General features: G+C 42.3%; 2 protein-coding genes across 2 annotated transcripts; both read right to left on the bottom strand.

The window, feature by feature from the left end:
• Window positions 1-13,991: 13,991 nt before the first annotated feature.
• Window positions 13,992-14,693, bottom strand: LOC121847035 (keratin-associated protein 16-1-like). Its single transcript, XM_042326333.1, has one exon. The coding sequence runs from the start codon at window positions 14,691-14,693 to the stop codon at window positions 13,992-13,994; it is 702 nt and encodes a 233-aa protein (XP_042182267.1).
• A 74,492-nt stretch (window positions 14,694-89,185) lies between these two features.
• On the bottom strand, window positions 89,186-125,986 carry LOC112256996 (protocadherin-11 X-linked-like). Its single transcript, XM_042326124.1, has 4 exons — window positions 125,263-125,986; window positions 112,028-112,607; window positions 95,030-97,516; window positions 89,186-90,136 (listed from the first exon to the last, which is right to left on the bottom strand). The coding sequence occupies exons 2-4, from the start codon at window positions 112,571-112,573 to the stop codon at window positions 90,053-90,055; spliced, it is 3,117 nt and encodes a 1,038-aa protein (XP_042182058.1). The 5' UTR covers window positions 112,574-112,607; window positions 125,263-125,986; the 3' UTR covers window positions 89,186-90,052.
• Between the last annotated feature and the right edge of the window lie 18,193 nt (window positions 125,987-144,179).

Here is a 144,179-nt window from a genome sequence, read left to right as displayed (position 1 = left end):
TGTAGCAAATAGTGAAAATAAAGAGCAGGTTTTCATCAAGGATCTCTCTGTACCAGTTTTGAGTCTCATAGCAAAAGGTCTGAATTCTTATCTAAATAATATTTAAAAAATATGCAAAAAGTCTAAACACCTGTTTTCACTTTGTCATTATGGGTTATTGCATGTAGATTGATGAAAAAAAAATATATATATTAAATCCATTTTAGAATAAGGCTTTAATGTACATTTTTTGGGGGGTGAAAAGTCAAGGGATCTGAATACTATCCTAATACAATGTATCTCTGAACATGGAGTGGTAGGCCATTACTTGGATCCTACAATGCTGCACACCTCATTATGTTTCTCAATTAAGTTAAATTGAGCAGGCCTGTCAAGTTGAAGCGGTCATTGTGTGGGTCAATGTCAGGTTCCACCGTGCAGAGGTATTTCAGGCATGGTTTCGGGCCCAGTCCCTGATTCGTGACCCTATACCTACCCCCATACTCTTCTTTCATCAGCCCTATTGAGGATTTGTTTTCAGGATGAAGATGGAAGGTGTACAATCGCCATCCCCGTGAGTGTGCCACTCTCTTTCTGGCCATGGATGAGGTATGCGACGACATCAATGCAGACCAATGTCAAGCTTGGATTCGCCAAAAGGTTTTCCCCATGGTGCATGTACAATGAGGACATTCACTGTGATGTGGATGAGAATTTATGGCCAAATGCTTGATTACAAACAGTATATCTGAAATATTATTATTATAATTTTTTTTTTTGCATGAGATTGTAGAGGAGGTCTTCATTGATCACACCTTTGATTAAATATTGGATAGATATTATGGAAATGATACATTTTCTGTACATTTTGTTGGGTTATGTAAGAGTATTGCCTAAAGTGAAAGCTGTACTCTACAGTTGTAACGGTTCTCCTCCTATTTGGACGAGGAGTATGAAATATAGGACCAATGCGCAGCGTGGTAAGTGTCCATAATATATTTATTAAACTGAAAACAGAAAACAAAAGAACAAGAGAAATAAATGAAAACCGAAACAGTTCTGTCTGGTAAAACACAGACACAGAAAACAACTACCCACAAATCATAGTGGGAAAACAGGCTGCCTAAGTATGGTTCTCAATCAGAGACAACGATAAACAGCTGCCTCTGATTGGGAACCATACCAGGTCAAACACAGAATTACAAACATAGAATACACAACATAGAATGCCCACCCCAACTCACGCCCTGACCAAACTAACACAGAGACATAAAAAAGGAACCAAAGGTCAGGACGTGACAACAGTATTGTAGCATATTACTTTCAGCACCTCTAAGGGCGTTTTTGAAATACGTATCTTGCATTGTTTTCAATTAGATTAACTGGTAGTTAAAATGACTAAATTGAAAAAAATATATCATTATGTTGTGTTATGGGTGATTAAACCAATGTTCCCCTTACATTTCACAATAAACTTCTATTTTGAATCAATGGTTGTGTGTGATGTTTACAGTCCAAATGAATGCACAATGACAGGGTTTTAATGAAACGACTGACTGTGTTACTAGTGTGACCAGTTCGGAGTTTTCTACTAAGAGTTGTGAAAATGTACCACAAGAGAAAGTGTTTATTGCAACCAAGTTAGTAAAATGTATTTTATCTCCTTTTAATGCATTATAAAGCACCTCATATGATGTACTAACTCATCAGAAACATCTGCAATGTCTACATAAACAACTCAAACCGGTGTGAACCAATCACTTCCTCCTACCCAAGGCTGTTTGTCTGACGTCCTGCCTGTACTTTGACATGCCACGCTTACAGCAGACCTGTAGCATTGCCATAATTGTTTTGGCTCAGAGGAGGGCTAATTTCCATGACAAACAGTCTTAAGGCTCTCAGAAGCCTTTGACTAAGGTGCCAGTATGCTCAGGAAAACAATGTAATTACAACGTAAAACAGAGCTGCTTGTTAGTAATAGACCAACCACTCACTGTGACGGCCACTTTTGTTCTAGCTATTATAGTTGAAGCTCAGCTAAATTAAATCTCCCTACCATCATATGTAAGCCGATATGACACCATTGTCAAAGAAATGTGCAAATCAACTTGATTGGAGGTACACAACACCCTCCCCACCTCTTGTCACTCTCCGTCCAACTGTCGCCGAGAACCATTATATGGGATTTTTGACAGGGTCGTTAGCATCAGAGTCGTCAGACAATTTTTTTGCTCAAACTTAGCTCAAATTCTAGATGCCGGATTTAAACAAGACTACAGAGTTCATAAGGCGGCCATTAGACTTAAGATCCATTTGGACTGAATACGTTTGTAGGTGCAACAGTTTTGATTAAATTCACAATTTACCGCTCTCACGTGCACGTTTCTGCCCAGTAAACACCAACGACGTGCTACCTTTTTGTAGCATTTCTGACAATGCTCAGATCTTTTCAGCAGAATATCAGAGTTCTTAAACCGGGTGCTACTTGGCTGCTATTTTAGCCAGTTAAGTATACCAACTTTTGGGAAAAAATAACACGCCGCTAATTTATAATTTATGCACACCCCAGAAACCACACATTGCTGTTAGAAGATCCAGAGCAAATTATATCCCTTACTGTTATGCATTAATTCAGTCTGCTAATCCAAATGTGAGCCAACTGATCAACACAGTTTCGAGTTACTTTTCAACGTTTTCCCGAAAACGTGAAGTCGCCATCCACAAGTAAAAAGTGTCAGGGTTGCACACAAAGCATCCAGGTAAACAACAACAACATCATAATGATCACTGCTCGCTTGCGAGACCTGTTTGCAGTCAAAAGAAAATTCCATGCTTGCTCATTTTCATAGCTACGTGATAAAATGAAACTATTTTCAACAAATCAACTGTTTAAGACAATTACATAAAACATTTTTTTTAAAATCCTGATCAAGAGAAATAAACATTCAATGTGTCCTGAGTGAATGAACAAAAACATTTTGGAATTGAATGTTTGTTGACATCTCCAGACAGTCCCAATGAAATAGAGTGTTAGGTTGACATATCTTTATAACATGGCTGGTAGAGTAATGGTTAGCGGCACCACCCTGGGATTTGAAGGTCCTGGGTTTGTTTACTGGAGGGGATATTTTGACCTTTTGACCTTTTTTACCATTCTCTTTTTGTGTATAGTTTTTGACAGCCCCTCCCTTTCTCGACACACACGCGCACACACACACACACACACACACACGCACACACACACGCACACACACACACACACACACACACACACACACACACACACACACACACACACACACACACACACACACACACACACACACACACACACACACAGTGTATGCTTATTTTCATTTATTAGTTGTCTCTTAAAAGAGATCGGGGGGGGGCAGTTTACACCATTTTGCCTTAAATGGGCTTCTGGTTTTTCCCTTCCCGTTAGAAAATCAGCTGTTAATAATAAATAAATACTATTTACTATTGGACTTGTCTATTTTGTGAGTAAAATAGCTACTAACGGTGCAGCTTTATGAAGGCTAATTTATTGCTAGCATGACGTTGCTTCACATTACAGGGAGAATCTTTCCTCACGAACCATTCCCACAGGCTATCATTAGCATACGGCCAATCAGGATACAATATGCAAATAACATCACATCTCCCCCTTTCAGAGAACTAAGGGTACAAGGGCCTCCCTCTCAACAGACCTCAAGAGATTATTCTGCCTTTATGGTGGTAGGTGTGTAGCAGATACAGCCGCGATGACCTTGTGTGTTGGTGTTGACCCGGTGTGTCGGAACGGTGAAGACACTTGAATCTTCTCCTGCTTTAGCGTTGTTATGCTCAGGTTCATCCATATGGATGAGGTCATGTCTGTTCCTGCGGACGGACCCATGGGGGAACGTCAACCATAGAGGATCGTGGTGCTGCTGTTTCCCTCCTCGGCATTGTTTCCTGTGACTTTTGAGTCAATTCACCCACACCTGTTTTCCAAGTCGGAGTCTGCTGAGGTCGCTGACTCTGTGGCGCTCGTTGCTGATCCTCACTCTTTCTATCCTTTTCCCATGAGCTGATCGCTGCTTTGTTTGTGATTGATGGGTCTAGCAGTGACAAGGGAAAATCCATACTTGGCAGCAAAGTCAGAAAGGGGTCTTCTGGGGGAACTGAGATCCGTTATCCATAACCATTGCCTCAGGGTACCACATGGAGGGCACAAAAAAAGGACTTTCAGATGGATTACAACATCTGCAGACATTTGTTAGTGACAGGTTTGTAATTTATACATACATTGAGAAGTAGTCCACTACTAGCAGAGTGAACAAGTCCGCTTCCAGTCTTTGCTAGGGTTTTCTTTCTCTGGAAGTTGTGATGGTATGAGTGGTCCTGTGTGGTTGGTGCAGCCTTTGATGCATAGCCTGCAGTTTTAAGCACAAATTGGTCCTGTTGTTGGCTGCGACCAGGCCACCACGCAACCAGTTGTGGGTGTTGGTTGCAACATCGTTTCAGTGACTGGCTCAGTATCAAGCTAATGTTGGACAGCGCTAGCTTATTCTTCAAAACGTATTGCGAAAGTAACTTGTCACCTAGCTAGCTTTATTGAGGAAGCGTTTGGTATTCAGAATTGAATGTGTAAAATTGCATCAGTCATAATTGCAGATCTTATTTTTGGAGACATCCAATCATTGGCCTACACCAGTGTTCACCAACCGGTTTATTGTGATCAACTTGTCCATCTCCCAGGCATTACTAGGCAATCGCCAAACATTTCTGTAAAAAAAACTAATGATAAAGCCTTGTGTTCCTATTTTTTTTTGTTGGTGGTAGGTGCAGCCAATGCAGCCAACAGTTTGCGCCAGTTAGGCCATTTCATGTGTCTGAAGGTACAAGCTCTGCCTTCCCGGTTGGCCTGGAGAGGAAATCAAGTGCGCTACGCCACCGCTGGCCAATCAGATTGTTCAGATGACCGAGTGTGCAGTAACGTAGCAGGCATAAAAGAAAACTACGATAAAATTGATACTGTGAGATTTCAAAACGTTTAAAACCATGACTAGAGATAGACTATAAATAAATACAGCAAAGAGCTGCTGTTTGTATGAAGTGTGTATGGTTCGGTTATAGTCACAGCCACAGGACAGAGGAGCCTCTTAAAGAAGAAGTTACAGGTCTGTGAGAGCCAGAAATCTTGCTTGTTTGTAGGTGACCAAATACTTATTTTACACCATAATTTGCAAATAAATTCATTAAAAATCCTACAATGTGATTTTCTTGAAGTGTACCTATGATGAAAATGTACATGCCTCTCTCATCTTTTTAAGTGGGAGAATTGCACAATTGGTGGCTGACTAAATACTTTTTTGGCCCACTGTATGTGCGTAGTGAATTCATGTTTAAGTTCTTACTCAGCACTGTCAACACTTTGTATTCAACACTTTTATAACCCATAAAATGCTCATTGTTCCTATTTCCACTCAGCGCTACAACAAGCACTGCAGCAGTAATGAACGAGTAGGAAAGTGTATCTGTAGGCTTGCGTTGTTATTATTATTAGCGACTTGGGTGGTTTTTAATATTGAGGTAATATTTCACTTTCTCTGTTCATAGGAGTAACAACCTGAATTTGTGCATGAGGCAGAAATAATGCGATCCGACTCGAGTTTCGCCATCAGCTTGAAGACGGTGTCCCTTTTGGGTCAGTGTCAGTGGAGGAAAGCGAGAGCGGAGGGATGTTGAGTGATGGACCCTGAGTCTGCTGCTCTGTCCCTCTGCTGAGACTGACCTGCAGTCTGCTGCTCTCTCCTTCCGCTGAGACTGACCCTCAGTCTGCTGCTCTCTCCCTCTGCTGAGACTGACCCTCAGTCTGCTGCTCTCTCCCTCTCCTTCCGCTGAGACTGACCCTCAGTCTGCTGCTCTCTCCCTCTGCTGAGACTGACCCTCAGTCTGCTGCTCTCTCCCTCTGCTGAGACTGACCCTCAGTCTGCTGCTCTCTCCTTCCGCTGAGACTGACCATCAGATGCAGCCACCACCAGCCCAGTAAAATAAAAAGCTGTGTGCTCACTCAGCTGTCCCTCACAAGTAATACAACAATGGATCTATTACTGGGGTGATCATATAGCCTACCTCAAATTTTGAAATATAATTGAAAGAAAATGTCCCGAACAACAATGCATTGGCTGGTAAATTCAAACAAAGCCAGTATACGGTGATAATGTATTGGGCCTATAGCTTACTGCTCAAACCTCATTGCTACAGTACTGTTTTTAATTGGTTGTTGTTGCATAGGCTTACATTTTTGTTATGCAAAAAATGAAAATCAGAGCTGTAGATCCCAGGCATGCATTTTTGCCTCAGGAAGTGATCTTGACTCAGAAAAAAGCTTGGTGACCTATGACCTACACATTTCCAAAATGCCAACTCACACAGCTATCCATACATAGATTTGAATATTTTATTATTATTATTATTATTATTATTATTATATATCAAACTAACTAATTATTTTCAGTTCTATTTTCTTCAGATTCAGGTCAGGCAGCAAGAGACGAGACAGAGAAGCTCTAATTCTTCTGTTTATTCAATACTTTTGATCTGAACGCCTCAGTCTGTTTAGTCTTGACAAGAATGACTTGTACCACCTTTTCTTTGGGACTGGATCACTCCACATTGCAGGGCCTTCAGACATATATACACTTGGCCATATCGTTTGCATGCTTGTCACAAACCAGTCCGACCGTTTCCTCTTCAAAGTATCTTTCTTGGCCTGCTATCATCAGCTCCCCCAACCAATTTGTCATTCTAAGCCTGGCCTTACTGCTGCCAGCTCTGGGATGATGGCAGCGCAGCTTCTCTGATCCAGGCAGTGACTAGGGACAAAGCCAAGTGTTACAGAGCTACACTGGGACAGAAGCTCTTCAGTCACTTCCTGATCCACGGTTCCAAGGGCAGAGCAGAACTGGTTATGGAACACTTCTCATTTGTTGCAGAGTGGAAGCTCATCTCATCCACTCACTGTATGTGCTGTATGTGTGTGTGTGTGTGTGTGTGTGTGTGTGTGTGTGTGTGTGTGTGTGTGTTAGACACAGATACAATTATCAGAGAATGAGGCTAAGCCACTTTTCTTCTGCAATTATTGTGTTGACTTTGGAGGTCTGTACATAAAATGTCATTTTCAAGTTGCCATCTCTTCTTACAAATGTTTCTCGTAGGGACAATACGGAAACACAGAACGGCTTTTTATCACGTCATTATGTATTGCATTTCACCAATCCGTTAATTCCATGGCTTGAATATTATGATGCTGCTGTGCTTTTAAAGCTTATCTGAAACGGTGGCACAGTTCACTTTCAGCAGTTTGCTTTACTTTAAAGAGCCTTTAAAGTCTTAAAGAGAATATTGAAGAAATTTACAGCTACTTCTGAGGCCAAGAAGACTAAACACTACAGTCCATGAAAGACTAGAGCATCATAAAACAAAATAAGATAATTACTGTGTTTAACGTTGTTGTTATCGTGAAACACAAACATACTAAGGTGATAAAGTATTTGCTTTGTCAAAAGAAGTGCACTAGACAGTTGTTGTGTGGACTGAGGTAGGGGCCGCCTGAAAGGCATACCTAGCCTTTTAACAGTGAGGAACACACGGATGTCACAAACAAGACATCAAGAGAAACAGCCAGCTGGTCCCTAACCTTCAGTCGGTCTGTGTCCCATATGTAGTACAAGTACTACACAGCACAAAAACATCCTGTGGCGTTCTGAACATTAGCATCGAATCGCCCCATGCGATATGAAACTTTTCAGGGAAGTCAGGACCCAATATAGACAGTCAGTTAGGAAAGGTAAGGATGGCTTTTTCAAACAGAAATTTTCATCCTGTAGCACTAACTCCAAAGGGTTCTGGGACAATGCACAGTCCATGGAGAATAAGAGCATCTCCTCCCAGCTGCCCACTGCTCTGAGGCTAGGAAACACTGTCACCACTGATAAATCTACGATAATCGATAATTACAGTAAGCATTTTTCTATGGCTGGCCATGCTTTCCACCTGGATACCCCAACCCCGGCCAACCGCTCTGCACCCCCCGCAGCAACTTGCTTCTCATCCAGACAGCTGATGTTCTGAAAGAGCTGCAAAATCTGGATCCCTACAAATCAGCCGGGCTAGACAATCTGGACCCTCTCTTTCTAAAATGATCTGCTGAAATTGTTGTGACCCCTATTGCTAGCCTGTTCAACCTCTCTTTCGTATCGTCTGAGATCCCCAAAGATTGGAAAGCTGCACTATACAGTTGCACTATACAGTTAAATAGCACACCCAACTACCTCATCCCCATATTGTATTTATCTGAGATCCCCAAAGATTGGAAAGCTGCCACGGTCTTCAAAGGGGGAGACACTCTATACCCAATATGTTACAGACCTATATCCATCCTGCCCTGCCTTTCTAAAGTCTTTGAAAGCCAAGTTAACAAACAGATCACCGACCATTTCAAATCCCACCGTACCTTCTCCACTATGCAATCTGGTTTCCGAACTGGTCATGGGTGCACCTCAGCCACGCTCAAGGTCCTAAACGATATCATAACCGCCATCGGTAAAAGACAGTACTGTGCAGCCGTCTTCATCACCCTGGCCAAGGCTTTTGGCTCTGTCAATCATCGCATTCTTATCGACAGATTCAATGTCCTTGGTTTCTCTAATGATTGCTTCACCTGGTTCACCAACTACTTATCAGACAGAGTTCAGTATCTCAAATCAGAGGGCCCGTTGGCCGGACCTCTGGAAGTCTCTATGGGGGTGCCACAGGGTTTAAATCTCGGGCCTACTCTTTTCTCTGTATGTATCAATGATGTCAGTCTTGCTGCTGGTGATTTTCTGATCCCCGTATATTCAGACGACACCATTCTGTATACATCTGGCACCTCTTTGGACACTGTGTTAACAAACCTCCAAACGAGCTTCAAAGCCATACAACACTCCTTCTGTGGCCTCCAACTGCTTTTAAATGCTAGTAAAACTAAATGCATGCTCTTCAACCGATTGTTGCCTGCACACGCCCGCCCGACTAGCATCACTACTCTGGACGGTTCTGAGTTAGAATATGTGGACAACTACAAATACCTAGGTGTCTGGTTAGACTGTAAACTCTCCTTCCAGACTCATAATAACCATCTCCAATCCAAAATTAAATCTAGAATTGGCATCCAATTTCGCAACAAAGCCTCCTTCACTCATGCCTCCTTCACTCACACTCACCCACGTAAAACTGGCTATCCTACCGATACTTGACTTCGGCAATGTCATTTACAAAATAGCCCCCAACACTCTACTCAGCAAACTGCATGTAGTCTATCACAGCGCCATCCGCTTTGTCACCAAAGCCCCATATACTACCCACCACTGCAACCTGTATGCTCTCGTTGGCTGGCCCTCGCTTCATACTCGTCGCCAAACCCACTGGCTCCAGGTCATCTATAAGTTTACTAGATAAAGTCCCCCCTTATCTCAGCTCGCTGGTCACCATAGCAACACCCACCCGTAGCACGCACTCCAGCAGGTATATTTCACTGGTCATCCCCAAAGCCAACACTTCCTTTGGCCACCTTTCCTTCCAGTTCTCTGCTGCCAATGACTGGAACGAATTGCAAAAATCACTGAAGCTGGAGACTTAAATCTCCCTCACTAGCTTTAAGCACCAGCTGTCGGAGCATCTTACCGATCAATGTACCTGTACTCAGCCATCTGTAAATAGCCCACCCAACTACCTCATCCCCATATTGTATTTATCCTCTGTCTCTTTTGCACCCCGGTATCTCTACTTGCACATCATCATCTGCACATCTATCACTCCAGTGTTAATGCTAAATTGTAGTTGTTTTGCCTCTATGGCCTATTTATTGCCTTTACCTCCCTAATCTTCTACATTTGCACATACTGTACATAGATTTTTATATTGTGTTATGGACTGTATGTTTGTTTATGTATAACTCTTTGTTGTTGTTTTTGCCACACTGCTTTGCTTTATCTTGGCCAGGTCGCAACTGGCTTACCTGGTTAAATAAAGATGAAGTAAAAACATATGTATATTTTTTTTAAACTCGTGTTTTCTATGGATGTCGACAGTGTCTGTACAAGTGAAACTGATTGAATCCTTCCAGACTCATTCACAATCACACACTACAGTAGGGCCTTCTAAATCACGGTTAGCAAGATAAAAGACTGGCGCCATTTAACAGCAATATAACAAGGGGGGAACCTTTCGCTTCAACAGACGGTCACTTCAAGGCTCAGTACTGAAACAAATGAGTAGGTATATTTTCAGAAATGTGGTGACGGGGGGTCTAGTCTGGCCTGTAAGGATACATAGATTGGCTCTCTTTGAAATTGGGAATGCATTAGTCATGCTTTAATTAATCCCAAACAGAATTCAAGAGGCTGCACATCAAAATGCAAAGGTCTAAAAGGTCTCTTTCCAGGGTCTCCAGTCTCTTTCCAGTCTCTTTCCATTCTCTCCAGTCTTTCCAGTCTCTTTCCAGTCTTTCCAGTCTCTTTTCAGTCTTTCCAGTCTCTGTCCAGTCTCTCCAGTCTTTCCAGTCTCTTTCCAGTCTCTCCAGTCTCTCCAGTCTCTTTCCAGTCTCTCCAGTCTTTCCAGTCTCTTTCCAGTCTTTCCAATCTCTGTCCAGTCTCTTTCCAGTCTCTCCAGTCTTTCCAGTCTTTCCAGTCTCTGTCCAGTCTCTTTCCAGTCTCTGTCCAGTCTCTTTCCAGTCTCTCCAGTCTTTCCAGTCTCTTTCCAGTCTCTTTCCAGTCTCTTTCCAGTCTCTTTCCAGTCTCTGTCCAGTCTCTGTCCAGTCTCTCCAGTCTCTTTCCAGTCTCTCCAGTCTCTCTAGTCTCTTTCCAGTCTCTCCAGTCTCTCTAGTCTCTTTCCAGTCTCTCCAGTCTCTCTAGTCTCTCCAGTCTCTCTAGTCTCTCCAGTCTCTCTAGTCTCTCCAGTCTCTCTAGTCTCTCCAGTCTCTCTAGTCTTTCCAGTCTCAAAGGGAAGGAGGCAGCATTGCATCAGTAGAACCGACCCGCTGGCCTGTAATTTGGTGAACAGATGATCATTACCATACACACATATTTGCCCATTTCACTTCCAAGTTAGACTCCTCCTCTTGTTCCTTGAATTGAAACTCACACATTTTCTACCTGTCCAAATCCTACCAGATGTGTTGAGTCACAACTCTGATTTCATAAGAAGTCTCAGGCTAATAATATTAAGAATAGTACTGGGAAACATTTGAAGGTTGTCCCTTTTTTTGTGTGTGTGTGTGTCAAAGCAACCTCTGAAAGGAAAACGTGCAAATGTTTTTGTTTTTTTTGCAAACAGCCAAAATGTTCAAATACAATGTCATCTCAACATACAAATACACAAATCCAGTGAGCAAATCTTAATCAATAGGGACTGGAGTTGTTCCACAAAACCTGTACCTTTCAGGTGTGTTATAAGGATAACGCTGTAATGACCTTGATTTGAACTGCATCCCTGGTGACAATCAGTCCCATTCCAGCAGCATGCTTCAGTAATCAACTCCGCTGAGCGTGATGATGGACGTCAAATATACCCAACTCCCACACCGTATACCCTATATAGTGTAATACTTTTGACCGGAGCCCAAAGTAGTGCACTATATATGGAATAGGCTGCCATTTTGGATGTAGACATAGAAACATCACTCACACCGGAAGAGATGGAGGGGACCTTATGCACCACTTGGCTAGATGAAGAGATGGAGGGGACCTTATACACCGCTTGGCTAGATGAAGAGATGGAGGGGACCTTATGCACCACTTGGCTAGATGAAGAGATGGAGGAGACCTTATGCACCACTTGGCTAGATGAAGAGATGGAGGGGACCTTATGCACCACTTGGCTAGATGAAGAGATGGAGGGGACCTTATGCACCACTTGGCTAGATGAAGAGATGGAGGGGACCTTATGCACCACTTGGCTAGATGACACGTAGAGGAAGGGAATACTTTGAGTTACAGAGATAGCCATGGGTTAGGGCCAGCAATGGACTAGAACAAGTGACTCAACTCTATTCTTTGTCCCAAATGGCAGCCTGTTCAAAAGTCAAAAGTAGTGCACTATATAGGGAATATGGTGCCATTTGGTCACTAGCATCTATTGCAACCTAACGGATTGGGACAAGGCTAAAGGAAGGCTTTATCTGTTAGGACACATACAGATACATTTATTTTGTAATTGTTATTAATGTAACCTTTTTTTAAACTAGGCAAGTCAGTTACGAACAAATTCTCATTTACAATGATGGCCTATTGACCTTTGAATGCTACAAAGGTCAATAGTGGCCTTGGGGCGAGAACATTTGATTTGGACCCGTAGTTGCAGACCGGTAACATATCTAAAAACTGTCAATCATATCAGTTCCTCAGTAGAATATCATTTGAAAAGGCACAGCAGTTTGACAGGTTATCATGAATCGCAAGTCTTGAGGAAAGTAAAAAATAAAAAGTGTTAGACTTTAGACCACACAACAATATGTTTTATATTGACACGTTCATCATCGCCAGCAGTAGAGCACTGTGGCAGCAGTAGAGCACTGTGGCAGCAGTAGAGCACTGTGGCAGCATAGCACTGTGGCAGCAGTAGAGCACAGTGGCAGCAGTAGAGCATTGTGGCAGCAGTAGAGCACAGTGGCAGCAGTAGAGCACTGTGGCAGCAGTAGCACGCACTGTGGTGGCAGCAGTAGAGCACAGTGGCAGCACTGTAGAGCACTGTGGCAGCAGTAGAGCACTGTGGCAGCAGTAGAGCAGAGCACAGTGGCAGCAGTAGAGCACCGTGGCAGCAGTAGAGCACTGTGGCAGCAGTAGAGCACAGTGGCAGCAGTAGAGCACTGTGGCAGCAGTAGAGCACTGTGGCAGCAATAGAGCACTGTGGCAGCAGTAGAGCACAGTGGCAGCAGTAGAGCACTGTGGCAGCAGTAGAGCACTGTGGCAGCAGTAGAGCACTGTGGCAGCATAGCACTGTGGCAGCAGTAGAGCACTGTGTGGCAGCAGTAGAGCACTGTGGCAGCATAGCACTGTGGCAGCACTGTGGCAGCGCACTGTGGCAGCAGTAGAGCACAGTGGCAGCAGTAGAGCACTGTGGCAGCAGTAGAGCACTGTGGCAGCAGTAGAGCACTGTGGCAGCATAGAGCACTGTGGCACTGTGGCAGCAGTAGAGCACTGTGGCAGCAGTAGAGCACTGTGGCAGCAGTAGAGCACTGTGGCAGCATAGCACAGTGGCAGCAGTAGAGCACAGTGGCAGCAGTAGAGCACTGTGGCAGCAGTAGAGCACTGTGGCAGCAGTAGAGCACTGTGGGCAGCACTGTAGAGCACTGTGGCAGCAGTAGAGCACTGGGGCAGCAGTAGAGCACAGTGGCAGCAGTAGAGCACTGTGGCACTGTGGCAGCAGTAGAGCACTGTGGCAGTAGCAGCACAGTGAGCAGCAGTAGAGCACTGTGGCAGCAGTAGAGCACTGTGGCAGCAGTAGAGCACTGTGGCAGCAGTAGAGCACTGTGGCAGCAGTAGAGCACTGTGGCAGCATAGAGCACTGTGGCAGCAGTAGAGCACTGTGGCAGCAGCATAGCACTGTGGCAGCAGTAGAGCACTGTGGCAGCAGTAGAGCACTGTGGCAGCAGTAGAGCACTGTGGCAGCATAGCACTGTGGCAGCAGTAGAGCACTGTGGCAGCAGTAGAGCACTGTGGCAGCATAGCACAGTGGCAGCAGTAGAGCACAGTGGCAGCAGTAGAGCACTGTGGCAGCAGTAGAGCACTGTTGCAGCAGTAGAGCACTGTGGCAGCAGTAGCACTGTGGCACTGTGGCAGCAGTAGAGCACAGTGGCAGCAGTAGAGCACTGTGGCAGCAGTAGAGCACTGTGGCAGCAGTAGAGCACTGTGGCAGCAGTAGAGCACTGGGTTAGCAGTAGCAGAGCAGCACAGTGGCATCTGTGGCAGCAGGGCACTGTGGCATCAGTAGAGCACTGTGGCAGCAGTAGAGCACTCTGGCAGCAGTAGAGCACTGTGGCAGCAGTAGAGCACTGGGGCAGCAGTAGAGCACTGTGGCAGCAGTAGAGCACTGTGGCAGCAGTAGAGCACAGTAGAGCACTGTGGCAGCAGTAGAGCACTGTGGCAGCAGTAGTGCACCGTGGCAGCAGTAGAGCACTGTGGCAGCAGTAGAGTACTGTGGCAGCAGTAGAGCACTGTGGCAGCAGTAGAGCACTGTGGCAGCAGTAGAGCACTGTGGCAGCAGTAGAGCACAGTGGCAGCAGTAGCACTGTGGCACAGTGGCAGCAGTAGAGCACTGTGGCAGCAGTAGAGCACTGTGGCAGCAGTAGAGCACTGTGGCAGCAGTAGAGCACTCTGGCACTGTGGCAGTAGAGCACTGTGGCACTCTGGCAGCAGTAGAGCACTGGCAGCAGTAGAGGGGCAGCAGTAGAGCACTGTGGCAGCAGTAGAGCACTGTGGCAGCAGTAGAGCACTGTGGCAGCAGTAGAGCACTGTGGCAGCAGTAGTGCACCGTGGCAGCAGTAGAGCACTGTGGCACTGTGGCAGTAGAGCACTGTGGCAGCAGTAGAGCACTGTGGCAGCAGTAGAGCACTGTGGCAGCAGTAGAGCACTGTGGCAGCAGTAGAGCACTGTGGCAGCAGTAGAGCACAGTGGCCGCACCAACATGTATTTAATATTAACAGGTTTGCCAGCAGCAGAGCACAGAGCACAGTGGCAGCAGTACCATGTCCTTGTAAGCACAGTTATACATTTGGTGTTTAATATCCCACACAACTTAGTTTGTATTTGGTGTAATTGTATCTTCAACGTAATACCAAATTGCCGTTGACCTTTGACATCTGAGGTCATAAATATTTGCTGTTCTATTTTTTTAATCCTCCACCCAAAAACAAAAATACTCCCTTTGTTCAGAAGCACTTCCCCCTGTCTTTGTAAGAGTTTTTATTATTATTACTATTACTATTGGGATATGAACAATAGACTTTGTAACATCCTGTTGTGATTTCCTTGTGTTAGGCAGCACCACTCTGTTTTTGAGACAAATCCTTAATCCTCACAAGATAATGACTATGTAATCCCGATTCCCAGATGAGGGCGTTGGTGAAAAGACGGTTCGTGGCCAACATAAATTCTATTGAAGACAAAAGACATGACGTCAAACTCATTAAAATACAGGACAATTAGAATAAAGAGAACATAAAGAAGACAGGTCCACTGACTGCCCAATCCTTAACACAATGAATAAATCACGTTATTTTATATCAAAAAATGTTTTATTTTTATTTTTATGTCTTCTGAATCTCATTTATGCAAGCCAAGCTTCACCTACGGTATTGTGCTTACACTCACCCCAGAACCTACACATACACCCACAGAAACATTCAGCACTTCTCTGTGCCAGGCTGAACTGGGTGGAAATGATTCATTTTCCTGAAATATTTCACAGCATAATTAATAGTGTTTTAATATTGAATTATAATAATAACGAATGCGTCGTCACGACGTGTGCAATGATCTTTCTCTTTATTTCACCACCAAATAAAATCGAGGAATATAGCTAATTGTTATTCAAATTATATTGAAATAGTGAGTTTAATCAGAGGGATGCATTAAAGCATCCCCAATGCATCATCTTCATGAATATGCGTTTTCTTGAGAAACAGTCTCAGAATCTTCTTCTCAGGATGACTTAAAAGTCAAAAGGACTGGTTCATGGTCATCACAGTCCTGTGATCCTCATCTCCCTTCCTGGAAACGTAAGAGAGTCAGAGCACAGCAGTGCTACTCCTTAAAACACACAAATACACACAAACACCAACAAAAGGACTGTGGTCTGACTAAAGAGTGCCTCTCTCCATCTTTCTCCCTTTCTCGATGACTCTATCTCTCACTCCACCTCTGTCTTTCTCTCTCTCTCCTGCTCTCCATGACTCCTCTGCCTCTCTCATATTCCCTCCCTTCCTCTCTCCCTATCTCCCTTGCTCTATCTCTGTGTGTGTGAGGTGACTGGATGCCCACCTCAGGCTACAGGCCATCCCTCCTACCACTTCAACCTTCAATCATGCAACCCCTGGGGGGGGGGCCCGAAAGGAATAAAGAGAACAAGCCATGCCCACCCTGGTGCCATTGTCTGAGATGAGGCAGGATCAGTGCCCTTGGCATGCAGTGGAGAGCTGGTGTATGTCTGAAGGGAAGGCAGGCTCGGGGTCCTTGGCAGGGAGTGGAGAGCTGGTGTATGTCTGAAGGGAAGGCAGGCTCAGGGCCCTTGGCAGGCAGTGGAGAGCTGGTGTACGGTACACTGGAGTACTCATTATGCCTCTGTAGGGACTGTACTCCAGGGCATCCAATGTGTTGCTGAGCAGCTCATTACGGAGCTCTGCTGCCACGCTGTGCAGCCCAGAAGCACGAGGAGCACCGGAGAGATAAGGAAGGGGAGGGCTGCCACATTACACTTAATCAGGAGACACCTGTAGACACCTGCACCTCTTTGCCTCTCGTCATCCGCCCTCCTCATCTTTATCCTCTTCCTCATCCTCAACCAATTGGTTGGTTTGGATGTGGTTTTCTACACCTTCTGGGACTGCATGCAAGGCTTGTGTTTTAATGAAGAAATAAGGAGCTACATTTAAACATATTGGATAATAGCAATTATGCAAATTATACTTATAGTGTGACATGTCCTCTAAACCTCCTGGTTAAGGAGGGAGATAACCAGAATGTGTCAATGTCCTATATATGTCCTATATATATATATATATATGTCCTATATATATATATATGTCCTATATATATATATATATATATATATTTTAACTAACCTGTGGGTTTATATGACTTGTTCCTCTTCTGGACCAAAAATCAGAGTTGTCTATGGATCGAAGAATGAAGACTTAACTAAGGCATCAGCACTGTGACGTGCATATACAGAGTGGATCAGGATAAACAGGTTGACACATCGTTGACACTGAATTATAGCAAATTAGGGTTAACTTCCATTATCGAGGGAAGAAGACATTGCTACCCTATTGCATCCTTAAAAAGCACGAGGACCGCCAAATTCCACAAACATAGGGAAGAGATTAAAACTCTATCACATTCTCAAACTGTATGTATAATGCCTAATTCTGCTGAATAATTACATTTAAAAAAAACATAACCTTATTAAGTTGACTTTGATTATAAAGTCATAACCCTGTCTTACTCTTAGATAGCTATTGTCACGCCCTGATCTTAGTATTTTGTGTTTTCTATATTTATTTGGTCAGGCCAGGGGGTGACATGGGTTTATTTTGTGGTGTGTTTATGTATGGGGTTTTTTCGTAGGTTTTGGGATTGTGGCTTAGTGGGGTGTTCTAGCAAAGTCTATGGCTGCCTGAGGAGGTTCTCAATCAGAGGCAGGTGATTCTCGTTGTCTCTGATTGGGAACCATATTTAGGCAGCCATATTCTTTGAGTGTTCGGTGGGTGATTGTTCCTGTCTCTGTGTTAGTTGTCACCAGATAGGCTGTAGAGGTTTTCACGGTCCGTTTGTTGTTTTTGTATTGTTCGTTTCATCATTCATTAAAGATGTATCGAATTAACCACGCTGCATTTGGGTCCGACTCTCTTTCAACGGAGGAAAACTGTAACAGCTATGGTAATAAACACAGTATACTGTGTATAACAGATTAATATTGTCATACAAATATGTCTCATCTATGCGCTTTTATTCCACAGATTAGATCCAACAAAGTTGGGCTATTTTAAACCATGCTCTGATAAGCCTGACTGTCAGAGTTCTGCAATGTAAACCACAACTAGATCCTTTGGAATAAGTTACAGTTTACCAGAACAGTCCTCATGTGTTTGACACTGGCAAAATCCTTTTCTCTTTTTTCCCCCGTTGAGTATATTGTACTGTCATGAAAAATAATAACCACGATATGTGCAAGGTTCGTCAAAACAAATCAAATGTCAAATTCAACAAAAGTAGAGATTACCTTGAAATGCTTACTTAAAAAACATTTCCCAATGACGCAGAGTAAAGAAATACGATAATAATAAGGCTATACACACTACAAGGAGGACCGGTATTGAGTCAATGTGCAGGAGTACGAGGTAGTTGAGGTACTGAGTCATTGTGCAGGGGTTCATGGTAGTTGAGGTACTGAGTCAATGTGCAGGGGTACGAGGTAGTTGAGGTACTGAGTCAATGTGCAGGGGTACAAGATAGTTGAGGAACTGAGTCAATGTGCAGGGGTTCATGGTAGTTGAGGTACTGAGTCAATGTGCAGGGGTTCAGGTAGTTGAGGTACTGAGTCAATGTGCAGGGGTACGAGGTAGTTGAGGTACTGAGTCAATGTGCAGGGTACGAGGTAGTTGAGGTACTGAGTCAATGTGCAGGGGTACAAGATAGTTGAGGAACTGAGTCAATGTGCAGGGGTACGAGGTAGTTGAGGTACTGAGTCAATGTGCAGGAGTACGAGGTAGTTGAGGTACTGAGTCATTGTGCAGGGGTTCATGTTAGTTGAGGTACTGAGTCAATGTGCAGGGGTACGGGGTAGTTGAGGTACTGAGTCAATGTGCAGGGGTACGAGATAGTTGAGGAACTGAGTCAATGTGCAGGGGTTCATGGTAGTTGAGGTACTGAGTCAATGTGCAGGGGTACGAGGTAGTTGAGGTACTGAGTCAATGTGCAGGGGTACGAGGTAGTTGAGGAACTGAGTCAATGTGCAGGGGTTCATGGTAGCTGAGGTACTGAGTCAATGTGCAGGGGTACGAGGTAGTTGAGGTACTGAGTCAATGTGCAGGGGTACGAGGTAGTTGAGGTACTGAGTCAATGTGCAGGGGTACGAGGTAGTTGAGGTATTGAGTCAATGTGCAGGGGTACAAGCTAGTTGAAGTACTGAGTCAATGTGCAGGGGTACGAGGTAGTTGAGGTACTGAGTCAATGTGCAGGGGTACGAGGTAGTTGAGGTACTGAGTCAATGTGCAGGGGTATGAGGTAGTTGAGGTACTGAGTCAATGTGCAGGGGTACAAGGTAGTTGAGGTACTGAGTCAATGTGCAGGGTATGAGGTAGTTGAGGTACTGAGTCAATGTGCAGGGGTACAAGATAGTTGAGGAACTGAGTCAATGTGCAGGGGTTCATGGTAGTTGAGGTACTGAGTCAATGTGCAGGGGTACGAGGTAGTTGAGGTACTGAGTCAATGTGCAGGAGTACGAGGTAGTTGAGGTACTGAGTCATTGTGCAGGGGTTCATGTTAGTTGAGGTACTGAGTCAATGTGCAGGGGTACGGGGTAGTTGAGGTACTGAGTCAATGTGCAGGGGTACGAGATAGTTGAGGAACTGAGTCAATGTGCAGGGGTTCATGGTAGTTGAGGTACTGAGTCAATGTGCAGGGGTATGAGGTAGTTGAGGTACTGAGTCAATGTGCAGGGGTACAGATAGTTGAGGAACTGAGTCAATGTGCAGGGGTTCATGGTAGCTGAGGTACTGAGTCAATGTGCAGGGGTACGAGGTAGTTTAGGTACTGAGTCAATGTGCAGGGGTATGAGGTAGTTGAGGTACTGAGTCAATGTTCAGGGGTTCATGGTAGTTGAGGTACTGAGTCAATGTGCAGGGGTACAAGGTAGTTGAGGTACTGAGTCAATGTGCAGGGGTACGAGGTAGTTGAGGTACTGAGTCAATGTGCAGGGGTATGAGGTAGTTGAGGTACTGAGTCAATGTGCAGGGGTTCATGGTAGTTGAGGTACTGAGTCAATGTGCAGGGTATGAGGTAGTTGAGGTACTGAGTCAATGTGCAGGGGTACGAGGTAGTTGAGGTATTGAGTCAATGTGCAGGGGTACAAGCTAGTTGAAGTACTGAGTCAATGTGCAACGGAATGAGGTAGTGGAGGTAAAGATTCAATGTACAGGGGTACATGGTAGCTGAGAAACTGAGTCAATGTGTAGGGGTACGAATTAGTTGAGGTACTGAGTCAATGTGCAGGGGTTCATGGTAGTTGATGAATGTCCACAGTCCTGTCAGTGTGCAGGGTATGTCCACTGTCCTGTAGTTGATGGTACTGAGTCAATGTGCAGGGGTACTATGTAGTTGAGGTACAGCGTCAGTGTGCAGGGGTTAAAGGTAGTTGAGGTCTGAGTCAATGTGTCCACTGTCCGAAGTAGTTGAGGTACTGAGTCAATGTGCAGGAGTAAGAGGTAGTTGAGGTACTGAGTCAATGTGCAGGGGTACGAGGTAGTTGAGGTACTGAGTCAATGTGCAGGGGTTCAAGGTAGTTGAGGTACTGAGTCAATGTGTAGGTGTACGAAGTAGTTGAGGTACTGAGCCAGATGAATGTCCACTGTCCTGTATTTCAGATGAATGTCCACTGTCCTGCATTTCAGATGAATGTCCACTGTCCTGTATTTCAGATGCATGTCCACTGTCCTGTATTTCAGATGCATGTCCACTGTCCTGTATTTCAGATGAATGTCCACTGTCCTGTATTTCAGATGAATGTCCACTACCCTGCATTTCAGATGAATGTCCACTGTCCTGTATTTCAGATGAATGTCCACTGTCCTGTTTTTCAGATGAATGTCCACTGTCCTGTATTTCAGATGAATGTCTACTGCCCTGTATTTCAGATGAATGTCCACTGTCCTGCATTTCTACGTGGGCATTTGGAATAACTGTGATAGATAAATGTTACAGTGGGTGTTAGAAGTGTGTTCTTTGCACAGTCTTGATGTACAGTACAGTGGGGATTAATGAAACCAGTATAATGTAATTTGCATGAGTGAACTGCCTCCGTGATTTATCCTTCCATGCACAGCACACCTCCCCTAAGGTAATGAAACATTCTTTGAAACTAACTGTCAAGCTGTTGTCTTCTACCAGGCATACAAAGAGCTTAGCAAGAGCCTGTGCTTTACAATCTGACACATTCTTTAAACAAGTGATAGCAATGGCTTCTCCCTGTCTCTGTCTCTGACTGTCCCTCCCTGTCTCTGACTGGCTCTCCCTGTCCCTCCCTGTCTCTGACTGGCTCTCCCTGTCTCTCCCTGTCTTTGACTGGCTCTCCCTGTCTCTGACTGGCTCTCCCTGTCTCTCCCTGTCTCTGACTGTCCCTCCCTGTCTCTGACTGGCTCTCCCTGTCTCTCCCTGTCTCTCCTTGTCTCTGACTGTCTCTGACTGGCTCTGACTGGCTCTCCCTGTCTCTCCCTGTCTCTCCCTGTCTCTGACTGGCTCTCCCTGTCTCTCCCTGTCTCTGACTGTCTCTCCCTGTCTCTGACTGTCTCTCCCTGTCTCTGACTGGCTTCTCCCTGTCTCTGACTGTCTCTCCCTGTCTCTCCCTGTCTCTGACTGTCTCTCTCTGTCTCTCCCTGTCTCTGACTGGCTCTCCCTGTCTCTGACTGGCTCTCCCTGTCTCTCCCTGTCTCTGACTGGCTCTCCCTGTCTCTGACTGGCTCTCCCTGTCTCTCCCTGTCTCTGACTGGCTCTCCCTGTCTCTCCCTGTCTCTGACTGGCTCTCCCTGTCTCTCCCTGTCTCTCCTTGTCTCTGACTGTCTCTGACTGGCTCTCCCTGTCCCTGACTGGCTCTCCCTGTCTCTCCCTGTCTCTCCCTGTCTCTGACTGGCTCTGTCCCTGACTGTCTCTCCCTGTCTCTGACTGTCTCTCCCTGTCTCTCCCTGTCTCTCCCTGTCTCTCCCTGTCTCTCCCTGTCTCTCCCTGTCTCTGACTGGCTCTGACTGGCTCTGACTGGCTCTCCCTGTCTCTCCCTGTCTATCCTTGTCTCTGACTGGCTCTCCCTGTCCCTGACTGGTCTCTCCCTGTCTCTCCCTGTCTCTGACTGGCTCTGACTGGCTCTCCCTGTCCCTGACTGGCTCTCCCTGTCTCTCCCTGTCTCTCCCTGTCTCTACCTGTCTCTGACTGGCTCTGACTGTCTCTCCCTGTCTCTGACTGTCTCTCCCTGTCTCTGACTGGCTCTGACTGGCTCTCCCTGTCTCTCCCTGTCTCTCCCTGTCTCTGCCTGGCTCTGACTGGCTCTGACTGGCTCTCCCTGTCTCTCCCTGTACTTCCGGCGCCGACAGAGATGGCCGCCTCGCTTCGCGTTCCTAGGAAACTATGCAGTTTTTTGTTTTTTTACGTGTTATTTCTTACACTAGTACCCCAGGTCATCTTAGGTTTCATTACATACAGCCGAGAAGAACTACTGAATATAAGATCAGCGTCAACTCACCATCAGTACGACCAAGAATATGTTTTTCGCGATGCGGATCCTGTGTTCTGCCTTACAACCAGTGTAACGGAGTGGATTACATGCAGCGACCCAAAAAACGACTCAGAAAAAGAGGGAAACGAAGCGGTCTTCTGGTCAGACTCCGGAGACGGGCACATCGTGCACCACTCCCTAGCATTCTTCTCGCCAATGTCCAGTCTCTTGACAACAAGGTTGATGAAATCCGAGCAAGGGTAGCATTCCAGAGGGACATCAGAGACTGCAACGTTCTCTGCTTCACGGAAACATGGCTAACCGGAGAGACGCTATCCGAAGCGGTGCAGCCAGCGGGTTTCTCCACGCATAGCGCCGACAGAAACAAACATCTTTCTGGTAAGAAGAGGGGCGGGGGCGTATGCCTTATGACTAACGTGACATGGTGTGATGAAAGAAACATACAGGAACTCAAATCCTTCTGTTCACCTGATTTAGAATTCCTCACAATCAAATGTAGACCGCATTATCTACCAAGAGAATTCTCTTCGATTATAATCACAGCCGTATATATCCCCCCCCAAGCAGACACATCGATGGCTCTGAACGCACTTTATTTAACTCTCTGCAAACTGGAAACGATTTATCCGGAGGCTGCATTCATTGTAGCTGGGGATTTTAACAAGGCTAATCTGAAAACTAGACTCCCTAAATTTGATCAGCATATCGATTGCGCAACCAGGGGTGGAAAGACCCTGGATCATTGTTACTCTAACTTCCGCGACGCATATAAGGCCCTGCCCCGCCCCCCTTTCGGAAAAGCTGACCACGACTCCATTTTGTTGATCCCTGCCTACAGACAGAAACTAAAACAAGAAGCTCCCACGCTGAGGTCTGTCCAACGCTGGTCCGACCAAGCTGACTCCACACTCCAAGACTGCTTCCATCACGTGGACTGGGAGATGTTTCGTATTGCGTCAGACAACAACATTGACGAATACGCTGATTCGGTGTGCGAGTTCATTAGAACGTGCGTTGAAGATGTCGTTCCCATAGCAACGATTAAAACATTCCCTAACCAGAAACCTTGGATTGATGGCAGCATTCGTGTGAAACTGAAGGCGCGAACCACTGCTTTTAATCAGGGCAAGGTGTCTGGTAACATGACTGAATACAAACAGTGCAGCTATTCCCTCCGCAAGGCTATCAAACAAGCTAAGCGCCAGTACAGAGACAAAGTAGAATCTCAATTCAACGGCTCAGACACAAGAGGCATGTGGCAGGGTCTACAGTCAATCACGGACTACAGGAAGAAACCCAGCCCAGTCACAGACCAGGATGTCTTGCTCCCAGGCAGACTAAATAACTTTTTTGCCCGCTTTGAGGACAATACAGTGCCACTGACACGGCCTGCAACGAAAACATGCGGTCTCTCCTTCACTGCAGCCGAAGTGAGTAAGACATTTAAACGTGTTAACCCTCGCAAGGCTGCAGGCCCAGATGGCATCCCCAGCCGCGCCCTCAGAGCATGCGCAGACCAGCTGGCCGGTGTGTTTACGGACATATTCAATCAATCCCTATACCAGTCTGCTGTTCCCACATGCTTCAAGAGGGCCACCATTGTTCCTGTTCCCAAGAAAGCTAAGGTAACTGAGCTAAACGACTACCGCCCCGTAGCACTCACATCCGTCATCATGAAGTGCTTTGAGAGACTAGTCAAGGACCATATCACCTCCACCCTACCTGACACCCTAGACCCACTCCAATTTGCTTACCGCCCAAATAGGTCCACAGACGATGCAATCTCAACCACACTGCCCTAACCCATCTGGACAAGAGGAATACCTATGTGAGAATGCTGTTCATCGACTACAGCTCGGCATTAAACACCATAGTACCCTCCAAGCTCGTCATCAAGCTCGAGACCCTGGGTCTCGACCCCGCCCCTGTGCAACTGAGTTCTGGACTTCCTGACGGGCCGCCCCCAGGTGGTGAGGGTAGGCAACAACATCTCCTCCCCGCTGATCCTCAACACTGGGGCCCCACAAGGGTGCGTTCTGAGCCCTCTCCTGTACTCCCTGTTCACCCACGACTGCGTGGCCATGCACGCCTCCAACTCAATCATCAAGTTTGCGGACGACACAACAGTGGTAGGCTTGATTACCAACAACGACGAGACGGCCTACAGGGAGGAGGTGAGGGCCCTCGGAGTGTGGTGTCAGGAAAATAACCTCACACTCAACGTCAACAAAACTAAGGAGATGATTGTGGACTTCAGGAAACGGCAGAGGGAACACCCCAACATCCACATCGATGGAACAGTAGTGGAGAGGGTAGCAAGTTTTAAGTTCCTCGGCATACACATCACAGACAAACTGAATTGGTCCACTCACACAGACAGCATCGTGAGGAAGGCGCAGCAGCGCCTCTTCAACCTCAGGAGGCTGAAGAAATTCGGCTTGTCACCAAAAGCACTCACAAACTTCTACAGATGCACAATCGAGAGCATCCTGGCGGGCTGTATCACCGCCTGGTATGGCAACTGCACCGCCCTCAACCGTAAGGCTCTCCAGAGGGTAGTGAGGTCTGCACAACGCATCACCGGGGCAAACTACCTGCCCTCCAGGACACCTACACCACCCGATGCTACAGGAAGGCCATAAAGATCATCAAGGACATCAACCACCCGAGCCACTGCCTGTTCACCCCGCTGTCATCCAGAAGGCGAGGTCAGTACAGGTGCATCAAAGCTGGGACCGAGAGACTGAAAAACAGCTTCTATCTCAAGGCCATCAGACTGTTAAACAGCCACCACTAACATTGAGTGGCTACTGCCAACACACTGTCAATGACACTGACTCTACTCCAGCCACTTTAATAATGGGAATTGATGGGAAATGATGTAAATATATCACTAGCCACTTTAAACAATGCTACCTTATATAATGTTACTTACCCTACATTATTCATCTCATATGCATACGTAGATACTGTACTCTATATCATCGACTGCATCCTTATGTAATACATGTATCACTAGCCACTTTAACTATGCCACTTGGTTTACATACTCATCTCATATGTATATACTGTACTCGATATCATCTACTGTATCTTGCCTATGCTGCTCTGTACCATCACTCATTCATATATCCTTATGTACATATTCTTTATCCCCTTACACTGTGTATAAGACAGTAGTTTTTTTGGAATTGTTAGTTAGATTACTTGTTCGTTATTACTGCATTGTCGGAACTAGAAGCACAAGCATTTCGCTACACTCGCATTAACATCTGCTAACCATGTGTATGTGACAAATAAAATTTGATTTGATTTGATTTGACTGGCTCTGACTGGCTCTCCCTGTCCCTGACTGGCTCTCCCTGTCTCTCCCTGTCTCTACCTGTCTCTGACTGGCTCTGACTGGCTCTCCCTGTCTCTGACTGTCTCTCCCTGTCTCTGACTGGCTCTGACTGGCTCTCCCTGTCTCTCCCTGTCTCTCCCTGTCTCTGCCTGGCTCTGACTGGCTCTCCCTGTCCCTGCCTGGCTCTGACTGGCTCTCCCTGTCCCTGACTGGCTCTCGCTGTCTCTGACTGGCTCTGACTGTCTGTCCCTGTCTCTCCCTGTCTCTCCATGTCTCTGACTGGCTCTCCCTGTCTCTGACTGTCTCTCCCTGTCTCTGACTGGCTCTCCCTGGCTCTGACTGTCTCTGACTGGCTCTCCCTGTCTCTGTCTCTCCCTGTCTCTCCCTGTCTCTGTCTCTCTCTGTCTCTCCCTGTCTCTGACTGGCTCTGACTGGCTCTCCCTGTCCCTGACTGGCTCTCCCTGTCTCTCCCTGTCTCTACCTGTCTCTGACTGGCTCTGACTGGCTCTCCCTGTCTCTGACTGTCTCTCCCTGTCTCTGACTGGCTCTGACTGGCTCTCCCTGTCTCTCCCTGTCTCTCCCTGTCTCTGCCTGGCTCTGACTGGCTCTCCCTGTCCCTGCCTGGCTCTGACTGGCTCTCCCTGTCCCTGACTGGCTCTCGCTGTCTCTGACTGGCTCTGACTGTCTGTCCCTGTCTCTCCCTGTCTCTCCATGTCTCTGACTGGCTCTCCCTGTCTCTGACTGTCTCTCCCTGTCTCTGACTGTCTCTGTCTCTGACTGGCTCTCCCTGTCTCTGTCTCTCCCTGTCTCTCCCTGTCTCTGTCTCTCTCTGTCTCTCCCTGTCTCTGACTGGCTCTGACTGTCTCTCCCTGTCTCTGACTGTCTCTGACTGGCTCCGACTGGCTCTCCCTGTCTCTCCCTGTCTCTCCCTGTCTCTGACTGACTCTCCCTGTCTCTCCCTGTCTCTGACTGTCTCTGACTGTCTCTCCCTGTCTCTGACTGTCTCTGACTGTCTCCGACTGGCTCCGACTGTATCTCCCTGTCTCTCCCTGTCTTTGACTGACTCTCCCTGTATCTCCCTGTCTCTGACTGTCTCTCCCTGTCTCTCCCTGTCTCTGACTGTCTCTCCCTGTCTCTGTCTCTCCCTGTCTGTCTCTCCCTGTCTGTCTCTCCCTGTCTGTCTCTCCCTGTCTGTCTCTCCATGTCTCTCCCTGTCTGTCTCTCCCTGTCTCTGACTGTCTCTGACTGTCTCTCCCTGGATCTCCCTGTCTCTCCCTGTCTCTCACTGTCTCTCCCTGTCTCTGACTGGCTCTCACTGGCTCTCCCTGGTTCTCCCTGTCTCTGACTGGTTCTCCCTGTTTCTCCCTGTCTCTGACTGTCTCTCCCTGGCTCTCCCTGTCTCTCCCTGGCTCTCTCTGTCTCCGCCTGTCTCTGACTGTCTCTCTCTGTCTCTGACTGTCTCTCCCTGTCTCTCCCCGTCTCTCCCTGGCTCTCCCTGGCTCTCCCTGTCTCTCCCTGTCTCTCCCTGTCTCTCCTTGTCTCTGACTGGCTCTGATTGGTTCTCCCTGTCTCTGACTGGCTCTGACTGGTTCCCCCTGTCTCTCCCTGTCCCTGACTGGCTCTGACTGGCTCTCCCTTCTCCCTGTCTCTCCCCGTCTCTGACTGGCTCTCCCTGTCTCTCCCTGTCTCTGACTGGCTCTGACTGGCTCTGGCTCTGCCTCTCCTTCCAGTGAAAGTTTGAAACAAATTCAGCCATAATAAATCCAGCACCTACCAATGTAACTCTATTACAGTAAGCCCAGCTGCTGCTACTGTAATTATATTACAATAAGCCCAGCCACTGCAACTGTAATTATATTACAATACGCCCAGCCACTCCCACTCTAATTATATCACAATACGCCCAGCCACTGCTACTGTAATTCTATTACAATAAGCCCAGCCACTGCCACTCTAATTCTATTACAATAAGACCAGCCACTGCCACTGTAATTCTATTACAATAAGCGCAGCCACTCCCACTCTAATTATATTACAATAAGCCCAGCCACTGCTACTGTAATTCTATTACAATAAGCCCAGCCACTGCTCCTGTAATTCTATTACAATAAGCCCAGCCACTGCTACTGTAATTGTATTACAATATGACCAGCCACTGCTACTGTAATTCTATTACAATAAGCCCAGCCACTGCTACTGTAATTGTATTACAATAAGACCAGCCACTGCTACTCTAATTCTATTACAATAAGCCCAGCCACTGCTACTGTAATTCTATTACAATAAGCCCAGCCACTCCCACTGTAACTGTATTACAATAAGCCCAGCCACTGCCATCTGTCTGTGCATATTGGTTTAGAAACCACAGTGATACTACACAGTCACATCATCATAATTATCCTACTATCATGTCCTATACATGTCAAGTACCATTTACAGAAAAGTACCCTCCCATCATTGTGGTGGCTAAGATGGCTAAGAGGATGTGCAACCACGTCCATCAGTATGCGTTGATCAGCTGCTTAGCCAACTTGTTGTAGCTAGCTTACTAACTTAGCTGGCTAGCTTTACCGTTACTGTCAAATAAACAGCTTGCTAAGCTTGCCCTGAAGTTGTAGACATGCTGCCCAACAATGAAGAGGAACTGTTATCAGAAATCAGTCCGTAGATCAGCATGTTTCTCCACATGCTGATAGTTACTAATGTTGGGGTCAGCTGAGCACAGCAGCAGCTGACTGGAGGCTACTGACATGTTGCTGAACAGGCAATGCTATCTGCTCCTTTAGAACTCATTCATTGTGATGAAATAATGTTGCTAAAGTAGCTCGCTTACTAGCTAGCAGATGGAATAAACATTTGGTCTTCAGCATTGAGTGTGTGTGCTAGGTTAGCTTCCTATTCATTTCATACGAAATGACTGGCTAAGAGCTACATTAGCAAGCTAACAGACAAATGTGTGCACATTGTCAAACTTCAGAAATTCTGCTCCGTCAAGCACAAAACGTCTTAGGTAGATGTGAAATGGTGCGACTAAGACTTCCCCAAGCAAAACACGTCAACATTATTTTCAGATGTATTGTTTTAGCTTTGAATAGGTCATTAGGTCACCTACAGATGTAGAATCTTAATTTGAGCCAGATTGCTACAGTTGTAAAATTATACTACAGCAACAGGAAATGTGAATTATTGGGTGGATTATATATATATATTTTTTTTTAATTGTAGGGTTGATAAGTTTTTGGTTATGTCAAATCAAGTTTGACATTTTAATAAAGTGGAAATTAAAAACTTAAAAGAAAACTTGAATACAGCACAAGTTGAAATGTCCTACTGTAATAGTAGAAATTCTCAGCAACAGAATAGTGATCAAATTAAGATCCCTACACCTGTAGGTCATATTTATAAAACATTATACAGCACATTGCAGCCATAATACTTTTGATCAATCCCATTACCTTTTGAGAGATACAAGAAAGATCAGTACAGAAGGAAGACAATGCCCAACCCCACCATTATCACAGAGATCCTGTATTTAATTCCTAATTCTATGACCATAACAGCCTAGACTCGGCCTGTTCTCTAAACCTGACATAACATATAAATAGTTAGTTCCACGCTTTTCCTACTTAACAAAGCGGCAGTATCTTGTAAAAGGCAAGGTAATTGCATAATAAATGTGCATATAAACATCAATGTCATGCCGTTGGGCCGGTCTGCCCATGTGGTATTATGTACATGGGACAAACTCTCAGCAGTCATTCAGAGGTCACATGATCAGCCTGCTGTCTATCCAATCCAACTAGTTCTGCCACAGCTCTATTCTTTGATAATCTATTGAATAATGTTGTGTCAGTGATTTTAGTTCAAATTTAATTCTGCATCTACTGTTCTTTATCTTTACAAGAAATTATCATTTGCTGTTAACCTTATTGGTCTTTAATGCAGTGATTCAATTTACGTTTATTTCCTGATTTGTTCGGGAAACAATTTTACGTCAGGCAAATGTTGAGTTTAATTAGCATTCACTACTAACCAAAACTTGATTGAATGAGTTGTGTACACAAAAATATGGGTTGACTAATTGCAACTATAACTATTTGTTTGGAAGTATCACAGCTTACCCTATCAGCAGTATGTAGAAACATAAGACAAGTCATTCAGGGCCAGTGCTGTTTGCACATTTGCCAGAGCTACTCACCGAGGTTACTTTACCCTGATTACAGACAATAAATGTCCAATTGTAGCTAACAGTACATTTCATTAAATCAATTTGATGAGCTCCTGTACCTGACAGTTATACAAATTAAATAGAAGCATCCCCAAAAACAGATTCATGTAGGACAGAGGCGGCAGATAGCCTAGTGGTTAGAGCATGTAAAAATCTGTCGTTCTGCCCCTGAGCAAGGCAGTTAACCCACTGTTCCCCAGGCGTCGTGGATGTCGATTTAGGCAGCCCTCCAGCACCTCTATGATTCAGAGGGGTTGGATTAAATGCGAAAGACACATTTCAGTTGAAGGCATTCAGTTGTACAACTGACTATGTAATCCCCTTTCCCTAGTTGATAAACAGCTCTCTACCCAGGGAGAAGCACAGGAACACTCTTTTACTCACTCAATATACGGGCCACTGAATCACTGCTGCACTGTGTGAAAAAAATAAGTTAAAAGAACCCCTCCCTTAAAACTGAATAAAGCAACGAAGATACACAAACTCCTTGTTTTATCTCTATGTTTATTCTTTACTACATTTTTCTTTTGCCTGCGGTAGTAAATGCAAAAAAAGGTGGAGAAAAAAGCAAGATCAAAATGTTTTTAACTCTGACAAGATGAATGTATTTTCATAACGCCTTCATCATCGCAAATCAAACTAGGAATCCCTTGAGTTTTAAAGACACAAAGCTGTTTAGGAGTCACACTTAATATTTCTCCATTCTCTTTGTTGCTCTGCAATCCCTCTATACTCTACTGGGTTTGTGGGAAAGACCTCCCGGTGATGCCAGTAACGTTACCAATAACGTCCTAGCAGAAGTTTATGAAGTTTTACTTTGAGCACTCTGATGAAGTATTAGGATTGGCCTCAAAGCATGAATTAACTCCAGGACATTTATACAGATTGTGTTCATATATTATATAGTATTCTGCAAAAAAAAACAATAAGAACACAGCTTCACTGAGTATTAAAGAGTATTATTATTCGCTACAGACTGGTTCGAATACAGACTGTATGACGGCGCACACCTGGCCCAGCGTTGTCTTGGTTTGGCCCGGTGTAGGCTGTCATTGTGAATATGAACGTGTGTGAATTTTCACTGACTTGCCTCGTTAAATAAAAGTTCAATTTTAAAAAATATATGTTTTAAATGAATGTTTTTGAGATTATGTTTAAGATTATGTTTTTGATATTATGTTATCCTTCCAGTGTTCAATGATGGACTCCTCTGAAAAACTGTCAATAGCACTTTAAAACTTCTTGATGCACCCATCCCATTAGCGGGGTCATTTTCGTCAACCACCGCTGAATTGCAGAGCACCAAATTCAAATTAAATTACTACAAATATTACATTTTCATGAAATCACAAGTGCAATATAGCAAAACACAGTTTAGCTTGTTGTTAATCCACCTGGCGTGTCAGATTTCAATAAAGCTTTTCGGCGAAAGCATACCAAGCGTTTATGTAAGGACATCTCTCTCAGTAGGAAAAATATTACAAACAGCTAGCAGCCAAGTAGATTGGTCACGAAAGTCAGAAAAGCAATAAATTAAATCGCTTACCTTTGATGATCTTCGGATGTTTGCACTCACAAGACTCCCATTTACACAATAAATGTTCATTTTGTTCCATAAAGATTATTTTTATATCCAAAATACCTCCATTTGGTTAGCGCATTATGTTCAGAAATCAACAGCTTCGAGCGGTCACGACATCGCAGAAGACAATTCCAAATACTATCCGTAATGTTCGTAGAAACATGTGAAATGTTTTTTATAATCAATCATCAGGTTGTTTTTACAAAATATAATCGATAATATATCAACCGGGAATGTAGCTTCTTCAGAGAGAGAGAGAAAATGGATGCTCCAAGCTTTTGCGCATACAAAACGTTGCTGTCACCCAGCCATACAATGACGCGATGTGATCTTTCTCGCTCATTTTTCAAAATAAAAGTCTGAAACTATGTCTAAAGACTGTTCACATCTTGAGGAAGCCATAGGAAAAGGAATCTGGTTGATATCCATTTAGATGGAGGCAAGGCATCCAATGGAACAGAGAGCTTTCAGGAAAAACAGCACTTCCTTGTTGGATTTTCCTCAGGTTTTCGCCTGCAATATCAGTTCTGTTATACTCACAGACAATATTTTGACAGTTTTGGAAACTTTGGAGGGTGTTATATCCTAATCTGACAATTATATGCATATTCTGGTTTCTGGGCCTGAGAAATAGGCAGTGTCAATTGGGTATGTTTTTCAGCCAACACACAAAAATACTGCCCCCTACACTCAAGAGGTTTTTAAGCTACCCAAACACATCATGATGCTCTTCTGACATCTGTCTGCATAGCAGCCATATGCCCTGGTAGGCCTAAAGAAGTGGTACTAAAAACCTTAACTGTAGTTAAGTAACATATACTACAGTATCTATCAATACACATCATGCTGCCCTAGTGTGGACGCCTTTCCTGCAGTCGAATGACCAAAGCGCCCTCTAGCGGCCTCATGGGTGGAACGTTATTGATATATTTCACAATTTCATAAACATTATTTATATGTTTAAACTCAGAAAATCAGGTATTTCTATGTCAAACTGTTTTGTTAAATGTCAGTCTTCTGTAATGTACACTGTACATCACTGTAATACATTTCAACTCTATATCTGACATGGTACAGGTGTATTCATTGTTTGTGCCCATAACCATGTGAGTGAGGTGTATACTTTTATTTCAAAGTAGATTTGTTTTAAGACTACCAAGAAACACTCTGTGTGACCCTTATTGAGCCCACTGCAGTAACCCCAGCACTTCTAGCTGTCTGCATACAGCATATTCGGAAAGTATTCAAACCCCTTGACTTTTTCAACATTTTGTTACGTTACAGCCTTATTTTTAAATGAATTAAATAGTTTCTTTGCCCCATCAATTTACACACAACACCACATAATGACAAAGCACAATCGTTGTTTTTGGAAATGTTAGCAAATGTATTTATTTTTAAATCTGAAATGTGACATTAACATAAGTATTCAGATCCTTTACTCAGTCCTTTTTTTGAAGCTCCTTTGGCAGTGAATACAGCCTTGAGTCTTCTTGGGTTGGATTGCAGATTCTCTCAAGCTCTGTCACGTTAGATGGGGAGCATCGCTGCACAGCTATTATCAGGTCTCTCCAGAGAAGTTGGATCGGTTTCAAGTCCGGGCACTGGCTGGGCCACTCAAGGACATTCAGAGACTTGTCCTGAAGCCACTCCTGTGTTGCCTTGGCTGTGTGCTTAGGGTCGTTGTCCTGTTGGAAGGTGAACCTTCGCCCTAGTCTGAGGTCCTGGGTGCTCAGGTTTTCATCAAGGATCTCTCTGAACTTTTCTCTGTTCATCTTTCCCTCAATCCTGACTAGTCTCTCAATCCCTTTCACTGAAAAACATTCCTACAGAATGATGCTGCAACCACCATGCTTCACCGTAGGGATGGTGCCAGGTTTCCTCCAGACGTGATACTTGGCATTCAGGCCAAAGAGTTCAATCTTGGTTTCATCATACCAGATAATCTTGTTTCTCATGATCTGAGAGTCCAAGCAGGCTGTCATGTGCCTTTTACTGAGGAGTGGCTTCCGTCTGGCCACTCTAGCATAAAGCCCTGATTGGTGGAGTGCTTCAGAGATGGTTGTCCTTCTGGAAGGTTCTCCCATCTCCACAGAGGAAATCTGGAGCTGTGTCAGAGTGTCCATCGGGTTCTTGGTCACCTCCCTGACCAAGGTCATTCTCCCCCGATTGCTCAGTTTGGCCGGGCGGCCAGCTCTAGGAAGGGTCTTGGTGGTTCCAAACTTCTTCAAATTAAGAACGATGGAGGCCACTGCAATCTTGGGGACCTTCAATACTGCATACCCTTCCCTAGATCTGTGCCTCAACATAATCTGGTCTCGTATCTCTACGGACAGTTACTTTGACCTTATGGCTTGGTTTTTGCTCTGACATGCACTGTCAACTGTGGGACCTTATACAGACAGGTGTGTTTTTTTTTCCAAATCATGTCCAATCAATTGAATTTACCACAGATGGACTCCAATCAAGTTGTAGAAACATCTCAATGATGACCAATGGAAACACATGAGCTCAATTTCGAGTCTCATAGCACAGGGTCTGAATACTTATGTAAATAAGGTATTTCAGTTTATATTTTTTTATAAATCTGCAAACATTTCTAAATAAAAAGATTTTTGCTTCGGAATTGTGTGTAGATTGATGAGGAAAATTATTTATTTAATCCATTTTAGAATAAGGCTGTAAGAACAAAATGTGGAAAAAGTGAAGTTGTCAGAATACTTTCTGAATGCACTGTATAGTCCCATAAGCCCTGGTAGGCCCAAATAAATGGTAGTGAACAACTGTAGTATACTGTAGAGTGTCTTTGCCTTGGCAGTGCATTTGTTTTCATTAGGGTGTATTTCGTCAACAGTATAGGCTGTTGTCCTGTAAGGGTGGCTTTGTTTTCCTTGGGGTGTATTCGTCAACAGTATAGGCTGTTGTCCTGTAAGGGTGGCTTTGTTTTCCTTGGGGTGTATTCGTCAACAGTATAGGCTGTTGTCCTGTAAGGGTGGCTTTGTTTTCCTTGGGGAGTATTCATCAACAGTATATGCTGTTGTCCTGTAAGGGTGGCTTTGTTTTCCTTGGGGTGTATTCGTCAACAGTATAGGCTGTTGTCCTGTAAGGGTGGCTTTGTTTTCCTTGGGGTGTATTCGTCAACAGTATAGGCTGTTGTCCTGTAAGGGTGGCTTTGTTTTCCTTGGGGTGTATTCGTCAACAGCATAGGCTGTTGTCTTGTAATTGTGGCTTTGAGTGGAACCTATTACAGACTGGGCCCTCTGAAATAAACAAAGTATTGATTCGATATATTCCAACGCATCATATCACCTAAGTGATGTTTGTGCCTCCAGAGAGTCTCATTTATCCAATCAAAATCTTAGACAGGGTCTTAGCTATACACTTAAAGTCAGAGTGATTATGCTGTTCTGTGTACTTCTACAATGCTACTGCTCAGATACTGCATGTCTACTTAGTACTATTCAAGTGATGGAAACACAAAAAAAAAGATAGAATGTAAACAAATAATTAAAGTGCAATATAGCACCAAACAATGACCCTTCACCCCAGAATATAGCACCAAACAATGACCCTTCACCCCAGAATATAGCACCAAACAATGACCCTTCACCCCAGAATATAGCACCAAACAATGACCCTTCACCCCAGAATATAGCACCAAACAATGACCCTTCACCCCAGAATATAGCACCAAACAATGACCCTTCACCCCAGAATATAGCACCAAACAATGACTCTTCACCCCAGAATATAGCACCAAACAATGACCCTTCACCCCAGAATATAGCACCAAACAATGACCCTTCACCCCAGAATATAGCACCAAACAATGACCCTTCACCTCAGAATATAACACCAAACAATGACTCTTCACCCCAGAATATAGCACCAAACAATGACTCTTCACCCCAGAATATAGCACCAAACAATGACTCTTCACCCCAGAATAGCACCAAACAATGACTCTTCACCCCAGAATATAGCACCAAACAATGACTCTTCACCCCAGAATATAGCACCAAACAATGACTCTTCACCCCAGAATATAGCACCAAACAATGACTCTTCACCCCAGAATATAGCACCAAACAATGTCCCTTCACCCCAGAATATAGCACCAAACAATGACTCTTCACCCCAGAATATAGCACCAAACAATGACTCTTCACCCCAGAATATAGCACCAAACAATGACTCTTCACCCCAGAATATAGCACCAAACAATGACTCTTCACCCCAGAATATAGCACCAAACAATGACCCTTCACCCCAGAATATAGCACCAAACAATGACTCTTCACCCCAGAATATAGCACCAAACAATGACTCTTCACCCCAGAATATAACACCAAACAATGACTCTTCACCCCAGAATATAGCACCAAACAATGACTCTTCACCCCAGAATATAACACCAAACAATGACTCTTCACCCCAGAATATAACACCAAACAATGACCCTTCACCCCAGAATATAGCACCAAACAATGACTCTTCACCCCAGAATATAGCACCAAACAATGACTCTTCACCCCAGAATATAGCACCAAACAATGACTCTTCACCCCAGAATATAGCACCAAACAATGACTCTTCACCCCAGAATATAGCACCAAACAATGACTCTTCACCCCAGAATATAGCACCAAACAATGACCCTTCACCCCAGAATATAGCACCAAACAATGACTCTTCACCCCAGAATATAGCACCAAACAATGACTCTTCACCCCAGAATATAGCACCAAACATTGACTCTTCACCCCAGAATATAGCACCAAACAATGACTCTTCACCCCAGAATATAGCACCAAACAATGACTCTTCACCCCAGAATATAGCACCAAACAATGACTCTTCACCCCAGAATATAGCACCAAACAATGACTCTTCACCCCAGAATATAGCACCAAACAATGACTCTTCACCCCAGAATATAGTCAGTGATCCTTCAGAACATGACGATCACAGAAAAAAACTCTGTTCTCTCTGCATGTGGTTGTACTGGTTTAACAGAATAGTAACCAGTAGGACTGATGCACCACTCACAATTGCAATCACTATTTTGTTCAGGGGATATGTTCTGCCATTGGCAGCGTTTCTTGGCATTGTTCAGGGGGGGGGGTGCTTGGCAGAGCCCGGAAGAGAGAGATCTGTGCCCTAATTTGGGTCACCGCTCGTTCCACACAGGAGGGCAACTACAGACCTTACACAGATCTAATCAGGGGAAAACACATATGTTGAATCGGTATTCACTTGATTTAATTGGCCTAATTATTCCCCGCCTAATGGAGAGAAAAGGCAAAAGTTTGACATCTCAGTCCCACATAAACGTATTGCAGACAGGTGCTGTATTGGAGGCCCACCTGTCAAGATGATTGGTTTGAACGGGGGGGAATCTAAATGCACTATTCTCCAGAGTAGAGGGAGTAGAGTGCTGTCTGCAGGGCAAGGAGTGGGGCCGTCGGTCTGACAGTGAGACAGTCCCATAGACTACATAGGAACAGACAGACACACAACATAACATAGGAACAGACAGACACACAACATAACATAGGAACAGACAGACACACAACATAACATAGGAACAGACAGACACACAACATAACATAGGAACAGACAGACACACAACATAACATAGCCAATATGGAGAAACAGACAGAAACACAACATAACATAGACTACATGGAAAAACAGACAGACACACAAGATAACATAGACTACATGGAGAAACAGACAGAGACAGGCTTCATGTAACGGACAGGCAGCCAACAATAGCCTAGACCCCAGTTTCCCAAACTCTGTCCTCAGGAAACCAAGAGGTGCACCTTCTCGTTTTTTCCCCAAACCCTCTACAACCACTGTGATCATTATTATCTGACCCTACTGGTCATCTGTGAACGTTTGAACATCTTGGCCATGTTCTGTTATGATCTCCTCCTGGCACGGCCAGAAAAGGACTGGCCACCCCTCAGTGCCTGGTTCCTCTCTAGGTTTCTTTCTAGGTTCCGGACTTCCTAGCCACTGTGCTTCTACACCTGCATTGCTTGCTGTTTGGGATTTTGGACTGGGTTTCTGTACAGCACTTTGTGACATTGGTCTGATGTGAAAAGGTCTTCATAAATACATTTGATTGATCGATACTGTACACAGCTGATTCAAATGATCAAAACTAGATGGTCAGTTGATTATTAGTATCAGCTGTGTTGTAATAGGGATAAAATCAAAAAATGTGAGCAGAGTTTGGGAATCCCAGCCCTAGTAGACTATTGTACATGTCACTATTGTACATGTCACTATTGTACATGTCACTGTTCCCTCTCCTTGTTCGGGCGGCGTTTGGCGGTCGACGTCACCGCCTTTCTAGCCGCCACCGATCCATGTTTCATTTTTCCTTTTGTTTTGTCTGTTTTACACACCTGGTTCCCCATCTCATAATTATGTTCCTTATTTAACCCTCTGGTTTCCCTTTCTGTTTTGTACGTGATTGTCTTTTGCGTGTTTGGAGTTCGTATCCTGTTTTGTATTTGTTTTATAACGGGATTTTTATTCCATTCTCAGATGGAGTAAATAGAGTGGTTTTACTCTTACCTGTGTCCTGCGCCTGACTCCTTCGCTCTCCTCTAGATAGACTCTGACAGTTTGACAAGTGTTCTGCTCAGTAAACACAGTGCAACAACAAAAACAAACAACAACAAAAACAAACAACAACAAAAACAACAACAACAAAAACAAACAACAACAAAAACAAACAACAACAAAAACAAACAACAACAAAAACAAACTAAAAACAACAACAAAAACAAACAACAACAAAAAAAAAAAACAACAAAAACAAACTAAAAACAACAACAAAAACAAACTAAAAACAACAACAAAAACAAATTAAAACGTTACGAGAAATAATGATTGGCTGGATATGACCAGAACATTTGCATTTGTTCTGTTTCAATAAAATACTATGAATAGGTCAATTAAACGTACTTATTTTTAAATATATTTTTCATCATTATACAGAAAAACAAAAACCGGGTCAGGAGTGGGAGGATGAAGAGGCTGAGAGGGTTGAAAGTCAAACTGAATGTCAAACTAGGTTTCACACCAAGTACCACAGACACAGCAACAACACACGTATCATTCCAAAACTAAACAGTCTGTTGAAATACTGACGAACAGGAGGCTAATTATATTTCACATATTTATTATTACGGTTTAGCTATCAATATCATGATCTAGTCCCCTTGGTGCATAGGGTGGCGTTTTGTTGGTCAGGCCATTCCGACTGCTCCAAAACCATAACTGAGGGAGCAGTAATTTGTCAATTTTAATTGTTATGTGGCATCAATGTTTAATATTCATCTGACTTTATGTGTAACTGGTTATGTTAATAGGATTTCAACTCAATTTATTCCACTGTCCTTCATGCATGATGTGTTCTAATGGAACTAACTTGCTTTACAGCTGAATGGCAAGAGATTTTAACAGTCCCAATAGGTAGGACACCCAAAATACCAATTTGAACTTCAAACAGTGCTTTCTCTCACTTCACATTGAGCAAGTGCACAACAACTGGAAAGTGGGAGCACTTTTAGTCGAGGAAAAAGATTTATTACCCCCACGTCCTTAACCCAAATTATTATGAGCTATCATACTATAAATGACCATGGACAATTTCACTCTCCCCGGGGAGAGCCACTGAGGGAGGGAGAGCCAGAGAGAGCGAGAGAGCGAGAGAGCGAGAGAGCGCGAGAGAGAGAGAGAGAGAGAGAGAGAGCGAGCGAGAGAGAGAGAGAGAGAGAGAGAGAGAGTGTGAAGAGAGAGAGAGAGAGCGAGAGAGAGCCAGAGAGAGCCAGAGAGAGAGAGAGAGCGCGCGCGAGAGAGAGAGAGAGAAAGAGAGAGAGAGAGAGATACACTCTTGAGTTACTCCCTTTCATTTGTCAAACAAGTGATACAAAAAAAGAAGCCATTCCAAAGAAAAGCTTGAACTTGAGTTGCTCTACCCAGCTCATCTACTCTATTTGCATGTGGAAAGATTCCAGACATCTCTGAGGACCTCCTAGTTTCCCTCCACTAGCGGCCCACCTCCTCCTTAATAAAACTAACATGATATTCCCCTGACAGGGATCCCTCTGGACTGTTCAATGTGGAGCTGGAGTCTCCCAGCTAAAAGCCCTTTCCAGCTTCACTAAATCTAAAGTGGAGAAGGTGCCATCATGACATCCTGGTTGCATTCCAAACAGCACCCTATTCCCTATAATATAGTGCACTACCTTTGACCAGGGCCTGTAGGGCTCTGGCCTAAAGTAGTGCCCTATAAAAGGGTGCTATTTGGTACTCAGCTCTTGAGTAGGCTAGCCGACTATGCCAGCCACTTCACAATGCTTTCCTTTTGTCTCCTGTGTAGGCTAGCCGACTATGTCAACCACTTCACAATGCTTTTCCTATTGTCTCCTGAGCAGGCTAGCCGACTATGCCAACCACTTCACAATGCTTTTCCTATTGTCTCCTGAGCAGGCTAGCCGACTATACCAACCACTTCACAGTGCTTTTCCTATTGTCTCCTGAGCAGGCTAGCCGACTATACCAACCACTTCACAGTGCTTTCCCTATTCTCTCCACCGTCATTAAGATGCCCTACGGCTCCTTTGACAAGTTGATAGACAGCTTGCATGGGCAGACTACTTTCATCTCTATGCGAACTCGTCTTTTCTGTGGTATTTTTATATCTGCAGAGTTGAGATGTAGCTAGTCGTGCAAATGTGGCAATTAGTTTCCCCAAGCTCTACCAAGAGAACATGATTTGCTTAATGATTAAAGTAATGTGGATGTGTGGAAATGTGATAATTCAGGAGGTTAGCATGATTTTTAAACAAGAACGTTAGAGCTTCTAATATGCTTACAAGGCTCAGGCAGGACATTTACCAAGCGTTGGTGGGATTAGGAGGTGAGGACAAAGCTTTTTCAACATTTACGAACAACAACTTACAGATAATGACTAAATGTTTTGCTTTTGAAACCGTCTTAGAAATCAACAAAACCTTTTACAGTGCAGCTTAATTAAATTTATTTTTAACAATATATACCCAAGGCTATTTTACTGACTACCAACACCTTGTAACGCCAAATAAGATCCACATTCTATGTAAGCTAGTAATAAAAGCTAGGACTATGCTGGAAATAAAAAATCTAAATGTATCAACCTAGAAATCTTATCTCCACTGTGCTTCTACACCTGCATTGTTTGCTGTTTGGGGGTTTTAGACTGGGTTCCTGTACAGCACTTTGAGATATCAGCTGATGTACGAAGGGCTTTATAAATACATTTGATTTGATTTTAAAGGTATTGACATTGTAAAAAATGTCCCACGCTACTTATTATATTCACCTGGCTGTTATGACACTGAACTATTAGACTAGATATGAAATCATTGTTTTACTTCATAGTACAGAAATATACTTTGTTTTGGTTTGAATGTGTACATGCGCGTTTCACATACACATTATGAAGCTTTACACTGTCAACAGGTTTCATTACACATTTAGCAACATATACCCAGAGGGATTATTGGGGTGGGTTAACGAACATAAAATATACAAACACAATGTGTACACTAGAGATTTAATTACCTTAAGATTAGTTAATTACAAAGGATTTGACTGACACATGCATAATTAAGCAGAATTAGCCAGCATGATGATTTTTTTTTGTTGCATTATCTTAATGGAATGTACATCAAAGAAGGTGCTATCTTTGAGAGGGGAAGGTCATGATCAGATGGATGCTCGTGAATGGGGCAGTCTGCGGGGCAGTCTGCGGGGCAGTCTGCGGGTGCGTTGGATAATAACCCCCTGTCAGAAAATCACTTAGTCAACAAAAGATGCTAACTAAAAAAACAAACCATGATGCGATAGCTGTAAAGAAGCACTTCTTTTAGACACAGCAGATTGAAAAGAAGCCCTCCATTTTAACTGGCGCCTTCAGTCTCCTCCAGGTAATGCTATTAGATGCCACTAATATCTTGGGATGCTCTTCAAAAGCCAAATGCACTTTTGCTAAACAGCAAGGCAGTAATAACCAGTGACAGCACTCAAGGAGCCCAGATTTAAAAAAGCTTTTGCTTCTGATTGGTTCAAGTAATTGGGCCATATAAAAAAAAACTTAATTGATAGAATTCATAAACTAAATCAGATATTTTCCTAACTCGACTGGCTGGTTGGTGTTACTAGGCAACATGGTTGATCCAAGCACACACACACACATGCAATCTACGTAAAGCCCAACAACTGTTTGTAGCTTACTCACCGGCTTTACAAACATGACCACAAAAGCAAAGCACTATGGGTTTCGGAGTCCATTTGGCTTGAAACATACTGAACAGGAAATAAGATCCTGAAAAGAAAAAGGAAGGGGATATAAATCCCATTGTAAGAAAACACAACATGGTATTTAGATTCACATAATTGTCAGTGTGCATACAGAAACACACTCTCTTGCTGTTCAAAAAATAGACTTATCCTGTAACCCACTAATCAATTGTATTGAATATAGGGCCTGATCTTCCTACATACAGATTAGATTCTTGCCCCCCCCAAAAAAACGAATCAATTTGTGGCTGATGTACTCAATGTTTTTGGCTCAGATATGAGAATAAAAACTATCACATACAACACCCATGTCTGTATTTCCTCATTTGTGCATAACCTCCTGCACGTTCCGAAAAAAAACAGTACCGCAGAATAGCTTGAGGGTTGTTAAGGGGTTGTTAGGGTATTGATGGTTACACTAGCATTATCTTGTAATAGCTGAGAAATAGAAACTAAAAGGTCATTTCTGATTGAGCCGACATATGCAGTGTCTCTCCGTGAGTGCGGTCTCCGCCGACGTGGGAACATTGCTCTCTACATTTCAATTGGGCTTTAGCTCTGAATTTTCTGTGGATTGAATAGAGTGCATCGTAACGTGCATCTTGAATTAGAATTGAATCAACACAATCTGGAGTTAAATCTTTGCACTTGAAGGATTAACATGGAATATCAAAGAAACACAATACCAGAAATTACCAAACAAGAGGATGGAGAAACTCTGATAACAATACCGCCCAATAACAATACCGCCCTACCAAGCAAAACGGCAGTAACTTCTCATTTGGTCGAACATTTGTTTATGTCATTTTTGCTACATTAAATACATGCTTAATCATGTGGACAAGTATCCTGCCGCTATTGTATTGTGATTTTGAAAAAAAATCTATAATTGCACTAGGTAATTGCACTAGGTAATTGCACTAAGTAAATGCACTAGGTAATTGCACTAAGTAATTGCACTAGGTAATTGCACTAGGTAATTGCACTAAGTAATTGCACTAAGTAATTGCACTAGGTAATTGCACTAGGTAATTGCACTAGGTAATTGCACCAGATAATTGCACTAAGTAATTGCACTAGGTAATTGCACTAGGTAATTGCACTAAGTAATTGCACTAGGTAATTGCACTAGGTAATTGCACTAGGTAATTGCACCAGGTAATTGCACTAAGTAATTGCACTAGGTAATTGCACTAGGTAATTGCACTAAGTAATTGCACTAGGTAATTGCACTAGGTAATTGCACTAGGTAATTGCACTAAGTAATTGCACTAGGTAATTGCACTAAGTAATTGCACTAGGTAATTGCACTAGGTAATTGCACTAGGTAATTGCACTAGGTAATTGCACTAGGTAATTGCACTAAGTAATTGCACTAGGTAATTGCACTAAGTAATTGCACTAGGTAATTGCACTAGGTAATTGCACTAGGTAATTGCACTAGGTAATTGCACTAGGTAATTGCACTAGGTAATTGCACTAGGTAATTGCACTAGGTTACTGTGAAACCAAGGTAAATAAAAGCACATTTTCCTCATTTCCTACCTTTATTTGCTTGGTAGGGCGGAATAGTGAATGCTGTGGATGAGAAAGAGGAGAAAGTTCTGTGCCGTTCCTCCCTCAAGGCAACACCAGGAGAGGTATTCTGATTATCCAAGTCACATAATGTTCTCCTCTCTGGGCCTTGTTATGCCCCTTTAAACAGAATTTAGAAATGAGTTATTCGTGGGTAGTCTGAAAAGTCTGACACCAGATTTTTGTTAGATTTCCTCCAGTCTAATAAACATGTATGTAGTGAATAATATACGTAGGTACTTAACATGTCTGGAAGTCCTGAAGAGATGTTATTGCTGTTTGGCAGAAATATTTTAATTATGTACTGTAACCAATATAGTTTATTGATACCTAAGTAAGACAAAAAAAAACATCCGTGGCGGAAAGTGAGATTGGTTGCTTGTCTAATGTTATCTAGTGGGTATTATTTGGCAAGCTTCGTTAAAGCTAGCTATATCTGTTAAAGGCATCAAGCCAGCGATGTGGAGTTAGATAACGCAGAGACTATCCAGCCCATTGGTTGTTCTGGTTTGTCTGCTAACCTGATGGAGGGTACCACGTCAGACTGCATCAGTCAGTTAACTAAGTTACACAAGCTGAGGATCAGATACTGATCCACTGGAGCTTCGCTCACTGCTGTAAAGACACCGGAGAGGGTGGCTGCTGTTTTATTGGCTCTTAACCAACCGTGCTATTTTGTTTTTTAGGTTCGCATTGCTTGTAACTTATTTTGTACATACTGTTGCTGCTACCATCTCTCATGACCGAAAAGAGCTTCTGGAATTCAGAACAGCGATTACTCACCTTGAATTGGATGAATAATTCTTCCTTAATGAGTCGGACGAGAGGGATTTACTCCAGACACACGAATATGCCATCATCCCCTTCATTCTCAGGAGAAAGAGACAGAGGTTTCGCGGAAGGAGATCCGGATGTCCTGTGAGGATCAGGCGAAGTGCGGCTAATCTGCCTTTGCCATCTGTAACATTGACCTAGTGGCTGGGGACTTTAATGCAGGGAAACTTCAATCTGGTTTACCTCATTTCAATCAGCATGTTAAGTGCAACCAGAGGGGAAAAAAACTCTAGACCACCTTTACTCCACACACAAAAATGCGTACAAAGCTCTCCTTCACCCTCCATTTGGAAAATCTGACCATAATTCCATCTGCCTGATTCCTGCTTACAATCAAATATTAAAGCAGGAAGCACCGGTGACTCAATCAATAAACAAGTGGTCAGATGAAGCAGATGCTAAGCTACAGGACTGTTATGCTAGCACAGACTGGAATATGTTCTGGGATTCCTCCGATGGCATTGAAGAGTACACCACATCAGTCACCGGCTTCATCAATAAGTGCATTGAGGACGTCGTCCCCACAGTGACTGTACATACATACCCCAATCAAAAACCATGGATTACAGGCAACATCCACATTGAGCTAAAGGGTAGAGCTGCAGATTTCAAGGAGCTGGACTCCAACTCGGAAGCATATAAGAAATCCTGCTATGCCCTCCGACGAACCATCAAACAGGCAAAGCGTAAATACATGACTAAGATCGAATCGTATTACATCGGCGCCGACGCTAGTCGGACGAGGCAGGGCTTGCAAACTATTACAGATGACAAAGGGAAGCACAGCTGAGAGCTGCCCAGTGAAGCGAGCTAAATTACTTCTATGCTCGCTTCAAGGCAAGTAACACTGAAACATGCATGAGAGCATCAGCTGTTCCAGACGACTGTGTGATCACGCTCTCCACAGCCGATGTGAGTAAGACCTTTAAACAGGTCAACATTCACAAAGCCGCAGGTCTAGACGGATTACCAGGACGTGTCCTCTGAGCATGTACTGTACTGTAATACCAACATATTTCAAGCAGACCACCATAGTTCCTGTGCCCAAGAACACTAAAGTAACCTGCCTAAATGACTACTGACCCGTAGCACTCACGTCTGTAGCCATGAAGTGATTTGAAAGGCTGGTCATGGCTCACATCAACACCATTTTTCCAGAAACCCTAGACCCACTCCAATTTGCATACCGCCCAAAAAGATCCACAGATGATGCAATCTCTATTGCACTCCACAGTGCCCTTTCACACCTGGATAAAAGGAACTCCTATGTGAGAATGCTATTCATTGACTACAGCTCAGCGTTCAACACCATGGTGCCCTCAAAGCTCATCACTAAGCTAAGGATCCTGGGACTAAACACCTCCCTCTGTAACTGGATCCTGGACTTCCTGATGGGCTGCCCCTCAGGGGTGCAGGCTCAGTCCCCTCCTGTACTCCCTGTTCACTCATGACTGCATAGCCAGGCACGACTCCAACACCATCATTAAGATTGCAAATGACACAACAGAGGTATGGCCTGAGCACCGACAACGATGAGACAGCCTTTTAGAGAGGAGGTCAGAGACCTGACTATTTGGTACATGGAGACCAACCTCTCCCTCAACGTGATCAAGACAAAGGAGATGATTGTGGAATACAGGAAAAGGAGGACCAAGCATGCCCACCTGTATTGGAGCAGGTTGAGAGCTTCAAGTTCCTTGGCATCCACATCACCAACAAATGAACATGGTCCAAACACACCAAGACAGTAATGAAGAGGGCAAGACAAAAGATGTATCATGGGTCCCCAGCATCCCGATGAGTTGCATCACTGCCTGGTATGTCAACTGCTCGGCCTCTGACCGTAAGGCACTACAGAGATTAATGCGAATGACCCAGTACATCACTGGGGCCGAGCTTCCTGCCATCCAGGACCTCTTTACCAGGCAGTGTTAGAGGAAGGCCCTAAAACTTGTCAAAGACTCCAGCCACCCTAGTCACAGACTGTTCTCTCTGCTACCGCACGGCAAGCGGTAGCAGAGAGGCTTCTAAACAGCTTCTACCCCCAAGCCATAAGACTCCTGAACATCTAATCAAATGGCCACCCAGACTATTTGCATTGTCCCCAGCTCTTTTACACTGCTGCTACTCTCTGTTATTATCTATGCATAGTCACTTGAATACCTTTACCTACATGTTCATATTACCTCAATTACCTCAACTGACTGGTGCCCCCGCACATTGACTCTGTACCGGTACCCCTTGTATATAGCCATGCTATTGTTATTTTACTGCTGTTCTTTAATTATTTGTTATTTTTATTTCTTACTTTTTTAGGTATTTTTCTTAAAACTGTAGTGTTGGTTAAAGACTTGAAAGTAAGCATTTCACTGTAAGGTCTACACCTGTTGTATTCGGCGCAAGTGACAAACACAAGTTGATTTAATTTGCTCTTTATTTAAAGGTAGAGTTAGAGTTTTAAGCTACTGATAATTAAACATAACTCTGCTTGCCTCCTTCAACTGGCCACATTGTTTTAATAGTTCATGAATGCTAGTGCATTTTGTAGGAGACCAGACTGAGCCAATCCCCCAGTTGTATGATGTGACAAAGAGTCGAAGTCAAATTGAATTATCCTCTCTCTGTTTCATGGCCCTCCCAACCCTTCATCTTCCCTCTGTTTCATGGTCCTCCCAACCCCTTCTCCTCCCTCTGTCTCCCAACCCCTCCTTCTCTCTCGCTTTCATGGCCCTCCCAACCCCTTCTCTTCCCTCTGTTTCATGGTCCTCCCAACCCCTTCTCCTCCCTCTGTTTCATGGCCCTCCCAACCCCTTCTCCTCCCTCTGTTTCATGGTCCTCCCAACCCCTTCTCCTCCCTCTGTTTCATGGTCCTCCCAACCCCTCCTTCTCCCTCGCTTTCATAGCCCTCCCAACCCCTTCTCCTCCCTCTGTTTCATGGTCCTCCCAACCCCTCCTTCTCCAAATGTTTCATGGACCTCCCTACCCCTCCTCCTCCCTCTGTTTCATGGCCCTCCCAACCCCTCCTCCTCCCTCTGTTTCATGGCCCTTCCTACCCCTCTTCCTACCACTGTTTCATGGCCCACCCAGCACTCCTCCCTCTACCCCCCGAGCCTTCCCCTCTCAATGTACTTATTTCCCTCACCAGCAGTCTCTGAACAGTGTTACATTGCACAGCCTTAGTTTTAACTCTCACTGCCTCCATGCATGAAAATGACTCTGGTACTGGACGTTTTAAGGGAGAGATGAAGAAACATTCCCCAAGTGCAGCATTCCTCCAGATGAGAGGCAGCATTCCCCCAGATAAGAGACACCATTCCTCCAGATAAGAGGCAGGATTCCTCCACAGAGAAGAGTCACCATTCCTTCAGAGAAGATTCACCATTCCTCCAGATAAGAGGCAGGATTCCTCCAGATAAGAGACAGCATTTCTCCAGATAAGAGGCAGTATTCCTCCAGATAAGAAGCAACATTCCTCCAGATAAGAGGCAGCATTCCTCCAGATAAGAGTCACTATTTCTCCAGATAAGAGGCAGCATTCCTCCAGATAAGAGGTAGGATTCCTCCAGATAAGAGGCAGGATTCCTCCAGAGAAGAGGCAGGATTCCTCCACAGAAGAGGCAGGATTCCTCCAGATAAGAGGCAGGATTCCTCCAGATAAGAGGCAGGATTCCTCCAGATAAGAGGCAGCATTCCTCCAGATAAGAGGCAGCATTCCTCCAGATAAGAGGCAGCATTCCTCCAGATAAGAGGCAGCATTCCTCCAGATAAGAGGCAGCATTCCTCCAGATAAGAGGCAGCATTCCTTCAGATAAGAGGCAGGATTCCTTCAGGGAATGTGTCTTGACATGTTCTGCCTTTTAAGTCTTCTCTTCAAAGTTAAGGAGTCGGAACAGATAGTTTTGAAGGCTCCTAATCTGGAATCTTAGAAAAATAATATTGATTGTCCTTATCTTGTCACACACTCTCCTTTTCTACTAATATGATAGGCTACATCATGAATGTGATAGGCTACATCATATTTACATTGGGGGGAGGGGGGACAATTAAAATAGTGTCTATGTTAATCTGATGGTACAGGTGGCAGGTATAATCTAATGAGAAGAATGACCATACTGTACATGTCTATATCCAGAAGAACTATCATACTGTACTCTATGTGTGTATATCCGGAGCTCATTGCAGTTGCTGCCTATGATTAAGCATTGAGTTACAGTATTGTATATAATTGGGACCCTATTGCAAGTAAAGAGAGAATATTTCACCTCATGACCAAGAAGATAAGATGCCCCATTGTGTTTGCACCTGGCGAAACACATGACCCATACCTCACAAGGCATTGGAATGACCTCTATAAGCAGGAGGTCACTGCTGTCGGCATCCAAAGATTATCCAATTTGAATAAACGCTTGGAGTTAAGGATGACAGCAGTGGTGTAGTCTACGGCGATACGAATGTCACTTCTTATTGATATCTACATAGAGCATTGATGTGAATCACACTGCTGCTCTCTCATTTAGCCATTTCCTCCTTACCAGATTGTGGTTATTGTGGATGGCTGTTCACAAATCTAAATGTGTATTTGAACCCAGAAATGGTTGAATTCAAGAAGTTTAAGCTGCCTATCAACCATTGTTTTTGAAACCAGTGGACAGCCAGTGAAAAACGTGCTCTTGCAACAGCTGCATAGTGCAGATTTCACCCTATGGAATAATAGTGCAGGGTTTTATTGCTCAATCTAATTCATGATGATAAAAAAAATATCCTCCACAGGCCTAATGGATACCTGATCAAATTTATACACTTTAAACAGGGTTGTAGCTGTATGGTATTTGAACAGGGTTGTAGCTGTATGGTACTTTGAACAGGATTAAACTGTATGGTAATTGAACAGGGTTGTAGCTGTACGGTAATTGAACAGGGTTAAACTGTATGGTACTTTGAACAGGGTTGTAGCTGTATGGTACTTTAAACGGTTGTAGCTGTATGGTAATTTGAACAGGGTTGTAGCTGTGTGGTAATTTGAACAGGGTTGTAGCTGTGTGGTAATTGAACAGGCTTGTAGCTGTGTGGTAATTGAACAGGATTGTAGCTGTATGGTACTTTAAACGGTTGTAGCTGTATGGTAATTGAACAGGATTGTAGCTGTATGGTAATTTGAACAGGATTGTAGCTGTATGGTACTTTGAACAGGATTGTAGCTGTACGGTAATTGAACAGGATTGTAGCTGTATTGTAATTGAGCATGATTGCAGCTGTACGGTAATTGAACAGGATTGTAGCTGTGTGGTAATTGAACAGGATTGTAGCTGTATGGTAATTGAACAGGATTGTAGCTGTATGGTAATTGAACAGGATTGTAGCTGTATGGTAATTGAACAGGATTGTAGCTGTATGGTAATTGAACAGGATTGTAGCTGTGTGGTAATTGAACAGGATTGTAGCTGTATGGTAATTGAACAGGATTGTAGCTGTATGGTAATTGAACAGGATTGTAGCTGTATGGTAATTGAACAGGATTGTAGCTGTATGGTAATTGAACAGGATTGTAGCTGTATGGTAATTGAACAGGATTGTAGCTGTATGGTACTTGAACAGGATTGTAGCTGTACGGTAATTGAACAGGATTGTAGCTGTATGGTAATTGAAAAGATTGTAGCTGTATGGTAATTGAACAGGATTGTAGCTGTATGAACAGGATTGTTGAACAGGATTGTAGCTGTATGGTAATTGAACAGGATTGTAGCTGTATGGTAATTGAACAGGATTGTTGTATGGTAATTGTAGCTGTATGGTAATTGAACAGGATTGTAGCTGTATGGTAATTGAACAGGATTGTAGCTGTATGGTAATTGAACAGGATTGTAGCTGTACGGTAATTGAGCAGGATTGTAGCTGTATTGTAATTGAACAGGATTGTAGCTTTATGGTAATTGAACAGGATTGTAGCTGTATGGTACTTGAACAGGATTGTAGCTGTATGGTACTTGAACAGGATTGTAGTTGTATGGTAATTGAACAGGATTGTAGCTGTACGGTAATTGAGCAGGATTGTAGCTGTATGGTAATTGAACAGGATTGTAGCTGTATGGTAATTGAACAGGATTGTAGCTGTATGGTAATTGAACAGGATTGTAGCTGTATGGTAATTGAACAGGATTGTAGCTGTATGGTAATTGAACAGGATTGTAGCTGTATGGTAATTGAACAGGATTGTAGCTGTATGGTAATTGAACAGGATTGTAGCTGTATGGTAATTGAACAGGCTTGTAGCTGTATGGTAATTGAACAGGATTGTAGCTGTACGGTAATTGAACAGGATTGTAGCTGTATGGTAATTGAACAGGATTGTAGCTGTATGGTGAACAGGCTTGTAGCTTGTAATTGAACAGGATTGTAGCTGTATGGTAATTGAACAGGATTGTAGCTGTATGGTAATTGAACAGGATTGTAGCTGTATGGTAATTGAACAGGATTGTAGCTGTATGGTAATTGAACAGGATTGTAGCTGTATGGTAATTGAACAGGATTGTAGCTGTATGGTAATTGAACAGGATTGTAGCTGTATGGTAATTGAACAGGATTGTAGCTGTATGGTAATTGAACAGGATTGTAGCTGTATGGTGAACAATTGAGCAGGATTGAACAGGATTGTAGCTGTATGGTAATTGAACAGGATTGTAGCTGTATGGTAATTGAACAGGATTGTAGCTGTATGGTAATTGAACAGGATTGTAGCTGTATGGTAATTGAACAGGCTTGTAGCTGTATGGTAATTGAACAGGATTGTAGCTGTATGGTAATTGAACAGGATTGTAGCTGTATGAACAGGGTAATTGAACAGGATTGTAGCTGTATGGTAATTGAACAGGATTGTAGCTGTATGGTAATTGAACAGGCTTGTAGCTGTATGGTAATTGAACAGGATTGTAGCTGTACGGTAATTGAACAGGATTGTAGCTGTATGGTAATTGAACAGGATTGTATCTGTATGGTAATTGAACAGGCTTGTAGCTGTATGGTAATTGAACAGGATTGTAGCTGTACGGTAATTGAACAGGATTGTAGCTGTATGGTAATTGAACAGGATTGTAGCTGTAATTGAACAGGATTGTAGCTGTATGGTAATTGAACAGGATTGTAGCTGTATGGTAATTGAACAGGCTTGTAGCTGTATGGTAATTGAACAGGATTGTAGCTGTATGGTAATTGAACAGGATTGTAGCTGTAGGGTAATTGAACAGGATTGTAGCTGTAGGGTAATTGAACAGGATTGTAGCTGTAGGGTAATTGAACAGGATTGTAGCTGTATGGTAATTGAACAGGATTGTAGCTGTATGGTAATTGAACAGGATTGTAGCTGTATGGTAATTGAACAGGATTGTAGCTGTATGGTAATTGAAAAGATTGTAGCTCTATGGTACTTTGATGGTGTGAAGCAACATTTTGTTTCCAGCCAACCTGCTTTGGTTTCCTTGTGTAGCCAGAGGGACTAAATCCTGCCGAATGTAACCTAATCCGAAGAAACATTTTATTACAAATTACTTGTTATTATTTCTGAGAATTCATCTGCAATTAAGAATTATAAATCTGTTTCCTCCATGGACGAGTCAAATTACCTTACATCCACCATGGTCAGACCACCAGGAAACCATAATGTAGATGATTGGAGGGACTTCAGAAAACCATGCATCTTTTATGCTCTGCCAGTCAAAATACATGGATCCCATAGAGATGTAATGCAACTAACACTTAATTGATCCTCCAATTTCTACCAGCTAAGCACAGATATCGATAACTAACATAACAGTGATCAGTCCGGAACGCCCCAGAAGTTAACTACAGCTACTATTTCTGCTGGACACCTCTGGCAATTCCTTTATTGCATCTAAAAATACAAGGTCCCTATGGTCCCTCTCGGAAAAACTGATGCTAATTTGAAGTTGTTTTTTTCTTCTTCTCCCATCTATGATTTACATGCAAGCTGAAGAACAGTCTATGCACTGTATCTATCTCCGTGTAGCGGTGGTAGTGAGAGATGCTAATGGATCCCTGCTACTCTATGCCAGCAGCATACCACCCTGCATACCACTGCTGGCTGGCTTCTGATGCTAAGCAGGGTTGGTCTTGGTCAGTTCCTGGATGGGAGACCAGATGCTGCTAGAAGTGGTGTTGGAGGGCCATTAGGAGGCACTCTTTCCTCTTCTCTAAAAAAATACCCCAATGCCCCAGGGCAGTGATTGGGGACACTGCCCTGTGTAGGGTGCTGTCTTTCAGATGGGATGTTAAACAGGTGTCCTGACTCTCTGAGGTCATTGAAGATCCCATGACACTTATCGTAAGAGTAGGGGTGTTAACCCCGATGTCCTGGCTAAATTCACAATCTGGCCCTTAAACCATCACGGTCACCTAATAATACCCAGTTTACATTGGCTCATTCATCCCCCTCCTCTCTCCTGTAACTATTCCCCAGGTCATTGCTGCAAATGAGAATGTGTCCTCAGTCAACTTACCTGGTAAAATAACAGATAAATAAATTAAATAAAAATGTCCATGCAGAGGTTGTAGTGAGAGATGCTAATGGATCCCAGCTAAATGCTACTCTTTATCCTTGTAGAGGTTGTAGTGAGAGATGCTAATGGATCTCTGCTAAATGCTACTCAGTTGAAACTGCTGCTGCTGCTCCAGTCTCAACTGTTCTGCCTTATTATTATTCGACCATGCTGGTCATTTATGAACATTTGAACATCTTGGCCATAGTCTGTTATAATCTCCACCCGGCACAGCCAGAAGAGGACTGGCCACCCCACATATGCTTTCTCTAATTCTCTCTTTCTTTCTCTCTCTCGGAGGACCTGAGCCCTAGGACCATGCCCCAGGACTACCTGACATGATGACTCCTTGCTGTCCCCAGTCCACCTGACCGTGCTGCTGCTCCAGTTTCAACTGTTCTGCCTTATTATTATTCGACCATGCTGGTCATTTATGAACATTTGAACATCTTGGCCATGTTCTGTTATAATCTCCACCCGGCACAGCCAGAAGAGGACTGGCCACCCCACATAGCCTGGTTCCTCTCTAGGTTTCTTCCTAGGTTTTGGCCTTTCTAGGGAGTTTTTCCTAGCCACCGTGCTTCTACACCTGCATTGCTTGCTGTTTGGGGTTTTAGGCTGGGTTTCTGTACAGCACTTTGAGATATCAGCTGATGTACGAAGGGCTATATAAATAAATTTGATTTGATTTGATTTGATTTTGATCTCCATGTAGAGGTTGTAGTGAGAGATGCTAACGGATCTCTGCTAAATGCTACTCTATGTCCATGTAGACAATGCAGTGAGAGATGCTAAGGGATCCATAATAACACTGAGACAGGAGAAGAAGCCAACCACTCAGTGCTTCTTCCTAGGCCTCTAGAGGCGACATGATCTCATGTTATCCAGGTTTCCCTGAAGCATTAAGGCTTTCAGTGCCATGTCTATGAGAGCTGGATTGAAAAACTCATATTTTTCAGTCACACCGCTAAATGATGTATCACAGAAGCAGAGTGAGTCTAATTTAAAAAGAAGTTGCCAGTAGCCGTGACTGGAACTGGCTTTCATATACACTGTTGTTCTACTGATTTTGACGTTTTTACCTCCACCAGAATACACAGATACCTGGTTTTTGTCTTGTAGATCTGTTCAGTGGGAGGGTACTAATTTACCAAATTATTTATTTGATTGATCATTGACACTGTTGGGCTTGGCATTACCGTGCACTTCTTCCAGCCTCTGACTCAAATGGTACCCTAATCCCTAAATAGTGCACTACTTTTAACCAGGACTGGCACCCTATTCCCTATAGAGTGCACTACTTTAACCAGAAATGGCACCCTATTCCCTATAGAGTGCACTACTTTAATCAGAAATGGCACCCTATTCCCTATAGAGTGCACTACTTTAACCAGAAATGGCACCCTATTCCCTATAGAGTGCACTACTTTAAACAGGAATAGCCCCCTATTCCCTATAGAGTGCACTACTTTAACCAGAAATGGTACCCTATTCCCTATAGAGTGCACTACTTTTGACCAGGACCCCACTATGTAAAAGATAGGGTGTCATTTGGGACGTACCCCCTGTGTCCTGGCCCACATCCAGTGATTTGTGACCTCCGTATGCTGCCCTGTGTGTAGTCAGCATTCAAAGGGAGGGTACGTAGTGATATTAGACACATGAGACACATGAGGAGGAGCACTGTGTGCTCTAGTCATTGATTATAATGTATAGCTGAGGTGGTCAACAACAGCACATAACCACTTTCCCTAATTCAAAGTCAGTGTTGAGAGAAAAAGAGAGAGAGAGAGAGAGAGAGAGAGAGAGAGAGAGAGAGAGAAAGAGAGTGAGAGAGAGAAAAAGAGAGCGAGAGAGAGATTGAGAGAAAAAACAAAAGAGAGAGAGAGAGAGAGATGTCCTACAGTGATTATTGTATTGTGAACATCACATACACACAATGAGATATACAGTGTGTTGTTTGGTTTCTCCCTTGAGAACTGTGTGTATTTTCACAAAGAAATCTGAAATTGTTCTTGCTAGAATGTATTTCATCATCTGTCACATCGCATACACGTTATTAATGAATGACCAGTGTTGGCATTCCTAGAAAAACCTAGAAATACAAAAGATTCCCCAACTGATTCCCAGACAGTGGTCGATGTGAAACACAGGGCAAACAAATGTAGTGACTCTCGGTGACCTTAATCACATTCAGGTTCATCCAGGCTCCCGTTTTCACTTGAGGGCCCTTAGTTCAGGTCACTGCCTCGAAGACAAAGTAGAGCAAAGTCATTACCTCAGTCACCCAGACAATACAATAAGGTCTCTGCTCGCAATTCTGCTCGCAATTCACTGAAGTGTTGTCCATTTCCTCAGGCTGACCCACCACATGTGCACACAAAGATCCTGGATGTGTGAAGTGGTAATCTATGCTGAGAAGTTCTATGTGACCTACACCCCACCCCCACATCACACACATGCAGGCTCACTACCATCACCAATCCCCCCCCTCTTGTTTCCATAGAGTTACATCACAACATTTCCTCTAAACAGAAGAACAAAACAGAATGAGATAAACTAACCCTGATTCCATCTAATTTCTGTTTTGTTGATGTCTAATTTCACCTGGAATATAGAATATCTTGCTTTGCTCTACAGTGATGAGTAGAAAGGCAGAATTCAGTTTCCATTTGCAGTGTCTTCACGTTGTAATTATACCAAATTGGCCTCTAATTTAGTTATTGGAAAGGGAGCTCTTAAAAATAAACTGGTTTTGAAAGGAAATCGTTGCTCGTCTTGAAGGTGTTCAACTGTATCATAAATCATGGAACAAAAGGTGTGTAAAAAAATAAACATTAGGCCGGTAAAATGTTAATTAAAAGACAAATTGTCTTTAACTGACACTGAACGACCATTTGGCAAGTTACTACTACCGGTAGACACAAGTCATAAGGATATAAAGTGATGTTGAAGCCCTGAGATCAAGAACAAGCCTGCTCACTCTTTTTTTGAAGACAGAACAAACATACATTCTTTTTGATAGCCAATGAATAGCACATGTATTATTTAAAACTACTCTTGACAATATCCCTGACTATGTCTGTCTCACTGCTGTCTTACGTCTTCCTCTCTGCTGGTCTTACTGCAGTAGAGGGTGGAATCTAGAGAAGAACTGTAACATCCTGGTCTTACTGCAGTAGAGGGTGGTATCTAGAGAAGAACTGTAGCATTCTGGTCTTACTGCAGTAGAGGGTGGAATCTAGAGAAGAACTGTAGCATTCTGGTCTTACTGCAGTAGAGGGTGGTATCTAGAGAAGAACTGTAACATTATGGTCTTACTGCAGTAGAGGGTGGTATCTAGAGAAGAACTGTAGCATTCTGGTCTTACTGCAGTAGAGGGTGGAATCTAGAGAAGAACTGTAGCATTCTGGTCTTACTGCAGTAGAGGGTGGTATCTAGAGAAGAACTGTAACATTCTGGTCTTACTGCAGTAGAGGGTGGTATCTAGAGAAGAACTGTAACATTCTGGTCTTACTGCAGTAGAGGGTGGTATCTAGAGAAGAACTGTAACATTCTGGTCTTACTGCAGTAGAGGGTGGTATCTAGAGAGAAGAACTGTAACATTCTGGTCTTACTGCAGTAGAGGGTGGTATCTAGAGAAGAACTGTAACATTCTGGTCTTACTGCAGTAGAGGGTTGTATCTAGAGAGAAGAACTGTAACATTCTGGTCTTACTGCAGTAGAGGGTGGTATCTAGAGAGAAGAACTGTAACATTCTGGTCTTACTGCAGTAGAGGGTGGTATCTAGAGAAGAACTGTAACATTCTGGTCTTACTGCAGTAGAGGGTTGTATCTAGAGAGAAGAACTGTAACATTCTGGTCTTACTGCAGTAGAGGGTGGTATCTAGAGAAGAACTGTAACATTCTGGTCTTACTGCAGTAGAGGGCGGTATCTAGAGAAGAACTGTAACATTATGGTCTTACTGCAGTAGAGGGTGGTATCTAGAGAAGAACTGTAACATTCTGGTCTTACTGCAGTAGAAGGTGGTATCTAGAGAGAACTGTAACATTCTGGTCTTACTGCAGTAGAGGGTGGTATCTAGAGAAGAACTGTAACATGCTGGTCTTACTGCAGTAGAGGGTGGTATCTAGAGAAGAACTGTAACATTCTGGTCTTACTGCAGTAGAGGCTGGTATCTAGAGAAGAACTGTAGCATTATGGTCTTACTGCAGTAGAGGGTGGTATCTAGAGAAGAACTGTAACATTCTGGTCTTACTGCAGTAGAGGGTGGTATCTAGAGAGAACTGTAACATGCTGGTCTTACTGCAGTAGAGGGTGGTATCTAGAGAGAACTGTAGCATTATGGTCTTACTGCAGTAGAGGGTGGTTTCTAGAGAAGAACTTTCCGTGCTCCAGAGCCTTTCCGTGCCTATTCTCCAGAGAGAACTGTAATAGAGGGTGGTATCTAGAGAGAAGAACTGTAACATTCTGGTCTTACTGCAGTGTAGGGTGGTATCTAGAGAAGAACTGTAGCATTATGGTCTTACTGCAGTAGAAGGTGGTATCTAGAGAGAACTGTAACATTCTGGTCTTACTGCAGTAGAGAGTGGTATCTAGAGAAGAACTGTAATATTCTGGTCTTACTGCAGTAGAGGGTGGTATCTAGAGAAGAACTGTAGCATTATGGTCTTACTGCAGTAGAGGGTGGTATCTAGAGAGAACTGTAACATTCTGGTCTTACTGCAGTAGAGGGTGGTATCTAGAGAGAAGAACTGTAACATTCTGGTCTTACTGCAGTAGAGGGTGGTATCTAGAGAAGAACTGTAGCATTTTGGTCTTACTGCAGTAGAGGGTGGTATCTAGAGAAGAACTGTAACATTCTGGTCTTACTGAAGTAGAGGGTGGTATCTAGAGAAGAACTGTAACATTCTGGTCTTACTGCAGTAGAGGGTGGTATCTGGAGAGAACTGTAACCTTCTGGTCTTACTGCAGTAGAGGGTGGTATCTAGAGAGAACTGTAACATCCTGGTCTTACTGCAGTAGATGAGGGTATCTAGAGAGAAGAACTGTAAAATTCTGGTCTTACTGCAGTAGAGGGTGGTATCTAGAGAGAAGAACTGTAACATTCTGGTCTTACTGCAGTAGAGGGTGGTATCTAGAGAAGAACTGTAGCATTATGGTCTTACTGCAGTAGAGGGTGGTATCTAGAGAAGAACTGTAACATTCTGGTCTTACTGCAGTAGAGGGTGGTATCTAGAGAAGAACTGTAACATTCTGGTCTTACTGCAGTAGAGGGTGGTATCTAGAGAAGAACTGTAACATTCTGGTCTTACTGCAGTAGAGGGTGGTATCTAGAGAAGAACTGTAACATTCTGGTCTTACTGCAGTAGAGGGTGGTATCTAGAGAAGAACTGTAACATTCTGGTCTTACTGCAGTAGAAGGTGGTATCTAGAGAGAACTGTAACATTCTGGTCTTACTGCAGTAGAGGGTGGTATCTAGAGAGAACTGTAGCATTATGGTCTTACTGCAGTAGAGGGTGGTATCTAGAGAAGAACTGTAGCATTCTGGTCTTACTGCAGTAGAGGGTGGTATCTAGAGAGAAGAACTGTAACATTCTGGTCTTACTGCAGTAGAGGGTGGTATCTAGAGAAGAACTGTAACATTCTGGTCTTACTGCAGTAGAGGGTTGTATCTAGAGAGAAGAACTGTAACATTCTGGTCTTACTGCAGTAGAGGGTGGTATCTAGAGAGAAGAACTGTAACATTCTGGTCTTACTGCAGTAGAGGGTGGTATCTAGAGAAGAACTGTAACATTCTGGTCTTACTGCAGTAGAGGGTTGTATCTAGAGAGAGGAACTGTAACATTCTGGTCTTACTGCAGTAGGGTGGTATCTAGAGAAGAACTGGTGGTATCTAGAGAAGAACTGTAACATTCTGGTCTTACTGCAGTAGAGGGTGGTATCTAGAGAGAAGAACTGTAACATTCTGGTCTTACTGCAGTAGAGGGTGGTATCTAGAGAAGAACTGTAGCATTATGGTCTTACTGCAGTAGAGGGTGGTATCTAGAAGAAGAACTGTAACATTCTGGTCTTACTGCAGTAGAGGGTGGTATCTAGAGAAGAACTGTAACAGTCTGGTCTTACTGCAGTAGAGGGTGGAATCTAGAGAAGAACTGTAACATTCTGGTCTTACTGCAGTAGAGGGTGGTATCTAGAGAAGAACTGTAACATTCTGGTCTTACTGCAGTAGAGGGTGGCTAGAGAAGAACTGTAACATTCTGGTCTTACTGCAGTGGTATCTAGAGAAGAACTGTAACATTCTGGTCTTACTGCAGTAGAGGGTGGTTTTCTAGAGAAGAACTGTAACATGCTGGTCTTACTGCAGTAGAGGGTGGTATCTAGAGAAGAACTGTAACATTCTGGTCTTACTGCAGTAGAGGCTGGTATCTAGAGAAGAACTGTAGCATTATGGTCTTACTGCAGTAGAGGGTGGTATCTAGAGAAGAACTGTAACATTCTGGTCTTACTGCAGTAGAGGGTGGTATCTAGAGAGAACTGTAACATGCTGGTCTTACTGCAGTAGAGGGTGGTATCTAGAGAGAACTGTAGCATTATCGTCTTACTGCAGTAGAGGGTGGAATCTAGAGAAGAACTGTAACATTCTGGTCTTACTGCAGTAGAGGGTGGTATCTAGAGAAGAACTGTAACATTCTGGTCTTACTGCAGTAGAGGATGGTATCTAGAGAAGAACTGTAACATTATGGTCTTACTGCAGTAGAGGGTGGTATCTAGAGAAGAACTGTAACATGCTGGTCTTACTGCAGTAGAGGGCGGTATCTAGAGAAGAACTGTAACATTCTGGTCTTACTGCAGTAGAGGGTGGTATCTAGAGAAGAACTGTAACATTCTGGTCTTACTGCAGTAGAGGGTGGAATCTAGAGAATAACTGTAGCATTCTGGTCTTACTGCAGTAGAGGGTGGTATCTAGAGAAGAACTGTAACATTCTGGTCTTACTGCAGTAGAAGGTGGTATCTAGAGAGAACTGTAACATTCTGGTCTTACTGCAGTAGAGGGTGGTATCTAGAGAGAACTGTAGCATTATGGTCTTACTGCAGTAGAGGGTGGTATCTAGAGAAGAACTGTAGCATTCTGGTCTTACTGCAGTAGAGGGTGGTATCTAGAGAGAAGAACTGTAACATTCTGGTCTTACTGCAGTAGAGGGTGGTATCTAGAGAAGAACTGTAACATTCTGGTCTTACTGCAGTAGAGGGTTGTATCTAGAGAGAAGAACTGTAACATTCTGGTCTTACTGCAGTAGAGGGTGGTATCTAGAGAGAAGAACTGTAACATTCTGGTCTTACTGCAGTAGAGGGTGGTATCTAGAGAAGAACTGTAACATTCTGGTCTTACTGCAGTAGAGGGTTGTATCTAGAGAGAGGAACTGTAACATTCTGGTCTTACTGCAGTAGAGGGTGGTATCTAGAGAAGAACTGTAACATTCTGGTCTTACTGCAATAGAGGGTGGTATCTAGAGAAGAACTGTAACATTCTGGTATTACTGCAGTAGAGGGTGGTATCTAGAGAAGAACTGTAGCATTATGGTCTTACTGCAGTAGAGGGTGGTATCTAGAGAAGAACTGTAACATTCTGGTCTTACTGCAGTAGAGGGTGGTATCTAGAGAAGAACTGTAACATTCTGGTCTTACTGCAGTAGAGGGTGGTATCTAGAGAAGAACTGTAACAGTATGGTCTTACTGCAGTAGAGGGTGGAATCTAGAGAATAACTGTAACATTCTGGTCTTACTGCAGTAGAGGGTGGTATCTAGAGAAGAACTGTAACATTCTGGTCTTACTGCAGCAGAAGGTGGTATCTAGAGAGAACTGTAACATTCTGGTCTTACTGCAGTAGAGGGTGGTTTTCTAGAGAAGAACTGTAACATGCTGGTCTTACTGCAGTAGAGGGTGGTATCTAGAGAAGAACTGTAACATTCTGGTCTTACTGCAGTAGAGGCTGGTATCTAGAGAAGAACTGTAGCATTATGGTCTTACTGCAGTAGAGGGTGGTATCTAGAGAAGAACTGTAACATTCTGGTCTTACTGCAGTAGAGGGTGGTATCTAGAGAGAACTGTAACATGCTGGTCTTACTGCAGTAGAGGGTGGTATCTAGAGAGAACTGTAGCATTATCGTCTTACTGCAGTAGAGGGTGGTATCTAGAGAAGAACTGTAACATTCTGGTCTTACTGCAGTAGAGGGTGGTATCTAGAGAAGAACTGTAACATTCTGGTCTTACTGCAGTAGAGGGTGGTATCTAGAGAAGAACTGTAACAGTATGGTCTTACTGCAGTAGAGGGTGGAATCTAGAGAATAACTGTAACATTCTGGTCTTACTGCAGTAGAGGGTGGTATCTAGAGAAGAACTGTAACATTCTGGTCTTACTGCAGCAGAAGGTGGTATCTAGAGAGAACTGTAACATTCTGGTCTTACTGCAGTAGAGGGTGGTTTTCTAGAGAAGAACTGTAACATGCTGGTCTTACTGCAGTAGAGGGTGGTATCTAGAGAAGAACTGTAACATTCTGGTCTTACTGCAGTAGAGGCTGGTATCTAGAGAAGAACTGTAGCATTATGGTCTTACTGCAGTAGAGGGTGGTATCTAGAGAAGAACTGTAACATTCTGGTCTTACTGCAGTAGAGGGTGGTATCTAGAGAGAACTGTAACATGCTGGTCTTACTGCAGTAGAGGGTGGTATCTAGAGAGAACTGTAGCATTATCGTCTTACTGCAGTAGAGGGTGGAATCTAGAGAAGAACTGTAACATTCTGGTCTTACTGCAGTAGAGGGTGGTATCTAGAGAAGAACTGTAACATTCTGGTCTTACTGCAGTAGAGGATGGTATCTAGAGAAGAACTGTAACATTATGGTCTTACTGCAGTAGAGGGTGGTATCTAGAGAAGAACTGTAACATGCTGGTCTTACTGCAGTAGAGGGCGGTATCTAGAGAAGAACTGTAACATTCTGGTCTTACTGCAGTAGAGGGTGGTATCTAGAGAAGAACTGTAACATTCTGGTCTTACTGCAGTAGAGGGTGGAATCTAGAGAATAACTGTAGCATTCTGGTCTTACTGCAGTAGAGGGTGGTATCTAGAGAAGAACTGTAACATTCTGGTCTTACTGCAGTAGAAGGTGGTATCTAGAGAGAACTGTAACATTCTGGTCTTACTGCAGTAGAGGGTGGTATCTAGAGAGAACTGTAGCATTATGGTCTTACTGCAGTAGAGGGTGGTATCTAGAGAAGAACTGTAGCATTCTGGTCTTACTGCAGTAGAGGGTGGTATCTAGAGAGAAGAACTGTAACATTCTGGTCTTACTGCAGTAGAGGGTGGTATCTAGAGAAGAACTGTAACATTCTGGTCTTACTGCAGTAGAGGGTTGTATCTAGAGAGAAGAACTGTAACATTCTGGTCTTACTGCAGTAGAGGGTGGTATCTAGAGAGAAGAACTGTAACATTCTGGTCTTACTGCAGTAGAGGGTGGTATCTAGAGAGAAGAACTGTAACATTCTGGTCTTACTGCAGTAGAGGGTGGTATCTAGAGAGAAGAACTGTAACATTCTGGTCTTACTGCAGTAGAGGGTGGTATCTAGAGAGAACTGTAACATTCTGGTCTTACTGCAGTAGAGGGTGGTATCTAGAGAAGAACTGTAACATTCTGGTCTTACTGCAGTAGAGGGTGGTATCTAGAGAAGAACTGTAGCATTATGGTCTTACTGCAGTAGAGGGTGGTATCTAGAGAAGAACTGTAACATTCTGGTCTTACTGCAGTAGAGGGTGGTATCTAGAGAAGAACTGTAACATTCTGGTCTTACTGCAGTAGAGGGTGGTATCTAGAGAAGAACTGTAACAGAATCTAGAGAAGAACTGTAACATTATGGTCTTACTGCAGTAGAGGGTGGAATCTAGAGAATAACTGTAACATTCTGGTCTTACTGCAGTAGAGGGTGGTATCTAGAGAAGAACTGTAACATTCTGGTCTTACTGCAGCAGAAGGTGGTATCTAGAGAGAACTGTAACATTCTGGTCTTACTGCAGTAGAGGGTGGTTTTCTAGAGAAGAACTGTAACATGCTGGTCTTACTGCAGTAGAGGGTGGTATCTAGAGAAGAACTGTAACATTCTGGTCTTACTGCAGTAGAGGCTGGTATCTAGAGAAGAACTGTAGCATTATGGTCTTACTGCAGTAGAGGGTGGTATCTAGAGAAGAACTGTAACATTCTGGTCTTACTGCAGTAGAGGGTGGTATCTAGAGAGAACTGTAACATGCTGGTCTTACTGCAGTAGAGGGTGGTATCTAGAGAGAACTGTAGCATTATCGTCTTACTGCAGTAGAGGGTGGAATCTAGAGAAGAACTGTAACATTCTGGTCTTACTGCAGTAGAGGGTGGTATCTAGAGAAGAACTGTAACATTCTGGTCTTACTGCAGTAGAGGATGGTATCTAGAGAAGAACTGTAACATTATGGTCTTACTGCAGTAGAGGGTGGTATCTAGAGAAGAACTGTAACATGCTGGTCTTACTGCAGTAGAGGGCGGTATCTAGAGAAGAACTGTAACATTCTGGTCTTACTGCAGTAGAGGGTGGTATCTAGAGAAGAACTGTAACATTCTGGTCTTACTGCAGTAGAGGGTGGAATCTAGAGAATAACTGTAGCATTCTGGTCTTACTGCAGTAGAGGGTGGTATCTAGAGAAGAACTGTAGCATTATGGTCTTACTGCAGTAGAGGGTGGTATCTAGAGAAGAACTGTAACATTCTGGTCTTACTGCAGTAGAGGGTGGTATCTAGAGAAGAACTGTAACATTCTGGTCTTACTGCAGTAGAGGGTGGTATCTAGAGAAGAACTGTAACATTATGGTCTTACTGCAGTAGAGGGTGGTATCTAGAGAAGAACTGTAACATGCTGGTCTTACTGCAGTAGAGGGTGGTATCTAGAGAAGAACTGTAACATTCTGGTCTTACTGCAGTAGAGGGTGGTATCTAGAGAAGAACTGTAGCATTATGGTCTTACTGCAGTAGAGGGTGGTATCTAGAGAAGAACTGTAACATTCTGGTCTTACTGCAGTAGAGGGTGGTATCTAGAGAAGAACTGTAACATTCTGGTCTTACTGCAGTAGATGAGGGTATCTAGAGAGAAGAACTGTAAACATTCTGGTCTTACTGCAGTAGAGGGTGGTATCTAGAGAGAAGAACTGTAACATTCTGGTCTTACTGCAGTAGAGGGTGGTATCTAGAGAGAACTGTAACATCCTGGTCTTACTGCAGTAGAGGGTGGTATCTAGAGAACTGGCATTATGGTCTTACTCAGTAGAGGGTGGTATCTAGAGAAGAACTGTAGCATTATGGTCTTACTGCAGTAGAGGGTGGTATCTAGAGAAGAACTGTAACATTTTGGTCTTACTGCAGTAGAGGGTGGTATCTAGAGAAGAACTGTAACATTCTGGTCTTACTGCAGTAGAGGGTGGTATCTAGAGAAGAACTGTAACATTCTGGTCTTACTGCAGTAGAGGGTGGTATCTAGAGAGAACTGTAACATTCTGGTCTTACTGCAGTAGAGGGTGGTATCTAGAGAGAACTGTAGCATTATGGTCTTACTGCAGTAGAGGGTGGTATCTAGAGAAGAACTGTAGCATTCTGGTCTTACTGCAGTAGAGGGTGGTATCTAGAGAAGAACTGTAACATTCTGGTCTTACTGCAGTAGAGGGTGGTATCTAGAGAGAAGAACTGTAACATTCTGGTCTTACTGCAGTAGAGGGTGGTATCTAGAGAAGAACTGTAACATTCTGGTCTTACTGCAGTAGAGGGTTGGTATCTAGAGAGAAGAACTGTAATATTCTGGTCTTACTGCAGTAGAGGGTGGTATCTAGAGAGAAGAACTGTAACATTCTGGTCTTACTGCAGTAGAGGGTGGTATCTAGAGAAGAACTGTAACATTCTGGTCTTACTGCAGTAGAGGGTTGTATCTAGAGAAGAACTGTAACATTCTGGTCTTACTGCAGTAGAGGGTGGTATCTAGAGAAGAACTGTAACATTCTGGTCTTACTGCAGTAGAGGGTGGTATCTAGAGAAGAACTGTAACATTCTGGTCTTACTGCAGTAGAGGGTGGTATCTAGAGAAGAACTGTAACATTCTGGTCTTCAGTAGAGGGTGGTATCTGCAGAAGAACTGTAACATTCTGGTGGTATCTAGAGAAGAACTGTAACATTCTGGTCTTACTGCAGTAGAGGGTGGTATCTAGAGAAGAACTGTAACATTCTGGTCTTACTGCAGTAGAGGGTGGTATCTAGAGAAGAACTGTAACATTCTGGTCTTACTGCAGTAGAGGGTGGTATCTAGAGAAGAACTGTAACATTCTGGTCTTACTGCAGTAGAGGGTGGTATCTGAGAGAAGAACTGTAACCTTCTGGTCTTACTGCAGTAGAGGGTGGTATCTAGAGAAGAACTGTAACATTCTGGTCTTACTGCAGTAGAGGGTGGTATCTAGAGAAGAACTGTAACATTCTGGTCTTACTGCAGTAGAGGGTGGTATCTGGAGAGAACTGTAACCTTCTGGTCTTACTGCAGTAGAGGGTGGTATCTAGAGAGAACTGTAACATCCTAGTCTTACTGCAGTAGATGAGGGTATCTAGAGAAGAACTGTAAAATTCTGGTCTTACTGCAGTAGAGGGTGGTATCTAGAGAAGAACTGTAACATTCTGGTCTTACTGCAGTAGAGGGTGGTATCTAGAGAGAACTGTAACATCCTAGTCTTACTGCAGTAGAGGGTGGTATCTAGAGAGAACTGTAGCATTATGGTCTTACTGCAGTAGAGGGTGGTATCTAGAGAAGAACTGTAGCATTATGGTCTTACTGCAGTAGAGGGTGGTATCTAGAGAAGAACTGTAACATTCTGGTCTTACTGCAGTAGAGGGTGGAATCTAGAGAATAACTGTAGCATTCTGGTCTTACTGCAGTAGAGGGTGGTATCTAGAGAAGAATTGTAACATTCTGGTCTTACTGCAGTAGAGGGTGGTATCTAGAGAAGAACTGTAACATTCTGGTCTTACTGCAGTAGTGGGTGGTATCTAGAGAAGAACTGTAACATTCTGGTCTTACTGCAGTAGAGGGTGGTATCTAGAGAGAAGAACTGTAACATTCTGGTCTTACTGCAGTAGAGGGTGGTATCTAGAGAAGAACTGTAACATTCTGGTCTTACTGCAGTAGAGGGTTGTATCTAGAGAGAGGAACTGTAACATTCTGGTCTTACTGCAGTAGAGGGTGGTATCTAGAGAAGAACTGTAACATTCTGGTCTTACTGCAGTAGTGGGTGGTATCTAGAGAGAAGAACTGTAACATTCTGGTCTTACTGCAGTAGAGGGTGGTATCTAGAGAAGAACTGTAGCATTATGGTCTTACTGCAGTAGAGGGTGGTATCTAGAGAAGAACTGTAACATTCTGGTCTTACTGCAGTAGAGGGTGGTATCTAGAGAAGAACTTTAACATTCTGGTCTTACTGCAGTAGAGGGTGGTATCTAGAGAAGAACTGTAACATTCTGGTCTTACTGCAGTAGAGGGTGGAATCTAGAGAATAACTGTAACATTCTGGTCTTACTGTAGTAGAGGGTGGTATCTAGAGAAGAACTGTAACATTCTGGTCTTACTGCAGTAGAAGGTGGTGTCTAGAGAGAACTGTAACATTCTGGTCTTACTGCAGTAGAGGGTGGTATCTAGAGAAGAACTGTAACATTCTGGTCTTACTGCAGTAGAGGGTGGTATCTAGAGAAGAACTGTAGCATTATGGTCTTACTGCAGTAGAGGGTGGTATCTAGAGAAGAACTGTAGCATTATGGTCTTACTGCAGTAGAGGGTGGTATCTAGAGAGAACTGTAACATGCTGGTCTTACTGCAGTAGAGGGTGGTATCTAGAGAGAACTGTAGCATTATCGTCTTACTGCAGTAGAGGGTGGAATCTAGAGAAGAACTGTAACATTCTGGTCTTACTGCAGTAGAGGGTGGTGTCTAGAGAAGAACTGTAACATTCTGGTCTTACTGCAGTAGAGGGTGGTATCTAGAGAAGAACTGTAACATGCTGGTCTTACTGCAGTAGAGGGCGGTATCTAGAGAAGAACTGTAACATTCTGGTCTTACTGCAGTAGAGGGTGGTATCTAGAGAAGAACTGTAACATTCTGGTCTTACTGCAGTAGAGGGTGGAATCTAGAGAATAACTGTAGCATTCTGGTCTTACTGCAGTAGAGGGTGGTATCTAGAGAAGAACTGTAACATTCTGGTCTTACTGCAGTAGAGGGTGGTATCTAGAGAAGAACTGTAACATGCTGGTCTTACTGCAGTAGAGGGTGGTATCTAGAGAAGAACTGTAACATTATGGTCTTACTGCAGTAGAGGGTGGAATCTAGAGAAGAACTGTAACATTCTGGTCTTACTGCAGTAGAGGGTGGTATCTAGAGAAGAACTGTAACATTCTGGTCTTACTGCAGTAGAAGGTGGTATCTAGAGAGAACTGTAACATTCTGGTCTTACTGCAGTAGAGGGTGGTATCTAGAGAAGAACTGTAACATGCTGGTCTTACTGCAATAGAGGGTGGTATCTAGAGAAGAACTGTAACATTATGGTCTTACTGCAGTAGAGGGTGGTATCTAGAGAAGAACTGTAGCATTATGGTCTTACTGCAGTAGAGGGTGGTATCTAGAGAGAACTGTAACATCCTAGTCTTACTGCATTAGAGGGTGGTATCTAGAGAGAAGAACTGTAACATTCTAGTCTTACTGCAGTAGAGGGTGGTATCTAGAGAGAAGAACTGTAACATTCTGGTCTTACTGCAGTAGAGGGTGGTATCTAGAGAGAACTGTAACATTCTGGTCTTACTGCATTAGAGGGTGGTATCTAGAGAGAAGAACTGTAACATTCTAGTCTTACTGCAGTAGAGGGTGGTATCTAGAGAGAAGAACTGTAACATTCTGGTCTTACTGCAGTAGAGGGTGGTATCTAGAGAGAACTGTAACATTCTGGTCTTACTGCAGTAGAGGGTGGTATCTAGAGAGAAGAACTGGTTTGAGCTGGTTCTTCAGCTGGTTTGAGATCTATCGCCATTATCCACCGCTAATGACTCTGTAAACACATTGATCCTTGCAGACAGTCTGAAGTGTTTGCAACCAATGTCCACATACAGCTCAGAAACGTGACAGGACTTTACAACCAGACAAAGACAAATCTGTTCAATGCTCTACTTCAGAAGCCCTTAAAATCCATCAGTATATAGTATGTGTTGTTTGATAGATATTTAGTCATTTTTCAAGGCTACGGGACGGTACTTCAGTATCTATCCAAAACATTTCATGTAGAATCTGTAACATGACAGGTGTAAGTTACTGCTTTACAATTCTTCTGATTCTGCTATCAAATCACCACTCAGATATCTTTAAATATATTATCTTTGACAAGAACAGTGTATTTTGCATTGGTAGAAAAAGTACCCAATTTTAAGCTGACATAGGGAATTGTTTTAAGATGGTCATAAAATTGATAATTTAGCTACTTGATTTCGAATTTTAGGACACCTTTAGGTATAAAAAAAATACATAATTTAAAAATGTAAAAATATATATTGATTATGGCCTTTACTACTATAGTCCATAGAAACACAATGAATAACACATTCATAAATAGCAAAAAGGACAGTAAAATAAATTATCATACGATATAAGGTTTTTAAGTGTCTGTCGTAAATCTAGGAGTTGTAAAAAAAAAATCTCAGGACATATTTATATTCGTGATAGTCTCCCCTTTCCATAGAGTTCAGACGCTACAGACGTCTTACTTGAGAAGACTGATTTTCGAGACGTCTCCTGGTCTGACAGACACCGCTCTGGCTCTGTCACCTTTCACCGCAGATGCGGAAGTGCGACACTGGCGGATGTTGTGGAATGAGACGTATCGAATGCAAAAATATCTCTAGTTTAAACGGATGGTTTTAGGTTGTAACTTGCGCCGGTTTGTCAATCGATTCTAGGTGGGCTTCATTGAAAATGACTCAAGTAAAAGTGAAAGTCACCCAGTAAAATACTACTTGAGTAAAAGTTGGTTTTAAATATACTTAAGTATTAAAAGTAAATGTAATTTTTAAAATATACTGCACTTAGGTATATAAAAGTTAAAGTATAAATCATTTTAAATTCCTTATACATGTATTAAGCAAAGCAGATGGCACCATTTTCTTGTTGATTTTCTATTTACAGATAGCCATGGACACATTCTGACACACAGATATCATTTACAAACAAAGCCTTTGTGTTGAGAGAGTCCACCAGACTAGAGGCAGTAGGGATAATTTATTTTACCTTTAATTAACTAGGCAAGTTAAGAACAAATTCTTATTTTCAATGACAGCCTAGGAACAGTGGGTTAACTGCCTGTTCAGGGGCAGAATAACAGATTTGTACCTTGTCAGCTCGGGGATTTGAACTTGCAACCTTCCGTTACTAGTCCAACGCTCTAACCACTAGGCTACCCTGCCGCCCATAAGTGTGTGAACTGGACCATTTTCCTGTCCTGCTAAGCATTCAAAATGTACCTTTGGGTGTCAGGGAAAATGTATGGATTAAAAATGATATTATTTACTTTAAGAATGTAAACATTTTCAAAAAAAATTGAAATAGTAAAGTAAATGACTTAAGTAGTACTTTAACGTATTTTTACTTCAGTACTTTACAACACTCGTATGTTGAACCTACACACATCATTGGTTGAATTCAACATATAATAGAGGCTGAGTATATTCCATGAAAGCCATTAATTTAAAAAAAACTATAATTTGAATCATTCTATAAAGAGCTGCTTTCTTTTCATTTTGTTTTTCAACTTAAAATCGAATTAGAAAACCATAATATCCAATTATAGTACACACCTGCATACAAAGACAAGGCAAGAAACATCAAAGGATCAAGCAACATGACCGTGTGTATAGATGTAAAGAATGCCTCAGTCATCCCACTTCTCTTGGCTCTAATTAGTCAATGCACTGATCTAATTAAGCAAATGCCTTTGTTGAAGGCATCCAGGACTGACTGAGAAGATTGCCAGAAGCATAAGGTTAAGTGAGGTGAACTTATGAAGTCTTCATGGTTTATATTATAGCTAGACATGCTTAGGTGCTTCATCCAATCACAGATATTGAATTATCAGATTCCCCAGAAGCAGCAGACTGTACTGTACAGTATATTGTATCTGACATGAAACACGTTTATCACAATACTCAATATGATCATTTATGGTTAAATCACGTAGCTGTTTTGACACCCATTGTGATTTAGGCTAATGCTTTATATTGTAATAGGGTAAGGTATCTGGGGGAGTAACACATGTATGGCATGGGTTAAAATAAAGGGTCGGTTCTTTGAACAGGAACAAAAGGGTCCACTGACTTTAGCAGTCCTGAAGTGTTACAACTTCCTGAAGGAAACCCAGTGTTCGTGTCCTATGGGCCCTGGTCAAAAGTTGTGTGCTTAAAATGGAATAGGGTGCCATTTGGGACATCTGACTGAAGCACAGTTAATCCATAGAGTGGTCAACACATTGACCAAGGGGAGGGAGGGTTTAAAATCCCAAACTGAGATATCACTCCTGGGATCTGTTCTCACTGCAGGGGCTGGAATGTTCAGTCCTGGGTCCTGTTCTCACTGCAGGGGCTGGAATGTTCAGTCCTGGGATCTGTTCTCACTGCAGGTGCTAGAATTTCCAGTCCTGGGTCCTGTTCTCACTATAGAGGCTGGGATGTCCAGTCTGCTCCGCCATGCAACAGAGGGTGTCTGAGACGCAATGATTAGCACACTGGCCAGCTAATTTTAGTAGGGTTTGGAATTGGACTAATCAGGAACTAAGAGCCGGCATCCACTCTAAATCACCTTCTTTGCACGTGTATAGAGATACTTTCAGGGTGGAAAAAAGGCCGTCTGCAGCCTCCCGATTATCCTCTGGAAAAGCCTCTAATCTGGCCGAAAGTACTTAAGGAGTCAAGCAGCAAAATAAATGACACTGATTATCATCCATTTTTTCCTACTCCACCACAGTAGATGGATGAGGGAGGAGGAGGAGGAGGAGGAAGAGGCGGAGAATAAGGAGGAGGAAGAGGAGGAGGAGGAGGAGAATGAGGAGGAGGACGAGGAGGAGGACGAGGAGGAGGAGAAGGAGGAGGACGAGGAAGAGGGGGTGGAAGAGGTGAGGAAGAGATGGAGGAGGTAGTTGTGAGGAGGAAGAGGTGAAGTAGGAGAAGGAGGAGGAGGAGGAGGAGGAGGAGGATGAGGAAGAGGGGGTGGAAAAGGTGAGGAGGACGAGGAAGAGGGGGTGGAAGAGGTGAGGAGGAGAAGGAGGAGGACGAGGAAGAGGGGGTGGAAGATGTGAGGAGGAGGAGGAAGAGATGGAGGAGGAAGTTGTGAGGAGGAAGAGGTGAAGGGGAGGCGGAGGAGGAGGAGGGAGGAGGAGGAGAAGGAGGAGGAGAAGGAGGAGGACGAGGAAGAGGGGGAGGAAGTTGTGAGGAGGAGGAAGAGGCGAAGGGGGAGAAGGAGGAGGAGGAGGAGTAGAGGTGGAGGAGAAGGAGGAGGAATAGGAAGGGGTTTTGCCAGCTGGCCTGGCCCCTCCTAACCACCATCTGCTTTAACAAATGTTAAGGATGGACTAAATACCTCTGAGTCCTCTGTCCTAACCAGATTATCAGATATTCTAAGAAGGAGACTTGCCTCTTATCGTCTCCCAATCTCTTTTACAAAAGTAAATCAAGACTTGCTGTAGGGGATTACCAGGATTAGGGGCGACCACAGACAAGGTTCTCAGCTCTGTGTCTTAAAGTCGCTGCCCTTCAGCCTGTCTCCCTTCTGCTTACTAGCATCTAAAGACATGCAAAGCCTTCCATTCAGTGCATCCAGCTGGCCCATTGTTTCCTCTGTCCCTGAGTGAGTGTGGCGCCGCAGTAAATTACATTGTAGAGCGGCTGGTTAGTTAAGGAAATGGTGTCTTTTATTTAGATGGTGAAATCAAAGGTAACTATTACAGTAATGAGTTAATGAGTCTTATCTTCAGCACCCACTAACGTGTCCATATGAGGACAGCCTCTGTTCCAACACATTAGAGTCATCTTTAAAAGCCTTGTCCACACATGGTGTTGGGACCCCAAGCATTCGAGCAAAGACAACACATTGCAGTCCAGAGATATATCTAACATGTGCCCATCTTGTGTCGATCACCCAACCGTCACAGAGTATTAACCAATGAGGAGAGGACTTTGTGGTAAAAGAAGACGAAGGCCTTGAGGCCGCTACGTAAAAGAAAGAGAAGGTTTTTTCCCTCTGAGGCCGCATTACCCTGTTCTCAGGCTCACGGCACGCCTCTTAAAGCTGTAAGAAAGAGCAGTCAGGCTCTCACGGCAAGAGCAGTGGCTGTGAGGTTTCTTCTTGACCCTGTTCTTTTCTTATATCCTGTTTTGAGACACAGAACTGTTCCAACTCTCACGGCACGCCTCTTATATCTATTGGCTGTGAGACACATGCATTCGACCCTGTTCTCAGGCTCTCACGGCACGCCTCTTATATCTCACGGATTGGCTGTGAGACACATGCATTCGACCCTGTTCTCAGGCTCTCACGGCACGCCTCTTATATCTCACGATTGGCTGTGAGACACATGCATTCGACCCTGTTCTCAGGCTCTCACGGCACGACACCATTCGACCCTTATATCTCACGGATTGGCTGTGAGACACATGCATTCGACCCTGTTCTCAGGCTCTCACGGCACGCCTCTTATATCTCACGGATTGGCTGTGAGACACATGCATTCGACCCTGTTCTCAGGCTCTCACGGCACGCCTCTTATATCTCACGGATTGGCTGTGAGACACATGCATTCGACCCTGTTCTCAGGCTCTACGGCACGCCTCTTATATCTCTTATACGGATTGGCTGTGAGACACATGCATTCGACCCTGTTCTTCTCAGGCTCTCACGGCACAGGCCTCTTATATCTCACATGGACCCTGTTTGGCTGCCTCTTATGAGACACATGCATTCGACCCTGTTCTCAGGCTCTCACGGCACGCCTCTTATATCTCACGGATTGGCTGTGAGACACACATGCAGGCTTCACGGCACGCCTCTTATATCCCTGCTTCTCAGGTTCTCAGGCTCTCACGGCACGCCTCTTATATCTCCGGATTGGCTTACATCTCGACCCTGGATTCAGGCTCACGGCACGCCTCTTATATCTCACGGATTGGCTGTGAGACACATGCATTCGACCCTGTTCTCTCAGGCTTATATCTCACTGTGAGGCACCCGTTCTCCTCTTATATCTCACGGATTGGCTGTGAGACACATGCATTCGACCCTGTTCTCAGGCTCTCACGGCACGCCTCTTATATCTATCTGAGACACATGGACCCTGTTCTTGGCTGATTGGCTGTGAGACACATGCATTCGACCCTGTTCTCAGGCTCTCACGGCACGCCTCTTATATCTCACGGATTGGCTGTGAGACACATGCATTCGACCCTGTTCTCAGGCTCTCACGGCACGCCTCTTATATCTCACGGATTGGCTGTGAGACACATGCATTCGACCCTGTTCTCAGGCTCTCACGGCACGCCTCTTATATCTCACGGATTGGCTGTGAGACACATTGCATGCATTCGACCCTGTTCTCAGGCTCTCACGGCACCTTATATCTGTTCTCAGGTTCTCAGGCTCTCACGCACGCCTCTTATATCTCACGGATTGGCTGTGAGACACGACCCTGTTCTTATATCTCACGGATTGGCTGTGAGACACATGCATTCGACCCTGTTCTCAGGCTCTCACGGCACGCCTCTTATATCTCACGGATTGAAAAGTACTGCTGTCATTTTTTAAAATTAGTCCATTGTATAGTCACCGTGTTAACTTTTCAACTGTGCTCCCAAATCGTTTTGAAAACGAAGAATTTGCGCCTGCAATTTAAAACCAAGAGCAGAAACTCTATCATTCTCCTGTCTTGCCACAGCCCTGTGAACGACTGCACATTGAAGTGTTATGATTGGTCTAGTTATGTAAGGGATCAAGGGGATTGGATGCGTGTTTTAAAGAAACGCCCCTCAAGATTTGAGTGGAGCTGAATGGAAAGCGAGAAGGTTCTCCGCTGAGTTTATTAAACTGAAAAAAGAGTAGCACGGTAGCTCTGTTTTATGTACTATGTTGTCGACATAATTAGGTGGATTTTTCTCCAGTCCGTATTGCAAAATGCAGCCTTTTGACAGCACGTTCTAAAGCCGGTGTCAACAACAACACACCGGGGTTGTTGTTATTCCCCTCACAGATTTTATTATTCCACTTATTCCCAATTTTGCCTGTATAATCATATATTTGAAATCTGACATGCCTACTTGTGTCTTTGAAAATGCACTATGAAGAGGTGTTGCATTCATTCATTAACAGTTTTAAATTAAGTCCGAAAAATAAGCATTGGCTAATAAATTCTTCAGGAATCAAATTTATTTTTTTTGGTACATTTTAGTAATAGTGCACATGCTAGGTAACTCATACATGCGTCATGTGTTGTCTGTGTAGAGGAAGACGAGGTCAATGATATTTAACTAGTAGGCATTAACCACCTGAATATTGATATTCATTAGATTTTTCTTGAAGGTTGGGAAATGAATTTTTAGAACAAGAACAGCCAGACGTTGGGAAACATAGCTCAGGGGTGGCCAACCCTCCTAGAGAGAAGAGCCAGACATTGGGAAACTTAGCTCAGGGGTGGACAACCCTCCTAGAGAGAACAGCCAGACGTTGGGAAACATAGCTCAGGGGTGGCCAAGCCTCCTAGAGAGAACAGCCAGACATTGGGAAACATAGCTCAGGGGTGGCCAACCCTCCTAGAGAGAGAGCAGGATTTTCTTTCAGCCCTATTTTAAAGAGAGTTCACCCAAATTACAAAAGACTAAATGTTTTGTGTCCTTACCTTGAAATCAGTCTTTGGACAAGGAGACTATGGTTGGGTTACCACCTGGCTTAAAACATGAATATTTCCTGTGCAGTGTCTTGGTATAGTGGTAACACTTCCTGGAACATGTCCCATACAACTTTCCACCTGAGAACCGGGACCAATCCCTGCTTCTGACTTTCCACCTGAGAACCGGGATCAATCCCTGATTCCTACCTTCCAACTGTTTCTAGCATTATCATGTCTCCCTGCAGTATTTAATTACTGTCTGATTAAAGTGTCAAACTGCTGAAAAAAACATATGTAGAAAAATATATTAGCTTACTTAAAATGTCACCCGCCCCACAAATCTCAAAGTAACAAAGTCACCCAATATTGAGTGTTCATTTCATGTTCAAAGCATACTGAAAACACCTGACCTGTGTTTTTTAATTAAAACACATTCCACGCAGGTTATATGCCTAAGCCATGTCACAATATGTAGAATTGCAGGAAATGTGTTTTAAAACAGTACAGTTTTCCCTCCCTCTAGGGGTTGTTCTAGGAGGGAGGAAACAGAATTCACATAGCAAATCAAACTCCAAGCTTTCTTCAAAAGCTGGCAGCACTGTTAGAGACTTCAGGACACTGTCTGCATGATAGATTGCTGACAGATTTCCCAGTGTACACCACTTCAAAGAGGATAAAATGAAGCAAGAATTTCAACGTAAACAACCCTGAGCTGCTCTTTTGCTCTGACATTCCTTTGGATTCAGATTATTGTAGGCTACAGTATCAGTCACCTGGCAGTTAGCATGTGGCACAAAGCACACAAAGCACAAAAAAACATCGTCCATAAAAAAAGCTCTCTAAATAAAATGTCGTGTTCCTCTTTTTCCTATAAACATGTATGTCTGAAACAATTCCCTGTTGAAGATGAATCATGTTAAATGTGTTTACGCAGAACATGGTTTCCTGTATTCAAAGGAAAATCTGGTAAATCTTGTTTATCCGTATGACAACCTGAAATGACAAACATTGAGAAAAAGCAATCTAAGGACTGACAAATTAGATTAAACCTTACAGCACCTCGGATGAGGTGCACTGCGTTCTAGGCTTACTGATATTAAGGCATTCCCCAAAATGGCACAACATGTGTAACAAGAACATAATAACATAAATAAATTGTTGTTTCAAAAATAATTTCTATGTAGTTCTCTTCGAGATTATAACATCAGTGGTAAATGAATAAACCAAGACTTCCTACAATCCTTCCCACACACCAAAAGAACCATCTCATAAGAGTAATCATTATACACACCCAATATACCCTGCAGTGCCCTATATGTCTGCTTTAGATAATGATCAAACATGGAACAAACTGTTGTAACAGAAATCAATGCTGCTCTGATTCCTAACCATGGAAACACCTCATTTAATCGACAGAATTGTTTTTACTGAAAACAACAATCTCGGTTGTAGAAAACACTCCACGTCTCAGAGAGGGAGCTCACTCCTCTCTGGCTTCGCCACTGATTTGATTGTTGTACACACACAAAAGGTAAGACGGCTGCAGCAATGGGGATGATTGAATTATTCAGTTTGGCAGAGATTTCGTAGCAATTGTGTGGAGTGCCTTGAGTGGAGAGAGAGAGAGAGAGAGAGAGAGAGAGAGAGAGCGAAAGAGAGCGAAAGAGAGCGAAAGAGAGCGAAAGAGAGCGAAAGAGAGCAACAGAGAGAGAGTGTGAGAGAGAGAGACAGAGAGAGAGAGAGAACGAGAGAGACAGAGAGAGAGAGAGAGAGAGAGAGAGAGTAAGAGAGAGAGAGAGAGAGAGAGCGAAAGAGAGAGCGAAAGAGAGCGAAAGAGAGCGAAAGAGAGCGAAAGAGAGCGAAAGAGAGCAACAGAGAGAGAGTGAGAGAGAGAGACAGAGAGAGAGAGAGAACGAGAGAGACAGAGAGAGAGAGAGAGAGAGAGAGAGAGAGAGAGTAAGAGAGAGAGAGAGAAACAGAGAGAGAGAGAGAGAGCGAAAGAGAGCGAAAGAGAGAGAGTGTCCTCTTGTTTCCTGCTCCATTAGACAGCCACATGCATAAATAGCCCACTACAGACCGTCATTAGTGATGCAGCTATATAGCCTGAGCACATCATTCTCAAGATCACAGTTACCACTCTGCTAATTTTCTCTATGCTCCTGACACCCCTAGAACAATGAAAGCTTTATGAGCGGAACAAAAAAAAACTGAAAGAGATTTACATTCACTACATCCAACTAACTATGTGTTGATGAAAAGCTGAGAAAAATGAGAAATTCAAGAAAACAAAGATAATTATCTACAAGTGTAATTGGGTTGAAAACTCTTTAAAATCGAAGAAAACTTGAAGCTGAGCCAGGGCTGGTCTGCAAACTATCCCTAGCCAGATGGACCGCTGACAGACAACACAATCTCATAGAAGATTATATGGGTCAATGTTAGTGTAAATAAATATTGGTTTCGACTATTTATAGCGGCATCTCACTAACGTAATACTGTTTTATGTGACTGATAATCAAATCAAATCAAAACTTCACACATGTTGAATACAACAAGTGCAATTAAAAAACAACAATGCAATTTAAAATATATATTTTTTACTAAATAAACTAAAGTAGAAAAAAGTTACACAATAAAATAACAATAACGAGGCTATATACAGGGCGTACCGGTACTGAGTCGATGTGCGGGGGTACAGGCCATTGGATTCATTGTTCAGCAGTCTTATGGCTTGGGGTAGAAGCTGTTAAGGAGCCTTTTGGTATAAGACTTACCGCTAGCGGTACCGCTAGCCGTGCAGTAGCAGAGAGAACAGTCTATGATTTGGGTGGCTGCAGTCTTTGATAATGTTTTGGGCCTTCCTCTGACACTGCCTAGTACATAGGTCTTGGATGGCAGGAAGCTTGACCCCAGTGATGTACTGGGCCGTACACATTACCCTCTGTAGTGCCTCACGGTCAGAGGCCGAGTAGTTGCCATACCAGGCGGTGAATGCAACTGGTCAGGATGCTGTCAATGGTGAAGCTATAAAACGTTTAGAGGATCTGGGGACCCATGTCAAATCTTTTCAGTCTCCTGAGGGGAAGTCCAGGATCCAGTTGCAGAGGGAAGTGTTGAATGCTGAGCTGTAATCAATGAACAGTCAATGAACAGCATTCTCACATAGGTGATCATTTTTTCCTGGTGGGAAAGGACAGTGGATTGCAATAGAGATTGTATAATCTGTGGATCTGTTGTCATATGGGAATTGGAAGGGGATGATGTTGTTGATGTGAGCCATGACTAGCCTTTCAAAGCACTTCATGGCTACAGACGGTAGTGATTTAGGCAGGTTACCTTGGTGTTCTTGGGCACAGGGACTATGGTGGTCTGCTTTAAACATGTAGGTATAACATACTTGGTCAGGGAGAGGTTGAAAATGTAAAATGTGTCACTGTTGGTTTGCGCATGCTCTGAGTACACGTCCTGGTAATTGGTGAATGTTGACCTGTTTAAAGGCCTTACTCACATTGGCTACGGAGAGTGTGATCACACAGTCGTCCAGAACATCTGGGGCAGCAGGTAGCCTGGCGGTTAGAGTGTTGGACTTGTAACTGAAAGGTTGAAATATCAAATGCCTGAGCTGACAAGGTAAAATAAATCTGTTGTTCTGCCCCTGAACAAGGCTGTTCCTAGGCTGTCATTGAAAATAAGAATATGTTCTTAATTTCTTGGTGACACATCTGGATGAGAAGCATGCCCAAATTCAACTGCCTGCTACTCATCCCAGAAGATAAGATATGCATATGATTGGTAGATTTGTATAGAAAACACTCTGAAGTTTCTAAAACTGTTTGAATCATGTCTGTGAGTATAACAGAACGTATGTAGCAGGCAAAACCCCAAGGACAAACCATTCAGATATTGTTTTTTTGAGGTCACTCTCTTTTCAATATATTTTAATTGGGAATCCAGATTTCTAAGGGATTCCTGCAGTTCCTATCGCTTCCACTGGATGTCAAAAGTCTTTAAAAATTGGTTGAAGTTTTTCCTTTGTGTAATGAAGAAGTATGGCCATCTTGAACGAGGGTCACTTAGTGTCCCACTCCTTGAAAGTGGCAGCTCTAGCCTTTAGTTCGGTGTGGATATTGCCTGTAATCCATTGCTTCTGGTTGGGATATGTACGTACGGTCACAGTGGGGACGACGTCGCCAATGCACTTACTGATGAAGCCGGTGAATGAGGTAGTGTACTCCTCAATGCCATCGGGTGAAACCCAGAACATATTCCAGTCTGTGCTAGCAAAACAGTCCTATGGCTTAGCATCTGCATCACCTGACCATTTCCGTATTGAGCGAGTGATACTTCCTGCTTTAGTTTTTGCTTAGGGCGGCAAGTAGCCTAGTGGTTAGAGCATTGGTCCAGTAACCAAAAGGTTGCTGGATAAAATCCCAGAGCTGACAAGGTAAAAATCTGTAATTCTGCTCCTGAACAAGGCAGTTAACCCACTGTTCCCTGGTAGGCTGTCATTGTAAATAAGAATTTCTTCTTAACTGACTTGCCAACTAGGTTAAATAAAAAAAAGTAGTCCGGGGGAAAGAATTATGGTCAGATTACGGGACATTACAAGGCTGCTTCCTACCGTTCTACGACAGATGCCGGAAGCTGACGCTGTCGTAGTCCATGTGGGGTCAAACGACATACGGGAACAGCTAAAAAAATGAATTTTAAAGAAATTAAAGGTTCCAAAAAGCGGCCAGTTATTTCTGGACCGCGGGTGTAAAAGATTCAGTAGGCTACTGGCAATGCACACCTTGTTAAAAGATTACTGTAGCTCTGTTGGAATAACTTTTCTAGATAACTTTACAAATGTTTGCTTGCAGAGGACTACAGGGGCTAGGTAGTTACTCTTAGCAAACAAGTAGAAAGTTACACAAGCTACTGGGGACCTACTTTGGGGAATCCACACACATCTACTTTTTCTTTCTCACTACCCCAGTGGTGGATCTGGTGGAAGTGTTGCCGCTGGCTCTCCATAGCCGATTGGCTGGCACTCTGCAGGGTTCCCTCCCCCTTCCCTGGAGAATGGAGTTAGTAGGATGTTCCTGGATCACTTGGGGGATGTTCCTGTTCTTAATCCTACCAACCAGCCAAGTCAAAAACGTCCACGGTGAGGAGACTCTGGCAATGGGGGCATCCTGTCTCGGAGCTCTACAGAGAATTCCTCTGACCTCATGGATTGGTTTTTGCTCTAACATGCACTGTCAACTGTGGAACCTTATATAGACAGGTGTGTGCCTTTCCAAATCATATCCAATCAATTGAATTTACCACAGGTGGACTCAATGTTGAGTCTTATAGCAAAGGTTCTGAATATTTATGTAAATAAGGTATTTTTGTTTTTTATTTGTAATACATTTGCAAACATTTCTAAAAAAACTGTTTTTGCTTTGTCATAATGGGGTATTGGGGTATTGTATGTAGAGAAAAAATAACAGAAAATATATATAATTCAATCGTTTTTAGAATAAGGCTGTAATGTAACAATGTGGAAAAATGTAGGGGTCTGAATACCTTCCGAATGCACTGTATATATATATATATATATATATATATATATGTGTTATATATATATATATTTGTTTTATATACCTTAAGGGGTCCTACAAGTCTAAATCAAATAGCTAAATAATCCATGGTACCATCTTAAAACAATCCCATATGTTAGCGTAACAGAAACCCTTTCATCCCCTGTCAAAAAAAGAAGACAAAACTGAACAAAAAGTTCACCTGCATAATTAAGCTTTGGCGCAATTCAATAAAATCTCTTGAAAAACATTTCATTATTAAATACTAACACCACGAAACATAAGAAAGCAGAGGAATTACCATGCAATGTTACACTACCATTCAAAGTTTGGGGTCACGTAGAAATGTCCTTGTTTTTTAAGGAAAAGCACATTTTTTGCCCATTAAAATAACTTCAAATTGATCAGAAATACAGTGTAGACATTGTTAATGTTGTAAATGACTATTGCAGCTGGAAACAGCTGATTTTTTATGGAATGTCTACATAGGCATACATAGGCACATTATCAGCAATCATCACTCCTGTGTTCCAATGGCACCTTGTGTTAGCTAATCCAAGTGTATCATTTTAAAAGGCTAATTGGTAATTTGAAAACCCTCTTTCAATTAAGTTAGCACAGCTGAAAACTTTTGTCCTGATTAAAGAAGCAATAAAACTGGCCTTCTTTAGACTAGTTGAGAATCTAGAGCATCAGCTTTTGTGGGTTCGATTACAGGCTCAAATGGCCAAAAACATAGCACTTTCTTCTGAAACTCGTCAGTCTATTCTTGTTCTGAGAAATGAAGGCTATTCCATGCGAGAAATTGCCAAGAAACTGAAGATCTTGTATAACACTTTGTACTACTCCCTTCACAGAACAGCACAAACTGGCACAAACCAGAATAGAAAGAGGAGTGGGAGGCCCTGGTGCACAACTGAGCAAGACGACAAGTACATTAGAGTGTCTAGTTTGAGAAACAGACGCCTCACAAGTCCTAAGCTGGCAGCTTCATTAAATAGTACCCGCAAAACACCAGTCTCAACATCAACAGTGAAGAGGCGAGTCTGGGATGCTGGCCTTCTAGGCAGAGTTGCAAAGAAAAAGCCATATCTCAGACTGGCCAATAAAAATAAAAGATTAAGATGGGCAAAAGAACACAGACACTCTGCCTAGAAGGCCAGCATCCCGGAGTCACCTCTTCACTGTTGACGTTGAGACTGGTGTTTTGCGGGTACTATTTGATGAAGCTGCCAGTTTAGGACTTGTGAGGCGTCTGTTTCTCAAACTAGACACTCTAATGTACTTGTCGTCTTGCTCAGTTGTGCACCAGGGCCTCCCACTCCTCTATCTTTTCTGGTTAGAGACAGTTTGCGCTGTTCTCTGAAGGGAGTACTGTAGTACACAGCATGGGACGAGATCTTCAGTTTCTTGGCAATTTCTCGCATGGATTAGCCTTCATTTCTCAGAACAAGATTTGACGAGTTTCAGAAGAAAGTCTTTGTTTCTGGCCATTTTGAGCCTGTAATTGAACCCACAAATGTTAATGCTCCAGATACTCACCTAGTCTAAAGAAGGTCCGTTTTATTGCTTATTAATCAGAACAACAGTTTTCAGCTGTACGAACATAATTGCAAAAGGGTTTTCTAATAATCGATTAGTCTTTAAAATGATACACTTGGATTAGCTAACACAATGTGCCATTGGAACACAGGAGTGATGGTTGCTGATAATGGGCCTCTGTACGCCTATGTATATATTTCAATAAAAATAAGCCGTTTCCAGCTACAATAGTAATTTACAACATTAGCAATGTCTACACTGTATTTCTGATCAATTTGATGTTATTTTAAATGGACATTTTATTTTGTTTTTCTTTCAAAAACAATTCAATTTCTAAGTGACCCCACACTTTTGAATGGAAGTGTAGGTTTGCACCAGTTGTGTTAGTTCTCAGTGAGAAGCTAGCATTTAGCCAGTGATTTTCCAGGTTTACATTAAGCTATTTATAGTAGTTTGACATTTGCATACCCTCTCTCTGTGAGGATGTGCATAGTCTACTGTAGTGATCCTCTTTTCACCAAGGACGTACTTCCCTCAAGGGAATTGATTAGCTTCACAGTTTTTGAAATATGAAGTAACTTTGATAAGAAATTAAATAGTTTCTTTTGCTTCTGTGTTTCATGTGTTTCTTTAGCCTTTCAAGTGCACTGTTAGATTTAAAACCTACAACGAGGCATAGTTAAGCTCTCTGGTTGGGTTCATCGTTTAGATCTCTGGTTGGGTTCATAGTTAAGATCTCTGGTTGGGTTCATAGTTAAGATCTCTGGTTGGGTTCATAGTTAAGCTCTCTGGTTGGGTTCATAGCTTAGATCTCTGGTTGGGTTCATAGTTTAGATCTATGGTTGGATTCATAGTTTAGATCTCTGGTTGGGTTCATAGTTAAGATCTCTGGTTGGGTTCATAGTTAAGATCTCTGGTTGGGTTCATAGTTAAGATCTCTGGTTGGGTTCATAGTTAAGATCTCTGGTTGGGTTCATAGTTAAGATCTCTGGTTGGGTTCATAGTTAAGCTCTCTGGTTGGGTTCATCGTTTAGATCTCTGGTTGGGTTCATAGTTAAGATCTCTGGTTGGGTTCATAGCTTAGATCTCTGGTTGGGTTCATAGTTTAGATCTATGGTTGGATTCATAGTTTAGATCTATGGTTGGGTTCATAGTTTAGATCTCTGGTTGGGTTCATGGTTAAGAGGTCTGATTGTGTTCGTACCTTCAAATACCTACAACAAGGTATAAATTAGAGCTCTGGATGGGTTCATGCCTTTAAATACAGACAATGAAAATTAAGTCGTCTGATTGTGTTCAGTGTTAAGATGTCTGATTGTGTTCATTGTTAAGAGCTCTGGTTGTGTTCATTGTTAAGATGTCTGATTGTGTTCATTGTTAAGATCTCTGGTTGTGTTCATTGTTAAGATCTCTGGTTGTGTTCATTGTTAATAGCTCTGATTGTGTTCATTGTTAAGAGCTCTGGTTGTGTTCATTGTTAATAGCTCTGGTTGTGTTCATTGTTAAGAGCTCTGATTGTGTTCATTGTTAAGATCTCTGGTTGTGTTCATTGTTAAGATGTCTGATTGTGTTCATTGTTAAGAGCTCTGATTGTGTTCATTGTTAAGATCTCTGGTTGTGTTCATTGTTAAGAGCTCTGATTGTGTTCATGCCTTGCAATTGAATTGGATTCTAACAGTATGATGTTATGGCAAACTATAACAGACAGCATGGGATTCCTTATATATACAGTATATATATTTGAATATTCTTACATAGTTATACTGTAGATGTGCACTTCAAAAGTCCTGTTTGTAGAATATTTCCATCCTAACGTCTATTTAAAACTGTTCCTGATGAAAGATGGATATCTAAACGGTCTCATCATTTCTTCCCTGTTGTAGAGTTGTGCAGTTCCAAGAAAAACAACAACGCTTCATATTTTTTGCAATTTTTTCCCTCAGGCTGAACTGATGAGCCAATTATTATTGTTTGTCCAACTAACCAATCCAGCAACACAGCATTTGTGAAGGGCATGGCCCGTCGTTGACCTAGACAGTACAATGTAGAATGACAATCTTACAAAAAAATTACAAATCACCGAATAGATAATTTCGAGGTTATTTTTAGTCTTAATGGGCTTCTGTTATAAGTAGAGGAAATGCAGGGAAGCTGAATAGACAGTAAAATATAATGAAGGAAGGACAGACAGAGAGACAGTATAATATAATGAAGGAAGGACAGACAGACAGTATAATATAATGAAGGAAGGACAGACAGACAGACAGTATAATATAATGAAGGAAGGACAGACAGACAGACAGTATAATATAATGAAGGAAGGACAGACAGACAGACAGACAGAGAGACAGACAGACAGACAGAAGAGACAGACAGACAGACAGATGATGAGACAGACAGACAGACAGACAGACAGACAGACAGACAGACAGACAGACAGACAGACAGACAGACAGACAGACAGACAGACACTGTAGATGACAGACAGAAACAGACAGACAGACAGACAGACAGACAGACAGACAGACAGACAGACAGACAGACAGACAGACAGACAGACAGTATAATATAATGAAGGAAGGACAGACAGTATAATATAATGAAGGACAGACAGTATAATATAATGAAGGACAGACAGTATAATATAATGAAGGACAGGCAGTATAATATAATGAAGGACAGACAGTATAATATAATGAAGGGCAGGCAGTATAATATAATGAAGGAAGGACAGACAGTATAATATAATGAAGGACAGACAGTATAATATAATGAAGGACAGACAGTATAATATAATGAAGGAAGGACAGACAGTATAATATAATGAAGGACAGGCAGTATAATATAATGAAGTACAGACAGTATAATATAATGAAGGACAGACAGACAGTATAATATAATGAAGGAAGGACAGACAGTATAATATAATGAAGGAAGGACAGACAGTATAATATAATGAAGGACAGACAGACAGTATAATATAATGAAGGAAGGACAGACAGTATAATATAATGAAGGACAGACAGTATAATATAATGAAGGAAGGACAGACAGTATAATATAATGAAGGACAGACAGTATAATATAATGAAGGACAGACAGACAGTATAATATAATGAAGGAAGGACAGACAGTATAATATAATGAAGGAAGGACAGACAGTATAATATAATGAAGGAAGGACAGACAGTATAATATAATGAAGGACAGGCAGTATAATATAATGAAGGAAGGACAGACAGTATAATATAATGAAGGACAGTAGTATAATATAATGAAGGAAGGACAGACAGTATAATATAATGAAGGAAGGACAGACAGTATAATATAATGAAGGACAGACAGTATAATATAATGAAGGACAGACAGACAGTATAATATAATGAAGGAAGGACAGACAGTATAATATAATGAAGGAAGGACAGACAGTATAATATAATGAAGGAAGGACAGACAGTATAATATAATGAAGGACAGGCAGTATAATATAATGAAGGAAGGACAGACAGTATAATATAATGAAGGACAGACAGTATAATATAATGAAGGAAGGACAGACAGTATAATATAATGAAGGACAGACAGTATAATATAATGAAGGACAGACAGACAGTATAATATAATGAAGGAAGGACAGACAGTATAATATAATGAAGGAGACAGACAGTATAATATAATGAAGGAAGGACAGACAGTATAATATAATGAAGGACAGGCAGTATAATATAATGAAGTACAGACAGTATAATATAATGAAGGACAGACAGACAGTATAATATAATGAAGGAAGGACAGACAGTATAATATAATGAAGGACAGACAGTATAATATAATGAAGGACAGACAGTATAATATAATGAAGGAAGGACAGACAGTATAATATAATGAAGGACAGGCAGTATAATATAATGAAGTACAGACAGTATAATATAATGAAGGACAGACAGACAGTATAATATAATGAAGGAAGGACAGACAGTATAATATAATGAAGGACAGACAGTATAATATAATGAAGGACAGACAGTATAATATAATGAAGGAAGGACAGACAGTATAATATAATGAAGGACAGACAGTATAATATAATGAAGGAAGGACAGACAGTATAATATAATGAAGGACAGACAGTATAATATAATGAAGGACAGACAGACAGTATAATATAATGAAGGAAGGACAGACAGTATAATATAATGAAGGACAGACAGTATAATATAATGAAGGACAGACAGTATAATATAATGAAGGGCAGGCAGTATAATATAATGAAGGAAGGACAGACAGTATAATATAATGAAGGACAGACAGTATAATATAATGAAGGAAGGACAGACAGTATAATATAATGAAGGACAGACAGTATAATATAATGAAGGACAGACAGTATAATATAATGAAGGACAGACAGACAGTATAATATAATGAAGGAAGGACAGACAGTATAATATAATGAAGGAAGGACAGACAGTATAATATAATGAAGGAAGGACAGACAGTATAATATAATGAAGGACAGGCAGTATAATATAATGAAGGAAGGACAGACAGTATAATATAATGAAGGACAGACAGTATAATATAATGAAGGAAGGACAGACAGTATAATATAATGCAATGAGAAGGTCCAATGCCCTGATTAATAAGAAGAGTCATGGGAAATGTGCAGTACAATGCAAAAAGACTTTAATAAATTCCAGAAGCTCACACATACATAAACAAAACATTTATATACAGGTTATTTTCTCCACATAATTGGCAAATCAAAGTTAATTACAGAGTATGTAAGGAGCATATTGTACTTCACATTGAATAAAAGTGAGGTTGCTGTTCCATAGTCATCTGTCTCCCTTTACAGAAGATTTAAAAAACTGTCTTCTTATCATGTATATGTTTTTTCTCTTTTCTCCCAAAGATCAGTTAAATCAAATGATGATTACAGTGCTAAGATGCTCTGTATAGTTCACACTGCGGTTCTACTTAGTAGTAATACATTTGATACCATAATTACATCTGGTACCTTCTCCAGAAACGATGGGGATCATTAGGAAGGTATGGTATATGTGCCACACATACTGTACATAGAGCCTCGTCTACCAAAGCAGTCTCTTTCATTAGACAACCATTAAACATCATGACTATTAACAACAGTGCTAACCCACCAAGCTGTTTATTAGTGTAGTATTGAAGATAGTAATAAAGATCAGGACATAACCACGATGAGTGTTTACACAATGCAGTAGAGGCATATATTTGTGTGGATACCAAACCAGAAACCAAAAGGCGTGTAAATATTGAAAGTGGATTGTAAAGATTCTTCTGTCTTCACCTTATTTATGTTAATACATTGAGTGCTGAGTGTTGCTTGTACTACTAATACTCATTTCAGGTGTTCAATATTTATCTCTCTTAATTTCACTTGAACAAATAATGCATTGATATAAATAAGTGAACAAAATCAAGTTAGTCTTTTTTTTGTTGTTGCTCTAAACCAACCAAGTGGTGTTAACGAACTGCCTGAGTTTTACCACTTGGAACCATCTTTTGAAATATGTAATATTATATCTCACAGGTTAAATCGGCTCTGACTTGTGGGATCTGTCTATCTGACTCTAGTACACTCAGGATAAACCATGGCGCTCTACTGTGAATCGGTGTTTCTGACTCTAGTACACTCAGGTTAAACCATGGTGCTCTACTGTGAATCTGTCTATCTGACTCTAGTACACTCAGGTTAAACCATGGTGCTCTACTGTGAACCGGTCTATCTGACTCTAGTACACTCAGGTTAAGCCATGGCGCTCTACTGTGAATCGGTCTATCTGACTCTAGTACACTCAGGTTAAACCATGGTGCTCTACTGTGAACCGGTCTATCTGACTCTAGTACACTCAGGTTAAACCATGGCGCTCTACTGTGAATCGGTCTATCTGACTCTAGTACACTCAGGTTAAACCATGACTGTGAATCTGTCTATCTGACTCTAGTACACTCAGGTTAAACCATGGCGCTCTACTGTGAATCGGTCTATCTGACTCTAGTACACTCAGGTTAAACCAGGGTGCTCTACTGTGAATCGGTCTATCTGACTCTAGTATACTCAGGTTAAACCATGGTGCTCTACTGTGAACCGGTCTATCTGACTCTAGTACACTCAGGTTAAACCATGGTGCTCTACTGTGAATCGGTCTATCTGACTCTAGTACACTCAGGTTAAACCATGGCGCTCTACTGTGAATCGGTCTATCTGACTCTAGTACACCAGGTTAAACCATGGCGCTCTACTGTGAATCTGTCTATCTGACTCTAGTACACTCAGGTTAAACCATGGCGCCTACTGTGAATTGGTCTATCTGACTCTAGTACACTCAGGTTAAACCATGGCGCTCTACTGTGAATCTGTCTATCTGACTCTAGTACACTCAGGTTAAACCATGGCGCTCTACTGTGAATCGGTCTATCTGACTCTAATACATTCAGGTTAAACCATGGCGCTCTACTGTGAATCGGTCTATCTGACTCTAGTACACTCAGGTTAAACCATGGTGCTCTACTGTGAATCGGTCTATCTGACTCTAGTACACTCAGGTAAACCAGAGTGCTCTACTGTGAATCGGTCTATCTGACTCTAGTACACTCAGGTTAAACCATAGTGCTCTACTGTGAATCGGTCTATCTGACTCTAGTACACTCAGGTTAAACCATGGCGCTCTACTGTGAATCGGTCTATCTGACTCTAGTACACTCAGGTTAAACCATGGTGCTCTACTGTGAATCGGTCTATCTGACTCTAATACATTCAGGTTAAACCATGGCGCTCTACTGTGAATCGGTCTATCTGACTCTAGTACACTCAGGTTAAACCATGGTGCTCTACTGTGAATCGGTCTATCTGACTCTAGTACACTCAGGTAAACCAGAGTGCTCTACTGTGAATCGGTCTATCTGACTCTAGTACACTCAGGTTAAACCATAGTGCTCTACTGTGAATCGGTCTATCTGACTCTAGTACACTCAGGTTAAACCATGGCGCTCTACTGTGAATCGGTCTATCTGACTCTAGTACACTCAGGTTAAACCATGGTGCTCTACTGTGAATCGGTCTATCTGACTCTAGTACACTCAGGTTAAACCATGGCGCTCATCTGTTTAGTCCTACATAGAACAGCTTTTGATTGTGAACAGAGCCTTTCAGGTCCCTTGTGATTGTGGCTTAGCTCAAAGTATTAAACTCATCCTCTCTATTATGAGGTACAATTCCCTACTGTCCTACGGAGGCAATCTGTAGACACAGTCCTCCTAGTCCTGGTAAATCACCACAATGTGGTGTTCCAGTCCAGTGGGCCATGTATATTAACACCAGCCACACTCTTCCCTACTAACTGGCCCATTAGCAGTAGACCCATTAGCAGTAGGCCCATTAGCAGAAGACCTATTAGTAGTAGGCCCATTAGTAGTAGGCCCATTAGCAGTAGACCCATCCGCAGTAGACCCATTAGTAGTAGATCCATTAGCAGTAGGCCCATTAGCAGTAGGCCCATTAGTAGTAGGCCCATTAGCAGTAGGCCCATTAGCAGTAGGCCCATTAGCAGTAGGTCTAGCTTGCAGCATTACACATAGCCAGTCAGTATATCCACAAGCAAGCCCAAAAATACCAAATTCAATGGATTAAAAAGCAAGGAAAAAAACAACAACATAAAAACAGACACCAGGTATGTAAACTTTAGTCAAACATAATCAATAAATATAAACAGTCAACTCTGTGATAAATATAAATAAATACATATAAACAAAATATAAACAAAATAAACAGAATAAAGTACAGAAGAGATATTCATTGTATTTGTACTGTATGTTTTGTATACATGGGGGTGGGTTATATCGTGAGTCATCGTCTAGGAGATAGATATAATAAGATATACTGTAAATGGTGGCTTTCTATAATGTATTTCAAACCTCCTACAGGATTCACAAGGAGAGTTTTTGTCAAGTTTCAGGCAGGCAACAATGTGTCTTAATTTCTGTGAAAATTATTCAAGTTCTACTTTTTTTCTTTATCGGCAAACAAAAAATTAAATAAACGAAATTAACATATTCCTTTTTTTGTTGGTTGGTGTTTTTGTAGACTGTAGAGACTGTATAGTATGAGATTCACCTTTTCGTCTGTGCCTTCCTCCCTCCCTCTCTCTCTCTCTCTCTCTCCCTCTCTCTTTCTCTCTCTAGGTACTGGCAGCTAGAGATTGATTTTTATCCTGTGGCAGCGACTTGTACCTGAGCCACAGAGTGTGTCATAGAGGGGTGGTTTCAGTGCCGTCTCCTGTAATATAGAGAGACAGACAGATATAGGGAGATTGAAGTTACAATATAATCCAGCTCTTAGAAATCTAATCTGTAGTAGCTGTTAAACTCTATTACACTCGGAACAGTGAATACAAAAATCTCTAGATCATTTGTATTCAAAAAGCATTCTTCAAGGTACAGCTGACAATCAGGTATGATTTCCTCGCCAGATGAAGTCCTTGAAGAATACTACATGAGAGCATAAACTTGTGCATTTCACTGTGATCATCAGAGCATGCAATTCTCTCCAATAGATTTAACTCCAAATGTATAATTACATCCACCACCCTACTGCAACACTTCGTTTTAACCCTGAAAACGGCATTTTGTCTCGTACTGTAGTCCTTACTCTGGCACTCTTCAGTAGGTACCTTCTGATAGGTACAGGTCTTGACATTCACGAGGTCTGCGCCAAAACTATAACAGACACATCTGTCGATATCTGAATCATCATGTTGAATCTGACCTTGAGCTGCTGCTTACATTAGGCCTACCTACAGTATGCATATTGATTATAGAGGCAAACGCCTTAATCAGCTGGTAAGAGGTGATACAACAGACCGTCCCACCTGTCCGCCCACCCCCCCATCTACTGTCTACTGGCATCACAAGTCATTACAGCAGCTTGGTTAGAAGTTTGGGAAATTTTCCAAATTGTCCATCACAACCCTACCCTTATAGAAAAAAAACATGAATACATTTTTTTTTTTAAACACACAAGTTCCAAAAATAAGTTTTCATGTTATTCTCTACATGACAACATGTACAGAAACATGTGTAAACATAAAACGACACATTCCCAACAAAAAAAAACATGTCAAATCACGTGATTTTCTGCATGTCAAATCATGTGATTTTTCTACATGTGCTATATCATGTGGTTTTTCTACATGTGCTATATCATGTGGTTTTTCTGTAAGGGTTGGCTATAACACTTAGCTAGAGTGATTGTTTTAGGTAATATATTGTAAATTACAACAACAACATAATCACATCTGCCATCCTTTCAAATGTTCATGTTCTGAGATCATGTCAAATGGTAATATCTATGTACAGTATGTTAAGTATGAATATGTTAATGGCTCTGCTAGCTAAGAAAACACACAAACCACAGGAGGGTTTGGTCTGACATCAACAACTGACCTGGTATGCACTATGGCCCTGTGGAATATGGGACAAACAAAAGAGCATATTGGCCTCTTTGCTGTTGCATATTCATGCCCGTGTCTGAGATCACTCAGCCAACCAGGGAGGTTGCTCACTTGATCTGCCACAACTAAAGCACAGATGGAGACAGAGGTTTCCCTCACGTCACCGGGAGGGGATTGACCTCTAAAACTACCGGCTGGGAACAGGGAGATAGGCAGAGATAAAAGAAAAGGAAGGAAGATATGAGGGAGGGAATAAACGAGAGAAGGGAAGCTAGGGAGAGAGGAAAATAGGCTATGGTGCACTGAGCAGCATTGGATCCTACCAAACAAAGCTCTTAGGATATTAAGATACCATATGGTGCCATAAATATTTAGTCTCTGAAGTCTTTTTTGACTAGCTTCCCTCTTTAGCGCCTACATCTGTAAGTCCCCTTAAACATTCATCTGACCTTCATCTGTAAGTCTCCTGTGTCTCCTATTAGGATTCAATGTGTGCTGTTATATCCTTTATCCTCTAGCAGCTTTAGGTAAAAGGTCAATGGAAGAGGCACGTAAAATCACTGTCTTTCACTTTCATGAACAAATAAAAACATCACAATCTGCTTTATCCTTTATTTTGGACTTTTTGTATTACAGGTTTATGCTCAGGGAGATTGAGCGGTGTCCACTTGCCATATGCTGCTTTTGTTAAGGCCAGGCTGACTTGAACGGATCACAGTTGTGAATTCAACACTCGATAAAAACATTTTCATTTCATGAGATAAAGAAAAACATGAATGTTAATATTTTGGGGAGCATTAGAGAATGTATCTGAACTGTATCAATGTTAAAAGAGGAATCTATTGGAGCGAGAGTTTACAGACAAGTCAAAACTAGGAAGTTGTAGCCAGTATTGTCAGTCATTGGCTGTCAGAGGTCCAATAATATTAAAGACCTAGTAACTGCCAATGATATTTAGGTATTGTTATGTTTGTTCCTTGTATAATGACAAACCGGGGCATAGGTTAAACTACTTTTAATGAACATATACTTCAGCTAGAAAACTCCTCATTTAGCCATGCAAGGCATTCTTCAACCACCTGCCACCCCCCCGCATAGCCTGCTGGGTACCGTAGTCTAAATGTTATTAACACATAACAACACAGGTATACCTGATATAATATTAACAATCCTAAAGGACATTGACTTCTTTCCTCTTGTATCTATTATCCTCTCCCGAAACCTAATTACAGAGATTTTAATCATTTTGTATTATGAGTGATTAACCCTTTAATGCTTTTAATTAGCCTTTTGAGCACTAGATTCTCACCAAACCCTGATTTACTTCACGTGTAGGCTTTGAATAAGCACACTTAACTGTCATATCTAATGCCAACAGGGAGGCCCTACTTTTCAAACGCTCCAGGTGACAGGAGATTACAATAGAGATAATAGATCGTCCTGACATCTCTAAGGTGGTGCTGGTCTTTCAGGTTGAACAACACTGTCCCACTTTAGACCAAAAGCATGTGTTTGACAGAATCTAACCAAATATTATGACCAATAATTACATAAGAAACAAAAAAGTGATTAAACTCGAAATGCCTGACCAAAAATTACCCCATAAGAAACAGATAATGATTCAATTCAACTCGCAAAGCCTTTTTCAGATTAGCAAACCCAGATTAGCAAGCCCTACACTAGATAAAATATAATGATTGAACAGCTGATTCGGCACATTACAAGGACGGAGGAGAATGGTGATTTAATCATAAATTCATTCAGATTAGTTTAAAGGAGAAGTATTTCTCACTGATGAACAACATCAGGAATATATGAAATACACCATTAATACTGCCCCCCCCCCACAAAAAAAAAAAATCGGAATTTATCAGAATTTTTACCAAAACATTGGATAAATATTTGTGCGTATTTCAGGGGGTCTTTTAGTGCAGGACATAACCAGTATGAGTGCAAAGCCATTCTGACAACTTGACAGGGAGCATTACAAACAACAAGTGAAGTATATGTTCCTGTGCTGGCTCTGCAAGTAGGCTTACGGATAATGTACCATGGGCAGTGTTGCTTTTAAATGGTTTAAATAAAAGATTGGTGAGAGGGAAAAGAATATCTGCTTCGTGTGGGTGTCTCTTTAAATTACCATGTACATAACTCATTTGTAAGAACTATGCTACAAGGGATTGAAAATGATAGACAGTAATCTGTAAGAACTATGCAACAACAGATTTCAAAAGGATGGAAAAGCTTCAAGAGGCCACTATGAGGGCAACAAGGCAAACCCCCTTCCCCCCCCAAAAAAATCTGTACAATTCTGTGAAGATTGACAAGTACAAAACTCAAGAATGTTACCCTGCAACAAATAAAATCCATAAAAGATGTATGCTAAAACTGCACCAGGATGTGTTAGTTTAGATGTGAACAAAAATCATGAAAAACAAAAGACAAAAACTAAAAAACTCTGAGCTCTGCTCTGCTCTGCTCTGCCCCGCTCTGCCCTGCTCTGCTCTGCCCTGCTCTGCTCTGCTCTGCTCTGCCCCACTCTGCTCTGCTCTGCTCTGCTGCTCTGCTCTGCCCCTGCTCTGCTCTGCTCCTGCCCGCTCTGCTCTGCCCCGCTCTGCTCTGCCCTCGCTCTGCCTCTGCTCTGCTCTGCCGCCCTACTCTGCTCTGCCCTACTCTGCTCTGTCTGCCCTCAGCAAGACCACCTCTCCTCACCTCCCTGTCCTGCATTTATTTATTAGCTCTGCTCTGATCTGCCCTGCTCTGCTCTGCTCTGCCCCGCTCTGCTCTGCTCTGCCCCGCTCTGCCCTGCTCTGCCCCACTCTGCTCTGCCCTGGCACCTCGCACCTCCCTGTCCTGCATTTATTTATTAGGGCACCTCGCATTTGGCATATCTCTTAGGGAATCATAAGCCTCAGACCAGACACTAGCATTCAAAAGGTTTTTTTGCTTTGCTCTACTCCTCATGCTGACAAAGCCTTCAGAGCCTCCATAGTCAAGACACCACTTAATATCTCCAGCACGCAACGGAAATCTGGGATTATTTAATGAGGTCTTATTATTCTGTATTGGAAACTCTTGGGGGATACGTTTCCTACTATTTCAGGGGAAAGTGAACAGCTGATTGAACCCAAATCAAACACTCTATGTTTGGTTTTCCTCTGTCTGTCAGACATGCTATTTTTTTCCCCAGGTGTGTCAATCAAAAAAGCTTAGCTCTGCTTTAATCCATTGGTCCTCAGCAAATACACCTGGGCAGAGTTCAATTAGTGGCGTTGCCGACTTGATTCTCAAGCATGCTATTACTCTGCCACCAGCCTTTCTCACTTAAGATTCTCATTTAAGACTAGTTTCCACCATTCCACTGCCTCCATTATACTTTAAAGTGGAACATTAACCCAAATAAGGTTAAAGGGTTTTTACAAACATATAATACAAGATAGCAAAGGGAGGTATAATCTGTCTTTTTCAAGAAGTAAAGATAGATTTAATTTTAATGAGGTTTCTTGGCCAAACTTCATTTCACTCCTTCCTCTCTGAGGTATTCTTCCTCAATATTCAATGCTGATGACATTAATGCACATGTGACTTTTTGTGTGGTTCATTCTCCCGGCTCCCTCCCGCTGCCACCCATCACCCTCCATCTTATCAACAAAGGGACAGTGATACGGGGAGTGGGAGTGGGAACAATAGGTAGCTTTAGAAAATAAGTTATGAATTACCTGTCTGGTGTGGATTTGCCCAGGAGTCTTGAATCCCCCCTGACAGCTGCACTCTGAGACCGAGTACGGGTCTGAGCTGGTGGAGGAGCACTTGGAGTGCGAGTCACAGCCCACCACAAACGTGTTGTCTAGCGGGAGCTCCTGAATCACGTGGTGTTTATTGGGCGCCATCGGGGTCTCTGGTTTGATTTGGAAGGTTGGCTGCGGGGAGGCAGACTTGTAATGCTTGGCTAAGTCTGGGCTGTCAGGTTTGAAGGTGGTCGGAGTAGTGGCCCAGTTATATTTCCCCATGGTCTGCTCATCTAGCTCCACAGGCAGGTCCAGGGTTCCATTAATGTGCTCCTGGCTGGGATCATCAGGCTTGGATTCTTCTATGCTGACAAAGTTCAAGAGGAGGCTCTTAGGGGATCTCTTCTTTTTCTTCTTTTTCTTTTTGATTTGACGGTTCTCCTGGTTGGGCGACACCCACTCGCCGCTCTGCTTGCCCTTCTGCACCACTTTGTGCCTGGGCGTCTGACGGCAGCGCACCAATGCCGTCACGAAGATGACTAAGATAACTGTCATAGTCCCAGCTATAATTGCGATGACAACAATCACGTATCCGTTGGCTTGGGGTGTGACCTCACTGTCTCCCACGTTACGGTCCAATGGAGTCTCCAAGCTCTTACGTAGCTGCTCTAGAATGAACGTAGCGTTGGATACAGTCTCGTTAATGAAGAGGTGAATGAGGGCGATTGCATGTAAGGACTCTGGCTGGCCCAGGTCTTTGACTTTCACCACTAGCCTGTGTAAACCCTGATCGGCTGAGACTATCTTCTCCTGCAGAGTTATATTACCAGTTGTTTTGTCTATGGCAAACAGCCCTCTTGGTGATCCCCCAATGAAACTGTACTGCAGCTCAGCATTCATGCCAGTGTCATTGTCAATAGCGAACACTCTGGTGACCACAGACCCAGGGCTGGTGGTAGACTGGACCAGATCGTAAGAGTAGTTGGACGAGGGAATAACAAAAACGGGTCGATTGTCATTGACATCCACAACGTTTATGGTGACCTTGGCGTATGAAGTGCTGGGTGGTTGCCCTCCGTCTATAGCCTTCACCATAAAAGTGTATGAGCTTTGCAGCTCTCTATCAAATGTGATGTTGGGTTTGATCACACCGGTCTGGGGATCAATAATGAAATTGTCTTTCCCGTTCAGGATGGACAGTGTTATGACGGAGTTGTCACCTGCGTCTGAATCTGTGACGGTGATCAGACCCACGGTCCCGTACAGAGGCAGGTTCTCAGGCACGTAGAAGTTATACTCAGGATGGGTGAAAGCTGGGCTGTTGTCGTTGAGGTCCTGCACTATTAACCTCACTGTGACATTGCTCTGCAGGGAAGTAGACCCATTGTCCCTCGCCATGACAGTGAACGAATACTTCTCCTGCTTCTCTCTGTCCAGGCGTTTTCCAACGGAGAGGATACCTGACCGTCGATCTATGTTAAACCCATCAGGAGCGTCAGGGCCAAGAGAATAAATAATCTCTGCATTATGTCCGCTGTCTGCATCCATGGCACTGATCTTTATGAGCTGCGTGGATGGATCATTGTTTTCTGGTATGGACAGCTGAATCTCAGGCTGAGGGAAGATGGGAGCGTTGTCATTCTCATCCTTAATTTTAATTAAAACCATCGCTGAAGTGTTCAAAGGAGGCTTCCCAGAATCCGACGCTACTATCTTAATTGCATATTCCCTGGTTGTTTCGTAATCTAGGGGGGCCGCAGTCTCCAGCAGGAACTGGTCATTAAAGACGGGCTTTAACCTGAAAGGAACATCGTGGTCAGTATAACAAGTCACTTTTCCATTCAGATCAGAGTCCTTGTCCGTCACTGTAATTAGGGCTATTTTTGTGTTGAGAGGTGCGTTCTCCGACAGTAGAACCGTTCCATTTACAAGGTTCATTATGTACCGAGTGTCTATGGACGGAACATTGTCATTAATGTCCGTTACGTTGACGATAACAGCAGCTCTGGAGGGGGTGGAGCTGCCATCGCTGGCAAGGACAATGAGTTTGTGGACTGGAGTGGCCTCCCGGTCTAAGGGCTGCTTGACAGTGATCAGCCCGGTGGTGCTGTCGATGGAAAAATGCCTCTTGGTGGATGAGGAGATCTGATTAGAGAAGGAGAAGTGGATCTGGGCGTTGGAGCCGAGGTCTGCGTCTGTAGCGTGGAGTTGGGTGACGGAGGTTCCTATGGGGGCGTTCTCAGGGATGTTCACCTCCACCTCACTGTCCTTGAAGACCGGTCGATTGTCGTTGACGTCGGAGATGGTGACCTGGAGGATGGCCGTGCTGGACTTGGGTGGCGTTCCTCCATCCTCCACCTTGATCTTCATGACGAAGGTGTCCTTCTGCTCGCGGTCCAGGCTCTGCTGGACGATCAGCTGAGGCCATCTGTCTCCCTCTGGGGTCTCGATGATGTCCAGGCCAAACTCACTCACACTCTGTAGAGACAGGGAGATAATGAAAACACAGATAATTAGTGAGTTTCAGTCATGTGTTCCTGGACATCCTGGAGCATGCTACTCATTGCTTTGTTATTCATCAGTGTGTGGACGTATGCATTCATAGCCTGAATTCTGGTCATTTCACATGCATTTCACCTGAAACATTACTATCTTCTATGACATGTTATACAGTGCTATTGTCTACAAGTTGTCCTGTAAACTGTCACTAGACTTACACAGCTGGTTTCATTGTCCAGAATTAACACAAATAAAATGTAGTTTGTTTTTAGCTTCAACAGGATGTTTGTTCTCATTGCAGAAAAACACTGTTGTGAAAGTTCTATAATGTTCTCAAGATATTTGCTTTGCGATTAAATCCAGAGGAAAAGATCCACTTATTACCGAAATACGGTTGGGATGCTGAGAGCGAGGTAAACCGTTATATCCATAACCCAAAACGTTTAGCTCCTCTTTATATTATAAACAGGAAACTGACAGACGGAATCTGCACATATCGTATAATGTTTTAGCCCCCCTGCCTTCCGCAGTGGAACTGCTTTGACACAAATTTGATTCAATTTTATCTCACTATCTTGCGTCTACTTTGGAATAGAGGAGACAGCTCACAAAATGTCAAGTTCATGTGTGAGAGAGACAGTTGAAAGTGAAGCCACAGAGATAAGCTTTATGTATTAGAAGGGACAGAGAGACTCCACATTAAACAGACGTTCACCCAAGGGGTGCTAAACCAGTAGGCCATAGTAAAGCCTCATGAAAATGAAAACAAATGCATGTAATCCCCATGAGAAACTGACTCTGACTGTTCAAAGTAATTGCCTTCCCCCCCAAAAAATGTAGCACTATTATTTATGATTACAGATCAGCTATGTGGTAAAGATGGGTCCTGGCATATTTGCAATCGTTTTGATTTAGAGACGGAGAGGGAGGTGGAGAAGGAAAGGGAGGTGGAGAGGGAGAGAGAGGTGGAGAGAGGGAGGTGGAGAGGGAGAGGGAGAGAGAGAGGGAGAGAGGGAGGTGGAGAGGGAGGTGGAGGTGGAGAGGGAGGTGGAGAGGGAGGTGGAGGCGGAGAGGGAGGTGGAGAGGGATAGGGAGAGGTAGAGGGAAAGGGGGAGAGAGCAATCTAAGAACCTAAATGAGACACATGCATTTTAAGAAACAAAGAGGGTCTTTGAAGGTCTTTCAGTCAGAAGCAGTTTCATGCTAAAACAAGAAAAAGCATCGTCTTTAAAGAGATAAGCTTCATGCTGCACATAATGTTGTAAGAGATTACTCTGTCTAGGCACAGCAATGAAACGAGATGAAGATACATACATTCTGACTGTGAACGGTACAATTTAGAACAAATGTGTTCTCTTGACAACCCAGTAGATTTAGAACCAGAATCCTTCCTGTAACAATATAGTAAGGACCATGGCAGAGGGCGGAAGGGCAATACTATGCATGGTAGCTGCAGCATAGACATGTTGTACATGGTTGTTGGTGGTGCTGAGGGTTCACTTGCTGTGAATGTTGTCACCAGTCTGAACCACTGCCAAGTGACAGAAGTCCCTCCAGAAACCAAAGCAGCACTGCCTGAATGAGGAGGGTCACTTTATCGAGACTTGACATACATCTATTCTTTCTACAGTCTGAGACATAACTCAACAAAAGACTGGAGAGCAAGAACAATGACCATCCAATAACAATGAGTTCTAGTAGAATATGAGTTCTAGTGGAAGATGAGTTCTAGTGGAAGATGAGTTCTAGTGGAAGATGAGTTCTAGTGGAAGATGAGTTCTAGTGGAAGATGAGTTCTAGTAGAAGATGAGTTCTAGTAGAAGATGAGTTCTAGTAGAAGATGAGTTCCAGTAGAAAATGAGTTCTGTAGAAGATGAATTCTAGTAGAAGATGAGGACCGTAGAGGATGAGTTCTAGTAGAAGATGAGTTCTAGTAGAAGATGAGTTCTAGTAGAAGATGTGTTCTAATAGAAGATGAGTTCTAGTAGAAGATGAGTTCTGTAGAAGATGAGTTCTAGTAGAAGATGAGTTCTAATAGAAGATGAGTTCTAGTAGAAGATGAGTTCTGTAGAAGATGAGTTCTAGTAGAAGATGAGTTCTAGTAGATGAGTTCTAGTAGAAGATGAGTTCTAGTAGATGAGTTCTAGTAGAAGATGAGTTCTGTAGAAGATGAGTTCTAATAGAAGATGAGTTCTAGTAGAAGATGAGTTTTAGTAGAAGATTAGTTCTAATAGAAGATGAGTTCTAGTAGAAGATGAGTTCTAGTCGAAGATTAGATCTTGTAGAAGATGTATATTCATGGAGTAGTTCTTGAACATAAATGTACTAATTACTAAGAACTACACATTAGTTTTCTGACTATTTGACCATTGACCAAGCCGACGTTAAAATAACTGTGGGCACCACTTTTCTATAAAATTCATCGGAGTGATTTCACTGTTGGAATACAGTGAAAACATAACATTTTGGCCCTTCGTACAATATGGTTGTTAAATCTTATTATACACTTTATTTTCTGGGACTTTGGCTCAGTGCTTCCATCCAGTCGATGTCACAGCTGCTCCTAATTTGATTTATGAGCCAGACAAGGTTTTTCACCACCTCTGTCTCATTTTCACGTTAGACAACATAACATTTAGAGCATTTCAATCAGTTTCAGAGAGCTGTGGCTAACTATCTATAATGGCTGTTTATTTTTACTTGAGTGAATTCAAATTAGGCTGATGGATTGTGATAACATCTAGGGCAGGTATACTTACTGTAGAAAAGGTTAAGCAAGAATATTAATCACTGGCCCTAAGGTGGGAGTGACAATAACCTATAAATAAAATACATAACTGAACTGTTTATAAGAGAGTGGTTCCTTCATCTTCACCCATACTGACCTCCTACACCCTGTTGATGAAGCATTCATCTACCATTGTGGATCACGCATCTATATGGACCATACATCTACAGTCACCTCCATAATTATTGACATCCTTGATAAACATTAGCAAAAAATACTGTAGAAATAATACAAATACTGAGCTATACTGCATAAAATTGTTTTTGTTGTTCATTATATTTCTTATACTAATACAATTGCTCAGAAATGTATGCCGATGACTATGCCGTTCTTTCTTAAGTCCACAATCTGCTCTTTTGGTAACCCACCAAAGGGACAGCACCAGACACTCCTTATCTAGGCGTGGACTGCAAACATTGGCATGTTTTACGTATCTGTTTTAAACTCTGTCAGTGGTTTGTCAACTCCGTCACTGATGGCTAACCCCCTTCAGATCATTATTTTTGTCAATATTCAGTAAAAGAAAATATTGCAATCACTGTCATGCAACATCTGACTTAAAAAATGAAGTATCTTCTGTATTAGTATTAGTATTTATTATGGATCCCCATTAGTTCCTGCCAAGGCAGCAGCTACTCTTCCTGGGGTTTATTATGGATCCCCATTAGTTCCTGCCAAGGCAGCAGCTACTCTTCCTGGGGTTTATTATGGATCCCCATTAGCTCCTGCCAAGGCAGCAGCTACTCTTCCTGGGGTTTATTATGGATCCCCATTAGTTCATGACAAGGCAGAAGCTACTCTTCCTGGGGTTTATTATGGATCTTCATTAGTTTCTGCCAAAGGCAGCAGCTACTCTTCTTGGTGTCCAGCAAAATGTAAGGCAACAGTATACGATATAATAAAAAAATGTAACATTAAAATATATTTTACGACAGACTTTACAATACATTAAGTGTGTTCCCTCAGTCCACTACTCCACTACAACACCACCCAGGTGTACGTGCGTGTGTGTGCATAGTGTGCATGTATAGTGTGTGTGTATAGTGTCTGTGTATAGTGTGTATGTATAGTGTGTGTGTACAGTGTGTTTGTACCTGTGTGTGTGTGTGTGTGTGTTTGTACCTGTGCGTGTTTGTACCTGTGTGTGTTTGTAGCTGTGTGTGTTTGTAGCTGTGTGTGTGTTTGTAGCTGTGTGTGTGTTTGTAGCTGTGTATGTGTGTGTGTGTGTGTGTGTGTGTGTGTGTGTGTGTGTGTGTGTGTGTGTGTGTGTGTGTGTGTTTGTACCTGTGTGTGTTTGTACCTGTGTGTGTTTGTAGCTGTGTGTGTGTTTGTAGCTGTGTGTGTGTTTGTAGCTGTGTGTGTGTGTTTGTAGTGTGTGTGTGTGTGTGTGTGTGTGTGTGTGTGTGTGTGTGTGTGTGTGTGTGTGTTTGTACCTGTGTGTGTTTGTAGCTGTGTGTGTGTTTGTAGCTGTGTGTGTGTTTGTACCTGTGTGTGTTTGTAGCTGTGTGTGTGTTTGTAGCTGTGTGTGTGTTTGTAGCTGTGTGTGTTTGTACCTGTGTGTGTGTGTGTGTGTGTGTGTGTGTGTGTTTGTACCTGTGTGTGTTTGTACCTGTGTGTGTTTGTAGCTGTGTGTGTGTTTGTGTGTGTGTGTGTTTGTACCTGTGTGTGTTTGTACCTGTGTGTGTTTATACCTGTGTGTGTTTGTACCTGTGTGTGTTTGTACCTGTGTGTGTTTGTAGCTGTGTGTGTGTTTGTAGCTGTGTATGTGTTTGTAGCTGTGTGTGTGTTTGTACCTGTGTGTGTTTGTACCTGTGTGTGTTTGTAGCTGTGTGTGTTTGTAGCTGTGTATGTGTTTGTAGCTGTGTTTGTAGCTGTGTGTGTTTGTAGCTGTGTGTGTTTGTAGCTGTGTCTGTTTGTAGCTGTGTATGTGTTTGTAGCTGTGTGTGTTTGTAGCTGTGTGTGTTTGTAGCTGTGTGTGTTTGTAGCTGTGTATGTGTTTGTAGCTGTGTGTGTTTGTAGCTGTGTGTGTTTGTAGCTGTGTATGTGTTTGTAGCTGTGTATGTGTTTGTAGCTGTGTGTGTGTTTGTAGCTGTGTGTGTTTGTAGCTGTGTGTGTTTGTACCTGTGTGTGTTTGTAGCTGTGTGTGTGTTTGTAGCTGTGTATGTGTTTGTAGCTGTGTGTGTTTGTAGCTGTGTGTGTTTGTAGCTGTGTGTGTTTGTAGCTGTGTATGTGTTTGTAGCTGTGTATGTGTTTGTAGCTGTGTGTGTGTTTGTAGCTGTGTGTGTGACTCTTCACAGTCCTTGCCATCCTATAAGGTTTATTTTTATCTGTTTTAAAATCAAATTGTACTGCTTACGTGAGTTACTTGATGTGGAATAGTTCCATGTAGCCTTGGGTTTATTTAATATTGTGCATCTCCCATAGTCTGTTCTGGCATGTCTTGTCCGAGCTGTGTGCTAGTAGTTTCAACAGACAGCTTGGTGCATTCAGCTTGTCAACACCTCTTACAAAAACAAGTAGCGATGAAGTCAATCTCTCCTCCACATTGAGCCATGAGAGATTGACATAACAGTTTACAATCCAGGGCTACTCCAAGCAGTTTAGGCTCCTCAACTTGCTCAATTTCCACATTATTCATTACAAGATTTAGTTAGGTGAATTGAATAATTTGTCCCAAATACAATGCATTTAGTTATTTTTTTTAAATGTAGGACTAATTTATGTATTGCCACCCTTTCTGAAACTGACTACTATCTCCTTGTTAAGTGTTGCAGTGATTTAACTAGCTATAGTAGCTGACTTGCATAGTGTTGAGTCATCCAAATACATAGACACATGGGATTTACACAGAGCCAGTGGTAGGTCATTAGTAAAGAATTTAAAAAGTAAGGGGCCTAAACAGCTGCCCTGGGGAATGCCTGATTCCAGCTGGATTATGTTAGAAATGCTACCATTAAAGCACACCATCTGTGTTCTGTTAGACAGGTAACTATCAATCCACAGTATAGCATGGGGTGTAAATCCATTACATATACATTGTTCCAGCAGCAGACTAACGTCAAAAGCTGCACTGAAGTCTAACAAAACAGCTCCCACAATCTCTCGGCCAATCATCTGTAATTTGTGTAAGTGCTGTGCTTGTTTAATGTCCTTCCATATAAGCATGCTGTTGTCAATTTGTTTACTGTAAAATAGCATTGTATCTGGTCAAACACAATTTTTTCCAAACGTTTACTAACGGTTGGTAGCAGGCTGATTGGTTGGCTATTTGAGCCAGTAAAGGGGGCTTTACTATCGGAACGATTTTTGCTTTCCTCCAGGCCTGAGAGCACAAACTTTTTTTATGCTTGTATTAAAGAGATGGCAAATAGGAATGACAATACCAACCTCTATCATCCTCTGTAATTTTCCATCCAAGTTGTTTGACCCATGTGGCTTGTCATTGTTGATAGACTTTCAAAATTTGGTCAGTTATACTGAGATGTGTAGGTTTGGTGTTTGTTGCTGGCATGTCATGCCTAAATTTGCTAATCTTGCCATTAAAAAAAACTATTAAAGGAGTTGGCAATATCTGTGGGGTTTGAGATGAATGAGGCACCTGATTCAATTAATGAGTTTGCCTTTTTTTTCCCAAAATGTAGTTTAAGGTACTCCAAAGTGTTTTACTATCATTCTTTATATTAATCTTTGTTTCAGAGTAGACTTTACCCATGGTGATGGATAACAAATGGATTTTTCATTCATGCTACCACAATTTTTATACCCTAGTGGCAGAGGAAGCCATGGAAGGCCACATTAACTGAGATTAATTTTAAAGAGTAGAACGTTAATACAGATTTTTTTTATAATTGTATTTATTTTATTTACAAGAATCTTTAGGGGTGCCAATAATTTTGATACCTTTCTTTTTCAAAAAACATATATTGCTTAATAAACAAAATCACTTTCTCTGAGAAATAGTATTAGTATAATTGAACTGTCTAATTTTGAACTGTCTAATTTAGCATCCAATGAAGAACATTCATCAATTATGAAATGCCAACACATAGTGTCTATTACAGTATTCTGGCATAACTGGCATCTGTAAAATGAATAGACAATAATAGACATTTTCAACATTTCTCTTTGTTTTCTGTGATGGTCAGAACCTACTGGTTCTACCATATGCTCCTAATAGCCAGGCAAAGAAGTTAGATGTTGATCCCCAGTACAGAAATTCTAAACAGAGAGGAGTTGTTGCTCCAAATCCACCCACTGAAATAAAGACTTCCTCTTTCTCTCAACACTGAATTTATCTGGCTCTCCTATAGCAGGATATTGATCTGCACAAGGTGATGCCGACAGAGCCCGCCCACAACAAATGCTGTTAAGATATAAGAGATACTGAAAATGACTCAAAATAGGAAGGATTCGGTTTCCTGCAGTGTGGTGCAAAACTCTTTAAATGCTTGGGGAAAAATACAATTTGGAGTAGAGTAGAACCCGAAACAACCAAAGTCAATTCCTCCATCCCTTGAGTCTGAACTGCTTCACATGTCAATGTCTCAAATGGCACCCTATTCCCTATATATTGCCCTACTTTTGACCAGAGATGGCACCCTATTCCCTATATAGTGCCCTACTTTTGACCAGAGATGGCACCCTATTCCCTATATAGTGCCCTACTTTTGACCAGAGATGGCACCCTGTTCCCTATATAGTGCCCTACTTTTGACCAGAGATGGCACCCTATTCCCTATATAGTGCCCTACTTTTGACCAGAGATGGCACCCTATTCCCTATATAGTGCCCTACCTTTGACCAGAGATGGCACCCTATTCCCTATATAGTGCCCTACTGTTGACCAGAGATGGCACCCTATTCCCTATATAGTGCCCTACTTTTGACCAGAGAACATGGACGGTATTACTTTCCCCTGACCCTGGACCTGTTCGTAGAACATCTTTGCGTCATTCCAAGATGACGTAGCAGTACCAGCACTGACACTGCTAATGGTACACATTCCATTTTAGAATCCCATAATTATGCTGCTATGGATGATTGCTACACTCATTATTAAGGTGGCATGACTGGTTTCATATGTGAAAGGACAGACCAACCTGGTTTTGAATTAAAGTGGCTGTCATATCTAATCTGTCCATTCTGATACCAGCTAGCCTACATGTCTGTCAGCTGAGGGGACATAACTGGCCTACTGTGATGATACAGAATGGTAGCAGTTTTGGCTTGATGTCAGGAGCATAACAGGAACACTGTGATGACACACAACGGTAGCAGTTTCAGCTTCATGACCAGTGTTGCATTCGAGACCATCTAAAGCGAGATTGATTAAAGACCAAGACCAGAGCAAATAGAGTCAGAGTCAAGACCCGAGACTGGAGGGGTGGGCGAGACTGAGTCAAGACCGAGACCGGAGGGGTGGGCGAGACAGAGTCAAGACCGAGACCGGAGGGGTGGGCGAGACCGAGTCAAGGCCGAGACTGGAGGGGTGGGCGAGACCGAGTCAAGACTGAGACCGGAGGGGTGGGCGAGACCGAGTCAAGACCGAGACCGGAGGGGTGGGCAAGACCGAGTCAAGGCCGTGACCGGAGGGGTGGGCGGCGAGTCAAGGCCGAGACCGGAGGGGTGGGCGAGACCGAGTCAAGACCGAGACCGGAGGGGTGGGCGAGACCGAGTCAAGGCCGAGACTGGAGGGGTGGGCGAGACCGAGTCAAGACCGAGACCGGAGGGGTGGGCGAGACCGAGTCAAGACCGAGACCGGAGGGGGGCAAGACCGTGACCGGAGGGGTGGGCGAGACCGAGTCAAGGCCGAGACCGGAGGGGTGGGCGAGAGACGAGTCAAGACCGTGACCGGAGGGGTGAGTCAAGACCGAGACCGGAGGGGTGGGCGAAACCGAGTCAAGACCGAGACCGGAGGGGTGGGCGAGACCGAGTCAAGACCGAGACCGGAGGGGTGGGCGAGACCGAGTCAAGACCGAGACCGGAGGGGTGGGCGAGGGCAAGACCGTGACCGGAGGGGTGGGCGAGACCGAGTCAAGACCGAGACCGGAGGGGTGGGCGAGACCGAGTCAAGACCGTGACCGGAAGACCGTCAAGACCGAGACCGGAGGGGTGGGCGAGACCGAGTCAAGACCGAGACCGGAGGGGTGGGCGAGACCGAGTCAAGACCGAGACCGGAGGGGTGGGCGAGACCGAGTCAAGACCGAGACCAAGTCAAAGTGAGACTGGTTGCAAGAACACGACTTTCGATCATTATAGATTCGCCAAAGGCCACAAAATACAACTGAATGGATTATGGATTATGAAATATGTAAACACCAGAAGGAGTCCTCTTACATTTGAGAACTTTACAGTCCTATTGATCAAACAAACTCAGTCATGCATATTAACAACAACAAGATCAACAACTAATGCTAGCCAGAGCAAGATGAGCTAAAATCTAAGAAGGGAACATTAGATAAACGCTCTCGAACTTGTTCAGCTCGTTGGCTGTCAAAATTGCATTAATAAATGACAGGGAATTGTAGCCTCCTCACCCTTCTGCAGCTCGCCTGCCAATGCATGCTTGTCCCAACCAAGCACCCACGCTAACTGGTTAAAGCCAGCCAAGGCTTGCTAGCTAGCTACTTCCAGCCACAATTGAGAGAACACCTCGCTCTGACCATTTTAGTCGCTGGTTTGGCTGTTTACGTGTTATCTAAAGCGTGCTTGACTAACTAGCATTTATTTTTGTCATATTTAGCGGGTGTTACATGTTAGTAAATTCATCAGTTATTCTGCACTCTGGCCCACTCAAACGAGAGCGCTCTGAAATCAGAGTAGATTGCCATAGTGAATTTTTCGAACACAAGAGATATGCTAACTGGATAACAGTTGTTCAAGTACTTGCTACCTAACCAAATGACACCTACATCTATAGGTGTGTATAGCCACCGAAAAACGATATGAAGGGAAAAAGGTCAGTCATTCACCCACCCCTCCAATGACATGACATCCTCCTAGCAGCTAGCAAACATCATGCTGTGTGTGTGACTGCTGTCTTCCATCAGCCCTACGCAATGGTGTAGTGGTGCTTTAAACATCATGCTGTGTGTGACTGCTGTCTTCCATTAGCCCTATGCAGTGGTGTAGTGGTAGCTTGTGAGGTGGGTATACTCAAATTTTGCCCAAAAGTTCCCAAATGGCCCGCCCAGCAAAGTGAAAAATGTTTTCCTATGTTTTGTAATGTAACTTGATGGTCTAAGTCCACAGCAATGCTTAAACCACATCAATCTGATTGGGTGGGCCTGTCAGGGCCTGGCTCCCCAGTGGGTGTGCCTGTGTCTACCCATCCATGTCTACACCCCTGATGCAAACCGGTCACAATGACATTTGCGCATCACAAATAGCCAACTAACCAATACTTCGGACTAAACGTTTTCAATGCCTCGTTTGCATACCCATTGTATTTTATTTTATTATTATTTTATTTTTTTGCATACCCATTGTAGCCTTGGTTAGCATTTACTGGTAGTTATCATACAGTTGAAACATATTTCCTACCCTACCGACTACCGATGTGAGCTGCTCCATGCCAAAACCAGCTGAGAGTTGCACACCCTTGCTGCCTGCAGATGATTTTCCGCTGAAAATGGGCTATATGAGCAGCCGCGCATGTGAATATAGGTCACGTGCTTTGCGATTGTGTAGGCTACTTTGTGCATGATTTCTCTACTGTGTACTACATAATTATTACGGTTGCAGTCCTTTCAGAATCACGAACCTGTCACACGCTGAAAGCCTATAGGTTTTGCGAATGCGCAAACATGTGTTTATTAATAGATATAAAGACCGTGACGATATTCATGTTTCAACAAAGGAGTGTTACACATTTGGCCTGGCGAAGCAGTATTACGCGCTGACTGAATGGAAGCTGATAATTATGAGGTTTTTATTTTACTCCCCAGGTCTCGGCTAATCTCGGGAAGAAATGAAGAGTTCTCACCGTCCCAAGACCAACTCAAGACCGAGAACAAATGTATCCGACACCGAGACAAGACCGAGACACTCAATATGTGGTCTCGAGACCAGACTTGAGTACTACAACACTGTCAGGGACATAACAGGAACACTGTGATGACACACGATGGTAACAGTTTCAGCTGGACGTCAGGGACATAACCGGAACACTGTGATGACACACGATGGTAACAGTTTCAGCTGGACGTCAGGGACATAACCGGAACACTGTGATGACACACGATGGTAACAGTTTCAGCTGGACGTCAGGGACATAACAGGAACACTGTGATGACACACGATGGTAACAGTTTCAGCTGGACGTCAGGGACATAACCGGAACAATGTGATGACACACGATGGTAACAGTTTCAGCTGGACGTCAGGGACATAACCGGAACACTGTGATGACACACGATGGTAACAGTTTCAGCTGGACGTCAGGGACATAACCGGAACACTGTGATGACACACGATGGTAACAGTTTCAGCTGGACGTCAGGAACATAGCAGGAACACATTGGTAGTAAACCATTATTCTGTGTGGAGCTCCAAGACAAATCTCTGAGGACCATACAAAGATAGTCCAAGGGGTGGATTAAAGACCAGCAGCTATTCTAGGAATGCTTGCACAAGCCTCTATTGAACTAAACTTTGTCTTGTACTGTAAGACTGTATAGTGTTCAAATAGAAATCTGAATAGAAATCTGAAAAGGATGGTGTTAGGAGATAGATGGGAGGGGTTGAATAGAGCTGTAGGGTGGGATGAATAACAACAAGATAACCAATGTTACTAAGGGACTTTTGTGAAAGAGTACAGTTTGAAAGATATAGGGTAGAGGAAGGACAGGAGTTTAAAACAAACCAAATAAAACCATTGTAAAATAGACTGTGTCCATAAAATGTATATAGTATGTATAAGCTGGAAATACAGGCCTAAGTGTTGTCCATTAGTTTACTCCAATTAGGGGAGGGGGGTAGAGTTAGAGGGAAATACAGGCCTAAGTGTTGTCCATTAGTTTACTCCAATTAGGGAGGGGGGTAGGGTTAGAGGGTAATATATATATATATACTGTACATACTACCGTTCAAAAGTTTGGGATCACTTAGAAATGTCCTTGTTTTTGAAAGAAAAGCACATTTTTTGACCATTAAAATAACCTCAAATTGATCAGAAATACAGTGTAGACATTGTTAATGTTGTTAATGACTATTGTAGCTGGAAACAGCTGATTTATTATGGAATAGCTACATAGGCGTACAGAAGCCCTAACCCTAACCAGCAACAATCACTCCTGTGTTCCAATGACACATTGTGTTAGCTAATACAAGTTTATAATTTTAAAAGGCTAATTGATTATGAGAAAACCCTTTTGCAATTGTGTTAGCACAGCTGAAAACTGTTGTCCTGATTAAAGAAGCAATAAAACTGACCTTCTTTAGACTAGTTGAGAATCTGGAGGATCAGCATTTGTGGGTTCGATTACAGGCTCAAAATGGCCAGAAACAAAGAACTTTCTTCTGAAACTCGTCAGTCTATTCTTGTTCTGAGAAATGAAGACTATTCCATGCGAGAAATTGCTAATAAACTGAAGATCTCGTACAACGCGGTGTACTAATCCCTTCACAGAACAGCGCAAACTGGCCCTAACCAGAATAGAAAGAGGAGTGGGAGGCCCCGGTGCACAACTGAGCAAGAGGACAAGTACATTAGGGTGTCTAGTTTGAGAAACAGACGCCTCACAAGTCCTCAACTGGCAGCTTTATTAAATAGAACCTGCAAAACAGCTGTCTCAACGTCAACAGTGAAGAGGCAACTCTAGGATGCTGGCCTGTGACTCAATACACCTCCAGGCTGTGTAAGAGCTATTTGATCAAGAAGGAGACTGATGGAGTGCTGCATCAGATGCCCTGGCCTCCACAATCACGCAACCTCAACCCAATTGCCAACAAGTGCTCAGCATATGTGTTAACTCCTTCAAGACTGAAGCTGGTTGAGAGAACGCCAAGCATGTGCAAAGCAGTCATCAAATATAACATGTATTTTGATTGGTTTACACTTTTTTGGTTACTACATGATTCCATATGTGGTATTTCATAGTTTTAATGTCTTCACTGTTATTCTACAATGTAGAAAATAGTGGGGAAAAAAGAGAAACAATTGAGTACAGAGTACTGTAGGTGTTCTAAAACTTTTGACCGGTAGTGTCCTCGTGTACTGTACCTGTATTTATGTTTTTGGCTGCTATTCAGAAAACCTCTTTTGAATGAAAAGGATGGAGAGAAAATATAAAACAGCAATATTTACCCAAGACAAGATAAGATATGCAACTTAATTGAAATTGAAATTTAACTAGGAAAAAAAAAATCTATGATAGGAAATGAATCGAAATAAATAAATTGAATCTAAATAAAACAAGGAAATAGAAAAGTAATAATATAAATGAGAGGAAATAAAAATAACGGAAATGACTGGGGAACATCATCGTTGCTATGTGCAGAACACTTGGCTGGTCATTTTCCAGGCATGAACAATTCAGGACATTTCAGCGGGGGAGGTCTTGGCATAGAAATGACTCATAAAAATGCAAATTGGTAATCAAGTAGGACATGGGTAGCAAGGATACTGTTAATGTTCACACAAAGCACACTTAATCAGATACACCGTGATAGACTCTTTACCATCTCACACTCCCCCAAAAAAACATACTCATGTCACCGAGATGAGACAACCTTTGCAAAGCAACATTTTCATTGTAGTTGATTATTTTAGAAGACTGTCTGTTTGCTTTACTTTACGTGTGTGTGTGTGTGTGTGTTTAGTACCCCCTCTGCATAGCAAATGTTGTGCTTTATCTCCTCTCAAAAAAAGATCTGAATTTGAATTCGCAAGCAGGCCTCAGATAATCTGCAATATTCATCTTCCTCCACGAAGTATTGAGTATTGTCTAGACTATAAATGGAGAATGCATGACATTATCCTACTTTCTGTTTTTAGGCCGACTTCATTAAGGTAAGTGAGAATATTGCGCTGCGATTGAATAGAACATCAATTAGATGATAAAAAAGAACATTGGGTTCTGCATGAGGCACCTATTACCATAACACAGTTCCTTTTCTAGTCAATAATCTACAATATTCCCAACAGTTAACCTTTTTTTTTTCCTCTGAAAATTGGAGGAATACGCTGTGTCTGCAATTTTCGTCGTTATGATTTATAGCAAAACTACACCGTGCTTATCACTTGATACACATAATAACATAAAGCCTCTTCAAAGAAAGCATTGTGGTTACATGGTGGCCTAAGGCTCTGTTCTGATTTAAGAGTGGAAACGTGGCCCGTAAAGTCTAACAACAAAGAACAGCTCTACTAACACACAGCCTTATAGGTTCGACTATAACCTGCATGCAGGTGAACAGCAGTGACATTGGGAAGGGGTGGTACCGTATGTAGCTAGTTATCTTATCATATATCTAGTTAGCTTTTGCCTATACAATTGTCTTTTCCGGAATCTTCAATGACGGAATGTTAAAATGATTTTTGCGGTAAATGCCACAAATTACAATCTTCTGGTGCAATTATTTTTCCAACGAATAAGGATGAAAACAAATTATTCATAAAACATAACAAACTATTGGTCTTTATGTCAATCACACAAGCAGTGACAGTCACTCGATCCTGATAGAGAGAAGTGTGAGCTCACCTTGACAAGTTCATAGTGTTGGATCCCATTGATCCCCACATCTGGGTCAAATGCAGAGGGCACGGGGTACCGGGTGTTGATGGCTGTGTTCTCTGGGATGGAGATGTTTATTACGGTGGACTGGAAGAGTGGAGCGTTGTCATTGATGTCCTCAATCAGGAACCGGATCTTAACCAGACGGAAGATCTCGTCAGGCAGAACGGCGACCTCGATCTCGTAGAAGCAGCGCTTCTCGTTGAATACTCCCGAGCAGAGCTTCTCGCGGTCGATGCGGTGAGCCGTGGTGAAGATCTCCCCGGTGTTGGCCTCTACCCTCACCAAAGGCACATCGCCCGTTTTGTAGACAGGCTTAAACTGCAGTGGCGAGGTCAGCTTGAAGTCAGGGTCAAGGTTCAGGTCCAAGTCCTTCCGCAGGTTCCCGATGCGGACGTTCTCGGGCTGCTCCTCCCTCACCGTGTAGTCCTTCTCTTGGGCCAAGGACAGCATGACCAGGCAGGTGAGCAACACCACCAACACATGAGCCTGACCTGCTAAGTCCATAATCATAGAGGATGGGAGCTTTCCTTGTAAGGATGCAACTCTGTCGGAGAGAGAGAGGGAGACAGAGAGAGAGAGAGAGAGAGAGAGAGAGAGACAGAGAGAGACACTCAGACAGACAGACAGACAGACAGACAGACAGACAGACAGACAGACAGACAGACAGACAGACAGACAGACAGACAGACAGACAGACAGACAGACAGACAGACAGACAGACAGACAGACAGACAGACAGACAGACAGACAGACAGACAGACAGAGACAGAGGGAGGGAGTGAGACAGACAGAGAGAGACAGAGAGAAACAGAGAGAGAAACAGAGAGAGAAACAGAGAGAGAGGGGAAGATAAATGATCTTGTTACTGCAAAAGTTACATGATACCCAGGTTACATCTGAAAATGGCACCTTATTCCCTGTATAGTGCACTACTTGTGACCAGATCTCTATGATTTAACACAGTGCACTTTATAAGAAACAGAGTTCTATTCCAGACTCAGATCCATATATTCTGACTGTAATTAGTATGATTCTCACTAATGGAGAGGGTTGAACTTGACCTATCAACCTAACTAGCTCTGAGCCTGCATATCTCCAATGTCTTTGAGAGCAAATTAACAGCAGTTTTACACAATTAACCTTTGACGACACCTCCGATTGAACACAAAGACATAAAAAGGTTATTAGTTCACACATTTCCATCAATCCGTTACATTGAGGTAATCAACCAATTCATCTTTTCCTCGCCGGAGGAGATCATCATTGGCGTTGTATAGTCAATAGACAACCTTGCATGAATGTTTGATGAGTTTAGCTTGCGTGAGGTAGTATGTTTGGCACATGAGTTGACCTTTGGCCCTCATCAGGGCTTTAAAGATACGTAGCTTGGGAATCAGTCAGATCATCACGAGCAGGAAACATGGGAAAAAAACACTTCAGATTTGTTCCCTGGTCAAAAGTACAACGTATGTGCATTGTATAGGGGCAGCGGTCTCAGTGCTAGAGGCGTCACAACTGACCCTGGTTCGATCCCGGGCTGTATCACAACTGGCCGTTATTGGGAGTCCCACAGGGGCGGCGCACAATTGGCCCAGCATCGTCCCGGGTTATGGGAGGGGTTTATGAAGAAGAATATGTTCTTAACTGACTTTCCTAGCTAAATAAAGGTTAAATAAATGAATCATAATATATATATATATATATATAGGAAATAGGGTACCACTTAGGATGCAGACAGCATCCATCTTCCTGAACCACATATTAGAAATACATTGATCATTAACTCAGAAACTCATTTACTGAGTATCTAAAAAAAATAAAAAATAAAAAACAGTAACATGAAAGATGACATGAATGCCCAGCCATATGACAACACCATGTTCTGCATAACAATGAATCGACACATTACGAAAGCCACCATGTCTCACATTAGAATATTATAATCATACCAATGTAATCAGTAACATTAGTTGATCGTTTTCTCTAATATGCTACATGTATTGTTATTAGATAGAAAAGAAGGTCTCTGACTGATCTCTCTCTCTCTCTCTATCATTAAGCTCATGGTAAATGAGTAAATAGTCAACAGTAAATCAACAGCCTATGGGTTTCAGCACCATCTGACAGTATCAATATATCAGTGTTTTCTTATTTTATGCTTGATCGGTACTTCCACCAATTATATCAAAGCTTTGTGTGCTGAAACCTGGCTAGAGGGCAAAGGTCCCTGTTGCCAAAAACAAACTAGGCCATCCAAAGAGGGACCATAGAGATAAGATGGCAGTCGCTCTGCTTGTTATAGCAAGAACAACTTTCAGGTTATTAGGATTAGAATTTATGCTCACGCTACACTTCAAAATGTTACGTATTTAACGTGTATTTATCCAGGACGTTCCATTGAGGTCTCCTTTTTTTTACAAGGGAGACCTGGACCAAGGGGAGACTTAAAGTCTGCAGGTATAATGCATTGTCATGCCATTGTGATGTATTGTAACACTTGTCATGAGGACCAGACTTTGCTTTCAGTATGCAGCAGGCTCAGTAACACACCTTTTTATTTTTTTTATTTTTATTTTTTTAAACTTTAGTATCAAGAAATATTCCAAAACCTTGGAATGTTTTCTCTACCACTCCATAAGAACAGGGAACAGTAGTGATTTTTTTTTATTAACTATCAACCCATTTCCAGGCTCCCTTGTCTGGTGAAAATACTAGAATCATTGGTCAACAAACAGCTATGTTATTATCAATCTGTAAACGGTGTTCTTGTTCTTAATATTAATCCATCTGGATTCAGAACCAAAACATAGCACTACTACGCCTGCTACGCTTGTTGTAAATGATATTGCAAATGCCTTGTGCTGTCGTGTTTGTAGACTTGACAAAAGCTTTTGATACTGTAGACCATGTTATTCAGTTGAATAAGCTGTCCTGATAGGATACTGTAGACCATGTTATTATATTGAATAAACAGTCCTGATAGGATACTGTAGACCATGTTATTATATTGAATAAGCTGTCCTGATAGGATACTGTAGACCATGTTATTATATTGAGTAAGGTGTCTTGATAGGATGCTGTAGACCATGTTATTATATTGAATAAGCTGTCCTGATAGGATACTGTAGACCATGTTATTCGGTTGAAAAAGCTGTCCTCTCTGTGACAAAACTCAGGGCATCACGGTAGATGATCCTTGAGTTACATAAATGGGTTCCCCAAGGTTCAATACTCGGCCCACTACTGTTTACAATCAATATAAATAACATTAGTAATGCTGTAAAAATATATATATTGATTTGTATGCAGATGATACAGTGTTGAATTCCATTGCCCCATCAGTGGACCAAGCCTTTTCACATTTGATGTCTGATTTTCAACCACAGCAGAGATAACGGTTGGATCTAAAGTTAGTGCCAAATGCAAACACACCAAAATGCATGGTTTTTTAAAAATGCATTTGTAATGACTAGTTTGAACGGTACACAAATTGAGCGAGTTCCTTTCTAAAAATATTTTGGTATCTGATTTGATGACAAAGTGTCATTTAAAAAACATTTCACTGAGCTGGTTAAGAAGTTGAAGTTCAAGGTTTGTTTCTTTTACAGAAACAAAGCAAAATGCCTGACTTTAGTTAATATTGTCCAGGACACTTTAAAATAATTTTTCAATTTTCGCCTAAAATGACATATCCAAATGTAACTGTAGCTCAGGACCTGAAGCAATGATATGCATATTCTTGATACCATTTGAAAGAAAACACTTTGAGGTTTGTGGAAATGTGAAATTAATGTAGGTGAATATAACACATTAGATTCGGTAAAAGATAATAAAAACAAAAACATTTTTTTTGTCATTTTTTTTTAACCATCATCTTTCAAATGCAAGTTAAAGGCCATAATGTATTATTCCAGCCCAGCCGCAACTTTATATGTGCAAAGTTTTAGACTGATCCAATGAAACATTGCCTTTCTGTTAAAGAATTTGTGTCAAGACTGCCCAAATGTGCCTAATTTGTTTATTAATAACTTTTCAAGTTCATAACTGTGCACTCTCCTCAAACAATAGTATGGTATTATTTCACTGTAATAGCTACTGTAAATTGGACAGTGCAGTTAGATTAACAAGAATTTAAGCTTTCTGCCAATATCAGATATGTCTATGTCCTGGGAAAATGTCTTGTTACTTACAACCTCATGCTAACCGCATTAGCGCACATTAGCTCAACCATCCCGCTGGTGGGACACCGATCTGTAGAGATCCTTAAGAGGTTTTTAATGTCTATTATAGATTATGGAGATATTATCTACATGCATGCAGCAGCAACTACCCTTAAAACACTAGATGCTGTTTTCCATTGTGCCCTTAGGTTTATTACCGGTGATGGTTCTAGAACTCACCATTGTGCCCTTAGGTTTATTACCGGTGATGGTTCTAGAACTCACCATTGGGCCCTTAGGTTTATTACCGGTGATGGTTCTAGAACTCACCATTAGGCCCTTAGGTTTATTACCGGTGATGGTTCTAGAACTCACCAATAGGCCCTTAGGTTTATTACCGGTGATGGTTCTAGAACTCACCATTAGGCCCTTAGGTTTGTTACTGGTGATGGTTCTAGAACTCACCATTGTGTTTTGTATCAAAAACTGAGTTGGGCCTCTTTGTATGTAAGGAGAGAGCGGTATTTTCTTGTGTTTATCTACAAAGCACTCATGCAGAAACTTCCTGTGTATTTATCATCATTAATTCAATTTAGACTTACAAATGACCAAACCCAGTCTCAGGCTTGGATAACACTGGAGGCCCCTTCGGTCTCCACAGAGTTGGGTAAAGCTGCTTTTTATTTTTTGGCCCCCTTCATGTGGAACAACTTCCAGAGCCAGGGTTAAATGTGGATGTCTGAGGAACTGTCTTCTATAACGGTTAGCTCTTCAAAGTTATTTTGAATAAATTCCAACAATTTACATCCAACCACTAACATACTGTATGAATTTGTTATTCATGTCCCACTACATTCCAGGCCTAGCCATCTGATCTCTGAGCATTTACTATAAGCTTTATAGGAGATGTAGACTCCCACAACACATTGGTTAGGAGGTAATAAAGAGAGTATCAATCTACCTTTCATTTCCCCTCCCAGGTCCGTTGTATTAATATTCATCACAGAGATGTTGCACAGCTGTGTTGAGAAGCATTCCGTGAACACCTTATGAAAACGCTATCTACATAGGGACAGAGCTAGTATACTGTCTTGAGAAGCGTTCCGTGAACACCTTATGAAAACGCTATCTACATAGGGACAGAGCTAGTATACTGTCTTGAGAAGCGTTCCGTGAACACCTTATGAAAACGCTATCTACATAGGGACAGAGCTAGTATACTGTCTTGAGAAGCGTTCCGTGAACACCTTATGAAAACGCTATCTACATAGATACAGAGCTAGTATACTGTCTTGAGAAGCGTTCCGTGAACACCTTATGAAAACGCTATCTACATAGGGACAGAGCTAGTACACTGTCTTGAGAAGTGTTCCGTGAACACCTTATGAAAACGCTATCTACATAGATACAGAGCTAGTACACTGTCTTGAGAATAGATCTATAACTACTGTATTAGCACTTTACAATAGAGACATTTTACATCGAGATGGTGGTGACATCCAAATGCCATAATAGCACCTCAAAAGTAGATTTTTTAAAAATAATTAAATATTTGTTATAAATATTTAATTTAAATAGTTTGGAATCAGCCGGAATGGCAACATGTTTTATCGTTGCATCCTATGATCTTATTTGGAAAAAAATTCAACCAGAGGACCTTCTAACTCTCCTTCTATTGTCTAGCCAATAGGTTAGAGACTACAAGGTGAATAATTCTGTCGCTGTGCCCTTGAGCAAGGCACTTAACCCTAATTGCTCCTGGAAGTTTCTCTGGTTGATTAAAATGTTCCTGATGAAGAACTCAGGTGAGACTCATTATAGGGTTAGGTTTAGACTCATTATAGGGATAGGTTTAGACTCATTATAGGGTTAGGTTTAGACTCATTATAGGGTTAGGTTTAGACTCATTATAGGGTTAGGTTTAGACTCATTATAGCGTTAGGTTTAGACTCATTATAGGATTAGGTTTAGACTCATTATAGGGTTAGGTTTAGACTCATTATAGGGTTAGGTTTAGACTCATTATAAGGTTTAGTCTCATTATAGGATTAGGTTTAGACTCATTATAGGGTTAGGTTTAGACTCATTATAGGGTTAGGTTTAGACTCATTATAGGGTTAGGTTTAGACTCATTATAGGGTTAGGTTTAGACTCATTAGAGGGTTAGGTTTAGACTCATTATAGGGTTAGGTTTAGACTCATTATAGGGTTAGGTTTAGACTCATTATAGGATTAGGTTTAGACTCATTATAGGGTTAGGTTAAGACTCATTATAGGGTTAGGTTTAGACTCATTATAGGGATAGGTTTAGACTCATTATAGGGTTAGGTTTAGACTCATTATAGGGTTAGGTTTAGACTCATTATAGGGTTAGGTTTAGACTCATTAGAGGGTTAGGTTTAGACTCATTATAGGGTTAGGTTAAGACTCATTATAGGGTTAGGTTTAGACTCATTATAGGGTTAGGTTTAGACTCATTAGAGGGTTAGGTTTAGACTCATTATAGGGTTAGGTTTAGACTCATTAGAGGGTTAGGTTTAGACTCATTAGAGGGTTAGGTTTAGACTCATTATAGGGTTAGGTTTAGACTCATTATAGGGATAGGTTTAGACTCATTAGAGGGTTAGGTTTAGACTCATTAGAGGGTTAGGTTTAGACTCATTATAGGATTAGGTTTAGACTCATTATAGGGTTAGGTTTAGACTCATTATAGGGTTAGGTTTAGACTCATTAGAGGGTTAGGTTTACACTCATTAGAGGGTTAGGTTTAGACTCATTAGAGGGTTAGGTTTAGACTCATTATAGGGATAGGTTTAGACTCATTAGAGGGTTAGGTTTAGACTCATTATAGGATTAGGTTTAGACTCATTATAGGGTTAGGTTTAGACTCATTATAGGGTTAGGTTTAGACTCATTAGAGGGTTAGGTTTAGACTCATTAGAGGGTTAGGTTTAGACTCATTATAGGATTAGGTTTAGACTCATTATAGGGATAGGTTTAGACTCATTAGAGGGTTAGGTTTAGACTCATTAGAGGGTTAGGTTTAGACTCATTATAGGGTTAGGTTTAGACTCATTATAGGGTTAGGTTTAGACTCATTATAGGATTAGGTTTAGACTCATTATAGGGTTAGGTTTAGACTCATTATAGGGTTAGGTTTAGACTCATTATAGGGTTAGGTTTAGACTCATTATAGGGTTAGGTTTAGACTCATTATAGGGTTATGTTTAGACTCATTGTAGGGTTATGTTTAGACTCATTATAGGGTTAGGTTAAGACTCAAAATAGGGTTAGGTTTAGACTCATTACAGGGTTAGGTTTAGACTCATTATAGGGTTAGGTTTAGACTCATTGTAGGGTAAGGTTTAGACTCATTATAAGGTTAGGTTTAGACTCAAAATAGGGTTAGGTTTAGACTCAAAATAGGGTTAGGTTTAGACTCATTATAGGGTTAGGTTTAGACTCATTACAGGGTTAGGTTTAGACTCATTATAGGATTAGGTTTAGACTCATTATAGGATTAGGTTTAGACTCATTATAGGATTAGGTTTAGACTCATTATAGGATTAGGTTTAGACTCATTATAGCGTTAGGTTTAGACTCATTATAGGGTTAGGTTTAGACTCATTATAGGGTTAGGTTAAGACTCATTATAACGTTAGGTTTAGACTCATTGGAAGCCTGTTGGGATAGAAAAACATGGCTGACGGTATCTGCATGACAGACATCTATTTGAAGGTGACTCTCTGCAGTATAAAACAGTGTTGTGATGTCATATGAATGAAACGCTGCATGGGGGTTGTGATCGGCTTGACTGTGAAGTTGGCACCTTTCCTAGACACAAAGAAGGGTTCATTACTATTCACTGTGCCACATGTGAAGAGGAGTCCAAGGCTGAACTGAACCATGGATAATGATAAACACTCTCTTCAAAACTATACATTGGATCTAATGGGGTTGAGCAATGAGCTTCAACTTTTACAAATGCAAAACATGTACAGTTTGGCAATGAAGAATCGGGAAAATAATGTGGAGGACATTTAAAAAAAAATGTTTTAATGTTAATCAAGCAGAATCTTCTTTCCATGCAAACATTTCACTAGATTCCAGAAAAAGTTATTTTGAGCTGTGAGACAAGATGTCTAATACAGCAGACAACTCTGCTTCTCTCCTCTCTCTCTGGAGACAGAGCTGAGCAGGGGGGCTAGTAGCAGACAGCTGCTGGATCACTTTACATGACAATATGATGGACAGGCCAGTCGGGCAGGGTAGTATTATCAGACTGACCTGTGGAAGAGGAGAGAGGGGGCAGAGGGGGGGAAACACCTTCACCTTCCCAAAGAATCTATTGATCTGGCATCTTAAAACGGAAGTTTGATGGAGTGACTCCAGATGGAGTAGCGGCAACAAACTTCTCTATCCAAAAAACTGTGTTTCGGGTGTCCATGGATATACAGTACCTGTCAAAAGTTTGGACACACCTCATTGCAGTGCTTTGCCAAGAGTGTGCAAAGCTGTCATCAAGGCAAAGGATGGCTAATTTGAAGAATCTCAAATATAAAATATATTTTGATTTGCTTAACACTTTTTGGGGGGAGTCTCTACATGATTCCATATGTGTTATTTCAGTTTTCATGTCTTCACTACTATTCTACAATGTAGAAAATAGTAAAAAATATAAAAAAATAAAAAAGCCTGCAATGAGGTACGTCCAAACTTTTGACTGGTACTGTACATTAAGAGATGTTTCTTAATGCATTGCAAGTTGGACTTGCAAAGGGACACAATCTTGGTAACGCCAGGCTCTATCTCTCCTGGTTCCATTAATCGTCGACAGACTGGCAGACAGACAGGTTTATTGTCAAGATCTATTCAGTCTCCCTTTAAAAGATCTACAGCCTCGAAGTTTCCTTATCTAGTTGTCACAAGAGGAATAATGGTAGATTTCTCTTGACTGAGTAATGACTTTGGTCTTCACAGCTGGGGCAGATTAAATTCCAAATGCCAAAGGGGTTCCTGCTGATAAGAATGAATCATTGTAAAATAGCTAAATCATATTTACTCTTCGTTAATTGTGTTCGGCTAAGACAAATACCATTTCCATATGTCTTCATTTTTCAGTCAAATTTGTGAAAAAAAATCTAATTTAGGACCCAATGTAGAGTAAATGCTTCAATCATATATCAACGCCGAGAGGAAAATAAATCAAACATTTCAAATTTCCTCTCCCATATTTTCTAGTTAGAAATGTCAACACGATGAGATAATAATTAAAATAATTTCTGTTTAATATAAGAAAGAGGACTTCAAGATATTCCATCCAGCATTAACAATCACCAACACAGACGTGATAACTTCACATAAATTGGCATGAAAATCCTTATCACATCTTGTCACGTCAGTTAATCTGATATTACTTTAAATGACCTCTAGAGGGCAGTAAAGGGACATATTAGTTAACTACACACGGAATACGACCAATGCCAATATAAAGATCACTATCATTTGATGCTACATAATGCTACAGTAAAAAAATTCATATTTTGCTAACATTTGCTTTATTCAAACGTTTGATTGGATAGTCAAATAACTATTGGTAGCTATCGAGAGTAGTGAATAGTATTAGTTATATATATTTATATATATATATATATATTTATTTTTCGTTTGCTTTCTGTGCCCTTTCCTAGAATTCTCAAGAAGCCATTTGTTTAGTAACCAGTATTTATTTTGTATTTTTTTACATCTACGCATTTGGAAAAAAATTGTTCAATGCAGCAGGATTAAATAAAACATGTTAGTTGTGTTAGCCAAATAGTCGATGAAGACTATACTGTTAAATACTTATATTACACACACAATTGATACCATCATTGTTCATGTGTTTGATGGTGGCCATGCTCTATGATACAGACATTACATTACGCAGGTGCAAATGATTCTGTATCGTTCTGAATCATTGTGGAAGTTAGGCTACTGAAACATAATGTGTGTGACAATACAATTAAAATACAATGATAGTTAAAATTGTATTGGAACGTGCACAAGTACAGTGAAATGCTTAACTTGCATGCTCAACCCAACAGGGCAGTAATTAATATCAACACAAGTATAACGAATAATATATATATATACCCTGTATATAGTGTTCTATCTTATTTACTATATATATACATATATATATATATATAAGAAAAACACAAGAAATAGTAAATAAGATAGAACGCTATATACAGGGTCAGTGCCAATACCAAATGTACCATGTGCAGGGATAATAGAGTATTTCAGCTACTTACATATAGGAGGATATTAGGAGAAAGCGATTGGTATTATTAATCACAATATTAATAATAATATTAATAATATCATACAAATAATAAGGGGTAAGAGGAGAGCCATTCATAACTACATTTTGAAGGATGTGACTGAAGAATCATTGTTTTGGACACTATTGCTATATAGCTTCAGCAGCTATAAAACCCATAATGCAATGTAAAAACCAACTGCTTATCAGTGTGTGGACTTGTAAGAGGCAACTCCAGTCAAATATAAAACTGCACATCCAGGCGAAATACTCAGGTGTCATACTTAATTAGCAGAATAACTGTTTATCATTCAACTAAGCAACGATAATTACCATAACAAAGGACTACTAAGCAATGGTTAATTACCACAACTAAGGACTGTTAAGCAGTGGTTAGTTACCACAACTAAGGACTGTTAAGCAGTGGTTAGTTACCACAACTAAGGACTGTTAAGCAGTGGTTAGTTACCACAACTAAGGACTGTTAAGCAGTGGTTAGTTACCACAACTAAGGACTGTTAAGCAGTGGTTAGTTACCACAACTAAGGACTGTTAAGCAGTGGTTAGTTACCACAACTAAGGACTGTTAAGCAGTGGTTAGTTACCACAACTAAGGACTGTTAAGCAGTGGTTAGTTACCACAACTAAGGACTGTTAAGCAGTGGTTAGTTACCACAACTAAGGACTGTTAAGCAGTGGTTATTTACCACAACTAAGGACTGTTAAGCAGTGGTTAGTTACCACAACTAAGGACTGTTAAGCAGTGGTTAGTTACCACAACTAAGGACTGTTAAGCAGTGGTTAGTTACCACAACTAAGGACTGTTAAGCAGTGGTTAGTTACCATTGAAGAATAGTTTATCATTCAACTAAGCAATAGTTTGTTACCACAACTAAGGACTACTAAGCAATGGTTAGTTACCACAACTAAGGACTATTAAGCAATGGTTAGTTACCACAACTAAGGACTACTAAGCAGTGGTTAGTTACCACAACTACGGACTACTAAGCAATGGTTAGTTACCATTGAAGAATAGTTTATCATTCAACTAAGCAATAGTTTGTTACCACAACTAAGGACTACTAAGCAATGGTTAGTTACCACAACTAAGGACTACTAAGCAGTGGTTAGTTACCACAACTAAGGACTATTAAGCAATGGTTAGTTACCACAACTAAGGACTACTAAGCAATGGTTAGTTACCACAACTAAGGACTAGTAAGCAATGGTTAGTTACCACAACTAAGGACTACTAAGCAGTGGTATAGGCCTACATTTAAATGTATATAAAACTAAGGTTATGAACACTTCTGAACAAGTTTAGATCTAAGCACTAAAGCTTTATCAATCTCTGTTAGCCTACACTGCAATCCATATCAATTATCAGAAAAAAATTGTCTAAGAGTAAATTCAGGCTTGTCATCTAAGTCAGGAAATCATTAACCAATCAATCTGGATAACATCCGTGAATAAAATATATGAATAGCCTCCATTTTTATCATATAAGGTATAGGCCTATGGTTAGTTAGATAATCGAATCGACCTAAGCTTCAATAACAGTATGTCATCGCCTGCTGTTTTAGAAGCTATGTGGAGAGATGGAGACTGACGGATCTGTTGACCAATGAATCCCCTCAATACAATGAAGCACCGGGAACGTTGAGCATGAATATGGTGCCTTAGCTTCCCTTATAGCCTATTGGGTGTAGTTTTCGAGCATGGAGTGTATGTATACTGTGTTTATTATACAGCATATGTGTTCCTCAAGAGCACTAATCAGTCCAATGTCAAATAATGGACCTACTGGCAATGCTCATGGGAAAGAGGATAATGCCCCCGAAGTTGAAAGATGCCTGCCAGTCTCTGTGTGCATTATCCATAATGATATTAGCCAGGAAGTTATGGATTAGTCAGGTTAGTCATTAACAGCCATGTGGGTTAGCAGCGTGGTTAAGGTTAGGGTTAGGTGACTGTGCCAGCTAGTGACCGCTCTGCTCTTCCTGACGAAAAACGATAACTTGCTTATTAAACATGCAGTCAAAAAAAAAACCTCACCTGTCGAAAGGTATGCAGTAGCCTAGCTTGCCCATCTTAAACATTTAATTTGAAAACAATGTAGCTATATTGACTATGCACGGATTGAATAACTCATGACCGGCCGAAAATAATGGTCATGCGACAGCTATGGTTGAAAAGTATAGTGAGTAATATCCTATAGGCTGCTTGAAGAAAATACAAATGTTTTGAAATAGATCGTGACCATAACTATAACGGCGACTATAATAGCTACGATGAACGGAATCTTTTTTTTGCACTATGGATGGTGTGACTGACCAAATCCGATGCGTAAAGACATGGCGCAATGGGGGTCCTCGTTTTAACACTGAATGTGATTCTTGTGATTTTATCTATAAATTATTTGGCAACATTATGATGGCATGCATGCAACTCCAGTTATCGAGGGATGCGAATCAACTGCGATGCGGCAGATGGTCGACAGGTTTGCGTAAATTTGTGGTAAATTCGGATTCCTTTAGCGATTCCGACATCATAAAGTATTTTCCTCTATATAGGTTGAACAATTTCCTCTTAAAATGTACATAACATTTCCATATGACATGAGACATTGACAACTTGTAGGCTGGTATTGAGAATTAAATACGCTAATACTATAAATCAATGTTGTTACCAATTTTGTTTTACTTGACTCTAGTGATTATAATAATAATGCTTACCTTATATCCCTTTGAAACAGAATATGTCAAATCAATCGCAATTCCCGTCACGTAGCGACATCACTGCTTTAGAAGAAGTGCCATAGAATTACACTGAAGTGGAATAGGGGAGAGAAAAAGATCCTGTTCTGGTAGCGGGAATCAAATAAAACGCAAATCAATAGGGTTATCCGCTACAGAAAATGATCCATGTCCTAAAAAGTCTATGGTCCACATTCGAAAGGCAAAAAAAGCATTGCTTGCAGAATAACTTTGTAACTCGAAGAGCCGACGTAATTCCTCTTCAGATATCTTGAGTTAAGTGTGGTTCAATTACGGGCGGCAGGAGAGATGCTGATGGTCCAAGTTGATTGAGTCACATGAAATAGCCCTAGCCCTACGTGTGTGTGTGTGTTTTAAATGTTTTCTCCTGATATAAATGGTGAAAACCGCTTGTATGGAAGATCGTTTCACTCAGCATGTGTTAAAGCATAAACTTCCATCCAAGAACGCGCAAAAAGGAAACAGTTTGGTACGATGTCTGAAAACTTCAATTCTGACAGCACTGTTTTCATTTTTGTAAAGGTTATTATACAGCAACAACAAAAAATAACACATAAATGAACTGTAGCCTGGGTAGTGTTCTGTCCCCCAAAGGAGTTTGGGTGAAAGTGTTCCTTAGTGCGGCATCACTTACTACAGCGGGGCCGACGGTATGCTGTATCAGTGTGCTAAACTGTGCCTAGTTGTCTCAGTAGTATTGTATGAATCCGATCCCTCAGTACTGCCCGCCTCTCTGCCTCCGACTGACATCACTGTGAGAGGAGGAGCCTACAGCAAATAATACAACTCCCATCTTCTCCCATCCTCTTAAAGCTGTACTCTAAACAGGAGATCCCTGCATTGTTTTAGCTGGTGTGTAGAGTATAGTGTTGACCACAACAAACACCCCAAGATGCATCGGCTCTGCTGTAGCGTAGCCTAGCCTGGCTCCAATAACTACCTGACTAAGAGGGGGCACTGCACCAGCCTAGCCTCGTCAATCTGGCTCCAATAACCGCCTGAGAAAGAGGGGGGCACTGTTCACTTTTCGAATAAATGTTACTTCTTAACAGGGGAGGTCATGACCATACCCGAATTTTTATTTTTTATTTTATTTCACCTTTATTTAACCAGGTAGGCAAGTTGAGAACAAGTTCTCATTTATAATTGCGACCTGGCCAAGATAAAGCAAAGCAGTTCGACACATTCAACAACACAGAGTTACACATGGAATAAACAAACATACAGTCAATAATACAGTAGAAAAATAAGTCTATATACAATGTGAGCAAATGAGGTGAGATAAGGGAGGTAAAGGCAAAAAAAGGCCATGGTGGCGAAGTAAATACAATATAGCAAATAAAACACTGGAATGGTAGATTTTCAGTGGAAGAATGTGCAAAGTAGAAATAAAAATAATGGGGTGCAATGGAGCACAATAAATAAATAAATACAGTAAGGAAAGAGGTAGTTGTTTGGGCTAAATTATAGATGGGCTATGTACAGGTGTAGTAATCTGTGAGCTGCTCTGACAGCTGGTGCTTAAAGCTAGTGAGGGAGATAAGTGTTTCCAGTTTCCGAGATTTGTGCAGTTCGTTCCCGTCATTGGCAGCAGAGAACTGGAAGGAGAGGTGGCCAAAGGAAGAATTGGTTTTGGAGGTGACCAGAGAGATTTACCTGCTGCAGCGCGTGCTACAGGTGGGTGCTGCTATGGTGACCAGCGAGCTGAGATAACGGGGGACTTTACCTAGCAGGGTCTTGTAGATGACCTGGAGCCAGTGGGTTTGGCGACAAGTATGAAGCGAGGGCCAGCCAACGAGAGCGTACAGGTCGCAATGGTGAGTAGTATATGGGACTTTGGTGACAAAACGGATGGCACTGTGATAGACTGCTTCCAATTTATTGAGTAGGCTAGTGGAGGCTATTTCGTAAATGACATCGCCAAAGTCGAGGATCGGTAGGATGGCCAGTTTTACGAGGGTATGTTTTGCAGCACGAGTGAAGGATGCTTTGTTGCGATATAGGAAGCCAATTCTAGATTTAACTTTGGATTGGAGATGTTTGATATGGGTCTGGAAGAAGAGTTTACAGTCTAACCAGACACCTAGGTATTTATAGTTGTCCACATATTCTAAGTCAGAACAGTCCAGAGTAGTGATGCTGGACGGGCGGGCAGGTGCGGGCAGCGATCGGTTGAAGAGCATGCATTTAGTTTTACTTGTATTTAAGAGCAGTCGGAGGCCACGGAAGGAGAGTTGTATGCCATTGAAGCTCGTCTGGAGGTTAAAGGTTAAAGGTTGAGGTTAAAGAAGTGTCCAGAGAAGGGCCAGAAGAAAACAGAATGGTGTCGTCGTATTAAATCGTTAGTGGCTGAAAACGACCCGAAGGCATCATGGATTCCCAAGTCCAAATGACTTGCTAACTTGTTTTAAATGCAAAGCCAACGTGATAATGCCTTTAATCCTTATGGGAAACACTTAGCATAACGTTGCTCTTAATGTTGGTCTTATACCTAAGTTATAACAATGTGATAACATTATAATAATATAGATAATATAGTAACTGCCGTGTTATTGCATTGTAGTGTTTTTTTAATGCTTATTAAAATGTAATAATTGTCCCAAAACCTGGTAGTGTAGTGTTTTTTAATGCTTATTAAAAAATGTAATAACTTTCCCAAATCCACATGGGTGAAAACAAGTTGTGGGTATTTCATATGTGACGGACTGTAAATTGGGAAATGAAATAGATATCCATTTGGAAAGTTAGGGCCCAATATGTATGTTTAACACTCCAGAAATCAGTGGTCAAAAAGGGGATGTTAGTGAGCCTTCAGAGGTCATCAGAGGTCATCAGAGGTCATCAAAGGTCATCAGAGGTCAATGTCCCCTCCACCATGTAACAATTGATCACCTCTGTCAGTTTAACGCTGCCTTCCTGCAACAAATCACCTTGTTTTGAACCTGTTAACCCTCAGACAAGGTTTCCTAAACAACAGCCAGACTGCCAGCTAGCCTGCCAGCCAGCCTCCACCTGTGTCTCCTCGTCCACCACCATCTACCCAACCACTTAGTGTTCATCCCTGATGGCACCCTATTCCCTAGTGCATTACTTTTGACCAGAGCCCTATGGGAAATGGGTTTCCAGATGAGACGTAGACAATCTAACCCCCTCCATCTATCACCTCTACCCTCCTTCTATCAGCCCCTACCCTCCATCTATCACCTCCTACCCTCCATCTATCACCTCCTACCCTCCATCTGTCCCCCTCCTACCCTCCATCTATCACCTCCTACCCTCCATCTGTCCCCCTCCTACCCTCCATCTATCACCTCCTACCCTCCAACTGTCCCCCTCCTACCCTCCATCTATCACCCCTTACCCTCCATCTATCACCTCCTACCCTCCATCTATCACCTCCTACCCTCCAACTATCACCTCCTGCCCTCCATCTGTCCCCTCCTACCCTCCATCTATCACCCCTTACCCCCATCTATCACCTCCTACCCTCCATCTATCATCCCCTACCCTCATCTATCACCCCTACCCTCATCTATCACCCCCTACCCTCCATCTATCACCCCCTACCCTCCATCTGTCCCCTTCCTACCATCTATCACCCCCTCCATCTATCACCCCTACCCTCCATCTATCATCCCCTACCTTCCATCTATCACCTCCTACCCTCCATTTATCCCCCTCCCTCCCTACCCTCCATCTGTCCCCCTCCACCATCCATCTGTCCCCCTCCTACCCTCCATCTATCACCCCTTACCCCCATCTATCACCTCCTACCCTCCATCTATCACCCCCTACCCTCCATCTGTCCCCTTCCTACCCTCCATCTATCACCCCTACCCTCCATATATCACCCCTACCCACCCCCATCTGTCCCCTTCCTACGCTCCATCTATCACTCCCTACCCTCCATCTATCACCTACCCTCCATCTATCACTTCCTACCCTCCATCTGTCCCCCTCCTACCCTTCATCTATCACCCCTTACCCCCATCTATCACCTCCTACCCTCCATCTATCATCCCCTACCCTCCATCTATCACCCCCTACCCTCCATCTATCACCCCCTACCCTCCATCTGTCCCCTTCCTACCCTCCATCTATCACCCCCTACCCTCCATCTATCACCACCTACCCTTCATCTATCACCTCATACCCTCCATTTATCCCCCTCCCTCCCCCTACCCTCCATCTGTCCCCCTCCACCCTCCATCTGTCCCCCTCCTACCCTCCATCTATCACCCCTTACCCCCATCTATCACCTCCTACCCTCCATCTATCACCCCCTACCCTCCATCTGTCCCCACTACCCTCCATCTATCACCTCCTACCCTCCATCTATCACCTCCTACCCTCCATCTGTCCCCTTCCTACCCTCCATCTATCACCCCCTACCCTCCATATATCACCCCTACCCTCCATCTGTCCCCTTCCTACCCTCCATCTATCACCCCCTACCCTCCATCTATCACCTACCCTCCATCTGTCCCCCTCCTATCACCACCTACCCTCCATCTATCACCACCTACCCTCCATCTATCACCCCTACCCTCCATCTATCACCCCAACTCTCCATCTGTCCCCTTCCTACCCTCCATCTATCACCCCTACCCTCCATATATCACCCCTACCCTCCATCTATCACCTCCTACCCTCCATTTATCCCCCTCCCTCCCCCACCCTCCATCTATCCCCCCTCCACCCTCCATCTATCCCCTCCCTCCCCCATCCTCCATCTATCCCCTTCCCTCCCTCCATCTATTCCCCCACCCTACATCTATCCCCTTCCCACCCTCCATCTATCCCCCCCACCCTACATCTATCCCCTTCCCACCCTCCATCTATCCCCCCCCCCCTACATCTATCCCGTCCCCACCCTCCATTTATCCCCTCCTACCTTCCATCTATCCCCTTCCACCCTCCATCTATCCCTCCCTCCCCCCACCCTCCATCTATCCCCCTCCCACCCTCCATCTATCCCTTCCCACCTCCATTTATCCCCTACCTCCCCACACCCTCCATCTATCCCCTTCCACCGTCCATCTATCCCCTCCCACCCCCATCTATCCCCTTCCCACCCTCCATTTATTCCCCTACCTCCCCCATCCTCCATCTATCCCCTCCCACCCTCCATCTATCCCTCCCCCACCCTCCATCTATCCTCCCCCACCCTCCATCTATCCTCCTCCTACCTTCCATCTATCCCTCCCCCACCCTCCATCTATCCCCCTCCCTCCCACCCTCCATCTATCCCCTTCCCACCCTCCATTTATCCCCTACCTCCCCCCTCCCTCCATCTATCCCCCTCCCACCCTCCATCTATCCTCCTCCTACCTTCCATCTATCCCCTCCCACCCTCCATCTATCCCCTCCCACCCTCCATCTATCCTCCCCCACCCTCCATCTATCCTCCTCCTACCTTCCATCTATCCCTCCCCCACCCTCCATCTATCCCCCCACCCCCATCTATCCCCTTCCCACCCTCCATTTATCCCCCTACCTCCCCCACCCTCCATCTATCCCTCCCCCACCCTCCATCTATCCTCCTCCTACCTTCCATCTATCCCCTCCCACCTTCCATCTATCCCCTCCCACCCTCCATCTATCCTCCCCCACCCTCCATCTATCCTCCTCCTACCTTCCATCTATCCCTCCCCCACCCTCCATTTATCCCCTCCCACCCCCATCTATCCCCTTCCCACCCTCCATTTATCCCCCTACCTCCCCCACCCTCCATCTATCCCCTCCCACCCTCCATCTATCCTCCTCCTACCTTCCATCTATCCCCCTGTAGTAGGTGCCACACTCCTCACCCACTAAGACAGCGGGAACCAGTAGGGCAGGTGATCGGTGTTGTTCAGTGCAAATAGTGTTTCACACTCTGTTCCCAAATGGTACCCTCTTCCCTAAATAGTTCACAAATTTTTGACCAGAGCCTTGTAGGTCCTGGTTTAATGTAGTGCACTACATAGGGAATGTGGTGCCATTGGGACAGTGTTCTATGGCATGAGGAGGAAAGTAAAATAAAATATTAAAGAGAGACAGAACCAGCCTAGTTTACAATTCAAGTGTGTACATTTGATTGGTAGAAATAAAGTAATGAACTTGATGTGTAGACCTACATCCAGCACTGACCTGGATATGCAAGGGAGAGTTACTGTTGTTATATTATCTCAGGAACACTATATAGCATACAGATTTGCCATAACTCCTTTACAACCTGTTCCGTTCTATAAGGCCACAGCTATAGAGCTGTCTGTGGTAGACCTGAAAGGGCTTTGATCTACGTATTCTTAATTATACTGTTTGTCAATTTAGGACTTCTTCAAGGCATGTTTAAGAAATGCTAATGTGAAAGCCTTCAAGCGTTATTCAAAGAGCTATTTTGCTTCTCTACTCCCCAAAACTAACTTTAGGAGAGACAAGCAGTGCGTTTTTTTTTATCAGTCAGGACAATCCTCACTATAAGAAGAGGGTGTATGGAGGGTCAGATCCTGAACTTCTCCTTTATATTTTCCATCCATGCACCAATTGTCAATGGATCAAAATTCATTATTAAGTGATCTACGGGAAGGTCCAAGTTATGTACTTACAGCATATGTCAAAGTAGGATTGAGCTCAAAGTGTGTAGCAGGTTAGCGTTTTTTTGTGTGTCATGAATGTTGTTCTGGAGGCAGCTTTGCAGAGTGGTCACTAGCTGGCACTGCCACAAAGTCACAAAATCTTGTTTTAAAACTAACCCTAACATTAACCATAATGCCTAACCCTAACCTTAACCCTAACCTTAACATTAACCATGATGCCTAACCCTAACATTAACCATAATGCCTAACCCTAACCTCCAATTAAGACCCAAAAGCTCATTTTAAAACTAACCCTAACATTAACCACAATGCCTAACCCTAACCTCCAATTAAGACCCAAAAGCTCATTTTAAAACTAACCCTAATATTAACCATAACGCATAACCCTAACCTCAAATTAAGACCCAAAAGCTCATTTTAAAACTAACCCTAACATTAACCATAATGCCTAACCCTAACCTCCAATTAAGACCCAAAATCTCATTTTAAAACTAACCCTAACATTTACCATAATGCCTAACCCTAACCTCCAATTAAGACCCAAAAGCTCATTTTAAAACTAACCCTAACATTAACCACAATGCCTAACCCGAACCTCCAATTAAGACCCAAAAGCTCATTTTAAAACTAACCCTAATATTAACCATAACGCATAACCCTAACCTCAAATTAAGACCCAAAAGCTCATTTTAAAACTAACCCTAACATTAACCTTAATGCCTAACCCTAACCTCCAATTAAGACCCAAAATCTCATTTTAAAACTAACCCTAACATTTACCATAATGCCTAACCCTAACCTCTATTTAAGACCCAAAAGCTCATTTTAAAACTAACCCTAACCTCCAATTAAGACCCAAAATCTAATTTTAAAACTAACCCTAACATTAACCATAATGCCTAACCCTAACCTCCAATTAAAACCCAAAAGCTAATTTTAAAACTAACCCTAATATTAACCATAATGCCTAACCCTAACCTCTAATTAAGACCCAAAAGCTCATTTTTGTTTATTAAATTTTTTATAATGTAGACAGTTTTGGGGCTCCATTCAAGCTGAAGCATGACATATTTTCCAGTATAAATTTAAAGGCAATTTCATATTGAGCCAACTGATATGCATAAGTGACTGTGAATACAGTCTCCGCTAAAATGGGAACATTGCCTTTAAATTTCAATCACGCTGTACAGTTGAACTTCCGCCATGCAGATTGAATAGAACCATTTTGACTTTGCAGCTGGCCACATCTAGCAGAAATCTCTCATTTCTGCCTCCAGGGAAATACTCATGACAATAAGCGTCAACCTGCTAGTGTTTATCCCGGGGATTACGCATGGCTGTAAGGAAACATACTAACAGTTTGCAGCTATATCAGATCAAACCTGAACATCAGTTCATGTTTCACTATTCCTTATCAGACTCCGGTATTTCTAAATTAAGTTTGCGTATATATATATAAAATAAAAAAAACGGTAGGTTCTGATGATCAAAATAGGGAAAAAAATGTGATTGATAATCCAAAAACATGAAAAACAAACTTCATTTTAAAGTGCATTTACAATCGAGACACACAGTAAAACAATCCCATTTAAAGTAGTAAGAAGCAACAGGAAGCAATAAAGGAGAGGAATATAAAAAAATAAATCATCAATCCTCTGTCAATACTTACAAACAAAATTGGTTTCACTACATGCCTGTGGTATGCCTGGTCAAAAGTAGTGCACTACAGGAACAGGGTGCCATCTCAGCCACAGCCTCTGGTCATTTCCTGCTAAATGTAAAGTCACGAGAACCTGTAGAGAGTAAACTGTGAGGCAGTCGGGTCTACAGACAGACAAGGGTACAAGGCTTTTGTTTCCTCTACAGATCAAATTGAGTTTTCCTCTCTAACGCTGACTTCAATCTGCATGTTGTAGGCTTCTCCACTGGATCCATGACTCATTACCTACACTTTAGGGCTTGCATCCCAAATGGCACCCTATCCTTACGGTCCCTGGTTTAAAGTAGTGCACTACATAGGGAATAGATTGCCATTTAAGACGTATCCCTTGAAGAGAAATGATTGGAAGAAAAAGCACACACTAATATACCTTATCAGTGGACTACAGCTGGGCCAGGATCGGGAGGGTTGGAAGGGTAAGGGAGGTAAATTGCAAGGTATGCCTCCCGTATATTAACATTTCAGGTTCTTAAAAAAAATAAAAATAATGATTCATCGTTTCGCACCATTTTAGACCACGTCGGTTTATCATCCTTTTAACGTTACAGCTCAACCGATCTGAAGAGAAGCACAACGCATTTGCCAGCTTTTTCTTCTTGAATCTTTCCTGTTCAACAACCATTTCAAAATCCCCGCTATTGAATTCCTGGCTTTTGATCACTTCACCTCAATTGTTAATATTGGTATTACAATATTATGCTTTTTACGACGACATACGAGGGTTGTCTGGGTGTCAAATACATGACTGTAGAAAGTACCAAAGGAGACATTTTCAGTTAGATAAATCCAGACAAACCCTTCTTTATCAAACCTTATGGGCCGTGTAAGTATCCATAGCAACTTTCTCCATGCAGTTCTCTTCCTCTTTCGCTTTCTATTTCTCTCTCAAGGATCTCAAGAGATAGAAGCAGTGGAGGGAAAGAATGAACAAAGCCATAGCTGTTCATTTTTTTTTGACAACAGAAATGGGCTTGTTGAGAGATGGCCAGAGAGAGTAAGAGTAACCAGGTTTGACCTTTGTCATACGAACATGCACCATTCAGTTTCTATCCAATTACACCTGTTTGGCATTCAAAATAGAAAGGGCCTTCATGCATGACCATCATTGGCTCGTCTCAAAATGGACGACGCTAAACAAACGCTTCAGAGAGCTGCATTAGAGGCCTTCGTCTATTTCACAGACGTGATAATGAGCTCGATGGAATATGTAAGATTTCAACAGTGGTGAGAAGCTACTCTGAAAATATGGTTGACCAAGTAATCATTTATTTCACACTGAAGTAAGTTAAAGCTACCCTTAAGTAAGTTAAAGCTACCCTTAAGTAAGTTAAAGCTACCCTTAAGACAAATACACACTGCACGACCAATAGTATGTGGACAGCTGCTCATCAAACATCTCATTCCAAAATCATGGTAATTAATATGAAGTTGGGCCCCCCCCTTTGCTGCTATAACAGCCTCCACTATTCTGGGAAGGCTTTCCTCTAGATGATGAACCATTGCTGCGGGGACTTGCTTCCATTCAGCCACAAGAGCGTTAGTGAGGTTGGGCACTGATGTTGGGCGATTAGGCCTGGCATGCAGTCGGCATTCCAATTCATCCCAAAGGTGTTTGATGGGGTTGAGGTCAGGGCTCTGTGCAGGCCAGCATCATAGTTCTTCCACACCGATCTCAAAAAAACCATTTCTGTATGGACCGTTTCACTTCACTGGAACTAAGGGGGCTAGCCCGAACCATGAAAAACAGCCCCAGACCATTATTCCTCCTCCACCAAACTTTATATTTGGCGCTATGCATTCAGGCAGGTAGCTTTCTCCTGGCATCTGCCAAACCCAGATTCGTCCGTCGGACTGCTAGATAGTGAAGCGTGATTCATCACTCTAGAGAATGTATTTCCACTGCTCCAGAGTCCAATGGCGGCGAGCTTTACACCACTCCAGCCGACACCTGGCATTGCGTATGGTGATCTTAGGCTTGTATGCTGCTGCTCAGCCATGGAAACCCATTTCCTGAAGCTCCTGACGAACAGTTATTGTGCTGACGTTGTTTCCAGAGGCAGTTGGAAACTCGGTAGTGAGTGTTGCAACCGAAGACAGGAGATTTTTCCAAACTATGAGCTTCATCACTTGGCAGTCCTGTTCTTTGAGCTTGTGTGACCAAACACTTAGCAGCTGAGCCGTTGTTGCTCCTAGACATTTCCACTTCATAATAACAGCTGGACAGCTCTAGCAGGGCAGAAATTTGACGAACTGACTTGTTGGAAAGGTGGCATCCTATGACAATGCCACGTTGAAAGTCACTGAGCTCTTCGGTAAGGCCCTTCTACTGCCAATGTTTGTCAATGGAGATTGCATGGTTTTGTACTCGATTTTATACACTTGTCAGCAACGGGAATGGCTGAAATAGCCAAATCCACTAAGTTGAAGGGATGTCCACATACTTTTGTATATATGGTGTATATAGTTTAATTAAATAAAGTTTCTAAATCCAATCTATTTTGTGCAAAATTATCACATGTAAGTCTAATATGTCATACACTACAACTTCCAAGGACAGATCATGTTGGGGTCATACAGTGCATTCATAAAATATTCATACCTCTTGACTTATTCAACATTTTGTTGTGTTACAGCCTGAATTCAAAATAGATTTCAATATTGTTTTTCTCTCACCCATCTAGATATAATATCCCATAATGAGAAAGGGAAAAACATGTTTCTAGAATGTTTTTGAAAATGTATTTGTAAATGAAATATCACAAGTATTCATGCACCCCTGAGTCAATCAATACATGTTTGAATCATCTTTGGCAGCTGTGAGTCTTTCTGGGTAAGTCTTTACACACCTGGATTGTACAATATTTGAACATTGTTGTTAAAACAATTAGTCAAGCTCTGTCAGGTTGGTTGTTTATCATTGCTAGACAGTCATTTTCAAGACTTGCCACAGATTGTCAAGCCAATTAAAGTCCAAACTTTAACTAGGCCTCTCAGGAACATTCAATGTTGTCTTGGTAAGCAACTCCAGTGTATATTTGGCCTTGTGTTTTAGGTTATTGTCCTGCTGAAAGTCGAATTTGTCTCCCAGTGTCTGTTAGAAAGCAGACTGAACCAGGTTTTCCTCTACAATTTTGCCTGTGCTTAGCTCTACACTGTTTATTTTTATACTAAAAAAACTCCCTAGTCCTTGCCGATAACAAGCATATCCATAACATGATGCAGCCACCACCATGATTGAAAATAGGAAGAGTGGTACTCAGTGATGTGTTGTGTTGGAGTTGCCCCAAACATAACGCTCTGTATTCAGGACATACAATTAATACGTTTGCCACACTTTATTGCAAACAGGATGAGTGTTTTGGAATATTTTTATTCTGTACAGGCTTCATTCTTTTCACTCTGTCAATTAGGTTAGTGTTGTGGAGTAACTTGTGTTACTCCACATAGGAGCTGTGATAGGAGCAACCTCAGTTTGCTCCAATCACAGCCATTCAACTCTGTAACTGTTTTAAAGTCAACATTGGCCTCATGGTGAAATCTCTGAGTGTTTTCCTTCGTCTCTGGCAACTGAGTTAGGAAGGACGCCTGTATCTTTGTAGTGATTGGGTGTATTGATACATCATCCAAAGTGTAATAACTTCACCATCAAAGGGATATTCAAAGTCTCCTTTGTTTTTTTAACACATCTACCAATAGGTGTCCTTAGTTGCGAGGCATCCGAAAACCTCCCTTGACTTTGTGGTTGAATCTGTGTATGAAATTCACAGTTCGTCTGAGGGACCTGACCTTACAAATAGTTGTATGTGTGGGGTACAGAGATGAGGTAGTCGTTCAAAACCATGTTATTATTTCACACAGTGTCCATGCAACTTATTATGTGACTTGTTAAAACACATCTGCACTCCTGAACGTATTTAAGCTTGCCATAACAAAAGGGTTGTGTCACGTTCGTTGAATGGATGAGACCATGGCGCAGCGTGAGATGAATACATCTTCGTATTTAATGAAAGGAAGAACACTTAAACAAACTTACAAAACAAGCGTGAAGCTATATATGATAAGTGCAGACACAGGCAACTAACACATAAACAATAACCCACAAAATACAGAAGGAATATGGCTGCCTAAATAGGGTTCCAAAATCAGAGAAAACGATAAACAGCTGCCTCTAATTGAGAACCAATCTAGGCAACCATAGACATACATAACACCTAGACTAGTAAACACCCATAGACATACAAAACCCTTAGACACATACATCACCCATATCACACCCTGACCTAACCAAAATAATAAAGAAAACAAAGAATACTAAGGTCAGGGCATGACAGGTTGAATAATTGACTGAAGAAATTTTTGCTATTATTATTATTATTATTTCAACATAATTTGACTTTGACATTATGGGGTATTGTTTGTAGGCCAGTGACACAACACCTCAATTTAATTCAGAGCTGTAACACAACAAAATGTGGGAAAAGTCAAGAGGTGTGAATACTTTCTATTGACACTGTATGTTAATAGTTCCAGTAGTTAGCTACACCGCTACAGGTAAAACAGTAGTGCTTAGTTCCAGTAGTTAGCTACACCGCTACAGGTAAAACAGTAGTGCTTAGTTCCAGTAGTTAGCTACACCGCTACAGGTAAAACAGTAGTGCTTAGTTCCAGTAGTTAGCTACACCGCTACAGGTAAAACAGTAGTGTTTAGTTCCAGTAGTTAGCTACACCGCTACAGGTAAAACAGTAGTGCTTAGTTCCAGTAGTTAGCTACACCGCTACAGGTAAAACAGTAGTGTTTAGTTCCAGTAGTTAGCTACACCGCTACAGGTAAAACAGTAGTGTTTAGTTCCAGTAGTTAGCTACACCGCTACAGGTAAAACAGTAGTGCTTAGTTCCAGTAGTTAGCTACACCGCTACAGGTAAAACAGTAGTGCTTAGTTCCAGTAGTTAGCTACACCGCTACAGGTAAAATAGTAGTGTTTAGTTCCAGTAGTTAGCTTAACCGCTATAGGTAAAACAGTAGTGTTTAGTTCCAGTAGTTAGCTACACCGCTACATGGCATAGTAATTAACTACTGAAAACACTACCTACATTTAAATTTAGTGAAGCTATTCCCAAAGTACTGCAAAATATAGCTTAATTTCTAGTTGAACTGCATTTGGTTCACTAATCCCCAACACTAGATTTCAAACATCCTCATGTTTTTGATAAACATATAATTAGTATGTCATTCAGAAAGTATTCATAGCCTTAGACCTGTCCCACATACTGTTACGTTACAGCCTTATTCTAAAATGGATTAAAACCCTTTTCCCCTCATCAATCTACACATAATAACCCATAATGACAAAGCGAAAACAGGTTTTTCAAATTTTTTAGCAATTTTTTCAAAAAAATAAAATAAATACCTTACATAAGTATTCAGCGGCTATGCTATGAGACTCAAATTGAGATCAGATTTATCCTGTTTCCATTGATCGTCCTTGATGTTTCTACAACTTGATTGGAGTACACCTGTGTTAAATTCATTTGATTTTGGAAAGGCACACACCTGTTTATATACGGTAGACAGTGCATGTCACTGCAAAAACAAGCCATGAGGTCCAAGGAATTGTCCGATGAGCTTCAAGACAGGATTTTGTTAATGCACAGATCTGGGGAAGGGTAGCAAAAAACACAGTCGCCTGCATAAATCTTAAATGGAAGAATATTGGAACCACCAAGACTCTTCACAGAGCTGGCCGCACGGCCAAACTCAGTAATCGAGGAAGAAGGGCCTTAGCCATGGAGGTGACCAAGAACCCGATGGTCACTCTGACAGAGCTCTAGAGCTCCATCTCTTCCTCTGTGGAGATGGGAGAATCTTCCAGAAGGACAACCATCTCTACAGCACTCTACCAATGAAGCCTTAATGGTAGAGTGGCCAGACGGAAGCCACTCCTCAGTAAAAGACACAAGACAGCCCGTTTGGAGTTTTTCAAAAGGCACTAAAGTACTCTCAGACGTTGAGAAACAAGAATCTGTGGTCTGATGAAACCAAGACTGAATTCTTTAGCCTGAATGCATCACGTCTGGAGGAAACCTGGCACCATCCTTATGGTGGTGGCAGCATCATGCTGTGGGGATGTTTTTCAGAAGCAGGGACTGTGAGACGAGTCAGGATCAAGGGAAAGATCAACGGAGCAAAATACATAGAGATCATTGATGAAAACCTACTCCAGAGTGCTCTCACCTTTCAACAGGACAACGAGCCTAAGTACACAGCCAAGACAATGCACGAGTGGCTTCGGGGAAAGTCTCTGAATGTCCTTGAGTGGCCCAGCCAGAGCCTGGAATTGAACCCAATCGAACAAAGCTATTTTCAGAGACCTAGAAATAGCTGTGCAAGCGACCCTCCCCATCCAACCTGACAGAGGTTGAGAGAATATGCTGAGAAGAATGGGAGAAACTCCCCAAATACAGGTGTGCCAAGCTTGCAGCATCATACCCAAGACGACTCAAGGCTTTAATCGCTGCCAAAGGTGCTTCAACAGAGTAGTGAGTAATACTTACACTACCGATCATATAGAAATATCCTTGTTTTTGAAAGAAAAGCAAAAAAATGTGTCCATTAAAATAACATCAAATTGATCAGAAATACAGCGTAGACATTGTTAATGTTGTAAATGACTATTGTAGCTGGAAACGTCTGATTTTGAGTCTGAGTATTTACATAGGCGTACAGAGGTCCATTATCAGCAACCATCACTCCTGTGTTTCAATGGCACGTTGTGTTAGCTAATCCAAGTTTATAATTTTAAAAGGCTAATTGATTATTAGAAAACCCTTTTGCAATTATGTCAGCACAGCTGAAACTACTGGAACCAAACTTTTGTCCTGATTAATGAAGGAATAAAACTGGCCTTCTTTAGACTAGTTGAGAATCTAGAGCATCAGAATTTGTGGGTTCGATTACTGGCTCAAAATGGCCAGAAACAAATAACTTTCTTCTGAAACTCATCAGTCTATTCTTGTTCTGAGAAATGAAGGCTATTCCATGCGAGAAATTGCAAAGAAACTGAAGATCTCGTACAACGCTGTGTACTACTCCCTTCACAGAACAGCGCAAACTGGCTCTAACCAGAATAGAAAGAGGAGTGGGAGGCCAAGGGGCACAACTGAGTAAGAGGTCAAGTACATTAGAGTGTCTAGTTTGAGAAACAGATGCACAGATGCCTCTCAAGTCCTCAACTGGCAGCTCCATTAAATAGTACCCACAAAACACCAGTGTTAACGTCAACAGTGAAGAAGCGAGTCCGGGATGCTGGCCTTCTAGGCAGAGTTCCTCTGTCCAGTGTCTGTGTTCTTTTGCCCATCTTAATCTTTTCTTTTTATTGGCCTGTCTGAGACATGGCTTTTACTTTGCAACTCTGCTTAGAAGGCCATTTTCCCTAAGTCGCCTCTTCACTGTTGACGTTGAGACTGGTGTTTTACGGGTACATTTGCGAAAATATCTAAAAACCTGTTTTTTTGCTTGGCCATTTTGGTATATAGTATATAGATCAGCTAGGGGAAAAAACATTTTAGTCAATTTTAGAATAAGGCATCAAAATGTGGAAAAAGTTAAAGGGTCTGAATACTTTCTGAATCCATATATATATATATATATATATATATATATATATATATATATATATATAGGTGTTGGTCTATAAATATGTGAAAAATACAACCTACCACCTCCATGGTTGCTGTGTGTTTGTGGGTAAGTAAAAAGTCCAACAGCAAATTCATCTTAGTGCCAAAGTTCACAATGGAGAAAAGTAATTAAATTACACTGAGTACAACGTTCACCAACAGTCAACAGTTAAGCATTGACATACATAGCATACTCCCATGCCCATTAAAATCACTCAGTACAACTCTTGAAGCAAGCATCAACCCATATAAGATAAACATTCTTTAGGTGTAAACCAAACCTTAGGAACACAGAACAGCCTTGATCCGTCGGGGGCACGGACTCTACAAGGTGTTGAAACTATTCAACAGGGATGCTGGCCCATGTTGACTCCAATGCTTCCAACAGTTGTGTCAAATTGTCTGGATGTCCTTTGGATGGTGGTCCATTCTTAATTCATGCACACGGTAAACTGTTGAGTGTGAAAAACCCAGCAGCGTTGCAGTTCTTGACACACTCAAACCAGTGCGCCTGGCACCTACTACCTTACCTCGTTCAAAGGCACTTAAATATTTTGTCTTGCCCATTCACCCTCGGAATGGCACACATACACAATCCATGTCTCGCTTGTCTCAAGGCTTAAAAATCCTTCTTTAACCCTGTCTCCTCCCCTTCATCTACACTGACTGAAGTGGATTTAATTAACACCAATAAGGGATCATCACTTTCACCTGGATTCACCTTGTCAGTCTGTCATGGGAAGAGCAGGTGTTCTTAATATTTAGTACAGTCAATGTATAACAGTATTATGATATGACTATTCAGGGTTTCTTAAAACTCTACTTATGTTTAACAGGGGTGTGAATAGAGAAAAATAACATGACCTTTTTTTTTCCTGAATCTTGTACAGTTCTTGGATTTCTGGCAAATGAATGCAGGTGTCTAATGTTTGCCTGTAAGGTTATCAGGGTTTATTAGCTCAGCTGTGTTTGTTTGCTGTGTAATGTTTGTTTGATTTCCTCTAGGCCTTGGAAACACATGGGCTAAGACATGGCCACAGGCTTCACACCAGCCTCCATTGCCCTATGCTGACTGACTTTGCTAAGGTTTCCAAGACAAGAAAATAAAACAACAGAAAGCTTAACAACACCCTCCAAGGCTGAGTAATGAAGAATAGAAGAAGAGAAAGGAGAATCAGAAGAAAACCATGGAGTAAAAAAAGGAATCATTCAATAAATTACAAGGTATAACCTTGGCTAGTTTGTATACCACTAGTCAGGCCACTGCAGTTAATCACAAATAAAAGCCAGGAGCGAAATTATATTGCTGTTTTCCAAGAATTCAGTGTTTCCAGAGTTGTTGTTCCTGGCTGGAAACCTAACATTTGAAGCTAGCATCAGATGATTAGGTTCCTTGTAATCCCTCATGGACAGATTCTCATGGACAGATAAAACAGTGAGAAGGCTCAAGTATAATTATGTGATTACGAGCAACAGTAGTTCCTGGTTTGGTGTTTATGTTTCTGATTATTTGGATGAATCATGATTGGGACGAAGATGGTGCTTAAACTGTTGCTGTGATTTTCAACCCCATGTCCGGATGATGAACGATTTCCACCAAATTCCACAACATCAAAGTCAAAAATGGCTTTATCGTAAAAATTCCCGAAAACAAAAAATGGTCCTTTTTGGCCATCATAAACACGGGTGAAATTAGCGGAATCAGAGGGAGGAGACTTTGTTTATTTCCTTGGCACAAGAGTAATCACAATTGTTAATGGAAATCGCCCAGAAGTAAACAGGAAATGACAAACTTCATTTGTCATTTCAGTGCTGGACATTTCTTTGTTAATTTTATTATTATTATTATTTTATTAGGGGGGGGGGAATCAGCTTAAATATTGAGAATAGATTGTCGTTTCCATCAATGTAATTCTCTGCATTATTTCCAATCCCCCATATATTTTGGGGGGTAAATATATATATTTATATATATACATACATACACATACCCACATATATATACATAAACATGCATACATATATACACATCTTTTTAGAATATATTTTCCTTTATTATTACCCACAAACCCTACCACCCCTCTCCCAATTGGAATAAACTAATAAACAATAACACTTAGGCTTCTACTTCCAGCTCATACATACTATATACATTTGACAGAGCCCTATTGGCCCAGATCAAAAAGAGTGGACTATAAAGGGAGCAGGGTGCCATTTGGGATACAGCCTGGGAGATCTACACAGAATCAACACAGTCCTTTAGGGATATGGTAATGTCTGGGTTCTTGGAGCCAATGGGCACTAGGACTGGAGAGACACATAACGAACCTAAACGCTACCATGAGGCCAACAAGTTCACATTGTGGTAAACAGCAGAAGTGAAGGGGGAAAAAAGAAACCGACTCTCAAACCCAGATCTGTAGGGAAAACGTCCTAACCACTGCTCCAATAGGGTTAATCAACCCACTTGGAGGAGACTGTAACAAACCTAACTAGGCAAGGATCATTACAATATGAAATATCCACAGGTTTAAAAAAGAAAATCTTTATAGCTACATACAAATGTCATTTTTCACATGGAATAAGACAGGACCTGACAGAGTAATGAAGATCTTCCATTGATTGGCATGTATTTACAAGGGACTAATTAGACTATACCCAGGACTGTGTAGATATCCATTATTGTCTCATTTGACACTATCTGACTCTCCTCTATCTGGAAAACGAATGGACTGATGAGGTACACTGTTTAGTATCTAGGGATGGATTCAAATGAGCGTAGATACGTTGAATAAGAGAGTTAATTGAAAGGACTATTTTTATACAGCTGCATAGAGATACATAGTATACATATAGTGTATATATAGTACACATATAGTGTATATATAGTATACAGA

Source organism: Oncorhynchus tshawytscha, linkage group LG08, assembly GCF_018296145.1.
Source record: "Oncorhynchus tshawytscha isolate Ot180627B linkage group LG08, Otsh_v2.0, whole genome shotgun sequence".
NCBI classification, from domain to species: domain Eukaryota; kingdom Metazoa; phylum Chordata; class Actinopteri; order Salmoniformes; family Salmonidae; genus Oncorhynchus; species Oncorhynchus tshawytscha.
Note: the sequence above shows the minus strand (reverse complement) of the source record. Positions and strands in the feature narration are given on the sequence as shown.

Excerpts from the sequence above, each read along its gene's own strand:
- LOC121847035 (XM_042326333.1), bottom strand. The coding sequence starts at position 14,693 with ATGTTGGTGCGGCCACTGTGCTCTACTGCTGCCACAGTGCTCTACTGC.
- LOC112256996 (XM_042326124.1), bottom strand. The coding sequence starts at position 112,573 with ATGATTATGGACTTAGCAGGTCAGGCTCATGTGTTGGTGGTGTTGCTC. Across the intron at positions 97,517-112,027 it reads AACACTATGAACTTGTCAAG|AGTGTGAGTGAGTTTGGCCT; the intron begins GTGAGCTCACAC and ends CTGTCTCTACAG. Across the intron at positions 90,137-95,029 it reads GGCAAATCCACACCAGACAG|GAGACGGCACTGAAACCACC; the intron begins GTAATTCATAAC and ends TCTATATTACAG.